Here is a 129,572-nt window from a genome sequence, read left to right on the forward strand (position 1 = left end):
TCCACGCCCATGGGACTCCAGGTTACGTCCCACTGCCATTCCTCCACCTACCCAGTCTCTCACCCACCCTCAGCAGCCACTGCCCTTCTGCAGCCCCATCAGTCATGGCCTGTGGAGGACAAGAGATGGGCAGGGAGGTGTCTGCAGGTGTCCCCAGGGGCAGTTGGCTCCCCTGAGATTGCACAGCCCTCTTGCAGGGCGGACAGGTCGTGTAGGGAGACAAAATCTCCGCTTACGATGTCTGTTGCAAGACAGAAACTGCAAGGCATAGTTGCTAGCTAGGAAAAGTTATCTGGGGAGAAGGTTTCTCTCTTATGAAACACACCTCCTGATCATCCTGCAGAAACCATCCCCACCCTCTCTCGTGCTGCCACCCTTCAGCTTTCCAGTCCTACCTTGGACTTTCTTACCAGCTTTTAGGAATGTCTTCAAGCCAGGCTGCCAAGCAGTGTTAGCCTCACTGCCTTCCCTGCAATGTGCAGTTTCAATAGGAGGGAAAGAAACCCCCAAACCCTCCTTTAGCTGCTTCATGGGATTGATGCGAATGGTTTAGGTTTTACTGGGGCTTATCAGATATGATTTTGGCTAACCTAGAGTCAGTTTTTATAGCCACACTGTATTCTTTAATGCACTGTTTGGAGGTGTTACTGACATGTAAAATAGTGAAAGGTACCAGATCTTACCTTTACATATTTCATCCCTGTGTGTGCAAAAGCAGAGCAGTTCTTCCCTGGCCATTCCATTTCTCTGTTATTTCTGACATCGTTCTCCAAGGCTTGCAGTATTATTACAGGTAAGAAAGAATCATTCCATAGCTAAAGTACATGCAATTTTTGTAGGGAAGGAGGGAAAAACAGGTATTTTCATACTGCCTTTAAGAACTTTGCCAGTGCAAGAATGGGCTACATTTGGACCAGTGAGGCAGAGCTGAAAAACACAGATTGCCAAGCCCATTCCCTTCTTCTAGACCCTGGTTTGGATCGAGTTGAAAGTAAAAGCAATTTCTTAATGTTAACTCCTCACACACATTTGGCAGAACTGCAGTTTGAAAGGTGTAAATTGCTAAATGAGTTTTTGGGGAGGCACTTATTTAGATACTAGTTTAGGTGAGCATAGAGTCTCAGTGAAACTGTGAAACAAATGCACCAATGGTAAAGAGAACTGGAGAAATGGTTTTCTTTCAAAATTTTGGGCTTGATTTATCCAAGCCACTGTGTCTGGCACAGGAGCATCCACATCTGCTCGTGGTGAATATAGTTCTTCCTAGGGCAAAGGAACAAACCCCTCTAGCCAGCCAACTTACTAGGATTTGTTTTCAAGGAGTGATTTAACCATGGCTGGGGAGCAGGCTCTTCAGGACCCACTCACGTCATGGATTGCACAATGCACACAAAGGGCGATAGTGTCATTGCCACACCTCTATTTTTTTAAATATACTTCCTTCTGCTGTTAGCTTGGGTCCAGCTATTCATGGGGAGCACCCAGCTCTGTACAAGGAAGCACCGAATCCTTCTCCAACGCACGCAGCCTGCAAAGAAGGCCAAATTTTACTCAGGGATGTCCCACCAGACCTTCAGATCAGATGTCTTATTTCCTCAGTAGAATTAGATGGATCTTTTTTGCATCTTCAGCTGTGGAGGAAAGGCCTTGATTAAGCTGGTGAGGCTAAACCACCTCCCCAAACGCTGCTGAGACACAGCGGCATAAAAATCGAAATCTAAATGTACCATGGAGCAAGGTAATCCCAGTTAATCCCAGCAGAACCTGGCAGTGCCTTATGGCACAGGGTGGGAAGTGAACAGCTGTTTCCTGTGGTCACAGATCATTCCCACAGCCCCGTGGCCAGGTACGGTGCCTTCTCATCGAGGGGGACACAGCAGACAGGGTGCAGGGTCTGTGGTCCCACAGCGTGCCAGGAGGCCTCACCACTGGCTGGTCCAGTCAGGGGAGAAGTCAGCTCTTTGCACCATGCTTGTTTGCTCTAGTTTTCCTCAGAGACCTTGAGCTGCCCACCCCTCACGCACAAGGGAGCAAGAGACTAATTTAGCACGGTTTGGAAGAACCCTCTCTAGTTCAGCTCACAGGTGAGGGGCAGCTCAAAAACAGCGATGGTGGCAAGGAGAGACCCCTGGCAGGTTTCTGTCCCAGCCTGTGCCCTGGGCAGGGCAGACAGATAGGATCTGCAGCACCGTAAATCAACTCGCAGCACAGGGAGAAGAGAAACGGATTGTGAAATGAACTGTAAAATAAACATCTAATGTAAACAGCAAACACACAGTGGTTTGTTTTCTCTGTCTGGGAGCCCAAGTCCAGCACAAGTTACTGGCTAACTATGCCAGGACCCTGGTGGGGGAGGGAGGGGACTGCTGGCCTCACAGCAGGGTGAGGAGAGAAAGGAGGCTGATCCCGCCATGAGCATCATCACTGTCCTCTGGCAAAGCCCATCACATACTGATTTGGGTGCCTGAGCTTCGCCCACGGTGCCAGGACAGGCTGTCTGAGTCCTCCCGACCCAGAGGGATGCCTTCCCAGCCACCAGCCTTGGTGGCCAGGCAATGGGGACACCCCAAGCAGCTTTGGGCCGCATCTTTCTTCAGGGCCTGAGTTTTCTAAGAAGCAAGAGCTGGCTCAAAGCTGCGATTCCCTGACATCCCTCCCATGTCCTTGTCCAAGCAAACTCTGCTGCTTGTGGTTGGTGAGGCTTTGCCGTTTGCATCTATTCCTGGGCCAGTCCATCCTCCCTTCTAGGAGGGCAAACACATGTCCTCAAGGGGGGAAGCTGGTCACCTCTGAAACAAACCTGACCTGCTGCAGGAATATTTGCCCTTTCACCTCTGCTTATACCTTTGATCCTTCAGGTTTCCAGGCATCCAGACATGAGAAGGGGTCAGCAGATGCTGGAGCACGTGGTACCTGAAGAGGAGCACTTTCTGAGCTGGCTTTCACCAGGAAAAGGAAACCTATGGGGCAAGGTGCCTTTTCAAAGCTTCAAGTCTCACCAGGAACAGGAGAGGGCAACTTTGTTTTGCAGCTAGATGTGCCTGGAGAACAAATCCTAACAACATGCAGCTTGTCTGGGGTCAAAGGGAGATAATAGAGAGCAGAAGGAAACCAAACACCAGACTTTTAGCAGGCAGTTGCACTACATCAATACCTCTTGGGGCCCAGGGCACACCCTGACTCCTGCGTCAGCACACTGGGACATTACTCAATACCTGCTACACTCGGGCTTAAGGGGGCGGGTAAGGTAACGATTCGCTACTGTACAGAGAGACTCATGGCTGAGGCAGGAAAGGGCAGAAGGATTTGTGCATTTTGGGTTTTGTTTTGTTGTTTTGAAAGCTCTTTTCTCTCTTCAAGGCAAGTCCTAGGGGCATGAGGTTAGAAGGGACATCAGGAGGTTGGCCTCCTGCCCTGTGGCGGGGTCAAGGAAAATCCAGGCAAACATTTTGCTCTCAAAAACACCCTTAATGAGGAAAAATCCACACCTCTAGGAAACATATCAATTACCCTCGTAGCAGAGAGAACATTCATCTGCATTTGCTGCAGATGAAACACAGCTCTGCCCTCTCCTTAGTGGGCAGGAAGGGGTTTTTCAGTAGTCTTCTATGTTAATGTCAATTTGTGTCCCCTCTCAACCTGTATTCACAAAATCAGCCTTTTCCCACAGGTCCCCATTCCTGCTGACTCTGCTCATTTTTCTTGCTCCTTTTCGGGCTGGCTCCAGCAGCCAGGCCTACCCCAGTGACACAACAGTCCAGCAGGAGCTCAGGTGTTTTCTAGCTCATTTCTGCCAGCAGCACCCTCTTTCTTGTGCTGCCGCTTGCACCCCACTTGGTGTGCATGCAGCTGATCTCTCCTTCCTTGGCACAGTGATTCTCTACCTGAATTTCTTCTGGTTGATTGTCCCTCACATTGCCTCACGGTGGCACCTCCTTCTGCATGGGGGACTTGTTGAGAGGGTGAGGCACGTGTCCTCCAGCTGCTAGGCTGGCTGACACGCCAGCAGTCAGAGGCTGCTGCCAACTTTTGGATTTCCAGGGCCCCATGGCCATGGGCATCCAGCCAAGGCTCGAGGGGAGGATCAGGGGGCAGGTGGTGTGGGGACTGGGGGAACAAATGTGGCACAAGATTAGGCTCACAGAAGGATGGGACAGGTGGAAGGGGAGACAACATCCATGTCCTGCTTTTAGAATTGCACATGCAAGAGCTGATTGTCATTAAAATGTCTGGTTCAGAACCAGTTTCTACCCCAAAATTCATCTTCTATGGCCACCTGGTTCTGCCCGGACAAGCGGGGAGAGGTTGAAAACAATCACTTAGCCAAAAAGACCATGGGATACAGCAGAGACATCCCCAAGGAAAAGAGACATTTAGCTGGTCTCCATTTCCCAACAGAGGAGTCTGCATCCTGTGTTGCCCTACCAGATTGTGCAGAGGGCACGCTGCTGAACATACTGATTTTAACTGGGGAAAGCTCTCCACCTCCCCGGCTCAGTTCACACTTTCAGCCATGACTACATCTTTATCACATTACAAGTTTCATACAATACTTATGTGTGATGAAACTAAGTGTGTGTGGTACTTGCACGGGGAGCTGTGCTCCCAGCAAGGCTTAGCATGTGCCCAAGGTCTGGGGGGTTACAGGCCATTGCTTGCCCATGACTACCCCACGTGCAGGGTACAAGGGTCCCCAGTGTTTGTTTTGGGTACTGTTACCGGTTGTTGCAGTGCCTGTGCTGAACACAGGATGTGTGCAGGGAGAGGTAGAGCTCCCTACACTTGGTCTGGTAGCGCCACAGCCCCAATCTTGGATGCACTAAATTTGGGAGTCAACTGCTTAAACGCAAACAAGGTGCTTCAGCAGCTTGGTGTAACTAAGATTTCAGGTAAGAGGGGTCAGAAGAATGAAATTCTGTTCTATCCATCTCTGAATATGTCTCCTTTGTTCAGATCCTTATTGTATCTTACGTTCCAGGTGCTAAATTCAACCCACCTGTAATATTTCTAGTACAGCTTCGTTCAGGGGCTCCTGTCACAGGGGTGATGTCTGCAACAAGGCTTAGACCAAGCAGAAGTGTGTGTGGGCTGTCTGTGTAAAGGTATGTTAGACAAGTCACCTTTAGATGGTCTTTCCTCAACCATGAGCTCATCCAATCTGCCCGTACGATACATCTGACCTTTAAGTTAATCTTGAAGTGCTGAACATGCGTCTACAGAGGACTGTCAATTACAGTGCAAGAGACACAGATAAGCCTTTTGTTAGCTTACGGATGAGGCGATCAGCATACAACGTTCAAATTCTGTTAACCTTCAAGAGGAGAAGTTAGCGGGGCTCTTGTCTCACCAAAACAGAGAGAATCAGAGTCTGTCAATTTTATTTTGCAGATTATGGCCCAGGGAAGTGTTAGAGGTCACAAGCTGTGGCACTCCGGAGGGCAGGCACCACCACTGGCTCTGCAGAAGTTCATTCTCACAGAAAGACTCAGCAGAGCAGGAACAGAGACACCTTTAACAAGAGCAAGGCATTCCTCCTGTCCCCATTCCTTCACCTGTAGCAGCTTGTCCTGAAGCCGTGTGCTCGTGTCCCCTTGGCGCAGCCATACCTGGGAAGAAGTCTGCAAACCCTTTGTATCTCCTGAGCTTCACAAACCTTTTCGTGCAGCCAGCAGCTCACACTGGCTTGGGCAAGGGCAGCTGACACGGGCAAACCAGTGACTCTGTCTTCAGACTCAGATGTAGCTTGAAGCAGGAAAAAAACCCCCAAAGAACACTTCTTGCCAGTGTAGCTGGAACAGAGGATGGAGTTGTTTGCACTGGTGATGAGTTCTTGCCAGGTAACTCTGTTATGCAGGCTTTTTGCTTGCATAAAAACATCATGACCCCACAAACAGTTTAATACCCGGCCTTAGAAAAACAAAGAATGTAAAAAAAGAGAATTGAAAAAGAAAGAAAAGACTTATTTTCAAAGAAAGGCTCATGGTAACTTCAGATGTGGATGGAAGAATGATTGAAGGGCACAAAGGAGTGGTTTAAGTGCTGCCCACCCCCCCACATTTGTGAGGGAAAGCCAAACCAAGAGAGGCTCCTGCTAACAGCAATATCATGTCATCATCCCTAAGGCCCTTTCTCAGGAAGGGAACAAAGCTTTGGTGAGGTAGGGTTGAAGAGATTGTGGGAAAGTGAAAGATACTCAGGCAGGAGCTTTAAGAAGCTGGAAATGAAGTAACAGAGTCTCAGCCAAGTCCCCCAGGACCCAGCAATTCAGGACACTTTCTAAAGATGTCTAAAGATGTCTAAAGACTTGTCACCTTGATGTCCTTTAGTGAAAAACAGAGTGAAATGGGGTCCCCCCAAGTGCTAGTTAGATGAGATGGAGAAAGGGAAGCAAGGCTTTGTATTTATCCGTATCAGCTACTCCAGGGTAACTTCCCACATACCTGCTCTTACCCAGTGGCAAGCTGGTTTGCACTGGCCATTTGGTGACAGCACAGTAGCCAAACTTATCCGGATGGCAGAGCTAACACAACATGAAGGCACCCTGTACATCCACACCTGACCTTCCCCTGTGCTACCTTCTTCTTCCAGCTGCAGTCCTAGAGCCAGAAACTTCAGAGCAGACACCCGAAGGTAGCTGCTTTCCCCAGGAAGAGACTTTGATATCTCCTGGCTCTGGAAGCCACTGTAATTTTACAACTGCTCGGGCACAGGGGAGTTTTTGACTTAAATTATGGCTTTTCCATAGGAGCCTGCTAGGCTGAGTGACAGCACATAGCAAAAACTTAGGTAAAAGGAGAGACCCTCACCATAAATTCTGCTTCGCAGATGCCCACCAAGGTTGCTGACGCAGTTTGGGATTGAAGTTTGGCTCTCAAGAGAAGTGTGAATGACAATGGGTCTCCTTTAATGAGTAAAAGGTTAATGTTGTGGCTTTTCTTAAGATTAGATATTAGGGGGAAGTCCTTTACAGAGAGAGTGGTGAGGTGCTGGAACAGGCTGCCCAGAGAGGTGGTGGATGCCCTGGGCCTGGAGGTGTTCAAGGCCAGGTTGGATGGGGCCCTGGGCAGCCTTGTGTAGATCCAGGCCTGGAGGTTGGTGGCCCTGTATGTGGCAGGGGGGTTGGAGCTCTATGATCCTTGGGGTCCCTTCCAACCCAGACCATTCTATGATTCTATGATTTTATTAATTGCTTCCTGAGGGCTGACTTTTCTCCAGGACATTCACCCAGGAGCTGCCCAGAGTGGCCTTAAGTAAGAAGGGCCTACAGAGATTTAAAATAAAGTGCCGGTGAAGTATGAATTTTCTACTGTGTCCAGATCTGGGGCCCCCAATACAAGAAGGATGTGGAACTGTTGGAGAGGGTTCAGAGGAGCCACAGGGATGATTAGAGGGCTGGAGCACCTGCCCTACAAAGAGAGGCTGAGGGAGCTGGGCTTGTTCAGCCTGGAGAAGAGAAGGCTGCGGGGGGACCTCATTGCAGCCTCCCAGTACCTGAAGGGAGCTTATAGGCAGGAGGGGATTCAACTTTTTAAAAGAGCAGATAATGGCAGGACAAGGGGGAATGGACTAAAGGTAAAAGAGGGAAGGTTTAGATTAGATATTAGGGGGAAGTTTTTTACAGAGAGAGTGGTGAGGGGCTGGAACAGGCTGCCCAGAGAGGTGGTGGATGCCCCGTCCCTGGAGGTGTTCAAGGCCAGGTTGGATGGGGCCCTGGGCAGCCTTGTGTAGCTTCAGGCCTGGAGGTTGGTGACCCTGCCTGTGGCAGGGGGGTTGGAGCTCTGTGATCCTTGGGGGTCCCTTCCAACCCAGACCATTCTATGATTCTATGATTCTACTGAAGTAACAAACGAGACACAAGAGGCTGCTCAGACACTGGGCCCGTGGTTCACAGAACCAGAAGCAGGGTGCTGGCATCTGCCGTGCTTCGTTCCCACTGACATCCTCCCCATCCTCCTGCCTTGGCACCTCACTGCACCAGCCGCGGGGTCTCACAGGGCTTTACATCCACACCATGACATGTGTTGGTGGGTGCTGGCAGCACCCTCAGTGCCCGTAAGGGCACGCAAAACCCGGCTGCATGCACAGCCAGTTGGCACCGCCATGACAGGAGTCCCTGGGGAAAGGCAGCAGCACGTGGAATTGCCTCATGCTTTGAATTTCAGCAAAACCCAAAGTTTTAAGGTATCACCTAAAGAAGAGTGAAGCCTGGGGCGGGGGGGGCAGGGGGTTAGCAGGGAGGTAGTAGTACATCCTGATAAGGATCAGATTTGTCTTGGAAGTTGGAAATATTTTTATGAAATGTCATATATTTTTACTACACCCCCCCCCCCCCCCCCCAATTTCGCCACGTCACCCATAAGATATAGGTATCTTTAAAACCTCATGGCATAATGTAACATGAAAGCAATGCTGCAACAGTTACTCTCATTTAGACCAATTGTTCCTGCTGAATTGAGACGTTTTAATCTCGTTTTCTAGATTAAGCCTATATTAAATATGTCATCAAAGCATCACCAATTAAAGCAGGAGACACTTTGTTCTAGGAAGTTAATGTTGTGGCACTTGCAAAACTACTGGTGTCATTACTATGGAAAGTTAATCCAAGTGAAAAATGAAAAAAAAATTCCAAACTGGACTTTGACAGAAAAAGACCAAGTTTTCTAAAGATTGAAGCAGCAGTAGGAAAAAAGTGGTGGGTTGTTTTTTGTTTTGTTCTAATGGAATTTTCTATGTTTTGTGTTTACATTATAAAAGTATTTTCATTTAAAAACATTCCACGGGCAGAGCCAGTGGGGAAAAAAAAGCTCTGTGGGCTGGGTCGGGCAAACAGAGAAGTGATGAGACACTGCAGAAGTCGCTGGCAGCAGGAGAAATCTGTGTGCCAGTGAAAGCAGTATCTACTCCATCTGGCTTGGGCTCCACTTCATCCAAGAAGTTCTCCTTTTGAACAGGGAGACACCAGTCACGATGACTCCATCAGAAAAAGAGGTAGCCTCCCAGATTTGCTTATCTCAATCTTCTTGAAAGCACCCCTAACTTCCTTGGCAGCAGTAGCTAAACAAGAGCTGTGAAACACTGTTTTCCCCTGGTCTGGTTGAACTTGCAACTCAGCGTATGTGGTGGGGAGCTCCCAAAATAGCTCTTGGTTGCCTCACCAGTCTCGGCAGCAGCTCGAAAAGCTTTCTGTCTTCTGGGACAACTTGGAAAAGTTTAAAATGTTTGGACTTATTTTGAAAGTGCTCTGAAAGATAAGAATGATCGGTTCCAAGGCTGGGTGAACTGAAGGTCACGGCTATGGCGTTGCGCAACACAACCACGTACGTTCAGCACAAAGCTCGCACAGGATTTGATCGGTTCGTTGCTGTTGCTGCTGTCCCTACCTCAGTTCAGGTCAAACCCTTCCACCTGGCACCTCACCGGTCCACAAGCTCTTGTTTTGTCCTAAACACTGGTGGGGTGATGTCCACGAGTCAGAGAAGGTGGGTCGTTCCCTGCCAGAGCACTCTTGGAGGAGCCTCTGGAAAAAAATCAAGTGGAACAGCTCAATTTGTGAGAAGCTGCAGGACGAGAGCGCTCTCACCCCGGGAAGGTTAAATGCACACTACCCCCTGCCCACGGCCTGACACTGGAGCGTCACACATCAGGCTATCTCTGGTCAGGATGAAGCCTGAGTAGCACTCACTGTGTACAACCAGGGACATCTCCACGCCGCTCTCCAGACTGCAGTACTTCACTGCAGCACTCCCGCGGGCTCTGCACGGGCGACGTGGCGGCTGCCTCCCCAGAGCCCTGGGAAACCCCTCGCTGCTGCGCACAGAGGCTCCTTTTTTTGGTGAAAATACTGTTTGCCCTTGGAAAACAACTCCAAGTAACCCCATGTGCATCTGTGGCTTCCCGTCAGGGTGGGAGAGGGAGTTTTTTTGTGGACGTGTCTCATGTTTCTCGGCTCGTTCTCCTATGCCTGGGCCAGAGCCATGCTTGGTGTGACTTTCTGCTGAGTCAAGGTGCTGGTTTTCTTATCCCAAATCCCAAAATGGGCTGTTTCAAGTACTCCAGGCGTTTTTCAAAGGCAGTTTGAAACCCAGCCAACCTCATGGTGGGGAGGGGGGGTGCAACTCTTCTCCTGACCCAGCTGCAGTTGGGCTGATTGTCTCCCAGGATGGGGAAGCTGGGCTGCAGCTGGAGAGTGCAGCTTCCATTCCAGGGGGCAACCACCTCCCCCAAATCAAGTCAATCTTTGTGATTTTTAGTGGTAGTAAGTGATCCTATTGCGGGTAGTATTTGACCAGCAAAACTACTTTGACTTGGCTGGAGGGCTGAAGGGCAGAGGCACACATAAATGTGTGTTTACAGACTCCAACAGAGAGAGTATCAGACCCTCCTCCCCAGCCCCAAACCCCCACCAGCTGGTTTCACCCACTGCTTGGAAAGTCCCTCCTTATCCACCTCCTGCATTTAGATGTCTGTCCACGATACAATGAAACAGAGCGAAGGCCAATATGCAATGTAGAGATCCATTATGCTTTATTTACATGCGTCACCATCTCTTTTACAAACTAGATTACAATTTAAAATGGAATACACAAGGCAATATCTACTAACACCAAGTGGAGTAAGCACTGCGTCTCTACTTCGTTTGGAAAGGGGCAGGTTTTGCTCCAAAACAAACTTCCTTCCAACCTCTGTGTAGTAAGGTAGTATATTCCTCCAGGGCAGCATCTTTTTTCTTTTTCTTATTTTTTTCTTTTTTTTTTGTTTTAAATATAAAATCCTCAGTAAGACTGCAACATGAGAGTGTCTGCTTTCAAATGAAAGTACAAGATAGCCCAAATGAAAAGTATAAACTGTTCAGCTCTTCAGTATGTAAAGACGGCCATGCGCGATAAGGCTGTGGATTTAATATTCTTCCAATTTACATGGCTTGAAACGAAAACAGATAAAACAGTTTTACAGATACTGTATACATATTTTTTCCAATCATGCAACTTTTTTAAAAAAAAAAGTTAAACATGTGAAGCCAAATGTACAATCCATTTTTTCCAACCCATAGTAACGAAATGTATCTGGTCCCCCTTCGCATCTGTTGGCAATTCCTAATGTATATCGTGTACTAGGAACAATTACAGGACATTGATTGCCAAGCAATGACATAATTTTAGAGAAATACATGACCTAAAAGGTAACTTTTTGAAGCGGTGGCACAGCAGTGATCAACTATCCAATGATTCTCAAGAGGAATTTTTTTTAAACAAAATTATTAAATCAAGCCCCAAACCTGTGACTAGGAACTGCATGAATGTCACTCTTCTAGACCAAGTGTTTAAACAACACCTAGGTAATTGTTCTGGACCTTTATTACCTCTTTTGCACAGTTTCAGAAGGAAAACTTCCAGGCATAGAAGACTCAAAGGCTGAAGTTTTCAGAAGGTAGGTTCCCAAAATTAGCCATTCAAGTCCATGTTTTGACACCTAAATAAGCGACCCTTTGAATTCAGCAAGACTTATTCAGCACCTCTGGAGAGGAGGGCGTTTGCTGGGCACCTCAGCAGGTGTAGAGGGTGGTGACCTTCCCCTGGGCCTGGGAGGGCCTGGGACCCCTCCTTCCTTCAAGAAGTGACGAGAGCAGAGCAGCTCGTCCCCCGTGACCACGCTGCTGCCCCCCACATTCGGTGCCTGACACCAGGCACTTCTGTTTGAAAATTTTGGCTGCAAAAAAAAAGAGCAACAGAAACCAAACTGAACCAAACCTGAAGAGTTTGGCCAGGTCCACCCCTCTTTGGTGAGTGCTGGGATGTTCTCCAAAGCAGGGGCCTCGTGTGTCCCAGACATGCCAACGGAAACACTTTCCTTGGCATTGCTGGGAGGAAGGCTGAGCCTGTCGGATGCTAAAACCTTCATTTTAAATAAAAAACAGAAAGCACAGAAACTTCTCTGCCACTGGCGGGGCTGCCTCTGAACCTGTTGGGTCTCCTCCACTTCCTGAACAGAGCAGACCACAGTGCTCTCCTCACTTCTGCCCACGGTAGCTAGCCCTGTCACTCTCCACAGGGCAGGCTGTTGAGGAAGAGCAGAAGCTCTCTTGCTTGGTTTAAGCTAATGGGGCTTCCCTTGCCTTTGACAAGAACTGCATCCAGGTCAAGAAAGAAATTAAACAAACAAATGAACAAAAGATGGATTTTGGTCAGTTCCACCATAGCATCAGGTCAGGTCTTACTGGTGCTGGCAGTGACCTGGTCGGTGGTCTTGCAGCCCAGCACAGGGAGCCACCAAGTGAGCTCTGCAGGTGGCCAAAACTGTGGGGCGGGGGGACAAACCCAGCCACAGGGCAGCAGCCGTGGTGAAGCCTCAGGCAAAGGAGGGTCGGAGGGAAGTCCTTCAGCGTACGCTTGTGTTTTGGGGTGCACCAGGAAGCAGAGAGCTAATGCTGCACTCTCAGAGCAGGCTGATGATGAAGCTGTCGGTCAGTTGTGCTAAAAGGTGCCTGCAACTGGATTTGGTAGGCAAAGAGACCCCTAGCCCAGGTGACCACTGTGCCACACCAGCATTCTGGGTAGCTGGCTGCTGACAGAGATGGGCAGTGAGCATCAGCTAACAACTCCAACAAAGTCAATAAAACAGTCCCCACGCTGACAAATTGACCACCTCCGTGTAAAATGAAAAGAGAAGTGTGTTCTTTAAAGGCAAATGATAAACCCTTGGCTGCTTGGAAAAGTCAATACGCTACAGGGCTACGATAATCCACAACTGCACAGAGTCTACAGTCATAACTGCGGGGAGAAACCAAGAGGTGCATCTGTACGAGAGAACAGCCTGGGGGGCTACGAGACAAAAACAAAACTTCCATCACACTAGGAGCTGTGGTTTCACCAATATCACCTCAGGGGCCTGGAAAACAAGGGGCGAGGAAGGGCCCATGAACGTGTGTGTGTGTGTGTGTGTGTGTGTGTGTGTGTGTGTGTGTGTGTGTGTGTGTGTGTGTGTGTGTGTGTTCATGACTGCACATGTGTGGTGGCAGTGGCGAGAGGGAGTCACTCCACATTGCATGGGACACGGGTCGGTGGGAACTCATGCACTGAGACCTTGGGTTAAAATGCTAGTTTGTTTTTTCCTAACATCCATGCATAATGATCCATTTCTGTACATAATAAAATATATTTATATATTTATATGCATAATGCTTTTTATGCAAAGAAAAAAAAAACCCAAACAACTTCATATATCGCTTTGGAGAAGTATGTATACACTGTCCTATTCAGAACCTCCTCATACCAAGTTCCTACGTACCACTGGTGTTTTCCCCTCTTCCTTTTTGCATCCCTCCCTCCCCCCCCAAGATATTAATAAAAAGTAATCAAACTTTCCAGATTATAGAGAGGATCTATACAGCACCATACCTTTTATTATTATTAATAATAATTATTATTCATTTTACAAAAGAAAATCTTAGAAGCAAAATATATAAAACTGCCTTGTCGTTCAGTGTCATTTATCCCATTACAATCTATGCTCAGGTGAAAAGCCGTCTGTGTGATGCTGTCACCTTGCCGTTCCCTCTCCTGCTTCTTCTGCCACAACGGGTTATACATAATGAGGGGGGAAATAAATCATCATGGGTATGTCCAAAACAACAGGGAAAGAAAAGGATTGCTGATGCAGTAACACACTCTGCAACGACCTGTGCCTCAACTCCCGGCGCTGCCACCGCAAGTCACCTGCTGGTGCCCAACCTCTACACTCAGCTCTTCTGCAAAGCAGAGTGTTCCCCTTCATTTCTTGCTTTTTAAAAACTCATCTTCACAGGTGGTTGTGTTCGACTTGTCTGGCAGCTCAGCTTGTAACTCCTCAGCAGTTCGCTGCAGCAGGAGGGGCTGGAGGGGAGCCTGCTCCGTCGCTGGGCAGCGCAGAGGCTCCCCGCCTCGGTGCTCAACAGTACCCGCTGTCAGTCCGTCCGTCCTCACGAGCCAAGAGGCAAACTCACCGGCTTCTTTCGTTCTGCCATCAACCCTGGTTTGACGCTTACGGAGAACAAGGGTGTACCACTAAATTTAAGGAAAGAACTAAGAAAGGAAGAAAGAAACAACCCAACCCAACAAACAAACGAGACCACACACATCACCTCTCTCTGGAATTCAGCTGGTTGACCGGTACAACGAACGCCGTGTATTCAGACAACCCTGACGCCTGAGCAGCGTGGGGTTACCATCGTTTCCTTGCACATGCGCCGTATTTTGGATTCCCCAGGGAGAGAAAGTAAAAAATGGTCAAAAAAAAGAAATAATTCTAAGGAAATCAAACTGGAGGCTGTGGGGGAGGAAGGTGGGCAGAAGGGGAAAAACCTCCAAAAAGAAAAGCCAACTTAAAACATCCCATAAACCATTAATATATTGAAACACCACATACTCATCGACAAGTAACTACTGTAAAGGCTACACAGTGTGTTCTCAACAGGATGGTGCTTAACATTGTCTCCACAGCAGGTGCTTGGCCATCCCAGAAAAGGAAGATTTTGCATACTTTAGAATTCAGTTCCCCTCCCCCCAAAAAAAGAAAATTGAAAAAAAAAAAAAAGAAAAAATTGAAAAAAAGAAAAGGATCTTCACTCAGGTAAGGGGCCTATTAACAGTCTGCTTCGTTAGGAAAATAATGCAGGGTTCACAAAGGTCGTAAGCTGTAAACAGTATCACTGTCCACTTGCTGACAGCATATTTGGCAAAGGGTTCTCTCTCTACATCTCGTGTCAGTTTGAGGGCCTGGAGAGGAAGAAGAAAAAAAAGACAAGACAGTGAGACTGCTGCATATAGGGAAAAAAACCCCAAGACAACAACAAAAAAGATAATCAAGCAAACCTCAGAACCCAACAACAGCTTACACTGAGAAGTCATTTTAACTTGTTTGCACCCAGAAGCTTCAAACTTACAGCAAGGAGTAAGTTGCACCACGACCCTGCCTGAAAACACTTCTCCCTTGCCAAGGTTTGAGTGTGCTTCTTTGCTGGCTTGCGTGCTCCCAAGCAGGAACCAAAAAACCCCTCTCTCCAGAGAAGAACAATGGCCAGGTTAGATTTACAGTGCATCGACTATTTGTTAAGCGCATTTCTAGGTGAAGCACAGAAGGATCCTCCAGCTTCTCTCCATCTTCCACAATCACCCTTTCTCATCATCACCAAAAGGCTGGACCAATCTTCCATCAGCATTTGAAACAGACCCCCACCCTTGAAGGAGAGCTGACAGAGCTGCTCAAGAGCAGCAGCGAGGAGCCACACGCTTCAGTTGTCCATTTTCCTGTTCGTGTGACACCCCATCGACAGACAGGATCCACCCGGCTTTACAAACCGGGTTAGGGTCCAGCCTACTCCGTAGCTATGAAACTTCTCTGCAGAGGGAGACTGGAAAGACACCTTGGGTGCACCGTGGACATGACTACTGGGGGACACAGTAAATAGGTAAAACATGGAGAACAGATGAACATTTGAACCCGGGGCGGGGGGGGAGCGAGCAAGGGCCCAGTTTTTTTCAAGTGGTTCAGTAGCTTAAAGATATAGGCAGGTATCAACCAGGGTTTTGCAAGTATGAACATTTAAACATTCCTATTAAATCCTTTCACAGCATCAGAAAGCCCACCTGGTAGCCATCCATCTGCATTGCTGGGCATGCAACTTCTGGCTCTGAAATGGCTTCCAAAACCCAGGCTTAGCCCCCCCACCTGCTGAGGATTTTCTCTGAGATGAATGACTGGTTGTGGTTTTTTATATATACAGTACAAGAACAAGGCAACACTTGAAGAAACCAAAAAGCCATTTGAGTTGGTTACAGGAATGTCTTTAGTCTCAAAAAGAGCTGGTATTGGGTACCCTCAAGAAAAACAGCAGCCTGAGGGGGACTGCTGGATTAGTCTGGATCAGCTTCTCCTGGGATCACCCAAAGGCTGTCACAAGATGACTCTCCATTACTGCCCCTCTCTCTCTTCTAAGGTGCCAGGCACTGATCCTATGATAGCATTTTATTAAAATGACCTCTTCTGATAATGCTGAATGATTGATGGAAATTTAATCATTTTGTCTCATGGTTATTAGAGCAACAGCACGACAGCTGCTCCCTGCGCCATTAGGGAAGAACTTCATTCAGCACAGCTTAGGGAGTGGACAGATTGTGTGGTTCACCCAAACAAAATTTGGCTTTAGCCTTAATTATGTGGAGGGGTTTGGGGTAGCCACTTCGGTGAATAAAGGGATTTCCTACAGGATCAACATATTGATTTCTTCGGTTTCAAAGAGCAAATTAACACTGGCCATTCATTAATGTGACTGCCTGGCAACGATTCCGTTTGGTAAGTGTGTCCTGATGGCCATAACAAGGTCAGCAGAAGATACCCAGACAGCCCTGGTAACCCCCAGTAAAACCTGGCTAGTGGCTTGCATGCTGCTGGAACGAGCACTTGTTCTTTTCTCAACCTCTCTCTAAAGCCTCAGCACCGGGGGGCTGGAGAACGGTGACTTCCCACAGCACAAACTGATCTGAAGGCAAGGCTCAGGTCCTGCAGCCGCAGCCTGGCACGCTGGCTCGCTGTCAGGCAGCAGCCAGTTACACCAAGCAACTTCGGTACATGTGAGAAGTCTTGCTGAATTCAAATGGAACTATTAATTAAAAGCAAACGAGTCCAGAAACTCCTGATGAAGGACTGGAGTAGTGTTTAACATTTAGATTAAAAACGTATGTACAATCCTGTACTATGAAACAAAGTGAAAAGAGGAAAGAACTGGAGGACAGATGACGGTGAGCACCATTTGTGGAAGCAGCACTGCCTGGTACTTTTTCCTGAGGACAGCCATCCTTCAGCCAGTGCCAGTGGTTAGGAGACAGACACGCAGCTGAAGGTGAAATCTGCTCAAAGCAGAACCAGAGCACACTCTGGTTTCACAGCTCTGCTTACACTGACTTTGAAAAGAAGCAGATCAAAGCTTTAACCCACATGCCTTTGAGTTACTCCATTGAAGTCCATAACAGAGCCCCACGCTCTCACCTGTCTGGCCACAAAAAGTCCTCCATTAACCCTGAGTTAGCAGCCTGCTGCTCCCTAACAGTGAAAACCCTATCAGGCAGGTAGGCCCGAGCACCCCAGTCGCATCTCCATTTATCAGTGGTCCCCAGCCACAATCCCACAGTGGTCCCTTCCTTCTCTGTTCCCAAATACCTCCAGCTCCATCACAGCCCACCACAAGGTTTTCTCCCACTCCTGGCAGCTGTGGGAAAAGCTCATCTTCTGGCATGTCACCCTGAACTTGCAGAGGCAGCCAGGGGTTCTCCTCTGGTAAGCTCTCCGGGTAAAGTACTCCTATCCTTAGTCTATCCTTTTTCCTGGACTGTATTACTGGGTCCTGTTTTAGGGGATAAGAGCAGCAGAAGTATGAGCACAGGGAGTGATGAAAACAATATGTGGAACAGAGGTCAAGTAGGGATACCAGAAAAGTGAAGCCCTGCAGAGCTGGTGGGTTACAGCAGCCTTTGCTAACTTGCTGGATTGAAGCTGTAGAGCCCTCTCTTAGGTGTGACACGGCTTCTTGCTTCTAAGGCTGGGGGGAACTTCCAAACAAGGCACTGGTGAAAAGCGTCCTCTGCCTGTAATTCTTAAGCTGCTCCCTGGAAAATTCAGTTCTCCCTTGAAAAGCTCCTCTGCCAAACCTGAAGCCCATTTTCAATCATCAGGAAGTGTAAAGGAAAGAAGAATCTTAAGATTTCTCCCAAAGTTTTAGTGAAGAAACTGCCATTCAGTGAAGAAATTTCCCCTAATATCCAATCTAAACCGCCCCTGGCACAACCTGAGGCTGTTTCCTCTTGTCCTACTGCTTGTTATCTGGAGAGGAGACCAACCCCCACCTGGGTACAGCCACCTGTCAGGTAGCTGTAGAGAGCTATGTGGTCTCCCCTCAGCCTTCTTTTCTCCAGGATAAACAACCCCAGTTCCCTCAGCTGCTCCTCACAGGACTTGTTCTTGAGACACTTTACTGGCTTTGTTGCCCTTCTCTGAGGTTGTCCTCCAGCACCTCAGTGTCTTTCTCATAGCAAGGGGCCCAAAACTGAACACAGTATTTATTGGAGGTGCGGCCTCATCAATGCTGAGTACAGGGGCATAATTGCTTCCCTGGACCTGCTGACCACGCTGTTTCTGATACATGCCAAGATGCCATTGGCCTTCCTGGCCACCTGGGCACACTGCTGGCTCATATTCAGCCAGTTCTTGACCAACATCCCCAGGTGATTTACTGCTGGGGAGCTTTTCAGCCACTCTTCCCCAAGCCTGTAGCGCTGCATCTATCAACACACAGTTCCTCTGTATAGCAACTTCCTGAGGACCTCCTGATTTGCCTGGAAGGCTTGTTGAGCGGATTGCATCTTGAAAAATATCACCCAAAGATCTGCAGAACAAGTGTTTTCCCTGGGTACCACTCTGTATGACTCCCCAGGGACAGGAAATCCCAGTAACTACTTTCATTGTCCAGACCCTTGGGGATGCAAACACATTGAAGGAAACTTGCACCCTTTAGTGAAAGATGCACATTCCGTCTAGTGCCCCTGCCCATCGATTTGTCATCGCTGCCAGCAGTACAGCTTCTACTCTGAAGTATGGGTAGGCTCAGAAAGCAAGACTTGGTTAGGTGTGGGGACAAGTTAATACTCTGCCTGAGGTTTTCACAGCTCAAGGCTGAAGAATACACAGTATTTGCTTAGAAACAAACATAGAAGATAATGGCTGTGGCCAGTCCCTCTGTGATAAAATTCCAACATGGTATTTTTTTGTTAGAGCAGGATAAAAATTAGGAACCCCGATGCCATGGCAGGTATGTCACAGTGACACCCTACAGACTTAGCGTACACTGCACTAGGATGCTCTGTGCTGAGACAACACCGAGGTCAGGGTGTGAAGACACAGGGGGAAAAAAGAGCCAGCAATAACCTATTTTGTCTCGAGGCCTGAACTTTCAGGCATGTTGCAACTTCACTTTTTCTTAAACTCATAAAAATAGATCTTTTCCAGCTCAAAACTGGGGGCAGAGAGTGAGGGAGAAGGATGGAAAGAGGAAGAATGCTGGCACAGAGCTAAGACTTCTGGGAGCTAAAAAGTTGCTGTGCTGGGACGTGCGCAGGCACGTAAAGCACGAACGTGTCTCTTCCTTCTGTTCCTGCTCTTCCATTCCAAGAAACGCTGCAAACTGTAGCAGACAACGAAGTATTTTGGAAGCAAATGTAACTGAAGCTAGCAGATCATTCTCTGACTCTGTATCAGCTCCCTAGGATGCAAGACTTGCCCAGAAATGAAGTGCCACAACTACTGATCTGTATGCTATTCTGACAGCCGACTTGTCACAGAAATGTCCAGGCTGGAAGGGACTCAGCCATCACCTGGTCCAACCTTCTGCTGAAAGCAGAGCCTTAGGTTAGGTTATTTAGGGCTTTGCCAAGTCCAGAGTATGTCTGGTAAGGGAGAGTCCACCACTCCTTTGAGCAGTTCATTCAGTGGGTAAGATCCCTTCTACCCATTTTACAGATAAAAAGGAGACACACAGAGAGAAACCCATGATCACACACTGAGAAGGAAAAGCAGAACAGGCTTTTGCTAACATATCAAGACCTGCTATTGAACAACCAAACTCGCAGGAAATTCTCCACTTGTCTCCCAGAGGAGCAGACACACGCAGACTCTACTACAGATGTCACTGTGTTGTTGCCCATACAAGATGACCATATGCTGACACACTTGTTTTTACACCTACAGACATGTCAGTGTGCAGTTATGCCGGCTTTCCAGTGCAAGCACTGCTGATACCCCACTGCTGTTGAGAACCATCACATCTGGCTGGGTTCAATCCTCTCCCATGCCCAACAGAGAAGGGTTTAGATACAGGACATCACCTCTCTATAAGGTATCCAGGCTTCTTACTTAAAAACCTTATGGACAACCTTATAGAAAAGGATGAGTAACTACCACACCTGTGCGAGATCAGAGAAGGATTTTGCTTGCACTTTTGAATCTGAAGACTAAGAGCTGCTTTTTAGTGTAAAAGATACCTGCATGGCTGGAAAAATCCTGAATTATGGGTTTATAGTGCTATGGAAATGCACTATGCACTCTTCATCCTGAACGTCCTCACAGAGAGCTTCTTTTTCTCTACTGGGTACCAAGCCTATTTTGGAAACGTTCTCTGTGCTATGGAGTCTTCTCCTTTTCCTCTGTGGTTAGCTGAAAATGACAGGCCAATAATGCTTACACAAGTCACTCAAAGGGATTTCCACCATGGTGATTAAAGGCAGGACACCCTCTGTCCTGACTTCCAAGTGGTAGAAAAGGCAAGAGAGGGAAGGTCCTTCTTCAAAACTAGGTCTTCTCTACATTTGTATGAAATAAATCACTCATGAAGGCCAGGAGAAGCAGGCAGTGCAAGAGGAAAACAACAGGCAAGGCTTAGCTGAAAAAGTGCAAAAACACAAACCATTCTCCATGGCATCATCCAGGGAAAGTGTTTTTTTTTCCTGGAGTAACGGCAGACACCCACAGCTACACAGTGGGCTCTGTTAGCTGAGCTGTGCCCCCGTCCGATTACTGCTCAGCAGATGTCCACTCTGCCAGACTCCAGCAACTGCCACCCTGCATGGTAATCTGAGTGGAAAAGCTGATTAAATAGCTCCCACAGACTGAAGGGGAGCAGGGCATTCCCACCACCGAGCCACAGGTACCCGATGTAACAGCACCAGCGGCCCCACACACTGCTTGGGACTCAATCAGGGGCAGCACTGAGGGAAGCATCCTGCTGGAGAGCCTCCAGCAGTGGCACTGGGAGTGCAGGGAGACACTATTTGAGCATCTGTCCTTCATCCTCCCTCCCCAAGCCAGGAGAGAAAGGCCGTCTCTATTTACGTACGGTGCTACTCAAATACGTGCAGCCCTGCTGGCCTACACTATACCTATACCCTGGCTGTCATCAACAGCAGAGTTAAACGTCTCCAGCTGTCAGTTCACCACCTTGACTGAGTGCTGAATCGCTCTGAAAAACAGATCTCAACCTTTCCCCAGCTGCATGACGCTGTGCTTCTAAAAAGGATCCCTTATTACGCACTTTCTTCAAGAAAATGTGTTTTCAGGGGTGCTATTTAAAAGTCTGGCTCAAAAGAAGGAAAGAAAAAAAGAACAAGCACCTGTAACCATCCCAGCTATCAGGCAACAGCGTGTCTGGGGCCCCACACCGATCTGCAGCTCTAAACAAGCATTATGGCTCATTCACAGGAAAAGGACGATCTGTGAAGGCTCGTTCTGTACCAAAACCTGCGTGTTGCTGATCCAGAGGGGAAAGCACCACTGGAGAGACAAAAATGCCAGTCTGTGCTGTCATCTGGCAAGAGTATGTCATCCCGTAATCTTGGCATCTGCAGGGACAGCAAGTTTCTGCCTAATTATTGCTGCTGAATCACATGACAAAGCATGAGGTACTAAAAAATGTATCTATATAAAACACCCAACAGAAGAACACCCAAACCACAGCATCAGACCACTGTCCTGGCTTCAGCTGCTGTACACTCATAACACAAGCCTGTGGAGGCAATCCTGTTTTTTAAAGATCTTCTTCCTTGGTTTCCTTGGTTAATAAAACACCAACACATAAACCCAGATTAAAAAAACCCACCAAAACCAAAAAAGCCCTACTCCAGAACGAGCGAGTGATTCATCTGTGTGTCAGCTCCTGCTGCCTTCACACAACACACAACAAAGGCCACAGCATCCCTGTGAGCCTAAGACTTCCAGGGGCACTGCAGCCAGTGGGACTGCATGGGGGGAAGCCCCAGCAGGGTTTGCCCAGCTACCCCCTCCTCCCTGGTGGCTGTGAGCACCGAGTTTGCCCTCATGCCACTGGTGTGTGCCTGGAGAGCACGGAGCCTGCACAGGGCAGGCCCTCCTTGATGTTAATGGGGTCCCTGTTCCCAGCAAAATACATTTTCTACATGGGTATTTTTGTTCAAAGAATAAACTTGGCTCATGCAGTGTTCAGCTAGTCACAAAACCACCTTTCAAAACTTGGGCTGACTGAAACAACACTGACATGTCAGAAGCACGCCGCCGCCTTAACCACTAACCTGTTAGAAACGGAGCAGAAGAATTTGCTGCTCCTGAATTTCCTTCAGATTTTTTTTAAAGGCAGCCACCCCCATCCTGGCTCCATCCAAGAAACTTGCCAGCCCTACTCCTAAAAACTCATTTTTGGGAAAAAAAAAGGGGGAGAGGGAAGCACAGCTATGGTTCTGAGGATGCCAGCATCCTCCGGCAAGGGGTCTGCTGGTTCTGGTTTACACACAACTTTAGCAAGCAGAAAACAAGTTTCCTGATAAATAATTAAAGTCATCTTCCTTGTGGCGTGTTGTCCAGAAGCCTCTAATTCAAAACTGCATCCAAATGGAGATCTTTTCCTAATCTACTTCAAGATGGTGGTACAGTGACTGGTAAATCATCCTCAGGCATACACATTTGTCTCTGGTATGACCCTCACACAGGAACAGGTTGAATGCCAATTACTAAACTGGCAAGTAGTCCAAACTGGCACAGACTAAAGCAATACCAATGGCCATGCTTTGTTGTGTTACCTAGGATGTTGCTTTCTCAGAGATGTTAATAATCTAAGTGTGTAAAATTTACATGGCGTTGTTATTAGTAGCTTGTGCACTCTACTGCTACTGTAAGATGATTTGGGACCTAGATGATGCTGGGGTAGAATGGGTGATTTTAACTGATCTGTGTAGTATTTTACTTGTAATTTTTCAACAAGTCAATGTGGCTCTGGCACGGCTCTGTTACAGAGCCCAGAGGCACCCCGCTACACGGTACAGTGAAATCTCTCTCAGGAGATGCTGACAGATGAGCTTTTTGTGTGGAGAACCAGCTCAAGAAGTTCCTGTTCTGCTTGTACTGAGCCATCCTTCATCCCCTGCCAAGCCCTGCCAGCACCACTGCCTGTGCGACGCCACTGTACACTGGATCACCGAAACAATCGAGATAAAAATGGCTTGTTTTGGGACTACTCTTTGGTAAATGCCAAGACCCTTGGGATTGGCTGGCCGAGAAGGACAACGGAGCAAAGTGCAGAGCTCTGGGAACCCAAGGCTGAGAGACAACTCTTTAATTTAAAAATAAAAAGTATTCTAGAGACAGGCAAAGGAATAGTGACATCTTTATTTATTGATAAACAAGCTGAAAAACCAAGGCGATGGTTATCTGAGTGGGTGGAGGGCATATCCAGTGCTTTTGGGAAGCAGGCAGATAGAGGACAGAGGCCCCAGCCAGCTTAAGACGGGAAAATTACGGCTGAGTGAATAAAGCAAGAGAAAAAGCATATTGATTTTCTCCTTTCTTCTAAGAGAAAAAAGCCAAAACAAGCCCAAATTTGTGTATATGCCTTAATTACAGCCCTCTGAAAGGCTGGGCAGGGCCAGTGTGGTGGGACCGGGCAAGGCTCTCTCCAGGGACTGTGTACAGGTTTACGTGCAGCCAACGTGCACAGTCGCTGAACCCGCAGTGGTTGCGTCTCCCACGAGGGCTCTTTCACTTCCCCTATGAAGAAACTGTAGTTGATCTTTTTCCAAAGTAAACCCTCCTTTACTCCTAGAGCGTCTATAAACTAAATACCTACGGCTTTGGCTTCTTTTCTTCCCGAAAACTGACTCCAATGCTTCTCTTATTTTTCAGGGAAAACACAGCACTGAGTATTTCCAGGTATGCCAACAGCCCATTGTAACGGCTTCTGCCTGCCTGCAAAGTGCACCTGGCCACCCTTGCGGAACGGACTCAGCATGAGCAAGCGCCAGGCTGCTCTGCTGGAAGTGCTCCCCAGCCTCCAAGCCCGTAAAGATCCGTTCTTGGGATCATGAACACCGCAGAGAGGTTTTAATTCAAGGGTCCCTACTGTTCAGAATGACTGTGCCCGACGTCACATGAGGCGCCCCTACTCAAAATACGAGGCACGGTCACAGGGAGGCAAACTCTCAAGCAGGGCTGCTTAACAGATGAGGAAGGCTGCATGATGAACCAGCTCAGCAGAAATCATCTGTGCTTGCACCTGATACCGGAGGCACACCGCAACAGCCGGTCCACTTGTCAGAGAGGGAGAGAGGCTTCCACAGATGACTGGACAGTAATCCGCCGAGGAGAGCTGTCTCGTTAATAAACCTGTCCTCTGCAATGAGACTCTGCTCACACAGATGTGTCAGTTCCTTTATTCAGGGGGAGCAGCCTGAAAAAAGATCACGGTGGCTATGCTTCCCTGTGAATGGCACAGGCCGTGATGAAGAGGCAGCAGTGAGCATCAGCGAGGAGGTGGCACGGTCTGCCTCCTCCTCGCTGCGCAGGCAGGTCTCCCCGCAGACATCTCCTACCTGCACACAGCAAACAAAGATACACAAGCAGGAGGCTGCCCTATTTGCCTGTGTCAAGCAAAGCTGTCACTAACACCTATTTCTTAGGCCCCATTTGGCAGGTTGGATGTTTCACAGTGATAAAGTTCCTATAGCTTTTTTTTTTTTCCACCTCATGCCAAAACAGTGTGGGGTGTTTTTGAATCCAAACAGCTCATGCACCTGGAGGAAGAAAAACCCAGTCACCAAGTACGACATTCTGCAAGTTTTTCCTTCCTGGTTCATGAGTAAATTCTTTCTTTCTTTTTTTCTTTTTACCCCCCCTTTTCTTTTCTTCAATTCTCCATCACTGTAACTAAAGGAAAACCAGAATTCAGCTGTGGCCTTGGCCTTGCCAAGCTGCAGGCCCATGCAGGGTCAGCAGGATGTGGCATCCTCTACAGCCCGCCCTGCAGCCCGTATCCTGGCTGTGCACTGCAGTGCTCTTGCTTTTGGTGAGAAGATGTGAAAGAACCAGAGGAAATCCTCCCACCAAAAGAGAAAGGGCCGTGCAAACCAACCGCTCCACTGGAGCGAGGCAGCTTTGCAGGACTGAGAGGAGGACTCCTGAGCAGCCTTGTTCCTCCTCACAGCCAGCGGATCACAGCACGCATCTCCTGTGGCACTCCACGCACACAGGAAGACATTCGGGAGGTTCACCGCTGCTGTTCACCTACCTTGAACAGCTAACTGTGGATCAGAGAATGAAAACTCAATTAAAGATGAAAGGGGGAAATTATAAACTATAAAGTCAGATGACACTGACTCCTCCTTTCCATACCTCATCCAGAAAATAAAATAGGTGGAAGTAAGCTGCAAACTGAACGAATGCCTCCTCTAACCTCACCACTGGGATACTCTACGTACTATTATGAAGTTAACAGAACACTTTCAATAATTTATAGCTAACCTCTTATCCTACTATATTGTGAAATCTACTCCCTTATACTAATAAATAAACAAAGGAGAAAGGGCACTTTGTCTGGCACCTACCCGGTAAGTCAGTGAGATTGTACACATGAGCAGGCAGAGGTATGGGCAGGAGCCTGCAGAATCACAAAAGGATGACAGGAACATTGTTTACAAGTTCAAATGCCCCCAGTTGTGGAAAAGAAGCAATGTTAAAAAAACCACATCAACCTGGAAAAACTAATCTGAAGAGGCTAGTATTTGAAAAGCACCTATGTCAGAACCCAAGCCTCCAGAGACTCTCCTGGAGGAGTCCAAAAGAAAACAGTACCCACCCCAGTCCTGGGGTAGACCAACAACTTCTGCATATTTAAATCATTAAACCCAGCACAGTCCTGGGCCCAGGATCCCACCTTTGCTATTTCAATACATAATTCCTTGATTTGCTACTTCTTTTCTTCCCCCTCCCTCCTCCTCCCCCAAGAAACACAATTCAAACAAATCCAAAATAATTTAGTGGCACTGCTGAACCACAGCAGCAGCAGCAGAGCTCTAACTCAGTCCAGGTCTGTCCCACACGCCCAATCCTCAGTGCGTGCACTGATTTTGTAAAGATGCTCTTCCTCCTTCCCTGCAGCTCTACTGCTGTACTGACTGCGAAGCCCCTCGCCCCATCCCCACGTAACACAGCTTGGCTACGTGCGGCACCAGCTGCAGAGAAGAATCCATCTGTTGCGACTTCAAAGAAGACAACTTGGAGCTCTGTGATTCCTAAAACCCACAAATATTCCACCTTGGTTTGCCTGATTTGTCATTAACATTTCTCATGCCTAAATTAAGAAGGACGCATAGCATCAGATGCGTGCTGACAGTGTTGCAGCCGAGCGGCTTTTATAGCCCAGCCTCGCTTCCCTCCGCAGCTCCAAGGGTTTCTTGGTTGTGCCTGTTGCATACCAACACACAGCAAGCCATCACAACCCAAATGAATGTTATTTATATGCCTTAACTATTCAGGGTTTGGTGCAAACTCCAATAAAACTAAGGAATCAAGTAATTTACCACATCTACGGGGCACTGACCTGTTTGCCCATTTTCCCTGTTCTCAAAGATCCTTCAGCCTGGTACCCAACTCTGTGATGAAGCCTGTTTAGCACCAGTGAAGTTCCCCACATTCAGACTGACAACGTTCTGAGCTGAGATGAGGGAATCAAAGTTAAAATCCAGCCCATCAGCATCCATGAGTTCACTGCGGATAATGGACTCCATGTCACACTCCAAGCTCCCATTGAAAATATCCAAGTCCAAATCACTTGGGAATTTCTCGTGTCCCATGACCGGGAGGTTCACACTAGAGGAGTACAAAGAGGAGCCTGAGAGCGGGTCAGAAAGTGTTTGCATAGACTGATTGACAGGTGACTGCTGATGTTTGCTGGATCCCAAGCTGTTTGAGTCACTCAAGCCTATGTTACTGATGGAATTGGACAAGGCACGGCTGCCACTAAGAGAGGAGTTGTGGGACTGGTGCTGGTGATGAGGCAGGCTCTGATTGACCAGACCGCCCTGGCTGGACTGTGCAGCAAACGACATCATGGGATCGTTGCGGAGCATTATATTCCGGCGGGAATTCTGGGCAGACACAGCTGTGCTGGCTTGTGACATGAGTGGGTCAGACTGTGTCATCATGACATCACTGTGACTAAGTGCATCAGAGGCGAGGAGATCCTGCAGCGTCTGGTTGTTGTAATGAGAAATGGAAGAGAAGGTGGCCTGCTTGTTCTCCTGAATGGTCTGCATGGGCGACTGGCGGAGGGAATTCAGGGACGACGGCCCGAACACGGCATTGTTGAAACTACTTGATGGGGAACCCAGCCCTGAACCTTTGGAACCATACGGAAAACTGGAGCTTCTCTGCATCATCCCTCCTGTGGGCGACTGCTGGGATGGAGGGAGTGTTATATTGTCCAAGAGATCATCCATAAGGTTATCTGTCAGTCCATCGTTCAAATTCATTGTCCCAGCCATATCAGTCAACCTAGGCAACTCCACAGTACACGGTTTGTTTACCGATGGGGACAAGCTCGATGGACTACTGTACAGCATGGGAGAAAGTGGAGCATCGTCATCTTGAACATCATCTAGCTCAGTGCTTGCCAAAATGGGTGACAAGCGGCCGCTGATCGTACTGGCGTTTGAATTTGTACGGGAGCGAAAATCTGTCCAGGCATCCAGCTCATCACTGCTGCGGGAGGTGGGACTCCCTGGCCACTTGGAGAGCTGAGAAGGGCTGTCCTCGCTCGTCTCCTGGGCGGTCTGTAGGGCTGCCTTTTTCTTAGCCGCCCGCCCTCTGCTCTTGGTGTACTTGTTGCTGTTGTCCATCGACACTGCGCGTCTCCGGGGTGCCTTGCCACCTTTTCCGCCATCTGGGTTGATCATCCACCAAGAGCTTTTGCCTGTGCCTTCATTCTGCACCCTGACGAATCGGCTGTGGAGTGACAAGTTGTGCCGGATTGAATTCTGCAGGAAAGGACCAAAATGAAACGTTAAAAACCAGCACCCCTCTTCTTTTGCTACCCAAATCCCAATCACAAAACCAACACCACGTGAAAGCAGCAACATGAATAAAAGCACTGGGCCCTCTGAGACATCAACATCTTGGGTTGTGCATACGTGAGGAGCTGGAGCGGTACTGCAGCGCGGCTGCATGCCCTGTGCTGGCAGTAGCTGTGCATTCCTGGTACCCATCTTCACACCCCAAAAGCTGCATCCTAAGAAAAGGAGAGTGACACAGCTCCAATCCTGCCAGGAAGGAGGTAGACACTTCTCCCTTAACCTTGGACTCAGGACAAACCTCTGTACTATCAGCAATCTTGCCATCAGCTCCTTGAAATAAAAAAAACTGCAAAGACACTGCAAAAATCTGACTGGTGGGATAGTCATGCTCATTGCAGCCTCTGCAAGTGTCTGAGACTGTTCATGGGCATGTGTGTTATGTATTTGTTATAATAACTCTTGAGAAAACTGCAAGTGCTGTTGCTCCTTTCCCACAGACGCTCTGTGCATGACTAAGCTGTACTTTCTCTCTCGATTAGAGGCACCAGAATTACGCTGGTACCGCAGTAGCTGGCCAGCTGTCCCCTTGCTATAAGAATCCTCATGGTCTTCTAAACATCCTGTGACACAGTACTCGATGATACCCCTGTCCCTGTAAGCCGCTAGACACAGAGCTGTGCAAAGCAGCCATACACAGTTGGATACCCCGCGCTGTACAGGATGCTACGGAATACAGCACTTCCAGGGGAGCCCTTGTCCACCCTTGCGTGTTACCCGCTCGCACTAGTCAGCAACATCTACTGCCCAAACAATCATGCTGGCTCAAACCGATGATAATCACCTCGGAACGAGAGAGAGGCCCAAGAAAACCAGCCCACACACGGTACCCCTAGTGAAATGACCCTATGTGAAAATCTCACTCTGCTCATCCTGCTGATCTTGGTTCACATGACAAGCAGGTAGTATTCATGGAGTGAGAGCACATCCATGTTTGGTTTAGGTTTTTTTTTTCCATGTGCAAATCTAAAGAGTTTGGGAGTTCCCTTTGACAGAGCAGTTGTGCTATTCCTCCAGCTGCAAAGTTGTATGAGTTGGGGTTTTTTTCTTAAATTTTGGCAATTACCACCTATCCCTATAAAGAGGGTAAACCCACAGTTGTTCTACTTGCACACTTCAAAGTCAACAGGACCACAACGGCATAATCAAACCATGCAGGGTAAGTGTCCTTCATTTACAAAGCACTGAAGAAATTCCATATATTGAAATGGGCAAAGAATGAATAAATCACCAACCATTCACCAGCAACTCTTGACATTCGCATCCTTACGATAAATGGATGTTTGACATGAGTGAACTGGAGACACATTTGACTTATAAAGAAATACAGCCCAGCTTTTTTTAAACACTTTTTCAGAATAAAATGCCTTCCCCTCCTCCCCTTAAGTGTTGTGGGTTTTGTCAAGACTGTGAAATGGAAAACACGCCTGAAGTTCCTCTCGCACGCAGACAGCAGACGCGGTTGCGATTATCACTTAATGAAAGGCGAAATCACATGGACCACAGTTCAAACCAGCAACTGTTAAGTTTTAAACAACTCACACAAAACAGCAGAGCTGACTTTGCAGACATACTCGAGAGGAGTTTGGGTCAGTGCCCCAGCTATAAACTAGTCCATTTCTAAGTGACTATCATGCCATCAGAATGTGGTGGATTGAGCTGCAGAATAATAGTTCCACAGTCTACAGAAGGAAAGGGCTTTTTATTATTTAACTGATGACATCTTAACTGCATTTCCAGTCTGGCGACAGCCCGTTTCTAACTTACAGCTAGGCGCCACTGCTTACTTCACAGGTTTCTTCCAGCTGGTTGGAGAACTGCTGCTTTTTTAAAAAAATACCTTTGTTCCTATTCCAGCTTGTACAGCATCAATGCAGGTAGCACCCATGTTCACCCCCTATTGCTTTCATGGACAGCCACATCTGCATGGGGATCTCTCCTCGCAAAGAGCCAGTGGCAGGATGAGGACAACCAGAGGTAGACCACTAGCCCAAGCCAAGCTACAGGAGCTGTACAAACCACACTGTTACCCCGTTAAAATACTGGGTGCAAGAATACACTGCACTGTCAACTCTTGACTAATGGAGAAAGCCTTAAACACCAAAAAAAACCCCACACAAGGTGGGATATGCAGCTTGCCACACAGCTTCAGATACACAAACAACCAGAGTGCCAGTATCTAACAGTTTTCAACCTACAAAATTCTCCCAAAATGGTTAATTTCTGTTGGTGGTGGTAGCTGTAGCATGAAACTGTTTGGCCTGTGAAAAACCCTAAATGGTAAACCTGTGAGACTGAGGGACCTTTCAGGAGAGGGTTCCTGCCTGTGTGGATATGTGTGCACACATGTGTAATTTTCTCTTACATCTTTTTGCTCAGTGTTGGTATTACACAAATAATAAAAGAATATAATAATACTTTTGCATGGAAAATTGGTGGTTCTAAAAATCCAAGCAGTTTGTTTTCCTTTACATCAAGCAATACACCACTTATACTCCGGCTTCTGTTTTTCTTTACTTTTCTTCTGTAGGAAGATTGTTTTCTTAAGCATAATTATGGGCCAATTTATTTTTGTGTACCCCATCTCCACCCTCTGTTCAAACACTGCCTTAAAACCCACTTCTTTCACGTAACCTCCCCCACTAACCTCTTCAGCAACAGTATCCGAGTTTCTTGGTTTCTCCTTGCGTTGGATGCTCTGCCAAATCAAATTAGGACTGGATCCTATTATCCTTCCACATGCAAGTTTTGCTACAGAGGGCACTGGGATTGACAACTCACATCCTGTAAAGGCTGTTGCGCTGCGCTACCAGGCTGCAATCTGGGTGGAAATAACTGTATTTTCTACCTGGTCTCTGAGCTGTCAAAGGATGTCCACATCTGCTTGAAATAAAGTAAAACATCGTGGGACCATCTTTGCTCACAACCGTGTGCATCAGTAACGTGTGACCATGCAAGAAACTGCAAAGGGGGTGGGGAAGCAAGAAAAATACCATCAAATATCATTTGAACCCACTGCTGATCGAATTAGTGGGAGTTTGTCTTTGACTCATGTGGGAGATGGGTTAGACCATGATGATGGAAACACAGCACAGTTTTCCATTCCGAAATACACTGAGAAACTTTAAAAGACCTATACAGGAACTTCCATCAATCTGTCCTGGTGACCATATGTAGATGGGACAGATGCTAGCCAGGCTGCAGACACCTTGGAAAGGGCTCAGATACCACCGGTGTGTACAACATATGGACAGTGTAAGAGCAGAGTAGAAAAGAAATACGATGAGCTCCTCCCTTTATTAGTGTTAACTATTTATACCAGACTCAAAGAACGCCGTGTGTTCTGCAAAGAGCCAGAAGATTGAGGTTTCTGCACACAAGATTAAGAGCATCCTGTACACCACTGAGTCCAGCCCAGATGGGTCCCAGTCCCCTGGGGAAGTGATTCTACAGGGAAGAATGACGGGCCCTGCAGAAAAGGAAGACTCAGGGCAAAAGAAGACATGGGGCAGGTCAGATGTGGTGTGAGCAGAGGTGGGTACAGTGCCCCAGGCAAGCAGCACTGCTACCCTGCCTTGGCTTAGGCTGACAATATCAGGAGAAAGGGTGCAGCCAGATGCCTGGAGCAGCAAGCCAAGGGGTGACAGCACTTTGCCCAAACTCGGGGCCGTGCTCTCAGCTTTTCTGATCCACTCCACCACATTTAATAGTCCTCGAGCAAACCAGCCCCATTTTGCTCGAGGAGAGGAGAGGAGAGGAGAGGAGAGGAGAGGAGAGGAGAGGAGAGGAGAGGAGAGGAGAGGGAGAGAAAAGAGAAGAGAGAAAAGGTTGGCTACAATGTCCTAATTACACGTCTCTCTTGGTATTCTGAGAAGACTGCAAACAGCTCCCAGAGAGGACAGTCACACCTTTCCAAAGTGCCGTACACCTGATTTGGTATGAACAACTGAACGAGTCTCCCAGGGAGGCTGGAACTACATGTTATTTCAACGCTCAGCCCCAGTCAGGCAACAGCAGCAAATGCCTGAGCCTTTAAAACAGAGAAAATTCCCCCTCCCTGTGCCTGTTTTGGCCTCTTCCAAGCCGTGTTTACCTTGTGGAGCCCGTCCATTAACTCAGACACCAGCTGCAAATGCTTCCAGTGCAGCACAGAGTCTTTTTTGTCTGGAAGCAACATGTGGTATCAATTTATCATCCTCAACAACGCAACAAGGAATCCACTCACTTTAAAAATAAAAAGAGAGTTGTGTAACTTAACTCTTAAAAGCACACCCCACCCCACCCCCCCTTCTGCTTTAGAGAGAAAAAAAAGCCCAAAGATTAGCAGGATGAGGTGCAGCTGGTGGCTGCCGAGTCCAAGTTACACACTGGTCTGTTTTTACTTCAGTGTTTTGTAGTGAGTAGCTAATTCGTTATTTCAAATGCAGGCTCCTAAGCTGTAAAGTTAGGGCTACAACTCAAAGGCAGGGCTTTTTTTATTTTAACAAGTGGGATACTAGGACGGGATGGGAGAAAAACAAACACTATCTGCAGACCCATAAACGCTGCTAATGCTCACTTGGGAGAATTACACTTTCTCTTATACTGTATTAACATATTTAATGCTCTGGCTTCACCATATGAAGCTGTCTGGTGGACACATCGTTGAGAGAGGCACGAGATCTAATACCACCGAAAAGAAGCCATGAAAACAACTTTGGCTTATCAGCCTCCAGCTGACCGGAGGCAGCCCCGCTGCTCCACGGCTCTCCTTGCCCTCTTGAATTGTGGTTTCCAGCCTACACCACCTTGCTCAAAAGCTCCTAGCACAAATCTCCTTTGGGATGAACACCCCTAAAGAGAGACTCTGCCAAAAGTTGTTCCTTGAGGAAAAGCGAAACATCCCACCCATCCAGACCAGTGTCTGCGCCTCCTCATGAAGTGACTCCAAATTTGCTTCAACCATGTGGGTTTACATTTTGTTTGCTTTAAGGTCCCCAGTGAGATTCAACTACAAGTCAACAAGGAAACAGGTACAGTGACTCCCAAATTACCGATAACTGAAGTTGCCAATTGTGTGCGTGTATGTCGGAATTTCTGGTGGAAGGGATTCGTGAGTCTAGGCAGGGAGATCTTGAAGAAGCACCAACCTGCTGGGTCCATACAGTCAGTTCCTGCCTAGCCCTGCAAGGCTGGAGTGCTGCTCTTCTCAAGGAACATAAAGATGTCCCAAGAATTTCCTCCTTTTTCCCCAGAGTTTTTGCAAACCAGAACAATACACATTATTTAATAAAGTAGTGAGGGTGCTCTGGAGATGCAAAAAGAGCTAAAACATAAGTATCTATTCAGACCTGATGTATCAGTATACATCTTCTTGCATTTAAACTCGAATATTATGTATTCCAGATTGTTATATTCTCCCTAAATTATGGAAGTTGCAGGGTGGGAAAAGACATTAAGCAAATTACACACAGAAAAACAAATCCTCCTGACACCCAAATGTTTTCAATGCTCGATGTTTGCCACTATCTGCAAGTTCCTAAGGCAGCTCCCTCCAAATCCCACCAGATGTTCACCTGAAGCAGGCAGCAAGAGTGCACCATGGTACATCCCTTCACACCCCACTGGCAAAGGCCACTGTCCTCACAGGGTAAGTGAGATGGCAGAGACTCAGTCCTGCCCAAACATACCCTCCTGCAGGAATGGGAAAGGGGGGGGGGGAGGTGGGGGAAACCAAACCACTGCAGGTTTAGGGGAAAAATTGAGCCTGGCATCTGAAGGATAGCTCTGTGGATTCCCCTCCTCATCTTCTCTTCAAAGGAGTATTTCTGACCTTGGTGGTAGAGGAATGGCTACAAGAGGTCCCTGTTGTAATTAGCTCTCTGCCTGCATCTCTGCCCATCTTCCCCCACTCCTTGGAAAAGCAGAAAGCCTTGAGGGATATTAAAGCTCTTTGGGAGAACATTAAGTCCAGCAAAGATTTATCCTCCAAAATGTGCTGGCTCAGATAGAAGAGCAGTACACGGATCTGCCTCCATCCCACACGCAGGGCGCCATGCTGTGCCAAATTACGACAGGAGAAGGTGATTAGCACAGGGAAAACAAACCCTCCCTAACGACGCACGCCTCGCTCCTGACTGCCCCAGATGCTCCTTGCCAGAAGGGCAGGCAGCGAGCAGCATGCCCGCCAAGGAGGTTTATGCCCTCCCTTTTGATAAGAAAAGCATCTCCATGCAGGGAGCTATGGGAATTGAGTCAGAACTTCAAAAAGGTTTTCCTAAAAAGAAAAAAAAAAAGAAAGAATTAAAGATTTAATTCTAGCTAAAACAACTGCTGCCTCACTCCTTGCAAACAGTGATACTGCAAATTGCTACACTGACGTAAATAAAACTTAGCTGAAAATACACACTGCCTGGAAATTGTCTCAGAGTATCACGCTTCCAGTTAGCAGAAAAATCTCCAGTTATTTTACAGTCAGACATCCTCTGACCACAGAAGGACTCTAATAAATAACATTTGTTTTGCTGGGAGTAGAGCATGATGGTTGTAGTTTATTTTTTTCCACTGGGTGTTGGGAGATGGGTAGCAGAGAGTGAGGAAAATGCTGATACTTTAACTAATGCAGCCACGGAGCAAGAACAAAGTCAGGCTCTCCAGCAACTCCTCCTGGTGACACGAGCCATGTACCCCGGCACCCTTTGATATATGAAGCCCTCTAGAAAAGAAAGCGTTACTCTCTGCATGCTATGCTGATGCTTTTCCATGTTAAAATGGGATTTGGGAAGCAGGAGGCAGGCACTGTCATTGGGAGTCACGAAAGGCACCTTGTTCAAGAGCGCTTCTTCCACACGCTTCATACCACGGCTGCCCAAAATTCAAGAACACAATTAATTTAAAGGATTTAACTTAACAGTAGGAATTTACTTTAAGGTGTTGCTCATGCAAGGTGCAGGAGAATCCCAAGGCACCTCACAGCAGGCTTGACTGGGACATGAACATAAGTCAACGAGAGAATGGAAGACGTTGCCCTGTACAGAAGTGAAACTCAAGGAGTTGCATACAGGAAAGCTGCAATGGATGCACATGGCTGGGTCGTTGCAGAGCCAGATCAAACCAGCTCTCATTTCTGTTAAAGGGTGGTGTCACCAGCAGACATCACCTTTGGTTTGTTTTTATTTTTTCTTAGTAGCAAACCCCAGCACTTAAAGCGTTTCCACTGCTGGGACCCTGGGAATGAGATCACGCTGTACTCGCAGAGCCCCTTCAGCAGGACATCACTGCTTTTCTCCTCCTCTGTGCCACAGAGCCCCAAGAGAAGTGCAGGCACACACAACTAATCAACCCAAATATTATATGTACAGCGACTCTCATAAAAATAGCTACCACTGTCAGCACAGCCCCAACCCACCAGCCGCTGAAGCTGCTAGAAGAGTCCTCACAAACCTCAGTGGTCACCCAGTTAGACCTCAATGGAAACAATGCAGTTGTACTGCAAGGCGGACTTTCACCCCGAAGGCTTTGGGTTTGTTTTGCTAGAAAGAAGAACTAAGGAGGAAAAATTTTAGGGGGGAAATTAAAAAAAAAAAATCAAATCCCTGTTTTTCATTTCTTAGATGCAAAGATCCCAGCACAACCCTCACGCAGCGTTGTGGAAACCAGAGTGCTCAAGTCTATTTTCGCTCATTCTCAGCATATGGCCGTTACTATACATCGACTATTTAGAAACACGTATGGGCGTTCTCTCATGCCTGTATAAATAAATGCGAGTGATGCTACTGCTTATAATAATTCACTAAAAATAGCACCTTCCCATGGAATATCACAAAAGCTTCTCATTGCTGAATCACCTATTATAAATCTTTATTTTCTTGAAATTTTTTTGCAGTCATGTAGCGGTTTCTTTTTTTAATGCTTCCTAAGCCTGTGAAATGCAACTAAAGCAGCAAAAAAACTTCCACTGCACAGTGGCAGGGAAAGAGTAAAACCTACATGGATGCAGAAAGGCTTCCAGGGTTCCTCCTGCCTTGGCGAAGTGCAAGGCTGCCTTGCACACTGCTCCATAAAGTCCTAGCTCTCAAATGAGAGATTGTTAAATACCTGGGTTGGATTAATTGGAAGTGTTGAGCTGCACACATTAAACTGCAAATCTGGTGACAGTTACGGCTGACATGTGACTGATGAGAGGAACAGATCTGATACACTGTCGCCTGACTGAGTTTGATCGGGCCTGAGCAAGCCCTTCAAAAGCCGCCACAGGCACCCGAGACCTTCTCGCGAGAAAGCCTTCAAGCAGCCTCCAAAACAGCCCCTGGCATTTCTGCTACGTAGCCTAATCCAAAACAGGACCCCTCTCCTCTACTATTTTAAGCACATAATTAGTTTATTATTGAACCAGAAAATATTATCTGAATTTAAAAAATAATAATTAAAAAAAAAGTGTATTTTAAAATACGATGCGCTGGAATGGTCCTGGTTCCACGGACCCAAGCACCGGGGGGGGAAGTGTGACTTTCTGTGAGTCTGGCCCCACTGGCTCTTAGGGGCAAAAAATCCCCTAGGGAGCCTCAAGGGAAGGGCAGCCAGGGTGGGAACACGCAACCACAACTCCAGGTATTCACCGAGTTACCGCAGTGCCGGTGGGTACAGGGTGTGAATTAGGAGACTGAGGGATGAGCGAACAGAACAACTTGAAAAACAGGTATCTCTTCCCTCACCTTGGCGACTCAGGCCTGGGTAGCTATGGCACCACCAATAAATACCTGCACGCTCTTCAAAACTTAATGGCGGCTGTAAAATATTAACATCTTCTGAAAGCAGAAAGTGATCGGTTTTCCTTTTGATGTATTCTGATGTGTGTTCTTCTCTCAGCCTCAGACTAACGCCCAGGGCCTCCCTACCTAGCCTTTCCCCCTCTTGCTTTCTTACGGCTTCCTAAGTTTTCCTTCTGTGTTGGGGAAACATTTTAAACACTGTATTTGGGAACGTATTTGAAAAATCATACAGACTTGCTTTCCATATACGCGAACCAAGCTCACACTGTGCCAGAGGACACATGTGGGCAAAAACATCCATCTCCTCAGTGGTTTCACAGGAGCAGTACTAAGGTGGGTTTACTTCAGGAGTCTTTCCCAGCCCACTCTTTAATCTCGCTTCCATGGACGCGCTGCACCCGGACACTAAGCCCCAAAACCAGCCCTGCCCACAAACTCACCGCCAAGGCATGAGGCTTCAGTTTCCACACTGTGGTGCCCTATCTGCAATCTCTAAGTTTACAGCATTTTATTTTTTTTTTTTTTTCCCATGGAGAAAAGCTTTTTACAGCCTTAAAGTGTAATTCCCTCACCCCACCTGGGCACCTCGAAGTCAGACCCTGATGTCTAAGCCAGCGGTGGTAGCCCCACCTTGGCAGTCAGTGGGAAGAAACGGGTGCTTCCAGCAAACACTCCCACCAGCCCATCTTCTGTTTTCCCCTCCAAGTCCCGACCCTTTCAGCTGGTGGAGGTGGATTTCACCGTTCACACAGGGAGGCTTTGGGACCACAGCTGTTCCAAACACATCCTGGGACATGACATCTTCAGAGAGCTTGCCCCCACTGGGGCTCACCAAACTTTCCTTCTACTACCCCTCATGATCAATCCATCTCACCTAACTCCATTGACAAACTGTTTTCATCTTCATCGAATGCTGCCTCACATGGATGACTTACTGGTTTTACTGGATTTTTTTGAATTTATTTTTCTGTTCACTGTAGGGGTACAGTATACCTGAGGAGCTGACAAAAGGGAAGATGACACCTATTACGCTGCCAGTGAATCAGCCCTTTGCTACAGCAAGCAGGACATTCCTGTTTCACATGCAACTGGCAGCAGCACCATCCCAGAAACCTCACGACCCAGGTAAATGCACAGGTATGAAAGTCATCTCTGTTTTTTTTTTCTTTTCCCAGCCATTTACCTAATCTGAGAAACTAAAATCAGTGTCACTTATACAATCCCAAGCACTAAATGTTGGGCCTAAAGCTAGGCTCTGTCAAAAGCTTCACAACTTCCTGGTGCTTTGTTAGCACCCCACCCCAACACCAGAGCCTGAATAGCAGAAGGATGAGTGGAGGAGCCTTTTCATCTTCCCGATTTGAAGCTGTGTAACAATGAGTAATCCCTCCTGAAGCCAACACTGAGGACACCATGGGGCCTTTGTATTGCTCAGTACACAGACTGGGACATCTTTCAGAGGCAGCTGGGGAGCCACAAGGGCAATGGGTTTCAGGACCATGTCTGTTCCAATAGTCAAGGGCGTCACTATGTACTAGGAGAAGAATTACCTACCCTGTAGGCTGCAGTCTGGTGGAGCTCCCACTGTGGCAAGGACTGCATGAGTGGAAGACTCTTTCTGTAATCTGAAAGGTTACAGCCTCAACAAGCAAACAAAAGAACTCTAAATTCAATAAAGATGCTACAGAACATAAAATTAAGAAGTTTGCTATGGTTTAATTTGCTAGGACAAACAGTCTTGCTCACCCTTCAGGATAAGCATCAAGGCAACTTCAAGGTGCCCTGAGATGGTGACACTTCACAGACACGATCCTCTGCTCTGGAAAGTTACAAGTATTGACTTGCTGAATCAAAATCTAAGCATCTTGGGGTTGCAATGGCTGTACATACTCTGAGAGGGACACGCAATTCCTGCAGATAGGTGCCTTCTAACAGCGCTAGACAGGCAGATGAATTTCTGTCTCTCAGAGAAACTGGTCCCAGACCCCACGTGGGTCAGGTGGACACATATCACATCCTGCTCACGTTGAGTTATATTAATGGGACTACACTGTTTGAAGTAAGTCCTTCTTCAACACCTACATGTTCAAGACACAGGATAAATTTTAAAGGACAATGTCAAGAATGATGGCACCTTTGTACATCATTATTTCTTTTATGACACTGTTCACAGTATTCATAGCTAAAGAATGTCAGGCCTCCCAAGCATGCCAAGTATCATTTTCATAGCAAAGGTACACAAGAAACAAGCACCCTTAAGTTGCAGCAGAACAGGAGGACACAAAGAGAGGGGTGTTGGCTCATGGGGATATTTCCACTCCTTCTGGGAAAGGGAAGGGACCCACTACCAAGCACTCTGATCAACGTGTGAGTATACATTATGACAGGTCTGCTAACTATTTTATAGTATGAGCTGATATGCAAAACATAAATTGGGTCTACACAAACTAGCTTTATGCTGTTTTTTCTTCTTATTTTTCAATAAAGTTATTAAAGTTTAGAGGAGATGGGATATCTAGAAAAACCAGAAATGATCCAGGCTACTTTCTGAGCCGGGTTAAGATTAGCAAAGTGGGGAGTGAAGTAATTAAGAGAGATGTAAGAGTTTGCACTTGTCTATAGCCAGACTTCTTTCCATGCCAGTGAAAACTCATTCTCTTTGTAGGATCTGACCACATGCCCTGCTGCAAAGTGAGACTCTCACCTGCAAAGGCTTTTTGCATGTATCTAAGTAAGCTGCTTTGTGGACTTGAACAGGAATACCCTCAATGCACAGGCTTAGACACACATCAGTCCTTGCCTTGCTGACAAGGATGAACAAGAGGAGACACTCAGAAATTTCCAATTCTGATCACTGGCAAGTTCCAAAGCTTGCAGAAGTTAATGAAAACCTTCCAGGAGTTTTGTATGAGGGTTGTGGTTTTTTTGAGGTGAAAATGTACCATATTAATTATTTTCACCAGAAATGGGTTCTTGGTGCCATCCAATCACAGCTATAACCCCAGCGGCCCCTCCAAAGCAGAATGACAGCTGAGTCACTCATGTTAAAACAGGGATGAGAAAAGGAAAATGAAAAAGAAACTAGGCTACTTCCCCTGAGGAGCTAAATACAGTATTTAATGGCATCTTTTTATAAGGTTAACAAATCAAATGCTTCAGCTATGAATTGTTGCAATCATCATGACTACAACAGGATGACCCTGGACAACCTATCTCCATCTAGGTTTTTTCCTCCTGTGACACATAAATAAGGAGGAAGAGGCTGGGAGGCAGCCCACCCTTTCACCATATCCTGAGTGTTTGGGGAGATGGGGACCGACAGCCACATAAGATTTTGGCAGGACAAACAGCAATGCCACCAACAGAGGGAGGATGCCAGTGGGAAGGAGCAGATGGGGTACCTGTCTTTCCCTGTCATTTTTGTCAGCTGTTACCCCTGTGCCACTCTGCCTGCACAGGCAGGAGCAGGCAGCACTTGGGTTCCTCCTCTTTAACTCAGACTGAAGAGTTGTCCCCCTCTGCCCCACTGACTTTAAATGAGAGAGTCAAAAGCAATTAAAGCCAGGACAGTGAGAAACCTTAAAGCTACGTGCATAGAGCGGCATCTTCTTTCCAGTGCTGCAGAAGTGTTGGGCACTTTGGACTCTGTGTCATGCAGAAAGTGTGTATGCCAGAAAGTACCTGTCCAGCAGAACAGTAAGGATTGATTTTCCAGGAAACTAACTGCAGCTACTGACAGGCTTTCTGTATGAAGGGAACCCTAAACATACTCATAAGGCACTAGGGCACACCAGGGAGAAATGTCTGTTCCTCTTCACTTCCCTCCTCCTGCTCCTTGTGAGCGACAGCCCTGGCTCGGAGCTGCACTGGGCGAGCTGCTCTGCAGCTCTAGGCCCCAAAAACGGTTCCTGCTGCAAAAGCCAACAACATAATCACAAATGCAATGGGAGTATGGGGCGGTTTGAAACCCTGCCTCCTTGTTTGATAGCAGTGCCATACATGGCAGTGCACAAGATACCGGCGCACAGGGAACTGGGCCACCTGGGCAGATAATTCCTGGAAAGATCATGTGTGCTTGGACTAACCTTCCTCCTTGGGACCAATGCCAGGGAGCACACATTTGACATTGCATTTATATGTTCTTTTTAGGGAGCCACTTTCTCTGAGTTCCAGAGTTTGGCCTAACTCAGCCCTGCCTGTCAAACAAGTAAAGTTTCTATTTAATTAATCCCACGCATGCCTTCAGCAGCCTCTTCATTCAGCTGGCTTAAAGCACCCCAGCCATGCCTTGTCATAAACTCTGGCCATGCCACTGCGATAACTTTTAAGCATAACCAAAAGCTGACATTCAATAGCAAGCAATCACCATTCATGCAAGAAGTCTGTCTGACCTCTGCAGGACTCACTGTGGGAGAAAAACTTTGCAGGATTAGGACCAAAACCTAAAGACAGGGTCATCTCTTCCTTCTGCCCACCCCCTCTCCCCTTGGCTCCAGCATCCAGTACATGGTGTCCTCTTCACTACTTCAACACAGTCCTTAAGGCTTTAGACCTGAATGAAGAAAGGCAGAACGGGCAAGCTCTGTTTCAGGGGTATTTGAAAGAGGAGGGGAAAAAGAGCAACTGTTAGGCAGAATCTGCCAGGAAGAAGAGAAGGAATCAGTCTGTGTGCCAAGCGGCAAGAGGCCATAGTCTTTGTATTTCAAAGGCTTTCAGGAAAGTCGACTTCAAGATACTTTCACAAGCTACTTTGAACAAGTCACACTTTGGTTCTCTGTTTTTCTCCTCCCCTCCTTTCTTCCACCTAAACAATTCTGGTTTTTTCACTTAGTGAAAGGCAAAAATAATAACTATAAATAACTTTCCTCCCCCATTTAGGGGCATTCAGAGTCAATGAGCACCACACTGCTGCTATATATTGGAACGGTGTACATGCTTGGAAAGGAGTCTCTGGGAATTACAAATGCCTTGGTGCTTCAGCCCCATCCCACCGGCCAGCGAACACAAGAGAGCTTTCTTCTGCGGTGCCCTGTCTCCCTCCCTCGCTCCCTCCCCAGAGTTAGGGCATTGCTGGAAATGGGTATGATGCTGTCTGCAACTGTACATGTTTTAAAAAAAATTTTATAAAATGAAGTCCTGTATGAAATCAGGATTGTGTGCTGCAATCCAGCACCCTTCTGCTGCCCAAAACCGCGGAGTCGGAGCTGGCACACATAGATAACCGTAGCAAAGAGAAGACAAAACCTGCAAGCAGCCCCTTTTAAATGCAGACAGGGCAGGCAGCAGCTGCCAAGCTCGGCTGGTGCTAACCACGGATCTGTGGACGTTTGACTTGCTTTGCTCCCAGGTTTCCACTCTGAGTGCCGGGTGGGTTGAAGTCATTTGGGGACACAGGCGGGCACGGGAGAGCCCCGCACCTGCAGCTCCCCCTCCCGCTGGGGAAGGGGCCAGCTGGCAGAGCCAGAGGAGGGCATGACATTTGGGGAATCCAGGCAAACCACCCAGCCAAGGCAGGGGGAATAATGCTAGGCCTGTCTGCTCGGTCCCAGGCATGGACTGAGAGAGGTCAGCCTGGTGCTGGGCATGTTGAAGAGGTCTCTGTAACCTGGGGGGCTCTGCCTTGCACAGGCGCAGCGCTGTAAGAAGAGTCCTAATGGCACCAGAGACAAACTCTTGTTGAGTATTAATAGTCATCACATGCTCGTCGGGAGGGGTATCTACCCTTTCACAAGCATGTCAATAAAGGCTCTTATATCAACAGTGGATCTGGGACACCCCAACAGCATGTTTTGCTGGGAGAACATGGGAAAAAACCCAATCCACAAGTCTAGTCTTGTTGATGACCGGTCGCTGCGATGTGCTGAACGCCATCTGCCAGGTACTGAATCCTCCTGTTCATGATGACTCTTCCTGGAGAGAAAAGCAACCTGCTACGTCACCTACCTACTGCTGAGAGCAGGACCTGGTTCAATAGCAAAGAACTTTGGGTCTTCAAATGTGTCAAATGATACATGTCAAATGACAAAGAACCCTGCTGTTTTAGAGTGGGTTTTTTTTATTTTTTGGAAGTACCCAGAAAAAGGGTGGGAGGAGAGTCCCACCATCAGCCAAGTTTGCAGGAGTGCTACTGGGAAAAGGAAATAAACTGGCTGGGAAATGTCAAGGTGTCGTGCTGTTGTCCTGGCTTTCAGACCTCACTGCACACACCAGAGTGAGCTTTCCATCCCAGCGCCCAGCACTCTCTCCCAGGCACAGCGATAGTCACATCACAAGTTAGATCACATCAATCCTCCAGATTGGCAGCTGTTTTGGGAAATGGTCTTTAGGAAGACAAAAAAATGAAAAGACATCCAACAGGACACGACCCATGTTCCTCCACAGCTACCCCAACAAGCAGGGCTAGAATGAAAAGCCTGGGACAGACGTCAGCAGCTCTCCAGGGCCTGACAAGCACTGGAAAGGAGTGCTTTTCAGCACCAAGAAAAGGCTGGGAGTATCACCTTCCCCATGGTACATAGCAACAGTTGCTAGTATTGGCAGGCGGCGAGATGCAGCGCAAGACGTGAGGGTGACATCATTTGATTATCACCTCGCTTCCCTTGGATTCAATTGGGTTCCAATAAGAAATTATTTTTAGAATCGCTACAGACAAAAGCCTCAAAAACTAATTTATTACGGATTTGGGTAGAGGAGGCTGGGGACTGTATTTCTAGCATGCAAAGCCTTACAAAAAAGGCCCAAGTATTTGGAAACTGAAACTACTGCAGAAGTAACGGACACATATTAGTAGTGAATGCAATTAACCTTCTGAAAAACATGCTTAAAGGCAGGGTGAATTCTCCATCGCCTGAAGTTTCTGCATTTAAGGTTAGATATTCTTCTGCAAGGTGGGATGCAGCTGAAACTGGATTTGGAATTTGCTGTTGAAAGAAATGATGGGTGCTCTGAAGCTTTCATTCAGAAGGCTTGTCCTTAAAACCTTAAAGTTTGCCTGCTGCCTGCAGTTAAGAAGTCCAATTGCACCTCACTAACACAGGCATTTGCAAGTATGAAGAAAGTCAGGAATTACTAGAGGATATCATGACATACGATGAAATTATTCCAAGGAAAGCAATATGGAGCAGAGGAGTGGGGGAGTGGGAGCCTTCCAAAATGTTAAGCAAGAGGTCCACTGCTTTTGTCCCAGCCACCAGAAATAAGTAACACCATGTCTCGCTACCTCATACCACCAGGAGCTTGAAAGTAACTGATCTTGCTTCTGATTTCAAGTTATAGCCATGTTGTTGTTCAGTAGGAGAGGTTCACATGACAGGCTGGAGGTTCTGAGGACCTTTTGCTGAAGTAGTAGCAGCTCTCTGGAGATAAATAACTGCAGGGATTCCCAGGCAGCCACGGGTCTGTCAGCAACAGTCCGCTGCTTGACAGTGCACGGCACTTCTTCATTATGTTTATACAACTACAGGTATTAGTATTTACAGCAAATGGGTTCTTTTACATCCCTTACTTTGAATATTTGATATCCTTCATGAATTTTAATGGACCGTTGTGCTGTCTTGTGTTTTTTAACTTATCATTTAATATGCTTGTACAGGGACAGACTAATGAACTACTGAGTGATGTGAGGAACCCCGTGATATGTCACAACAACTTGTTTTCTAAGGTAACAGGGCAAAGCTTTCTCTACTTTCACAGCAAGGACAGATTCTCTGCTCTGCCTGCCCCAAATGACAGCGAGGAAAATGTTTCAAACAAGAGAAAAGGGGGGAAACAAAGCAAGACAGAAACCAAACTGCACTGTCAGGTTTTCATTTTGCTACGGCCCCTGTAAGCAAACCCAGGGACGCTGCCCAGCGCGGGGCCCTGGACTATCACATCATCCCCAGTGCAAAACTTCTGCCTGACGTAAGCAATTGACTTGTCTGCTAATTTGATTTCCACAACTCAGTGCGTCGGGACGTGACTGATAAGAGCTGACTAGCAATTCCCACAGATAGGGACTGTGCAGAGCCTCGCACGCCGCACAGCGCGGCCAGCTCCACCCGTGTCTTTCTGCACATGACACCCTCGCCCGCAAATCTGAGGCAGACACACAGGACTCTCTATCAGCAGGACCAGATGCGTCTGCAGAGATAGCAAAAGCCACGGCTGCCAGCATCCAGCCAAATAAACAACTTCACGTACAAGAAATGACAAGTGGCAGGCGAGATCCAGGAAAGGACGTGGTCTGAGCCTCCTGAATTCAGAGGCTGTTGCTTCAAGTAACGCCTCTAGGAGATGCAAGAGGCAACTCAATAGCCAGAGACTCCTCTGCAACACAGTTTTCTACCACAGAGAAGTTAAAGCCATGAGAAGCCAAAGCAGAGGAGATGGACTACTTGGAAACTGATGCATTTAAACTGAAGATGTTTACGTGTGTGAAAGGCCTCGGATATATCCTTTGCTAGAAGGGCAAGAAAGAGAAAATGGACAGTAAAAGACAAGCCAGCAAGTAACATGAGTAACTTGAAAATACTTGGTGGGGTAGGTGGGCAATAAATTACAAACCATCTGGCCCACAGAGATTTACGAGAGGCTCTCTGCCAGCAAGGCCAAGCAATTCCTTTTTCTGGAGTGAGGAAGAGCGGGGGGGAAAGACTGAGACTCTTGTTTACAGGAAAAGTAGATTTTTAAAACCCTCAGAGTAGGCAGGACAGACTGAAAAGGAGGCTGTGCAAAAAGCTCAGGCTTCCTGGAGCTCTGTGCCTTGAGCTGAAGGCTGTGCCGGTACCCGTGTTTGTGTCTTCCACAAAGGATGCGGCACTGCTACTGGAGGACTGGGAGGAGCCTGACCTTACCTGCCTGAATCCCATCACACCCTCTTCCTTGAGGGCCAACAAGGATTTACTGCTTCTCCTGGGGTGTGCAGGGGCCAGTGTACAACAAAGGAGCCAGCAGAAACAGACATACTCCCTGGCACAGCAGCATCCCTTCCCCTCTCCAAAAGTGCCCACTGGGGCTTGAAGCCCACAGCTCTGCAGACAGCACCAGGGGACACCCAGGACTCATCGGCCACTGGTGCCAGCAGCTCCACAAAATGGCTCTCAAATCAGAGTATGGTTTACTACTCACAGTGTTTTCTCAAACACATACTAAAGAGGGCATATGCCTCTCCTAGCTTGGTCCCATGCTACCATGTTACAGGAGACACTGAGAAGCAGAGACTGCTGCAAACTCATAGGCAGGTGTCTGCTCCTGGTCAGCAGATCCCAAACAACTGGCCTCCTTTATGTCTGGAGAGGTTTTTTTAACTGTTTACAGTTCCTTTGATCTGTTCTTTCTTGACACTGGCAAAACAAACTGGAGCTGAGGAGGTAGGACCTTCCCAGTTAATAGGTGTTGTATCTTAATCCCCCCTGAGGCATCTTCCCAGAGTCATTTTACCAGCAGCCACTGTCTTGCCTGCATGGTTGTTTTTAAAACTACTTTGATATTAAACCAACCCCACACAGCCCTACATTAAATATCCCAATACTGGGGCGTACACCCTCTCCATCTCTGGCAGGAGATGTGCACCACGCTGGGGACAGAGGGTGAGGAAGAGTGGGACAAGCCACGCTCCCCACCTTTAGGCATCCTGGATGTCCAAGGTGGGAGTTAAGGCTCCTGAAGCATCCTGAGATGCTTGTTTCCGAGCACCCGAGATCAAAACTGCTGCTCATGTGTGTCACAGAGGCACCTGAAGTTAGACCATGATGATTTTCCCCTCTTCTCCCTCCCTGAAGTTATTTTTCCCTTTAGCTTCTCCCTTTTCATCTCTAAGATTGCAAGCTTTGTGCAAGCTGTTCTCATCTTTGAGAAATATACCAAATGATAATAATAGCATGTAGAAAAGGGGAAATTTGTCTCAAGACCATGGTGTTTCTATTAAAGCGACCAGAGGCAGGCAGGGATGCACGGGAAGAGGAATTAGTACTAGTTACACACATGACACTTCATTTGAACCAACAGAAATGGGCTACAGACTTTCCTCTTGCCCTTCTCAAGTAAACTACTTTTAAAAAATAATAAAGGTTTATCTGGGAATAAAACAGACCAAGTGCTTAATACCTGTAATTTCAGCCTCAGAAAGGAAACTATTTAATTCTCTTTTTTTAATTTCTTTTACTTCTGAGAAGATCACTAGCTCCTCACTCTGGTGCTTCCACAGCAATTTAGCAGGCATCAAACAACAAGGGAACAAACTGATAAACCTCAACCTAAAGGAGAAATCTCGCTATGCTCATTCAGAGCAGAAACTTTCCTATTCAGTTCCTTCCAAGAAAATCCAGCGTAAATAAATACACAGCTTTTCCTACCCTCTTCCCTTAGAAAAAAACACCACCACCACCACCACGTGATGCAGCCACAGCTTTCTAGAAGGAAAGGCCACGTGAAACAGTTGTTCCTGAAGAGTTTGCCCGACTGCAGAAACAGGGTCACACCAAGCAATGAGCAGCCAGAGGGGTGCCTTAAATCACACATCTCAGATGCTTCGTGGTCCTCCATGAGGCCAACACAAGGAAATGCAAACCTTTGTAGCTGGCGAAGGAGAGCGGGGAGGTGGTGAGGAGGCACAGGGATGCTGTCACAGTTGAAACGCTGACCGTCCCTCCTGTCTCGTAGCTCCCTGAAAAGGCAAGACTTCCTGGCCACCACCAATGGCCAGGCAACGGGTCAGGCAAACAAACCCCCTGTTTCTCCATTCTGTGGCGGTGGAGGCATGACCAGGGGGCAGAGCGGGTGGGAAGCAAGCTATCAACTGGAAAACTACCATGAAGGAAAACTCCAGCGTTGCCACACAAACATGAAAATGGGGGGGGAAGTTTCTGTGAAAATACTGTAATAGGTTACCTTCATGTGGATGACTCCTCACGCTTGCCTACACTGAGTCACTCTGTGAATTGCCTTGCGGTCCATCTGTCTGCCAACTCCTGGCTAAACTTGAACATCCTGTGACTGAAATGAATGCATCAAAGGCTAAAGCCCCGCAAGGCAACAAGGTTTTCTTTGTCCAGCACTTCCAGATGCACTAGCATTCCCCTTACACTAGCTATTACGTATCCTCTGGGTCTATATTTGGTACCTTTCTGACTTTCAGAGCCTGTAAAATACTGGTAGGCTCCATCTTTGCCTCTCACCATGCTTCTATGGACCTCATCAATCCATCCCTCCCCACGTACCAGCGACCTTCCCCCACAGGCCGCTCAGACCCAGCGTTGCACTGCTGCTGTTCACAGAACACAAAGGGCCAAAGCAGCACCTTGCTGACAAAACCCGCTCTCTTCACTTGCAAAGCATCACTACAGTGGCATCATGTCAGCTGCTCCCTTGGTGACCTTTACACCCCTTGGTACCACCCTCAGGCCAGAGATGCTGCAGAATGGCCTGCATCCTGCACTCCAGCAAGGACCCCTCCATGCACTGGTTAGCAGTTGCCTTCAGATGCAATTTAGCCAGGGCCAAGTGTCCGTGGAAAGAGGCCTACAGTATTTCATACAAGAAATATTACAGGGGGAAAAAGAAGTACAGTTTCAGATGTGGATCTGTTTTCAATTTTTCATTGCTTTGGATAGAAAATTTTGCTGCCATCCATATAAACAATTTTCAAACACTGGAGGACACAATTGCTGCAAACAAATGTGGGGACAGAAAGCACTCCGACACCGTCTCTTCCAGAAAGCAATCCTGCATTGCTGGATTCTCCACTTCCTCCGTCTGCCTTTCAATCTGCTTGCAGTTGTAGAAAGAGAGAAAAAAAAAAAAAACAACCAAAACCCTATAACAAACTTTCCCATCTTTCCTCCCCAAATCAGGAACACTCTCCTATCTCTTAGGGGACAATAGAAACTTAAGTAATTTTTCTTGCCCCTCAGTAAAACCATTTTAAAACCAGTAGTCAGGAACAAAACAAACGTCCCAGCTAATGTAATGTGTATTACTCAGTGATGATAAACACTATACACCCACCTAGACGTCTCACTTGATGTGGTTGGAAACTGCTATGTAAGGTGGAAAAAGTAAGGTAGGCTGCTTTTATTTTTGGCATTTGTTGAAGAGTTTAGGCTTACTGCAGCGGTATATTTACCCTGGCTCCTCGGGCTGCTTGCAGCCAACTGTGTAAAAGCGTTTTGTGGTGATTTTTTGGGGGAAGAAAGGTATCACTCCCCTCAGTGTCTCCTATTCCACCACGCTGCCAGGCTATAAGAAAGGAGCTAGTAATGCAGGGAGGGGACCTCCTCTTCCTCTCCTGCTAGAGCAGAGCTCAGCAAGGTAAAGCTCTGTCTAGCCAACAAAGCTCTTTACAACGAATATCCTTATTAAACACAGCCTTATCAGAGACCAGTTTCTGCAGGCTGAAGCAGTCAGGAATTAACTCTGTCAATATTTAAAATTTCAAGCCAGGATTAGTGCCCAGATCCAAGGGGATGCAAGCAGGCATGAGAGCCACAACACACAGACCTGACCATGTGCTCAAGCTATGCCGGATGCCAGGAAGCTGCCCGAGCAGCCAGGGCTCGGGCTCTGTGCCTGCAGCCCTGGTGGTACCCCTGTCCCACAACGGGCTTGCTTTCCTGGGATGCTCTGGCAGGAGGAGGGGGAGGTTCTGAGTATCGCCTCTTTCATAGGATGCAAGGAAAAAGCCACACTGATGTTTGCATAAAGGACTGGGATGGCAAAAGACCCCAAGTCTTCTTTTTCACAGCATCATCTGCATGCAGGGGGCAGGGAAAGCTTGCCTGGAGCAGGGGCAGACAGCACTCCACAAGCACAGCCCGGGACTGCTGGGATAGGAAGGTCACCAGCACTTCCCAAAGTGGTGTCACTGGCCAGCAAGGTGCACAGCCAGGATATGAAGTCACTCAGTATTTTCCTTCGGCAGCCTCTGGCTGTAATCCCCACCCAGGGGATCAGGCTATGTCTCCTGCCTTATCCACAAGATGAAGCCGTCTAACCCCGACACAGCCCTCAAGGCAGGGCTGGCAGGACGGATGCCACCTGCCTTCCCTCCAGGGTGAGCCTCCACTGGCACAGCACAGCTGCCCAGCATGGAGAAGGTGTGAGCTTCACCCCACCACCCCATGACTCAAGGTCTTAATGGAGGCCTTGCTCCTCCTGCAAGATATTAAAAGCTGGCGATGCTACTGGTGGAGCCTCCATGAAGCACGCTCTTAATGCTGCACTAATGAGGCAGCACCGAGGCGATTTCACCCTGTCATTAAGGATCCTGGTGAAGAGCCTTCACACTGCCCTTTCCTATAGAAAGAAATCTCTGTGGAAAAAAATAACCCATGTTGCTGTACTGCTTCTGTCAAACCTACGCTTGGCATAGAGTCCTCAGGTGTAGGTGCCATCAGGAAAAGTCACCCTGGGTAAGCGGTGAAAATACACATTAAGTTATGGGAAACACCACAGTTTGCATTTTCCCCCCCTCAGATGATCTATTGTCCCAATGCAATGTGTTGGTCCACATATTTAGTGCAACAGAGGATGCTTGCAGTCACTGTCACCACAAAATAATAATTCACATAGAATCATCGAACAGTCTGGGTCGGAAGAGACCTCAAGTATCACAGAGTTCCAACCCCCCTGCCACAGGCAGGGCCACCAACCTCCAGGCCTGGATCTACACAAGGCTGCCCAGGGCCCCATCCAACCTGGCCTTCAATACCTCCAGGGATGGGGCATCCACCACCTCTCTGGGCAGCCTGTTCCAGCACCTCACCACTCTCTCTGTAAAGAACTTCCCCCTAATACCTAATCTAAACCTTCCCTCCTTTAGCTTTAATCCATTCCCCCTTGTCCTGCCACTGTCTACCCTTTTAAAAAGTTGATTCCCCTCATGTCATGACATTAATCTTAATACTCAGGATTATAATAAAGGATATTCCAACCTCACAATACACTCTGTAGTACTGCATTGTGCTCTCAACTGAAAAATGGGAACACCTTTCCTGGGACTCACAGTATTGTTGCCAGCTCCTTTCTGTCAAAGACATATAGATTGGTAGAAAAAAAAATTATAAATAGGTTGAACGACGAGAAAATCAGAGCTTATGCCCACTAGCCTTTTATAAGTTTTTTTTTCAGACATTATTAGAGGCCAGAAAAGAACTGGAAGAAAGGTTAGAAAAGTTGTAGGAATAAAAGAGAAGAGAAACCATTTTGATCCTACCTACATTTGTACTATATCAGGCCCCTTAGCTGAATTACAGCTTTGGCTCGAAAACCAGAACATGTATTATTTGTTGTGTATTAATCTACATATCAAAATCATCCACACTAATGATGGCCCAAGATTTCACTGCAAGTTCCCTTGTATTCCTTACAGCCCATAATATCTGTGCACCTTCTAGTAAAGCTGAAGTAAATATATTTCAGCACATGCCTGTACTGTAACAATTTTTAAACCCTTCCCCTGAGCTTACAACAGGTACCAAATGGTTCATTAAGCTCATTGCTAAGTCCAGTTATGAACATGGAAGAAAACACTTCCATCACCTTTGGCATAAAGTAAGTGCAAAAAGTTGCCTTTCTGCCTGACTAAAAGCCCAGAAAGGAAGCAATGCACACCACATACAGTCTTTAAGAAGTGAGTGTGAACAGGCTTACAAGTAGATGAACTTTGTGCGCGAGTGAAGCGGGCAGAACCAAGTGTTCCCAGCTCCCCACCCCGAGCAGCGGGTGCAGAAATGGCCACGCAGCACTGACTGGGTTTCTGACCATTAACCTCCGTGTCAGCACTGGGAAATCCTAGTCTGCACCTCAAAACATATCCAGCTATTAATTAAAATAAAGAAGGTGCAATCCTAGTCTCTCCTGCGAACAGGATGTCTGCTGAATGTCAGTAGGAGCTCAGCAAGTGGAACCAGAGCAGAACATGCCACACGATGCAAAGGCCTCTTGTAAATGCCTGGGTGTTAAACCCAGCCACAGACAGCGAAACAGAAATGCAATTATACTGTATGTGCAGTTTTAAATTATTAAATGTTTTAACTTGCTCTGATTTAAACATAACAGCACTCAGTTTTTATGGTGCTTATGGTATATCAAGGACTGGCTACTATAACAAGACTGGAAAAGATGTGAGATAGGAAGTGCAGACTGTGCTATGCGAGATGTTTTCAGTTTCCTTCAAAGTGGCTCCTTGTTTAAAAACAGGCTTTGGTGTGAGCTTTTGAAACCTACTAACTATGCAAAACCTGCTATTACCTGTGTGATGGTATTTCTGCAGCACTTACAAACTCCTTGTGCACCTAACAGTCCATGCTCCCCCAATAAATGTAATCACCAGGGTTAACTCTGTTAATCAAAACAAAAAGTAACTGAGGAATTGCACATTGGTGTTGCAGGAGACCACCTGGGAAAAGGCATGAGACCTACGAAGAGATCCAAAGGAATAGCCACCACACACAGAGGACAGGTATGACCCAGATTTAAAAGTCCTCATATGCAAACTCCCGCCTGCCCGCCTCTCTCCCCAGACTCTGGGTGAACACTGCCTGCACTAGAAACCAGGCTGGTAAAGGCTGCCCTGTGCAGACCATTTGGTCCACTGTCACCAAATTTAACCAAAGAAGGAACAAGGCAAGGCAGCAGAAAGTCCTGGCTGTCTGCCTCACTCCCTGCAGTAGAAATAGGAGACTGAAAAAAAATAAATCATGTAATGAAGCTACTACAAGCCCTAGCATTTAAGGCTTCATTTTATACAGCTTTAACAAGACAAGGCCTTCACCCCCAAAGAGCATGCACTCTGTATTTAAAGACTCATTCATCCTTTTCCAAATAAAATGAAGAAGCTTTCAGTGAGCCAAAACCTACAGGAAGATTTTTAGTCACAAGAGGCAGTAGGTGCCTTGATTCCTACTCAAGATATCAGAAACCAGGCACCTAACCCACCCGTGCCTCCAAAATCCCCTCAGTAATAGCTTAATGCAACAAAAGGGAGAAGCAAATGGGTTTTGTCTATAGGCTGCTTCTCAAAGAAAGAATACAAATTGCCTGTGACAGGCTGCTGTGCAAGTTTGACTGTACATGTCTACATGTAAGTGGAAGAGCAAATGGAGAAGTGTGCCAACTTTAGGAGTGTGTATTGCTGCTAGTCATTTTTAATTTAAAAAAAAACCCAAACAACCAACAGCCTAGAGCTCCTGTAGCCCTGTTACATGAGACCCTACAATTTGACCAACCCACAGTTTGCAAGTGCCACTGCCTGCCCATTGACACTGCTCCAACACCAGGTTTGGCCTTGCCAGGTGCAAGGCACTAACCACACTCCTGTCGCACTGTCCTCAGAGCTAACACCAGTCACCCCAAAACCTTCCCCCCTTCTCTTTATCATCTTTGTGACCCAATGCATCTGTTCACAGTGGCATCACATCCCTTCTGCTATGGCTGTGAAACATGTACCTGCCAAGCAGGGAGAGAGCTGTGCTCTGAGGAGCACGTCCTTCAGAGGCAACTCTGCTTCAAGCGGATCTCTTCTCCCACTGCCCAGGCCTGGCCCTGCATGGGTTTGGCAGGGACAGAGTCAATATTCTGCATAACAGCTGGTGTGGGGCTGTGTTGGGATAGTGCTGGAAACAGCACTGCTCACACAGGGGTGTTTTAGTCACTGCTGAGCGGTGCTCACACAGAGCCAAGGCCTTTGCTGCTCCTCACCCCACCCCACCAGCCAGGAGGTTGGGGGTGCACAGGGAGTTGGGAGGGGACACAGCCAGCACAGCCCACCCCAGCTGACCACAGGGGTACTCCACACCATATCACATCATGCTCAGAATATAAAGCTGGGGGAGGAAGGAGGAACAGGGGACATTTGGAGTGATGCCATTTGTTTTCCCAAGTCACTGTTAAGTGTGATGGAGCCCTACTGTCCTGGGGATAGCCAAACACCTGCCTGCCCATGGGAAGCAGGGAATTAATTCCTTGTCTTGCTTTGCTTTGTTTTACCTGTTAAACTGTCTGCATCTCCACCCATGGGTTTTCTCACTTTCACCCTTCTGATTCGATCTCCAATCCCACTGGGAGGGAGGGAGGGAGGGAGGGAGGGAGGGAGGGAGGGAGGGAGGGAGGGAGGGAGGGAGGGAGGGAGGGAGGGAGGGAGGGAGGGAGGGAGGGAGGGAGGGAGGGAGGGAGGGAGGGAGGGAGCGAGCGAGCAGCAGTGGTGGGCTTAGCTGCTGGCTGGGGCAAAACGACAGGCCCCCAGGATTATTTGTAGCTACTTAGGTGGTTGCATGAGTGGGTAACCAGTCCAATGTAAAAATACCTTTGCTTTTCTCCTGGCATATCATTTTCCCCCCTTAGTAGTTACCCAGACTAGAGAGCTGCCTGCCTACCACAGTCCCACCAGCACAATGTGAATACAGGCTCACGTTGGGTGGTACTGGTCCTAACAGGGCTTCCACAGTGTGCTTGTTTGGGTTTTTTCTTTCTTCCTGACAGATCTGGGGCAGATCAGCTCTCTGACCTGGCCTGCTAACCAGGAGACTTGACATTGGTGGAGAAAGTGAGGAAACAGGAAACCACGGGGGATGTGGGGAGAAGAGGGAGGACACACAATAACCAAAACCCTTCTTAGGGTCATTGTCATAGAAGATGCGACTATCAGAGGCAAGTGCTCCTCTCTGTGCCCTGAGATGAAGTTAGTGTCAGTAAGCATGGGAACATTGACTGGGAAGCTGCAGCCATTGCTTCAGATGATATTTTAAAAGTTTAGGTTCAGATGATATTTTAAAAGTTTAGGTTCATCTTTCCAAGGTGGAGAAAGAGCAAACCACAAAGTTTAGATCCAAATCTTCCCGTGTAAGGTGTCTGGACTACGGGAGGGGAACAGTCAGGTACATATTTAGAAAAATCTCACCCAGACCTTGCTAGCTTCCAAAAGACTCTTCTGTTCACTTCATACCAGTGCAATGGAATCAGCATATCCTACCCCCACCCTTTATCTTCTGCAATTCTCCCTGGGTGATAAATACTAAAGTCTGTAAACACCATGGGCTTTTGATGTGGTTTTAAAGATCACAAAAATACTCAAAGCGGTACCACTCTTTGGCAATACTGAAGAAACCATGGGCAGAGAGTTACATTCTCTCACTGACATCTGGGGAGAAACATCCAGCAAGGTGTCTGTGTGCTAACACGAAATCAGTTCGTAAGCCAGCACCTCACTCAGTTGTTAGCATTTAAGAGGTCGAGTCTCTCAGAGGGACCCGAGACAATTAGATGCTCTAGACTCATTGAATTTCAATTAGGTTTGTGCACTTAGTTCCATCAGGTTCTTCTAAAATCAAACCCGTGACTTACACCTATAAACCTACCTCAGTTTTGAAGGCCTTGCTCCCTTTCTACATATACAAGTATTTACTGGGGAAAATCTTTTGTGTGGATAATTAAACTTTCAACATGCTTAAGTATTTATTTAAGTAAAAAAAAACCTTAAATACAGTTAGATTTAAGCAAGTGCTTGCCTCCTTTTCTGAAGAAAGATGAACTTAACTACATGTCTACCTACCTTTCTAAACGGGGGCCCTTCACACATCTAGCAGTACATTTTGCACGCTGATTCTTTTTTTTAAAGAGAAAAAGAGACGTTGACACTACACTACAGAGTTTTTAAAGTCAGCTATTTTCAGATCCCTGTAATACTCTCAGGCTGGGATATGGAAGTACAGAATACACTTACTTATTTTGAATACATTAATTTTCATCTGAAGAAAACCATTTACACATATCCAGTTTCACCACGAACGTAAGCGGTATGCGATTAGCACTAATTGTTGGATATGCCATATTACCGTGTAATATGCTGATCTTCTAAAACCTTGAGTTGTAATCTTTAATAATCTGTCCCTAAACAGCAGTTCTAAACTCAGCTTCTCCACATAGTTTGCCTTCCCATATTTGACTTGTTAATAATCCTCCCAGAAGCTGCACTCAGAGGGCAGTAAAATGTAAAGATCTACATTAAGATAGACATATTTGGATTCATCTTGTTAGAAATCAGTAATGCCAGCTTTCATATTCTAAGTAACGCTCAGATGAAAGACAGGCACTAAGGTACTTCCAGTACTGAGAAGTGGGTAAATCCTTGACAGCGCCTTATGCAAGATTTTAAAGAAAAGCATAAGCACAGCAGAGGTTGAGTAACCACCCTCATATACATCTATACACACACACACATATATATAAGCGCATCTAACTTGTAGTCTGAGAAACTTGTCCCTTGACTCCCCAAACACGGAGCACTGTTGGGAGAACCCTGCTAAGGCAGAGACACGGGTTGAGGTCAGCTCTCCCGCTAACACGCTCCATGAAAACTTCAGCTGCACCAGAGTGGAGGTTTTATGCAGGAAGTGGAGCGACCCTGTCCTCCTGCGCATCTGCGACGCAATGCACTATTAAGCAAAATTAACTGATTATGTAGAAAACACGGCAAAATGAAGCACTGACTCCTCTGACAGTGCTATCTCCTTTTTAATGAGGCACAGAACAATCTGTTACCGGGGCTAGCGCTGCAGATGAGTGTTTATGGTAATGGGTCCCAGCTCATCTATTTTTTTTATAGCTGAGTCCATACCTCAGATGCCAGAGGTATCATACACTAACTGCGAGCCTACAGGGGCACAGTATCTGCCCATGTCACTACAGGGTTAACCAACTTGTACAAAGGACCTCCAACAGCTTGATACGTTTCATGACATCTATTCTAGCCCTTCCAATCTGCTTCAGAGGCCTCCACCCTGCCTTACAAACACTCAACCCAACCTGTTCACACCTGCATGGCTCATTCTCCTCCGTTACCTTGAACTTTTCTTGCCTCCAGTATGTTGTGCTGGCCACACTTAACTTATCTGGCATTTGTAAACCAAGGGCCAGCCGAAGAGCACTGCTAGGAACACCCACAGGCAACTGCAGAATCAGCTAAACTGTGCGCAAAATAGGTCACTTCTGCGTTATCAAATATACTTAGCACAATTACAATCACAGAGAACCATCCTGAACTGAAAAAAAAACCCCAAATATGGTAAGGAACAGAGAAGAAAGGAAAACGAGTAACAGCAAATGTCAAGTAATATTTCTTCGCAGAATAATGCTTTCCATGGGTCACCCTGTCTTGAAAAGGAAAGGCTTTAAAATGGACATGGCTTTGATCACATCATGAAAGGCTACAAGGACACATTTAGGTATTCTGGTACTGTGATGAACATCGGAAGCGAGAGCATGGAATAAAGCATTAAAAATCTATAACAGCAGCCTCTAGAAAGGAACCAGATGGGAGCTGCTACCCATGCAAGAACATGGGTGGGAAGCCCATCTTTCCCAAGAATCCCACTGTCGTTCCACACAGCCTCCTCATCACTTGAAACTTCTCAGAAGAGCATGCTGGGAAGGGGAAGAACGTGCTTTGCAGGGTTTTTAGTCTGTAAGATAAGAGTAAGAAACGTTTCTCAATTCCCAGTTCTTAATGGGAAGCGAAGGTCTCCGGAACCTGCTCCCCAGCGACCACTGACACCGAATCTTCTGCCTGGATATTCTGCATAGAATTCACACCCAACTAACTCTAGTGAACAACCCTTGCTAAGGCAAGGTTCTTCCCCCAAGGAGCTGGGAAGTCTTGTATTAAACATATCCTGACGTGCCAACGTCTTGCATTAATGAAGCCGTTTGGCACAGAACGCGGAGATGACAAGTGCACTAGTGAGCACCCCTTCTTGCACGAGGCAGTCCGCAGGCTGCACTCCTTCCCCTTACAGACAGACCCCCTTGCAGCCCATTACAGGCTTGAGTGTTTCCTTATGTGAAAACACAAACTGCAACTTAATGCCTTGAGAAGTAGTAAGGGCTCACCTTGGAAGCCAGGATTCAAACTGGTTTGAACAAGACAACCAAGCCAAGGTGCACCATAAGCACAACTCTCACTGTGTAGTACGCGGTCTGACATCATAAGGTGTGGGGTATTTCATGTCTATCAATTTTTTTCATGTCAATTATCAAATCATTTCATGCCAATCAAAATCACTCTCCGCTCTGTACTGCAGACACTCTTCAAAGAAGCCTTAAGCACCAATGAAAACAGCAAGACTTCATTTTCTCTGGTTTCTTGTGCAAGGTGAATGCTTTCATCATCTAAATAAACGGGGTCTGCATATGAAAAAATGTGAAAACTATTCTGATTTCTTCCTTGTTTTTAGTACTTCACTTGAGAAATAGAGGTCTCAAGATTACATACAGGACAGCACTGATGAAGAAAAGGGACTCTGACACCACACAACACCGTAACAAGACTAATTCTTCAATCTCCTCCTAATCCCTCTGAGAATGCAGGATATTTACTTTTATCATCACCACTGTTTGACTTCCCAGCCCTGATTGCTGGTTACAGTAGTACAGTATGTACTGTTCAGAGTTGCTGAGTCAAAGAAAAAATAGCTCAAGTGATTAGAAAACAAACAAAAATAGACTTTTCTTTCTCTCCATCCCCTCCTCCTCAAATAAAGCAACATCACAGACTGTGAATCACACTGTGGCCATCATGTGTCCGTATCAAAAGCCTCGTACTTGTTATTTCTTCTGCTGTGCGTGTAGACAAGAGAAAATGTTTCACGGAGAGCTAGTCATCATAAAATACCTGCTGAGTCAATCATTTATCCTTGCAATGCAGAGGATCTCAAGATGTAGATTGCTGTTTATGGACTACAGATTATTGGAGGAGGGAGTATTAACTAGGGAGAGGTCACATCATATGTTTGATCCTAATATTTGCTGGCATAGTAGCAGTACGGTTCTGTGTGACCTGTTCAGGTTTAAAAGGTACCTGCCAAGACTGAAAGCAGTTCTATTTTTACAAGAAAATCAAGAAATGTAATATACTGTGTTATAGTCGTGCTATGTTACACACACATACAGTCTTTCTCTCTTTGTGCCTCAGACTGGACCACATACATTGTTAACACATAAACTGGACCCTTAAAAGCCTCTCTTAGACCAAACTGAAAACATGCATGCACCCCAAGCAGCAGGTGAACAGCCATTTAAATAATGCCAGAAAAACTGGAATCATTTTACAGTAAGTAAGTCACCATCAAGCCTTTAAGGCCACACGTGGATGCCTGCTTCCAGGTAGAGATATGCTATGGCTGTCTTGAAAGGCAGGGGCGGAATGGAAAACATACTCGCCTCAGCCAACTTCTGCTGGTGTATTTCTCTCTAAAGAAAGCAAACGGTTGGATAATCAACTGCAAATGACTTCTGGGTCACAGAAGGAGGTGGAGAGGTTGAAACCTTGAACTACTGCTGCTGATGTATATAGTATCTTTATCTCCCTGCTCCCTATGGCGTGTAGTTGCTGGTTATCTCAAAGGATGAATGACCTGCCTGCAATGAATTACGCCTGCTTATCTTCCAGACGGGGTATACTCTAAGTCATTAAGTCATCTAAGAGCATAACCCCAAGGGAATTACTAAATGGATGCAAAATCCTGTCCTGCTCAGACTACTGCGTGCTGCTGGTGCAAGCACCGGGGGGAGCAAGGAGGCGGCATGAACGTCTCCCACCTGCTGACTACCTGTTTCCTGCTACTGACTTTTTCTGGTTCCAACACTGCAAAGTCAGAGGACGACAGAGCAGTAACAATATCCATTTCCTTCAGAGGAAGGGAAAATGCAGCGCACTGAGCACCAAGATTTCCAAGCCCCAAACATACCAGCTGACACGCACAGCCAACGTGAGACTAGCAGGGAGCTCGTGGTTATCGTGTCTGGGTTGGGATGTAATGGGTTTTGTCCAGATGAAAGGCTGCACTTCTTTTGAAGAGCAGCATATATTTTTTTTAATTAAAAGAAATTGATTTAGTGACAGGATTTACAATAGAGTATCTGACAAGTCCACTGACCTTCACACATACATAAATGACTGAGGCTTGACGCGTTCAGAGAAGCGGATCCTCGTTTGAAACAATAACACTGTTCAACACTGCGATCACCAGCAACTGAGGAACCCCCTCCCTAAGCAAAGTGTATCAAAGGAGGCTTAGGGTAAAGGCTCATCTGCACAGCAAGCCTTTCCAGATAACACCTCATGAAGTCTGCAGAATAAGTAACATCTTTAAATAGAGAGGAAAAAGCATGCCTGGCAAAGGGTCACCCAATGCTTTCTTACAGCCTGGCAAAGCTCTAGCTCACCATTTGCATGGGATGTTCTATTTACCGTCTCTACACTCATCACACCTAGTACCAAGTAACTTACACAGAAGCTATTATCTCCTTTCAAGTATTCTCAGTACCCACAAAGAAAGCAGCTCAGCAGCATCCTTAATGAGAAGGGATCACACCAGCACCTCTGGACAGCGTTAAACTGTTTGGCACCCAGCCTCTAAAGCTGTTTTCAAGGGGCTGTTCCTCAGGTTTGGTTTCAGCTTCCCATTATCTGCAACCAGGGTGATGAGCACCCTCCAAGGCGTTTCTTTGGAAGCTGTGGTAGGGCAGCCTCCGTGCTCTAGACTGGCTGAGCAGCAAGAGAACCTGAGCTTTACCGGGAAGTCTCCTCAGGGAAAGCAAGCAAACCTGTCCAAATGGAAATCTGTGCCTTTACAACAACTCTCGCCTTCTGCCCGGCAATACCAACACTATACATGAAATAATGATCCTCAGCACCCCCTTCTAAAATTTAAAAGGAAAGCATAAAAAAAAATAGCCATTTTAAAAATAAAAAGCTTGCTTTTCTTCTTGACTTAGAGGCTTTACTAAACGAACACCCCTCCCAGCCTGGTTACCCTGATAGGTTTCCCCGAATGTTAGCAGATAAAAAATAAAACCTAATCCTTGCTAGAACGTTCCTGGGACGGGGCCAGGATATTTATATCTTTCCAGGGCAAAACTCAAACTAGGCCTTGCGCTGTCACTTGTGCCAAGAAAAGTCTTGCTAGGACGTGGAAAGAGGAAATTGCTCCCGTTTCCATGTGGACATCAGAAAACTTTGGCTGGAAACAGAAGATGCCACACAGACGGTCAGAGAGCAACCAGATTTCCTTCAGACAGCTCCACACACAGCACTCCTCAAAATTCCTTAGAGGACAGTTCAGGCTTGTTGTTCATCTGTGTTTTGTTCTGGTTTGTTGGTTTTGGTTTTTTTTAATCGGAACATTCTACATTAATAAAAGCCCTTAAGTAATCCACGTTTCTTTTTCAAACAGCACTTCACACCCAGAGATGTACCGGGCACCTCCGGAAACGTGATTTTAATCTAATCTTCCTATGCATAGTGGTTTATATAAGGTCTTAATTTTTGTTCTCTTATATAACACCTATTTTTTTTTTTCACGCTGTGCCCCCAGCCACTGCCAGAAATGAGGAGTTAAACTGTGTGATGGTGAAAAGATTTCATTAATAGACCAGTTTCTAAGTCAGCGAGGAGTCTGCTATAGGAAAAATAAAAGCAACAGATTTTCAGTTTCAGTAGACAAGGACAGCAAGGGCTCCCTTGTTAGCTTCTATTTATGGTCCCACAGCAGATGACCTGAATCTCCTCCATACTCATCCCCCTCTACAGAGCCTATAGCTTAGATTATTCACTTCTTAATGAAAACACCACCTGCCAGATGGACAAGAGAATAATTACATTACACTTACATTAATAAAATACATACAAGTCCCGTTTGCTGTGCACAGAGTGGTGCTTTACATCTGGATCTTGTACAGTGGAAAGACACTCAGAAATGGGATTTTCCTTGCTGTATTTTATGGTAACGAAGATCAAGATCTGATTCGTGCAATTGCCTAATGCAAATCTACTTGATGTGGGAAAGGCAGCTCTCAGAGTAATAAACTGCCTTTCCTTATCACCTGGGCTCGCTGGGTTTTGTAGGCCAGGGTTCAACTCTTGCATCTGCAACGCGCTGCCATTCCCACCTGAAGCCCAGAGCAGATGGAAAGGGACACCACCAGGAGCTACACAGAAGGACGGAGCTCTAATGGGAGTCAAACAGAGGCAGGGACCTTATCTGAACTTGACAAAAAAGCTTTGGATTTAATTTTAGGTGTGAGCAAAAGTTCAAGCCAATTATGCCCCCATATCCCTAATATTATCCACAGCATCAACCAACAGCACATCCTACCTTGGCTGTGTGTCTCAGGGAGCATTTCCACCTCTTTGCTAAAAGCCTCATTATTCATGTTTCTGGGAACCAGGGGTAGAGAATTAGAAAACAAAATGCCTGAATGGGCGATGCAGCACATAATAGTTTCATCATTAAAAAGATGGCCCCAGAATGAGTCACTTACTGTACGGCCACGGCTGCATCTGCGTTCAACTGAAGAGTGCAGAAAATTGATTTCCCTCCCCAGGAACGTCCTGAACCTTTACGGATTTTATCCAGGAGGGCTTGTTGAATCCATTTTTCCCTTCCCCCAAGAAAGGCTACATTTTTCACCAAAAAGGCTATGCTTCAAAGGTTTAAGCTCCAGAAATTCTGCTAAGGTAGAAATTTCGGTGATACCATTTTTTTTCTGTCTGTGCCTCTACTCCAAATAGCAGCAATTCTCTGGGGCTACTGAGACCCATTCCTGCTTTCCTGGCTCTTGTTCCCTAGTTGAAGCAGAACTGTAAAAGAGTTTTTGGGGACTTATCGATCCATGTTTGCAGACACTCAAGGAAACTGTTGGTTGCTTTGACTGAAAACCTAAATCCTGCAATTAGGTTCCACAGTACCAGAAATGCATGACATCTGCATCTCCAGCATGGCAGTTCTCCTCACAGAACAGGAGCACAACCTTCAGTTTACATCCAGTTCACTCCCTCTGATACTGGGGAAAAACAGTAACTTTTCTCCTTAAAAGGACCATCACGATTTGGGGAAGCAAAGAAGATGGAAGAAGCCCAGAGGTAACACTAAGCAATGCTGCAAAAGCCTTGCACACAAGCCATCCTGTCTTTCTGGCTGACAACTAAACACATATTTGCTTGAGGGAAGAAAACATCTCCATCAGTTTGCCTGAGACCCGAACGTCAGTCCGAGCCAGACAGCAGTCCTAGTTTCACCAGGAGCCAGACTCCAGCCCTGGATGGTTTCCATCAGGATCCCATTAAGCCTGTGCATGTGCAGCTCTCTCAGAATTTGCAAGAGCCACGTGTGCATTCAAGAGCAGATTTGGATGTTGTGTTTCTTTCTGGCTCCGTAATGGTTCTCACGTCCCTTAAATAACAGCTTGTTTTCTAGAAATTCAATAATTTCTTAAACATGTTCACAAGTTTACCCCTCTTATCTGGCAAACAATATTGAAGCTATCAAATATCTGTAGCTTTTCGGTTTACTTTTGAAGACAAAAGATTGTTTGTCTGAAGGAGGATGCTGGTTAGACCGAGTACTTTGGCGCTCAGGAATCCTCTGCCTTTACCACACCAGTGCCTGCAGAGGCCCTGCTACGCATGGCTCCTGCTCCATCTCCTGTGTTCCCCTGAGTTAGTCTAAGCAGATGTGAGGTGTCACAGAACTGGATTAACGCCCGTGTCACAAAAGCAAATTAATTACCTCAGAGTATGATATACACAAAGAAGAAAAAACTTCACACAGGGTACGGTTCAGGTAGCTCTGCTGCAGATCGTCGGCGATCCCAAGCAATCCCCAGTGTTCTTGGCAAAAGCAGGGTATAGATCTAAATTCCCAAACACTGCAATGTTTATTGCACTAGCTCAGTGATTCACTAAGTACAGGATGTGCCCAATTATTCTGTGTATTTTTCCAATCCTATTTCATAAACTTCAGTTGCACAAGTACAGCGATACATTCTTTCTTCCTTGTCCATTAAAATTCATTTTAAGAAAGGCCATCCGACTCAAACAATAAAATCACCAACTGGCTATATGCGTGGTTTTTTTGTTTTGTTGTTGTAACCATGGAATCAAAAACCTCAGCTGTTAAGTGCATATATTCTGTGATACAATCGCTTTCTTTTTTGTCTCAACCTGCTGAGAAAAGTTTTGCTTTTAACTCAGGATGCTGGGTTTGTTCCAAATCCAAAAATTAAAAACAGCAGTTCTGAGGGACACAGATATCTATGCCAACAACATTTGGCTGCCTAACATAAAAATTAGCAGAATTGTTATTACTAAAAACAAACCATTAGATCTTTCCAAGATAAATAAAAACTTAAAATCCTGACTATCAGTTCACAAACAAATCTTCTAACTCAGTTTGTTTGAACACCACACCATGGGTAAAATAGATACAACTCCAATTTCTGTGTGTCTAAAGTTAATTTCACTACTTGAAGCAAGCTGGTTGGAAACTGAAACTTCACCTCTTTTTATTTCCTTCTGAGCTACCAGGAGTGACTGAAATCTTTCTATTGCCATTGCGGTATCGACAAGGCAGCATGGCGGATGGCAAGCGACACCCTGATGACAATGCCCCATACTCAGGACCACACATTTGAGATTATTTTATTAATTAAGCATGGGGTTTGTTGCAAAAGTAGCAAAGACAGCAGCAACATGGAGGATGAACACGGTGGAAGGTCCCCATCTCCCACCGCAACACGCGTGCAGCATTTACGAGAAGCCCAGCAGCTAGGGAAGTATTGGGCTGTGGTGTTTTTCCCAGACAGATGTGTACTGTGCTAACAGATCATTTTATGCACTAAATTTGATGAAGAAGCCACAACTGACCTTCTTCAAATTCCAGATGATAAATTCACAAGACAGACCGGGCTTCTGGTTTAACGGTGTTGACAATGCAGGGAGGATTTTATCCAGCTCACGTCTGCTCCTCTTTGACAGCGCTTGCACATCTGTTGAACCCCGTCATAGGAAGTATGGTGGGAGCAGTTCCCTCCTACAAAACCCACGGCATCTATATACCGCTCCACAGGGCTGAGCGACACCTGAAAGGGAACCGCCGCTATTTGATGCGACCCATTAATTAGACCACCCACTCTTCCACTGCAGCTCAGAAGGCAGAGACCGAGCTGCTTTGAGACACAAGGATCTAACAAATTAATGGCATCTGAAAGAGGCTGGCCAGTTGGAGGCAAGCTCCCCTTCTTCCTCTCAGCAGAGGTTTACCTCTGGCAGCTGCCCAGCACTTCAAGGAAATTTGTGTCACCTCACAGCTCGGTGTGCGCACCCAGCAGTGACTGGTCAGGCTTTGCAACCTCGCCAGAGAGAGACACGACAGTAAGACAGGACAAATTAAAACCCTAAGCCCATTAATCACACCCTCATGACTTCAGATAATGCAACGTGCAACGTGCACCATATGCTTATGTAGGTCTTGCCTTCAGCCATAATCTAGATTATGGAATAAACTAGGAGCAGGGCTGTGGTGGGGGGGGGGGGGAAAAACCCCACAAAATGATAGAAGTGAGGAGGGACTGGCAAGGGTCACGTGAATTCCCTCCCTGGATGAAAGGCAGTTATGCAAAGAGTTCATACCTGGACTCAAATGGCTCGATTAACATTCCTGAAATGAAACTCATCAATTCTCCACGGTAAATGAGGCCAAAACGCATGGCACGTACCCACTCTTTGACACCTCAACACTTGAAGTGGAGTTCAAATGGATCATTGCAGCTTCGCAAAGCCTTCTGTGAAGAACTGGCAAAGGAGCAAAATTATGTGAAATACCACTTCATCATTCCTATGGCGGGAGCAATGCGCAATCACAGAAACGGCAGCAGAAGAATGCAGCTGAAGTAGTTCCTCTGACCTGCTGCAAGGCACTGAGAAAGCTCTTCAGCCTCGCTGGTGAATTGCAGGGAGCTGAGCAGCACACTCATTTCATGCCTCTATTTGCAGACAATGTTGCATGGTATTTTAAGAGCTGCATTAAGGGAAATCCTTTAAATAAAATTTTAAAATAAAATAAAATAAAAAAAAATCAGACGTACTCAAATTAGGTTCTTTCCACACTATGTTAAGTATGAATTCTGTCTGTAAGGACAGAATATTTCATGTGGAAAAAGAAAATAATTTTGAGGGGGAAATGAGCCATGTGGAGATTTACAAAGATTTAAAATCAAACGCATCCGAAAATGAGTAATCCTATTAGACCAATTGTTTAAAGTCAATGTCTTTCTAAAAAACGTGCTACATTTCCAGCAGATTCTATCCTGATACAGGAAGTTTGGGATGAATTGTATGATAAGTAGCTACACAGTTGTTTCTGGCTGTACTAACAGTTAAACTAGAAAGCACCTAGCCTGTTTCCATCTCCCTTGCATCAAGAGATCTTTCATAGGGACCTTCATGAATGTGACCTGCTGCAGGAGCTCATGACCTCCTGCAACAGTGGCCATGGAAGACACAGTCTGCAAAAAAACCAACGGTGGGCCCTCTTAGTATCAGCTCAATGCTGCAGGCTGCCCGTTGTGCCAGGGACTGGGACAGAGAGGTGGCAGAAAAGGTATCCATTTCTACCCTGGATTCAATCCCTGCTGTGACTTTCAATCCTGTTTACTCAGTGGGAGAAACATCAAAAGACAAATATGCACTTGAAATGGCAATATTTCTTCCACTTGTATGTGGAAACAGACCTGCCACAGATGCAGATCACTCTGGAGTCCCTGGCAGTGGACATGAATGGTGCATGTGGCAGAACAGAGCAAGAGTCAACCCTGAATATGCACGTTTTCCATAGGCACAATTCTCCCCAGCTCTCCCAGCCAACTCAGACACCTATGCCCAAGTCTTTGCAGAAGTGGGGAGAGCACAGGTCCCAGAGGGAAGTTGTCCCTGTGGTCCTCTAACTTTTAACATGTTCTTTCAACAGCCTTAGCCTTCACATACAAAGTGCCAGAGTTGTTATTTTATCTCCCAGAATCTACTTTTGCCTGCAGATAGAGAAAGATTGCTTCCAGGTGATAATTCCTGCAGCTCCACCTGGCAGAAACAGCAGGACACACTAAACTATGTGGTTTGCATGGAAGTCATTTGCCTTACATGGGGCTTTAATGAACACAGTAACAAATGTCTTCCTATCTTCATTAGAGACCTGCTATCAGCTCAAAATCCCATTAGTTTAATAAAATAGAAAAAGAAAAAAAAATAAAGACAGAGGGTGGGACAGGAACTACCCAGAACCTTTCATGTATTTACAGTCCTATTCAACCCACTTGAAAGGGCTTGCTGATACCCACGTGGAAAGCTGAGACTGATGCTAGGAGTGGGAAAGAGTCTTTTTCTGACCTAGAGAGATCAGATTCAGATACCTGCAGTGCCTAAGTGCCAGAATGGGAAAGGTGGGGAGCAGAGAGAGTTTCCTCAAGAGCACAATTCAACCCATGGGAGATGTGAGTTGTGATGTCAAGGACCCTCTCCTCCCTTGCCCAGAGAGAGCACCTTGGAGACACACAGTCCTCGTTGGGGTGTCCATGTGTCAGGGGATGCAGGAGCACCCAGAGGAGCCAATGATGAGGAGACAGCTCCAGATGACACCCCTTCCCTTCAGCGAGGCCAGGAGTGCAGAAGACATGACAGGGAAATCTGCAGAGGAGACTGTTTTGCCTGAGCTCTTTCAGTTAATCTTAGATAACATGAGTGACAATAGTAGGCAATAAACAAATGCATAAATATCCAATCCTAAGCCTCCTGAGCTGCTTTGATCATGGTGAGCCACACTGTCAGACACCTGCAATGCTGCAGAACCCTTGCCAGGAGGGTGGGAGAAAGACACCAAAAACGTGCCATCAAGCACACCATGGTGAAAACTGATCTGTGCTAGCTGCTCTGCTGAAAAGCAACCCACAGAGCCAGGGAAAGGAGATCTCGCTGTCCAGAGCTGGTGCTCTGCCTGGGGACAAACACTGGCTGGCTGGCATCCCTGTCCCATGCGTGGCCTGGCTGCCACCACACAGCAGGGATGGGTGTCCTGCCTTCCCAGCCGGCATGGGTGAGCCACGTTCCCGTGTGTTTAGGGCAGAGATGACTCAAAGGCTAAATATCCTCCCTGGACAGGGGTAAAGGGACAAGGCATGGCTTTTATTAGGAATTCCTGTGCTGCAGACTGATGCTTTCTCTAAACATCCCAACTCTAAACATCTCAACATGCGCCATTAGAAGCACATGATGGTTCTCCCCAAGCAGCCTTGCTAATAAAACACAAAGGCATCCTTTTGTGCGACCTTCCTCACGCAACTCCCCCTCAAGCCAACAGAAGCCAACCACTCAAAATAGTTAAAAGGTAAAAGCTGCTCCATGAAGGTCCTAAAGACAACAGCAGTGCCTCATGCCTCAAAGGAATCATTTGTTCCAAACATCTCAAGCAGAGATATGGACAGAAAGACTCTTGGCCTAATGCTCCTTCCCCTCTCCCCCTTCTCCTCCTTCAAAAGGGTATTATGGTTGAACACTTTGCTCCCGTAACCATCCCTGGCTTTAAATGCCTCTTTCCTCCAGGAATCATTTCAATGTAGGCCACTCTATTTATGCTGCTCTTCCGTAATCGGGGGATGAAAGAATATCGCTTGCAAGACATGACTGCTTGGTTCACAACCCATCTCCAGGCAGTGCCAACAATAGGACTGCTTACGGCTAATCCATTTACTCGGCTTACCTGTTATACTCCCATCCCCTTAATAAGCACTACACGGCAGCTTCACCCAACTGGGAAACTGCAAAGTGACCTGTAGTAACCTCCCCTGTGCCACATACTTTGAAGGCTGTGGATTTGGATTAAGACAGAAGTAACCCAAAATTGTCGTGGAGCTTCCAGTGGCCCACCAATGAGGGAAGATGCCTTTCCCTGCATGGAGACAGCGCTGCAGCCATCAGTGGATGCAAGCGCCTCCCTCTCCATGGCTAACCTTCAAGGAACAGAAGCCAGACATGACACAAACAGCAGCTCCCTCTTCAACATCACAAAAACAATCACATTATATGACACACACTGTCTCCTCATGCACAGCAGTATAGAGAAATGGACCAACACTACAGAAAAAAGAATGGAAGACCCACAGGATATTTGCACCTAAAACAAACCCCTTACCATATCTGGGTAGGTAAGGAAATCTGTCTTTCCCTACAGAGAGCTACAGAGAGGGAAGCAGAGGCCTTGGAGCTCTGACATAAGCAATGCACGATTACAACGCCAAGCAAACAAAAATCCACAGAGTGACTTCAGCCAAGTCCTTCCTGGGGATTATTAATGCACTTAATTTATTCACATAAATTACCATAATACCAGGCAAAGAGGTGACCAATAGTACTGCATCTTGCAGTCCACAGTGAACAGGCCGGTTTACCCAACAATAAACACAAACCTTCTGCTTGTGATACAGAACTGTCACGGCAAGTTCCACCAGCCCAGGTGGGTCCAGCGTTCCCCTCACTCTAGAAACCACAAGTGGTCCACCAGAGAAGTGGCTAAGCACAAGGCCAGCACAGGGTGAACCCTCCTGCTGCCAGCAACTCAGGGACTCTGGGGAGCAGAGGTGAGATTTCTGTGTCACAAAAAGCCCATCCACCAAACCCACCCCATTAATCTCCATCTACTGAACTGCACTAACTGTATAAAATAATATTTGTCCCTCGTAAGCAAAAATCTTTGAAGAAAAAGAGTCACCATTAGGAAAGATAAATCATTTGTAGGTCAGAGCCATTTTTCCTGCCAAGACTGCAGAAACGCTCTGGAGCAGACACCTGAGGAGTAGCAGCACCGCAGGCTACTGAGCAAAAGGAAAACATTTGTGCCTTCAGCTTCACAATCAAATCAAACCCAGAGATCCTGAATCTCTAGTTGTGAGATGCAATTTATTCATCGCCTGGCGTACACAACACTTGACACTACACAGGGCAGCTTGACTGGACTTCGCTATACCTAATTATTATTTGTTAGACCTACAATTCATGTTGAACTATTAATCTCCAGATAACTATTTTCACCCAGGGAGAGGATGGGGGAGAGAAGAGAGAATCTTCTGAAACAAGGCATAGTTGTCTCTCATCACATCACTTGGCACACCTATCTAACCCTCCCAACTCATGGAGCAGCTAAAAATAGAGTTCCTCAGTCACTCAATGCACAAATCGTCGCCAACACATAACCTCCACACCTACCACACAGAAATTGCACATTGTAGTGCCTACAGATGGATGTGGAACTAGTTCTTGATGGAACAATAAATAAGGTTTTAGAGAATTCCATTATTTCAAAAAGCTTAAGGTGCCTGTAATCAAAAAGCAAAACAAAAATAATGAGTAATACTTACTTGAAATATATTAAGAAGAGTAAAGGGCTACCAGAGTAAAGCCCTAGAAGACACATCTTTCAGGGAGAGCAGGAGGATCCAACTGATTCAGAGTGTCTAAGAGAAGACCAAGAGGTGACCTGGTCTGATAGCAGACATCAGCTGAAGTTACCACACGAAAACATAGTAAATAATTTTTAAAAAAAAACAAACCCAGTGGCTTGAAAAATTCAGAATGGAAAAGCAGAACCAAACTTCTTATTAAAAAAAAAAAATTAAAAAAAAAAGGTAATTAACTGCTGGAAAAACTTCCAAGAGCTTTATCACCTCAAGTTTTTTAAATCAGCACTGGATGCCTTTAAAGTACCCTCAAGCTCAGACAGAATTTATGTGCTTGATGCAGGAATTATTAGATGAAATTCTATGTCCTGTATGTCACACAGACGTCAGACAATGAGCATAATGGGACCCTCCAGCTTCAAAATCTATTAATTCTACTCTATATGTGCTAGGAACTCAATTAGATTTTGTAGCTAACAAAACCTATACAAATATTATCAGATTGCTGCAAAAGACAAGTGAAAGAAGAAACAGTTCGCAAGTCACAAAGCACCACAAAATGAGGCTTCTGAGAGGACCTTAAGACGAAAGCATACTAATAAATGTAAAGAAAAGATGCTTTATAAGACTCATCTGGACCTAAGGCAATTTCTTCTCCCACTACCCCAGTGTTAACACACAATTTTTTTTAATAACTATCTCAGTTTACAATTCGTATCAATAATCACCTAATTTCTGCAGATGACTAGAAAAGAAAAAAGAATAAAGGGAGAAGAATTCTCTTTTCAAACCCAAAACCTGGACTAAAGGATAAGAAACGTTCTCTTTATAGAGGCTTTATTCCAAGATGGGGGGAAAAAAATTCTTAGAGAATAAACCACTTTGAGTTGAAGCAGCAATTTCTATTATTAGGACTAGAGCACATTAGCAGTTAATGACTTTCTCACAAGGATGCATCCTACCTCATCCCTGGGCTGGATGAGAGGGACTCAAAGAGCTAGGTGCTATATGAACAGAGAATATCAAGAGATGCTCGCGCTCTCAAACAGCTCGTTGAAAGCAAGCTGAGTCTTCTCCACGTCTTGAGGAAGTGCAGGCAGGTGAGAGAAACATACTTTTCAGAAACCACAGTGGCACTCTGCACCACTCCTACATCCCTCCCTTCCCCTTTGTGCCACCACCTCCCATCCCTTCTTGCTGATGTTGAATGGTACGTGCCTCCTTGCAAGTTGTGAGCTGATTAATCAAGGATGCTGCTACATAAAGTGAGGAAGATAGGGCTCCATCGCGTTTCTACATTAGTGTCACTTCACTTACTCCCATCTCTTTATTATACTCAGTCATCAGACATAGTTTTCATATTTGCAGCTAATTATTAATAGAAAGAATTTTTTTGGGTGGGTTCTTTTTCCCCCTGACAAAACAGGGAAAAAAAGGACTAGTCTGACATTTTTTTTTTTGAGAAGGGGCTTTTACTTAGTAATAAAAAGTATCATATGACAACAGTTTTGCAGTGGATCGTGCAAGCTCTGTTGGAATCAATCCAATTCCTATACAAGTGCTGCCATTTGGACAACAAAGATGCCTTATTGAAACGGGCAGGCTTCATCTTAATTCTGGCACTACTGAATGGAGAGTACACACTAGCTGGGGAACAATGAACCAAGAAAAGAGTTACAAATCTCTCGTGACAACTGCACGCCAAGGAAGAGAACATGCATTATGATAGTGGTGTTTGCTCTGCTCCTTCCCAAGACCACTTCCAAACAAAGAAGGCTTTTTGCGCCCCAAACTGAAAGCTCTCTCCAGATTTTGCATGTGTATCTCACCCATCCAGTGAGACCTCCGTTACAGCTCCACTCCTTGGACAAAGGTAAGAGAAAAGAGGCTGCCACCTTCCCACTCCCTTCCCTCTCCTTCTGTCCTCACCCGTCAGCCCTGTTTATTTAGATACCCTCCCCCCCCCCATGCTATTTTCATGGTCAAGGCACATACAGCTAGACTACTGCATTGTTCTGAGGAAAAAAATAACACTTTCCTTTTGATTTACGTTGCTTAGTTCTCAGTGAAATAGTAACTTCTCAGTAACTTCTCAACTCCAGAGATTTCCCAAGGTTTAGCTTACTGCCTAAATGCCGGCCTTGACCTCGTTTCCTGCAAGGAATGGGGATAACTTGGCTCGCTTTGGTCCCCAGCTCATGTGGGGACACAATCTGAAACTCCTTACGTGAGGGGTTTTCATGCACCATTACATACAGCTATAGAAAGGCGTGCTAAATGTATGCTACAGTGTACAGGTGGTGAGATACATTGTTCAATAACGTGCATTAAATCCCTTAAAGAGCAGTGGGGGAGGAAAAGAAAAGGAAAGCTATCTCCTGCTTAGTGTTTCTTTCCAACATGTATTTTTAAGTGGGAGCAGAAGCAACCAACAAACTCCACAAAGGGGGAAAAAAATGATATTTCAAGGTAGCAGAAGATCACCTGGGCACCCTTTACTCGTGGCAGCGATTCTCACGTGGCTGTGTGAGATGTTACGGAGGGGAATACACGCTCCTAGGCAGAAAGGGTTGGAGACTCCACTTGCACTGAAGCTTTTCCATGTTGCTTTCATCCTCATGGGAGAAAGACAAAGCCTGCCTACACTGGAGCAAACCAAACCTTTCCTTCCAGTTCAAGGTACTTTTACCAGTGTTTGCAGTAGTTTTAGAAAACATGGCAATGTGTATTTATCCCAACCAGAGATGATTACAGCTCTTCAGGCTGCTTGCATGTTGGTAGGGTAAATGCAAGGACACACAGACACCCATACAAACATCCACACACATAGGGAGATAGGACAAAACCTTGTGAAACCTGAGAAACAGGACAGCTCGGTCCACGAGCTTCAACATAATGAGTTTCTTAAAACCTTTCAGGTATTTACTCTGGCAAATACAACCTGATAATACAGGTATTTGTAATATAAATCAAACACAGGTGCGTGCATGTTTTTTTTAATTAAAGCAATTACAATATTTAAAATATTTTAATATAAAGCTTTGCTTGGTAATTCTGGTAAGAAGTTCAGAAAAATACCAGCTTCAAAGACACAGAAAGAAATACCAACTCATCACAAAATGTTAGGCATTTCAAGGACAGCAGCGACAGCTTTTCCTTCACATCCCAGTAAAAGCCCAACAGGAGTTGAGAGTCCAAGTCTTGTAATACACCTGGAAGTCTCCTCCTCAGTGTTCAAATGGAAATAGGGGAAAGCATGAAGATGCAAAGGGAGCTCATCTCTCTGTGAACAATTGCATGGGAGGGAGATAAAGCAAGTCACAGACCTAACAAGCAGATTTGCTCAGCTCAGCCCAGCCATTCACTGTCCAGTGAGGGAAGACCAGTTTTTGTTTTCTTTGAAGAAATGGGATTACTGATGAAGTTTCTTCTGAGACTAGGAACCTGGATCCACAGCCTACAACAACCAATGCTCACCTGCCTCTAATCTGAATTACTGAAAGATGAGGAAAGTTAAAAGCCCTGGAAGCCAGGGAATTTTTAAAACATCAGATAGAGATAAAAAAGTAAAATGTCACTCAAAGTGGAGCTAGAAGGGATGTGTAGGAAGACATGGTCCAGGCCAGGGGATGTCCTCCAGTGTTGACAGAGCAATGGGCACAGCAAGACACCACCAGACTTGGGCTGTGCCTAACAGGTTCTCCCACCAAAAATAAATTACAAAACACCTGAAGGCAATAATCACCAATCTGCTACTAAAGGCAAAGGTGGTTAAAAAAGCTGCTAGACCAGCTACATGAAGATCACAACTCTCCACTGGGTATAAAGAATGGGTATAAATACGAGTGCAACACAGTGCACAAGGGGCACAGACATCAAAAAGACAGCTGAAGTCTCTAGCAGTTCTTAGGGATCCTGAAAGCCCTGCAAGACCCCACCTTTGACTCCCAGAAAGTAGAGCAGTACCGAGATGATTTGGGTCCAGAGGCTCTGACTGCTCTGGGAAAAATCTCCGAGCAGCTCTCATCTCAACTGTGTCAACCTCATTAGAGAAAAAAAATGCAATTATCCAAAGAGTCCACCACGAATTCTAATTGAGGAAAGTTGCTGATGGGAGAAGACAGCAGGACCTTCAATTCTAGAAACAAAAAATGTGCTTTTGGTTAAAAAAAAACCCCATCTACTAACTTGCTCTCAAAAAACTTCTGATGAAAGCTCTGAGAGAAGCGAGTGGTGAACTCAAGCACCTCCCTCACTGCTGTTCCACACTTTTAATTCCTTAAGTAGTCACTCCGATAAAATATACCAGATCTTGGACTCAGTTCTACTCCACTGCTTGTAATTTCTAAACCAACCCCCCCCCCAAAATAAAGAACACCTTGGAAGTTTAACAAGTGCCTACCTAGAGAAGAGGGTTCGGGGTATGAAGTTATGACTACCACCCATTCTTCAAGCAAAGGCAGAGTGAAGGTGACTGCTGTGGGGTCACAGCCCTGTTGTCCTTCATTCAGGTGCCAACGACTGAGAAATGCAATGTAATTCCAAAATCCAAAAAAAGTCTCTACACTCTAGCAAGTGTTTTAAGATTACACTTAAGTAATTGTATTAACAATGCAAAAGGAAAGAAATCCAGCTTTGGCATAGCTTGGGGTTTTTTGGTGATCTTTTGTTTTTTAATAAAGTATCATGGAAAGCACAGATAAATTTCCAGTACAGTAATACTGGAAATGTCCTTCATCTGATTCAGGAATTCCAGAAAGGAAAAGAAAAGGGGTATGGGGGGGAAGGAAAGGAAGCAAAAAAGCTGTAAATAAGGAGATATTTGGAAGTACATAGTCTATTCAAGGGAAATCTAAAGTTCAAGAACAATGTCTTTTAAATCTTCTGCATTTGACTTTGTTTCCAGCAGTATAAATTCAGCCCAACCACGGGAAAATGAGCACAGATTTAGAAAGAAGTGCTGGGGAAATCAGATGAGCTCCTTCATGTTTCCCAAGTGAGGAAGGTCACTCTTTAAAACAATGTAAAATATGGTATTCATTTCAGTCGGCTTGTCATAACACACTGAAGGTCTGAGCTACTTTCCAGCAACGCGCCGAGCCAGACCGAAAACAATAATAATAATAATAAAAGTCCAACTCCCAAATGAGGTTGTTCTTGAGCACTGAGGCTCCCGACACAGAGGCAGGCGGCAGAGCCTTTCGACACCAAGTCAGCCAGCTTTTGTGCTGCCTTAACCCGGCCGTCGTCCACGCACAGATGTGTCCTTGACTGCAGAACTGCCCTAAGTCACAGGGATGTCCTGTCACCTTGTCCCTTCCCATCTCGAGAAGAGGACGCTTCTGGGAAAGCGCCCAACTTCTCAGACAGAAGGTGTTTAAGCACAGCCTAAGAGCTCTCCCCACACCCAGCCGTACTGACGCTGGTGGAGCCCACTGTCACGCTAAAGCCAGAGTTTGCAAAATGCCGCTTGAAAGTGGTAAGTGGAAAAACCGTGTTTCTGGGTATGTCCTTTCATTGTTTGGGAAAGTTGTTCACACTGTTCCTCAAGAGTCTGTGGAAAAACAGACTTTTAGTCCAAAATTAATGTCATATTATGACATTAACTCAATTTTCATTCCCTCCTTTCTGAGTCAGAAGGCACAGAACAACATCCTCCATTAAAACAAAAAGATATGGAATATTAGGTACGTATTAGAGTTCTCTGGCGTTATCCTGCATCTGTTGGGGTAAAATCAAAATGACAAGTATGCAATTACAAATTAATTTTCCCTTTTTCCTGCTTAGAATCCAAGTAACTCCTGTCAGGCAGCAAACGATGGCCACCACATGCACAAGGCTAATGAAACAATCCCCCACAAAAATAATCAATGGTGACAAAGAAAAGGGAGAGGATACTGCAGGGCAAATAAACCTAACCGCTGTGCAGTACCCAAAATAAGCAAGGGATTTACAAAGCTGTTCTCAAATCTGTTCCATTAAATGTAAATCCTGACATTATTTCTGCTGAGGAGGACCCACTGCACCTAGCAAATGACACACCGACAAAGTCTTCATTCTGGTACGCAGAAGCAGCTCCTCACCACACAAGGTGATCCAATGATAATGCCAACCTACTGATACTTGCTATAGGGAAACGATGCACAAAATACACAGCCCACTGTATGTTTGTTCAGAGTACAACCAATTGCTTACAAGAGAGTGAAATCTTTAAGATATTGCAAAGGAAACATTTGGGGGGGGTTGAGTTACCTGCCTGACCGCCGCAATGATGACCGGAGCCTTTTGGTCACTCAGCTCAGGCTGACCTCGGCACCTCCCGCCTGAGGGAGGACGGCTGCAAATCACACCCTGCGAGGCCGTGTCAACTTCCTCCATCTTCAAATGGCCTGGTAGGATCACCCCATACCTGGCAACGCTTGCAAGATCACGTAGGCAGTTGCCTCTCAGCCTCTGGGATTTAAACGTTGCTGGCCCAATATGCAAGGGAGCTGGAAAACCTCCGAAACACGCGGCCTCCGAGCGAAACCGCTTGCACAACGTGGAAGAGGCTGGGAGGAGAGGGGAACGTTCTTGGTTTTGCTCATCTTGCAGAATACTGAAAGATCTTAATTGCTTCACATGCTAGAGATAATAACGACGGATCTGAGTTGACTCTATGTGGAAGCACAGCACTAATCGGAAATGAATTCCTGGGCTGAAAAGAATAAGCACAACTGAATAAAATATTAACTGGAGGTGGCAAAGGCAGGCAAAGGTGGGAAGACCAACTGTGTCCCAGCACTATAAAGAAATATTTCTTTCTAAAGGAAGGGATTTGCTTTTCCCAGGTGGCTGGGGGGAAAGAGAGGCAGAAAGTTCCTAAAAGACAGGTTGCCTTTGATCCTCTTAATACACTAGATTAAAAACAATTTAATTTATTTTTTGCCAGAGGTCTTGGGAGCATCTGTTATCTTGGCTAGCTTTAAAATACTTAAAAAACAATTCAGTCCCATCTCTTGCTATTTACTCCTTTAAATGACAGCATTAGGAATAAGAGACTAATTCCTGCAGCCAAAAAGGTATTTAAACGCAGACATGCTATCCAATTGAAGTATGACATACAATATTCTCTTTACAGCTCTCCAGTCCCTGACTTGGCTGTCTACTCATGGGAAGAGGGGAATGATGAGGAAGACGGGAAGCCCCCACCATCAGGTCTCTCAAAAGCCTGAAAAGTCCTGGTGGACACAGCACTGGCGTCCTCAGCATCCACCCTGATTCCAGCGATTCAGCACCAACGCATTTTGAACATTGGGCCAGATTGTCCTAACAGCTCAGGGTGTGGAGCCTTCGCCCACGACAAAGAGATAGCAGCCACTAATTATCATTTTACCATCATAAACCTTCTGGAGTTGATTTGGACGATTTTCACATCAATTCATGCTGTTTTAAACTGAGAAGAACTCAAGTTCACCGAGGGGAGCAGTAAGGGCAAGGTTAAATGCTTCCTTGGCTTTGGCTGATAACATGTAGAGCAAACATCTTCAGAAGAATCCTGGCCTTGCAAGAAACTCTGTCAGAGGCATGCCAGCACAAGATACCTCTTCTCCTCCTAGCCCAAAGGCTGGTCATCGTTCTCCCCTTTACAATTCACCACACCCTACAGCGACAGCCAGACCTTGAGCTCCAGCGAGCGCTCCCCTAACCCTGCAGAATATACATCTGCTAAAATACTCAGCTGACAGGGCTAGCCAGGAGACAGCAAGCAAGGAAAGTGAGCATCTATGAAACAGGTAATGGGGGGTTTATTATGTGTTTTATTTTACACTCCACCACGACGGAGAAGTACCTACAGAAGTGAACATACACTGACCCTTTGCGTGCCCTTGTGTTCCCAACAGCGTGCTGGGGAGTACAGACCTTTTTCCTTTGGTTGTCACTAACAGAAGTGGGGAGACCCAAGCAGAAGGGATGGAAAACTGCAAGAACCCCCGCTAAAGCTGCTCTGCCGGGCCTGCTAGCATCCTTCCCCTACAGCCCCCCATCAGAAGAAACACCCTCGAGGTACAACAGCTGCTCCAAAACAGGAGAAAAGTCTCTTATCTGGCACGGCATCGCCTCGGCAGAGGAGCCTGCGAGAGGCATGCAATAAAAACAGGGTGGTAACTATAAATCGCCAGGATCTTTTTGGCTGTGCGGAGGCCTTTCGGAGCCATAAGGCAAGGCGAGGCTGCTGCCCCAAGGGACCTGGAACTGCATTTGGGCTGATAACCACACACACACAAATGGGCACAGAGCTAGAAAAGCCAGGGGCGTAGGGGAATCACATTTAAGAACTGAAAACAACTACGACGAGAAAACTTACTTTCCTCCTCACAAAATCAGGGTTTTGATTCTGTTCAGTGATGGCATTTTCACACAGGGTTTGTTTAGGTAAACAAATTGATTTTAATGAACTTTGTTAGCCCTCCCGAGCCATCTATTAAACACAGGGTAACTGCAAAACGTGGAGGTGACATTTTTACTGAGACTCTTTTTCCTCTAGAAAGCTCCTTCACTTGCTGCTAAAAACCAACCTGCACTTCGTACCAAGCCCACCCTTAAAAAAACCCACGGTCCAAACTGTGCCTCTTTCAGAACCAATTTCAACAATACTAAGCAATAAAACTTGCTAGCTAACACCCAGAAGAGCTTATATTCATAGCAAGGTATGAGAGGTGGCCTTTTATAACCAAACTGAGCCAAATTAATTCATCTTGTGCAGCACTGGCCCAGCTTCTCGGCCTCCTGACAGATGAAGAAACCGCGCCCTTGAATGCAGCATCAATCCTACCTGAAACCCAATGGACAGCACTGGGGCTCACCCCCCCTCTCAAAAATATTCTGAACAGTCATTTTAATTACACTTACTGAAAAGAAAGGGTGGGGAAATAAACCACCATGCCCCTCTGCCTTGCCACACTGCACCAACTCCAGGCAATATCTAAGACAGGTTGGGAACCGTCCAGATTAAACAAAGCCGGGCACGGGACAGCATGGTGGCGCAGCCCAGGTTGCTGTACTGACCTATATTCACGCCCCAGCAGCTAAGTGGGGCTCAAATCATCTGGCCAGCGTGGGGTGGGGGAAGCAGCCAGGGAAAACATGAAGGCGAGCAGCCCAACCCCAAATTCCTTCAGAGACACAAATAAAAATCACGTTCACCGAACTACTAAATGTGACACCTGCAGCACAGCTCGGCTTCATGTGGCAGGCCATAGGTCTTCTTTCAGAAGCCCTCAGACACGGTGGGAAATGCTTGGGTTGGGTTTCATTTTCTCAGAAACCACAGAGAGAGCGCGGCAGTGGGGAAGCGCCTTTCCCCAGCATCAGATCAAGATCCCACCCAGGCCAGCTTCTGCTAGAAGTTGTTAAAAAGCTTCCGTAAAACAGAGTTGGCTGATTTAATCCAGTTTCAAGTGGATTGTGCTTAGATCCCAAGGTGGTAAAAGCTTTCGCAATCAAGTGGACAGGCGCATACCCTTCACATAAAGCTCAGTACAACCAGTACTAATCAGCAGCAACCATGCAGGAGAGAAGCCAAGGATGGAGAGAGGAGGCTGGAAATCCAGTTACCCACTCCATTCCTAGAAATGATTCAACTCGATTGGACTTACAGCAAATGGGCAGAAGCACAACAAGTAGCCTGTCTTTGCTCCCTACGTTTTATGAATAAGTATTTCAGCTCCTGAACCCTTGATCTTTCTTCCCATAAAATGCTATTGCAAAAGCCAACTCATATTTTCCACACACACATGGAAAAGTAGTTGCTACCCATTCAATTCCTTAGACATGCACAGTCCTTTGACTCACCAGCTTTCTACCACCACCACCACTCCCCCCTTGCATTTTTTTCTTTGAAAAAATGCTGAAGTTTCTTCTTTTCAGGTCTGCTTCAGTATTATTCTTTTTAGCTGTGCCATCACTAACTTTTGGAGGGCAGCAGATGACTTCAGGACGATGTAGTAAACTGTTAAAACTAATAGTAGGATTTCTGCTTTCTGTGTACAACCTTATCAGAGGATGTTTTCCTGTGAGATTTTCACTCTGGCAGAGCCGTTGACAAGTGAATGAGAAATTAGTAAATGCCTTGTCTGCATGGTAATAAAGATTTTAAAAAAAACAACTCAGACCCTTTAAAGCACAGCAAATAGGAGGGCCGAAGGGGGTGTTTTGGAAATTGGACATGTGCAGTAACTATGTGTTACTTCCAAAAACATGCTTCCAGCTGTTACATACAAACATTGGCTCGAAAATGAAGCCCTAGACAAAGTGCCGGCGCTAGTCAAAGCTGTTGGCTGGCAGGGCGCTGCTCCGCTGACACCGTGTACATGCCGTGCTGTCACAGAACATGCCGGTCCCTCCCGTCCTGGTGTGTCACTGGCATTGCATCACTGCCAGTGAAATAACGCAGCTGCCTCAACGCTTTTTTTTTTTTTCCAAGTGACAGCGAATTTCAGCGCAATAAATCTCTGAGCCTGTGCCCAGCTCTATCGCTCAGGCAGGCCAGCTTCACCGCAGTACCCTGCTTTTTAGGGCCTTTCCTTTTTCACCCGCCATGGCCTAATTTGGGTAAAATAACCCTCCTGCCACCCAAAAGATGTCATGATTAGGCTTAAAGATTGGCAGCCATGTTATTGCCTGTCGTTATCCCCTTAGGCCTCTGGAATTACTGCTTTCACTGACCATTATCGGTGTGCTCCCAGGAGCTGAACCACGTTAAATGGCCTCTCTCATGGCCCCTGCAATCCACGGCAAACACCAAAGGCTGCTAAAAGGCCCCAGCAGCTGCGGAGAAATCCCAGCAGCAAAACACATGAAACTTTTTGGGTGCTAAGACAGAAGAAGCAATAGCTGTGATAAGCACCGTCTTGCCAGGCTGCTGCCCCCCGTTTCTGCTCAGCAGGCAGACAGCCACGGCCTGGTTGCCCACACGGCTTTCAAAAAGCATCTTGGTGCTGCAATTGCAATGAAGAAAAATTACTTTTACCAGCTTTACCCACTGTGGCAAACCTGCTGAGTGCCAATCTTCGTAATGGCAGAGCTATCTATCTGTGGCCACTGCTTGTCTTTTTACTAAGTTACCAAAGGACACTGGAGACCATGAAAACATCTTATCTTGCTGCATGGTTCAACCACCATTTTAGAAAAAGCACTGCTATTTCCTCCCCAAAATTTCCTAAGAATAATTCCTTTCTTTTGTATTTTGACAGCAGAGGAAAAACCCACTCTGAGCTTTCGAGAGGTTTTCCTGAATGATGGACACAGAGAAACCATTGCTGATGTCTCCTGAGCACCTTCTTTTAATTTTGACAATTAAATGCATTAGCTTAAGGTTCAGCATCGGTTGCAGCTGCAAACACTCTAGCTGAAACCTGCAAGCTACATACTTGTTCAACCAGATTCATGTTATTATCTTTTCCCTTTCCCTTCATTGTGGCAAGAGTAACAATTTAATTAGATGGGGGAAGGAGGAAAAAAAAAAAAAAGCCCGTATTATTTATAACTATAGCGCAAGACATTATTTTTAGCCAAAGAACTTAAGAAAGAAACAGTGCCCAGACCGATTTTCATGTACAACTTCCTGAATTTGTGATTCAGAGCCAAATTTCAGGGGCAAGTTTAATTTAGGTTTTGATCCTTTTGACCTCAGCATGTTAGCAGGAGCTGTGTTTTTTAGTGCTTGCAGCTCCGCTGCTTCTGAACCCTATACATCTAAAATTCAACAGGTTCACTGGCTGCAAAGCCAGCAACACTGCAGGAAAGGCAGCCTTCAGAGAAATAAAGCTGTCAGCCTCCTGCAGTTCTCAGGGAAATTTGGGAGGCGAGGGAGCGTCTACCTGGGCACAATACCACACTGATAGGAGCGGGACATATCCCATTACGGGAACTGTACGTTCACAAACAAGCGCCAGAGTCACAGGCTGTTCTGTGCCGTACAGTGGAGATAACACCAACAGGCTTCACACTGAAAATCCACCCTCCCCAGCACTTTTTTTTTTTTTTTACCCTAAACTATATTTGACTTTGCTGTCAAGTATTTCAGCCCAGCTGCTATTCTCAGGTTCTCCTAAAATACACACAGTAGGCACTGTACTATTGCACATATAAACATCTACCTTCCTACCGCAGCTATTTATGATTAAAATAACTTTTCTCCATTTCTGATTTCATTTCCTCTCTCTGGGCCCTGTTCTACGTTGCACAGGAGGTGCTTTCAAGACTGCATCCAGGACCAACCTCTAGCATGAAATAAAATGTTAGTTTTAATTAGAAGTTTAGAATTCAATGTTCAGTCTCCCTTTGGGTGACCTACAAGCAGGAGTTATCTCTGATGCTTCATGGTTTAGAGGAAAAGAAAGGATTGGAAGTCAGCGATGGGCTGATGGGGGGTGGTGAAGGGAAGCTGCCAGTCATCTGCTGTTCCTCAGGCACCACCAGCATTGGCACCAGTCTCCACTGGGCTTAATTCACATCTTACTGGCACTTGCACAGGACAAGTCCTCTCTACAGATCCATCCACCTCAACTGCAGCTATCATGGCCAAAATTTGGACAGTTGCATAATAGCTACACTTAGCACTGGTGGATCTTACTCCACCTGAAATCAAACTTCTCGGGTAAGAAGAGGGCACGTGCTTTTTTTGCTGCACTGGAAAAGGATAAAAAGGTACTGTGCAATTTAACAGGTTCCTTCACTCTTCTGGGACACTGTCAAGGGTTCTCTGCTGATGTGACGCATCACAAGCAGCCAGCGACTCCTCTGCATCTAGAAAATGGCTCCTCTGCACTGAAACCCACAGTACTCACCAATCCAGCTTACAAAGGTCTTCCTCACACAAAGATATCTTGTTTCCATCCACCCTTGAACTAGGCAAGCATGCCGAGGTAAAAGCATCAACACGGTAGTTACAGAGCTGAGGGGGCCAAACACAGGAACAGACACCTCCACATCCACAGCTACAAAGTTTTCAGATGAACTCCAAGCAGCAGCTCTCTCATGCACTCAGCACTCACTGTCTGGGATGGTCAGACTGATGTTCCCAGCACAGAGTCCTTATCCAAAGCCTCCCTTGACAGTTAGTACCTGTTCCACTCAACGAGGTCTCGCTGTCAGTGCACGTATCTTTCTATAATCAAACACATTCTTGCCCAAAGTTTCTTTTTCCACTTCAGCATGACATTAGCTGTGACACTTCTGGAGGGCTAAGGATGACCCCTCCTAACTCTCAGAAATGTTACTCTGGACATAGTTGAGCAGCCTCATGCCTTGTCTATGACCATCCTGCCTACTCAGTCAGCTAGTAACAAATAATTAACCCACACTGAGGTAAAGGCTCATTTCTGCCTGACAGGATGGGGCCTCAAGCTTTCAGCATGAAATTCCTTTGTACTGAACCCACTACGTCCTAGAAATCCTTCTGTGGGCAGCAGTTCTCAGTGATATAAACAGTAAAGATTAATGGGGTTCATCCCTTGCTGTTAAAGGAAAACAAGTACAACTTGTACAAACCATCTTGAGGCGATAAGGAATTTGGGGTGAGCAGAACTGGACCCGGACTCCATGACCCCATGGCACGTGTCCAAACACAGCAAGAGGAAGCTCCCACCACAGGGAACTGGATGTGAATTATTCAGCTTCTGAAGCTGGGCCACAACCCACTCCAGCAGGCCACAGCCAGGGTCCCAGGCACGAGCGCTGCAAGGCTGTGTTTTGGCAGCACCATATGCCATTCTGCCTCCTGTATGGCTGCTGCCACTCATTTACCAGTGCTTAGAACCATGGGCATCATCCCACTGGCATGGAGACCACACAAAGTCACAACCCAAGGAGCACACAACCACAGAACAGCTACCTTAACCCTAGGGTTGAGCCCAACCAAGCAGCTGAATGCCTGTATATGTAGGCCCACTCTGAACCTGCTGCTTCCTTCAGCAATTTAGTGGTTTTCCTAAACAGCTGATTCACAAGAGCCTTAGCTTTCCTTCTTGCTTTTAAGTTCCCTTCTATTTATAACTAAGGACTTCACGTGAGGACTTCACAGAAATTTGCTCTTCTAGGATGGAGAAGTGAAATTTGTGGTCAGATGCTGTACATACCCCTATATATCAATTAAAAAAACAGTAATACTTGTCTTTGCTGCCTGTTCTTCCTGCCCCAAAGCTCACTGCTGGAGATGTGAGGCTCATACTCTTCTGACATCTGCCCATTTAAAATGACTGCTGGCTTTGTAGCCAGAGGAAACCCCCCTCTCTTTTGTCCTGCCCTGCCCTCAAGATCAGACTGACAGGAAAGGCTGTTGGAAGATTTTTTTGTCCTGACTCCTGGCACAGGATCCTCTGGACATCTCATTTAACAGACACCCTGAACCTGCAATGCCCTCAGTTTCCCCTTGTCTTTGCACCCAGTATGTCAGTCTTGTGGCTTCTGTATTTTAACTACAGGGGTTTGGTTTGTGACAGAAAAGCTTTGCCCAATACAGTGCATGGGATTCTCCAGCCAGATCTCCGTGCACCCTTTGGAACGCTGCTTGTCTATCCTTCCTGTGCTGCAGGGACAGGGACTGGGCTTGGCAATGCAGGTGACTGGTTCAGACCCACCAACTCAAGGTCCGTTAAAATCCTTTTCTTTGTAGGAAAGGTGTGCATATACTGCAAAAATAAACTTACTTCCACATCAGAACCTTAAATCAAATGGTTTTGATTTTTTCCTCTACCCACTTTTCACACCTTTTAACTGAAAAAAGTGGTTTAACAGCTTGGACATTTGCAGCAAAACAAAACTCTGCTTGATAGCCTAATCTCAACCTACAGCATGTTAACTCAAAGTTGTTACCTCTCCTACCCCCTTCCCTCACACACTGGAAAAAGTGGAAAGCAAACCAACACCACAAAGGGCACATGGAAAAGCCTTGATGCAGTACAGGCAGGTCAGATTTCTGATTCACCTTCAATCTCTTCACTTTTCCATTTCCCTCAGACACACGGTATGTACAGGTTCTAACATAGGTTGCCATTTTCTAACTGGTGTGCACAGAAAACAAAAGTGAATTAAAACTCTTCCACCCTCCACAAACCCATAGGAAAACCCTAGCTGGCAGCCAGCACGCTGCAGTACCGACAACCCTTTCTAAAACTTACAAACCAGCCCCCAGCACACACTGCTGAGCAGACACTTACCTGCACTTTAAATAGGTACATTTGCAATTTTTTTTAATGCTCAGAAAGCATGCAAGGTAAAAGGAAACAATTCTAACAAGACACAGAACTTAACTGTAACTCTCTCCTCGCCTTACACAGCTAAAGTTTCGGCCAAGAGCGGCAGCTACGACAGAAATACTCCATCGAGCCAGTGCTACGGTTCTGCAAAACTGTAAATGATTACAGAATAATGCCCTGCAATCAAAGAACAAAATGTGTGCTGTAGATTAATCACTTTCCAAGACGGGAAAGGAAAGATAGGCTTGAGAGATAAATCTGGCTGGAGTGTTTATGCAAGCGTATCATGCTCCTTAGTACTGAATGTCCCAGAACTTACAGAGGAAGTAAACAATGTGCTGGGGGGGTGTGCGGGGGGTGTGCGAGGGGGTGTGCGTGTGCCCGCAGCTCACAACCTGAAATAGGACAGCTGGTGAAAAATGCCTTCCAGTTATGAGACCTGAGGTGTCAGAGGTTCCCCCGATTGCTAGCGATATTGCTGCTGCCTGAGAAAATCTAAAACAAAAGGCCCGTTCAGATACAGCTGACGCTTTGCTCCGGCATTTCAAACTTCCCTATAAAACTCCGCAAGGATGCCCACAGGCGCCTGAGCCTTCGCCCCTGCATCGCCTCAGCAGCCGAGGCAGGCAGGGAGCACAGCAGAAGGCCGGGACTGCAAGCCATTCTGGTTGGGATTTACTTCTGGAGGCAACCTACATTTTCAGTGCCCCTCCAGCATATCATCACGCTGCTTTTGGCTGCTTCAGCAATGCCCATTTTTTCATGCATTCCTCGTTTTTATGTAAACATATTTACATTTGCAACTCCTACCGGGCTTAACGTTACACAGGCATTTTGAGGAAAACCCCACCAGTGCTTGAATTAAACCCAACTCTTTGACAGTCAATTATGGACACAGCAAACAACCAAACGGCTGAAGTGGGAGTGTGGGGAGGTGGGGGGGAGGAGGGGGAGGGGGCAGCAGCCTGCATTTCCACAGTGGACTCCCAGCAACTTCAGCGACCATGCGAGCAAGGGGTTTGGCCTGCGCAGGCCTGTGTAAACACCCTGCTGCACTGGAACCAAACTGAAAAGCAGAGGGAAGTATAGGCCTAAGTCTGGCCCCGATCTCCTGCAGAGAAACTCTGTGGCTCAAAACTCGAGCTGGTGAAGCAGGGTCACCCACATGCTCCTTTGTCACCTGCCAAGAGGCACATCCACAATCTGTTAGGTCATAAATTAAAAGCACCTGAGCATGATGTGTCATGACTGCTCTGACAGGCTCAGGAGATTCAGACCGGGGGCTGCAGGCAAAAACTGAGGGGTTTTCTGGGCATTCCCTCCTGCACAAGCTCACCGGGGTGCCTACGCCACTGCAGCCCCAGTTAGTAAAGTGCTGCATCCCCTTATCATGATTCAACACACTGCAAAAAAAAAAGTTACAAAATCTCCACACAGAGTTTCAGTTGTCACTGATGGCTTTGGAGGAGGCTGGGGGAACCACGCAGCGATTCCTCACCCAAGGACGACAATTACACACCAAACGTGCATTTCCACACATTTCCCCAAAACTAAAGTGAGATACAGTACCAGGGTATGTGCTGCAACAGAGTTGTGTATAGGGAAAATACTCCACAGAAACCAACTATTTAAGGTCCTTCCTCCCTGCAAATATCTGGCCTGTATTAAAACCAATTAACAATACTCTACTAATAACAAGACTGTGATGTAGCTGCGAGATTCCCCTAAAGCAAAATCCTGCCAATGCTAGTAATTGATGCAGCAACATGCACCAGCTCAATGGCACAGGCGTCTCCAATTCTTGGAAACATTACATCCAGTCTAATTCCCCCCCAAGGTCACCACAACCATCAGAAAATCCCTGTACATTGTGACCCAGAGAGCTGTGACTAAACAGCTGTTATCAATAGCCTGGGAAACTGAAGCTCGGGTACTTGAAAGGCATTAGCTACTACCGGTGAACCCCTCAGCCGACCAACCTGCTGAAACGGCCTGGGGAGCAGCAACAGAGAATAAACCACAGCTCTCTTGTGGGAGAGGAAGCAGGGCATGCCAGATTTGCCTCTGCACTATTTGTTGAGCTGCCTGTTAGCACGCACCTTATTGTGATGGAAAGAGGTCGGGCCACCCTGTTACCTGATTAAAGTTCCTTCCTGATAAAGCTCAAAACAAGGGACTCATAAACTGCGTACTCTATGCATAAGCTCTTTAAAAGCTCGATATAAGGTTATTCACACCATTAAATGACTTGATGGAGCACCAAAGTCCATTGGAAGCTGCCTACTGACTGCAAGCAAAGCCAAGTCATGCCCAGCCACAGCAGCTAAAATGTCCACCCTCCCATGCTCCAAGGCATCGGCCTGCAGTTTTAAGCAACAACTCAGTTTGAGTTTCTCAGTCAAATTTTGCTCTCAAGAAAACCATGACAGTCTTTCCACCTAGAGGTGGAAGCATTTACCAGAATCATTGAAGACCAAGCATGAAGCCAGAAGCAGAGGCAAAACAAACAATAAAACCAGAGAGCTATGGAAGGAAAAGGCTCTATTTCTTACTCTGAATATACCAAGTCAGAGGGCACCTACTAGAAGACACAGATTATGGCATGACTACAGATTGCATATTTTCATGTCATACATTATCAGTAAGGAACTTGTCTGTCTCCTCACTGATAGGGAAGGAAAAAGGAACAGCCCCTCACCACAGAAATAAGATCAATTACTATGCGTAACATTCAGTACCTCTGTGAACTGTATAATCTCAAGCACCATTGGCTGTCTAGTTTAGGCCACAGAAAAATAGAAATCAGAATCTCTCTGAGGCTGGATCCTCCATCTCTTACACAAGTGAGCCAACCCCTGTGTACTCCATATCAGCAGAAGTAATCAGACCATCCAAATAAGTAAGGATCTGCATGCACCCTGACAGCATCAGGACTGCTTACCTAAGGGTGGATTAGTTAAAAAAAATAAACAATGTTTTAAATTATAGGTGGTGCTGTGAGCCCCACCTACACCTCATATTGTCTAACACTTCCTACTATAAAACCCTGCTCCCCATTGCTAAGGGCTTTGCAAACCTGAACTGAAACTGGAATAGAAACAGGACAAGTGGCTGGGATATGCAAGACAGAGGAAACAGGGAATCCGGGGGCAGGGGAGAAATGTGGAACAGGAAGCTTGACAAAAAAAAAAACCCAAGCAAGATGGACAAGCAGAGCAGAGAGAAAAAACAGGATAGGTGGGCTGAAGGCTGGGAGATCACAGGAAGAGGAAGGAGGGATGCACAGAGCAGGACTGGGAATTGCAGGGAAGGAGGCTGGAATATGAGACCAGGAAGGGGGGTGAGAAGAGGATGTAGGGCTGGGACAGTGCTCATCGGGGAATCCCGCAGATACTGGGGAGGTGAATGACACACACAAGCACACGTGGATGGGTGTATTTCTTTACTCAGAGCTGAGTGCAACGAATATGGCACAGGGCCCACACCCAGATCACGGCAGATGAGCTGAAACCCTGAACACCCCTCAAAGCCTCCAGCCCAACAAGGAGACCAGGGCTAGATAGAGTGTACAAGCTCGTTACTAACAACAGTGTCATAGCAAGCACGAGAAGTAATTTCAACTGTTAGAGGCACCTTTATTTCTGACATTTTGTACTTCTCAAGCTCTTGGCTTTTATATTGAAACATTTTTTTCGGTGTAGATTTTCGTGTAAATGAAGTACGCTCTTACTTAGTGCTTCTCCTCAGCACTTCACTGAACAGCAAGAACTACCCACAGAGACACTCCAGCAATCTGCAGTTAATGGTCAAGCCATGTGAAATCCAACTTTCCTAGTCCCTGTCTGCTCCTGGAACACAGGAAAGGCTCATCACTGGCATTGCTTGAAACCAACTGCTGTATCATGGTGCTTCTAGAGAGAAAGCTGCTGCCTTACCCACCCAGCAAAATAGGTGTTTTGATATCAGATATAGTTTCCTGCTGAAAATAAGGACACTATCATCTCAGCCCATAGAGAGGTTTGGGGTTTTGTTGTGGGCTTTACTCAGGTGGGGAGATATTTGGGGTTTTTTGTTGGGTAGGGGTTTTAGGGTTTTGTTTGGTTTTGCTTTTAAAAAACCCACAACCAACAGCCATCCAATGAAAATGTCAGACCAGAAACCAGGCACTCAAGACTGGATAAATTTAGTAAGATGTCATGATTCAACTACAATTGAAGGAAATCCATACTTAATTTCTGAACCAACTGCTATCATACTGTACAAGCAAACTGGTTTTCCTTCAGGCTGATGGGATGCCAAATCTACACTATTTCTCAATTTACTACTTTTTTCTTTTACTTCTCTCCTTCTTCCCCCCACCTCCCCATTAGAGAACACTGTCATTCCATTTGCTTAGCATGAGCCTGAATAAAAAATGACACATGAGAAGCCTGGGTTAAGTCCTGACACAGCTGTTGGAAAAACCCAAAATGAACATTTTATCCTGGCCAAATCAGTGTTCTTTTCACTATTTATACTCTTGGATCCAGCAGCTGCAAGTGACGCTACAGGTCATCTTGTCCTAAATGGACAAAGAATCTAAGGGTCCTCTCAAGTTTTGGAGGGTTGTTTGTACTTCTGTTCTCCTTCTCAACACTTTGCACCGCTGTTGCACCAATGCCAAGTTACTCTGAGTTGAAGTAGGGAAACAAACTCTGGTTAGAACAGATTTTTCAGCTAAGATTTTCCACCTTTAAAAAAAAAAGGGGGGGGGGGAAGAATATTTTTCCTTCTCCCATTTTTCAGCACCACAGGATCAACACTGGCTGCTCAGTTGATAATACCCCTCTTTATTTGAAGTTATTTTTCTCCTTTCACCACCCACATTCATCTGGGACTTATTCAGTATTATTCTGCCTGACACCAGTCCAAAACAGCTAACAATTTCTGTCATGGCACAATAAGCAGAGCAGACCCTAATAGCGGCGCTTCGCCGTCTAAGAATCCCCCTATGCAACATCCAGATATGAACCAAAAATAACGTCAAAAAAACTTGTAAAGAGGTTAGATACAGCTGTGCCTTTAACAGAACAACTTCTCCAGTATCAGGACCAAATTTTACAGCAGGGAAATGCTTCTTGCTGTACTCTGGCCTCCCATCATCAGAGAGAGGTGGAGATTTATGCCCTTTCTCCTTCTAAATTAGACTCTTTCAGTGCCTTATTTTATATTCTTCCTGACAGGTCCTTATTTTGTATTAAAAAAAAAATCTGCTGTCGCTGTGTTGAATAGCAAAAGAACATTTCCAGCCAAAAGAGAAAACTCCTGCCATCAAGTCAAGCTGCAAGAGGTAACTCTGCAGTTAAAACTGTGAGGATAAAATACTTTGCCCAGCAACACAGTCATTTCCATCAGGATTTGATAAAATTATAATTCACTGTCCAGAAAAAGACTAAAACATTAAACACATTATACTGAGAAAGTCAAAATAGGTCATTCAATCAGTGTTATTCCCCCTTCATTTCAAACATAATATAAAGCAGTTAAGTAGTTTCTCTTGCAATTAGCATCATCTTTGTCTCCTCAGTGTGTAAAATACACTGGAGATACAGAACTGCTCTGACTGTACAGCAGGCCAGGCCCCGATGCCCACCATCACTGACTCCTCAGTAAACAAACCCAAGGTGAAACCTTCAATGATTTCAACTATGACAATTTTATTTGGGATTCCCACCCCCCCTCCCCCCCCAATTCCCTGGTTATGACCTCAAATGACAGACCTTCTCCCAGAGATAAAAGATGAGTATGGATACGCTGAGGAAGAACCCCAACATCTCCAGCTGCTAACGTCCCACTCCATCCTCCAACCAGGAAGACCTGGTACCTGGCAGACTGCTAAAGGGTGTGGGCTACAAACAGCCTCCCCAAGGAACGGTAGGGTTTCAGAGATCTTTCCTGGATGTAAGAAGTCTGACATATGCTTCAAATGCATTTTAATTTAGAAAAAAAAAAAAAAAACCCTTGGAAAGATTTTATTTATGTTTCTAATTAGGTAAACAGTATGCTGCTTCCACCTGCTCCAAGCTACCCCACTAGGCCCACCAGACGTCAGATGTCTATGAACATACCTCAGGTTGATTTACTCCCTACTGCTGGTTCACAGTATCCTTCCTCCTCCCAGCCCTGTATGTCACTACATCATGGCCTACACACCATCTCTCTTTTTCAGTACATAAACTGGCCTCACTGTCAATTTTCAAATACCTTCTGAAGCACGCAGCTCCCTTCCCCAGAGCTTTCTAAAACACAGCTCCTCATAAAAGATTTCTCTACTACCCCAAGTGTGCAAAACTTCTAGTACATTTTATTCAGAAGTATTTTTACTGTGCATGAACCAGGCCGGAGAGCAATGGCACAAGGAATAAACCTCAACGTGCTACAGGAAGCAAGAATCACACCATCGAGTAACAATATTAGGTTCAGAGCTTTTGGTTGCTACACAAGCTAGGTTGGAAAGTCCAATCCATTCAGAGCTCCAGTAAGATTTCCATCCGAAACAAAGATGTTAGATGTGCCCTGTTTATCTGGGCCACATACATGGCTCAAGCTACACAAACGCAGAGAGTCCTTGTGCAAGATTCCCAAAACGCTTGGGAGTCTTGACAGCTCCTCAGCGGCAGCATCATTCTTGGTGCCAACACTGGTTCTCCTACAAAGGCATTGTAGGACCAGCAGCCTCTCATTGTAGGCCTTGATGAATACTTAAAGAAGTGCCATTCACTCTGAAACCTGACATCTCAGACAAATGGTTTTGAGTTCCCCCATACAGTGAAACTTTTAAACACAACAGATCGTGTTGCACAAAAACAGGGACAGCAGCTCTGTGTGTCTCAGCTTACAAGCATCTCAGGACACGGCTTGAACTGGCATCACCTTCTCCTACGAATTCCTGGAAAAATACATTCTCTGAAAATTAGTTAAAGTCCAGAGCAGTTTTGCAGAACAAACAGTAGGTTATAGGCTTTCAGGAAACCACATCGCTGCTCTCAGCACAAAACCAATCAGCAAAAGGTGATAACGTGGGAGCCTGTGAGAGTCTCACACAAAGACATTCTTTGTTGAGCACTGTTGTCACTTATCAGACGCCAAATTTATGTACTAAGCATATCTAGAACTTTATATATGAAACTGATAAATCCCCCATGAAGTACTAGCAAATATATTTACACAAGATAGGGGTTCACAGCCTAACTTCATAAATACCTGCGAAATCAGAAACTGTTGATCTGAATTAAGTCTTGCATTTTAAGGTATGTTTACACTGTAGATTTCATGTGGGAAAGTAGGGCTAACGTTGGTCATAACGTGTCTTTGGAGAGCTGAAATATCTGTTTGAAGAGCTAGCATGGTGAGAGAAAAAAACCCTAAATGCAGCAGGTTTTAAGAGTGCTGACACTCATAACTGGAGTATCTATCAAGATAATTCAGTCCACATTCTAGATAAAAGAAATATGGCCATGTCAGTCATGTCCTAAAATGACTTCTTTAGGATAACATATTTATTCTTCTTCATCCTATTTCGGAAAAAAAATACAGAAACCAACACGGTACAGTGTAAGGAAACACTAAGTAACATGGGCAAATCATCTCCAGTATCAGAGGTACTAGATGTCTAGACTAGGAGAGCAGCTTGTATGAGAATATTATTAGGTAATTAATATGTTTTTAAACAAAGCTTTGTTTACCTAAGCACAACACTGTTGCAAACAGTCCCTGGTCGTGCTCAGTCCTCACAGGGAGTCCAGGCTCAGCTGCAAGCTGGATTTTAAGCACTGCTTGGTTCTGTCTTACATTAGTGCAAGAGCACGCTGCCACAGCACAACAGGAGAGCCCCCCTCTGCTGCTCCAACGTGGCCTTTAGCATGGACAAGAGTCAGACCCTGCTCTCTGTACTTCATCTACCCATGGAAGCCACGCTGTCATTCACTGGGCTGCATCCATGCAAACCAGATTTCATTCCCACTACGAACTGAGCAGTCACAGCAGCCAGGAGGCAAAGGGGATCCCAAAGGGACGCACGCCCACGTGTTTGGGTGCTCCTCTATCTGTCCTCCCCCAGCAGACCACTCTTGGTCCGCATCAGCCTTCCAGCTTATCTGCTGCCTCCCACTCTGCTGGGGTTGGGATAAGCAGATGTTACCTCCCTGTCAGTGCTGGCATCCAGCCCAAACCTGCTCACATGACTCTGGATCCAGCAAAGTTACCAAAAACTTTTTCTTAAAAACTTTTTCTGGTCACAATCCCCATGGTGCCTGCCGCTCCCCAGGACGAGCCAAATATCTAGGAAAGCCACCGATGGGGAAGTAGGCTGGCCTGAAGGCACTGCAAGGCTGAGGACTGGGTTGTGAGCAGCCTCCAGGCTGACCCCATAGCACAACACAAGAGCGAGAAGGCAGCCTCAGAGGTGTCAAAGGAGAAAAGCTGCACCTTCGGCAGCACTCCTGCCTCCTGCCCTCATTCCAAAGCTCTCAGCATGGTTTTGGCATGGAGACGTCAGCATGGACCCACCCTGCATCTCAACACGGGCAATGGGTGAAGGGACGCAGAAGTGGCATGATCCAGTGACTCAGCCCACAGAAACTCACCTGACCGCCGGCAGCACCCAGGTGTACAGCAGCTGGAGACTGCACAGGCAGAGAGCCCCACACCCACTGCGAGCAGCCTCCTGGCCCCCCAAAACTGGCAGGCAGCACTCTCCAGGAAACCTGGAGGCAACAAACTGCCCTGACAATAAGGTGTCGGTACCGCACACCATTCTCCTCCCTTCAGGTGGCTCTTCCTCCAGCAACAATCTGCAGGTTGCCTCTGCCCTGCGTCCCTGTACAGGCAGCGAGCAGTAACTCCACCAGCGGGGGAAAAATAATGAAGACAAGCGAAAGGAGCAGAAGAATGCCTTGCCAAATAAACACGTTTAAGTGGGAACCCAGCATTTCATAACTCAGCTCTGAAGTGCATCGCATGTTGCGACCGAGCACGCAATCCATTCAATTCGTTAGCACACGTCTGCTGTAAGAGCTAATGTTCACAAGGCATTTCTTTACCAGTTCAAATCCCCAGAAAGGCATTTCTCTGTCAGCAAATACTTACAAAGGTGCTTTATATCAGAAGTATTTAAATAACCTTTATTTTTAATAGGTACCAGTGTACAGATAAAGAAAATTGCCCCAATAAGCAAAGTCCAGGTAGGACACACACAGAATTATTAACAAGATACCAATGCTGTTAACTCCCGACCTGCCCTCAAATTCCCCACAAAGCAGCATCACGAGCATGTCTGTCCTTGAGCAAATGTGCAAAGGAGGTGGCTCAGAGAAAGGACTCTGGCATTGTAGGGCAAGAATGACTCCTCCTGGACCTGCCAGCCAAGCACAGCATCAGCAGGAACCATTCTGGCCAAAAGCAATAGCGACACAGCAGTGCACTTCTCCTCCAGCCCCACTGAAAGGCAGCTCCCTTGCTATTACACCACAGGGATGGAACAGCACCGCTGCAATTGCTTGCTTGCTCCCAACACCTTACACTGCCCTGAAATGGCACTTCATCAGTCCTGCAGACTCCAGTCATACCCCCAACCGAAACACAACTGTGATCTGCAACACGCCCCACAAAGTTATGAGCCAGCCCTCTATTTCCCAGAGAGGCACCCCATGCACTATGCAGCTCCTCTGGCTGGTGCTACAAAGGGCAGGATGGAGAAGGTGAAGTAGGACATAACATCCCTGGAGTCTCCCAAGACACGAATGAAGAACTGGAGGATGGGAAACTGAGGAACAGATTAACGGATTTATTTTTTCTTTTTTTTTTTTTTAATACTGGTATTTGAAAATTGAATGAGTGTTCTCTACTTGTTACTCCCCTCACCTCACAGATTTTAGGCCAATGACCTGTGACAACCCTTGCCCAATGCATCGTCCAGGAGATACTGTAAATAACACAGCTGATAAATACAGCAAGACAACCTGCTGTTGAGGGAGACCATGCTCCACTCCAGCAGTGGCCTGCTCTCAGTGGCTGTGGGAGCCTGAAGGTCCATCATCCTGGGCCATGCAGAGCTGAAGATGTGCCCACAGTACACCCCAGCAACTCCTATGCATCCCATTCAGCCTTCCACACCTGTGTTTTTTCTACCCCTTCACCCCAAAGACGGGCTGTGGCCACATCACCACAGGCCTCCACATCTCCTTGTGGTTCTTGGCAAGCTGAGAAGCACAGCTTTCTCTGCCTACCTCAACCAGAGAAGCAAGAGCTATACCCACGGCCAGCAAAACACACTTGAAAACAGGCTTGTTTCCTTGGGAAAGCTAAGTCAATGTCAAATAAATGTCAAATCCACATGGGAGAGGAGTTGGTGCCTGTCATTGGTGCAGTGGTCTCCCACCATGCACAACTGGAACATCAAGAAACTGGTACTGCCACACAGAGGCACGGGATACCCCCTCCTGACTTTGTCTTAAGCAAGTTAGAACAAAACATCTCACTCTAAAGGAAAATCCCCTTCTGTAGACAAGCCACTTTTTAATAATAAGTGCTAAATGGACTATTCAAGCAGGTAATTAATGTTAATTAACATATGTCAGGCCATAAATTGGCTAAATGCACCTCATTTTCCAAGCTTAGTGTGTGGCAATGCTCAGGAAATTGTAACAGAACAGCCTAAGTTTGTCGAAGCACAAAAAACAGAGCAAATAAAAGGTTAAGCCTAATCTTCACCTAACTCATGGTGTGATGAGCCAGCACTACCAAAAACTGAATGACTGTGCACATTACTTGAACACTTCATTTTGATCCTGAAGCACCACACTAGGCACGTACTGTCAGCCCTAAGAAAAGCCACATCAAAAAAACCCTCCCAAAAACCCCACAGCTCCCCGAGCATTGTGCTATCAGGCAGACCCTTATCGGGATGCTCCCTACATGCTGCTGGACCTGACTGCACCTCCTGCCCTAGGACCTGGCAAGGCTGTGGCCCCTTTCCTGTGCAGACTTGTAAACCACAGTTTTTCATGGCAAGGGGAGCAAAACAGCGGCAGGAGGATGCTCAGAGCTCATCCTCCTCCACAGACAGTCTACCTCAGAACACAGAGAGCCTCGTACCTTTAAAAGAAACTAATGCTGCCATTTTATAGCCCTGCCCTTGGGCACGTTGTCTGTGACAGAGATATAGGAGTCAGGCTTTTAAAAAAGTGGGAGAGAAACAACAGGGAAAGATTTTTGTCTAAGTAACAACTTGCATTAGGAAACACTTTCAGTTTCTCCCTTGGCAAGCCGCCCCTACGCTAAGACCTACTGTAATTGCATTGCAAATAAGAAACAATCCTCACAAAAGGTTTTCCATACTTCCACGCAACATAGTTGGCTGCCAAAACCTTGCAGGGCACTTTCCGGAGGCTGCCACCTACAGAAACGCTTTGGCTATTTATCCTCAGTTTTCCCTTATCTCCAAGGCAATCCCTTCGGCCTCCCTTTGAACCTAGCACAGCCATTGTAATTTTCTGGGGTGATTTCACGCTCGCTCTCCCCATCCACCCCACACCAGGCGGCTGAAAACAGCCCAGCCACCACGGGCTGGGGGGCTGCGCTCGCCCCAGCACTGCCTGCCTCCCGCAAAGGCCACCACCGACTCCGGGTCTCTACTCTGTCCACATCAGCACAAAGAGCTTTCACAAAACCACCGGGCTAACCCTAATCACTCGCCTTTCTAAATGCACCAGCACGTGCCCAGCCTCCCCTAATCTCCCAGGATTACAGCAGAGCGGTGCGGCACCACCAAAATGACCCGAATACAAAATGGCCTCACGGGTAAGGCACCGCCTGTTTCACCAGGACAAAACCAGGCAGAGCAGGAGATCCCAGGGCAGGAACGCCAGGACCCCTCTCTTCCCCAGCCTGAAAGCCTCGGGAGGTGTTTGTTCAAGCCAATCGAACACAGTGGACAGGAAAGTCGCTAAGGTGTTTAGTGTACTTCTGAACACACAGGTAGGTGTAGGAGCCAACCTCTGACTCTCAAGTTTCCCATTTTAAATATGCTCCAATACTGACAATAACAACTTGTTACAAACAACACTGATGTCCTGTGACTGTTTTTGGTAACCTTCTGTCTCTAAAGCATTGAGGAACACTGCTTCCAGTATGTACCACGCAGCTCTACCTAATGGCGACCCTGTCGGCATCATTCACTGGAGGCTTCCTGTTCACATCCCAAGTTAAGTTTGCCTGTGACTCTCTGCAGCTGATGATATTCATGTGTTTATATCTGCATTTAACAAGTCCTTCAGTGCTCCTCACTGTCACACTGTGGATCAAACAATGTCAGTGATTCTGGGAGAGCTACTCGGTCTCTCTCTACTCTAATAGCTGTCGCCTGCCTGCATGAGCTGGGGAGAAAGTAAGATCTTTGATGTACGTTACAGATATAAAATAATAATGTGCACTAATATCTACATATGGTTTCTACTGGAAAGTTTAAAAAGTCATTTGTTACTTTGATACTGAAGTGTACTCCTCTTTGATGCGAGAAGCTTGTTATCTAGCGGTTTCAACTTTGGGGCTGGAACCGCTCATCTCTCCACACTGCTCAGCAGAACATTCACTTACAAGTGTTACTGAGTATTTTGTTACAGTACAACACAGAAAGGCTTTGATCAGGTAAGATGCTTAAGCAGTAAGTTTAAGCACACAAGTAATCCCAGTGAAGTCCCAAGGATCCATTCACGTGCTTAAACCCGTGCTTGCTTTGGTAGATCAAAACTTAAAATTAATCAGACTGCAGTTTGTAACCCAAACCTTTCTGTAAGGACAAACAAGGCAGCACAAAAATGGGGGGGGGGGGGGGGGAGGGGGGGGAAGGAAGAAAAAGGTAAGAATCTAACAGAAGGCATGCTACAATTCACTAGGGAACACAGTCTAAAGAAAAGAAAAAAGAAAAGGGGGGGAAAGAACCTTATACAAACTCCATTTTTATGCTCCCTCTCCTGATAAAGACACTGTGTACCACTCTAAGAAAGGAGAAATAAGAACGGAGAATGGTGTTGCTTCCTTCCCACATCCTTTGCAAAAAGATAATAAAAGCCTGACACATCTTGCTTATCAGCATCTGGCTAACAGATTTAGACATCTGTCTACATCATTGGCAAATTTCTCAGGTCTTTTCAAGTCTCAGTAATTAGAGAGGAGACTCATGTACACACTACAGTGAAGGGACCACAGTCCTTCAGTACGCACTGGTCAATAAAACATGGTACATGTACAAAGTTTACAAAAATCTCCCCTCCAAAGTAAATATCCCAGCCCGTAGTGTTTATCTTTCATGAGGAAGATGAATGCAACAGGCAGAAAACAAATAGGCTGCGGATATAAAAAACAAATCAAAGCAAATCAGCTGCATTTAAATTTGGGAATTGCTGGTTTCTGTGTATAAAGAACCAGATTCACAGCCTTGCGATACCGCTCAACGAAGAGGAAAATAGTCCCCCTAGTGTACTCTTCATGTAGAAAAGACTATTTCACAAGATACTGCTGCAAGAAATTACAAAATAACATTATAGGAAGAGATATGGAAGTACTTAAGCTATAGTGAAACTGCGCACCCCTACTGCACACGCTGACCCAAAGGTGTTTCGCTTTTGTATCTCAGGGTTACTGAGTGAATGAAGTGAGTTACTGCAGCCTAAATACCTGGTGGAGAAAAAAAGCGTAGCACCACGGTTTTGTGACTGTGTGACGCTGATAGGGCAATGGATACTTGAATTTGGAAAGACAAGTAGATCTGCTCATCGAGGAGCTCTGTGGAAGTACCCGCAGCAGCTACCCGGCACCAGTGCGTTTTGCAAGGGTGAAACCAGCTCACCCTCAGACCCCAGCGATGATAAATATCAATACCGACCCTCCATAAGTAATTCAGGACAGTAAGAAAGTATCAAAGCACGCACCTAAACCCTTCTCAGTGATGTGGAAGCGTATGGGATTGTATCAAACCAGGCTGCCCGTGGCACACCACAGTGTCCGCAGTGTGCCAGCTCTACAGCGATGCACCGTAGTTAGCTGTCAGGCAGTATTAGGTTAGCTAATGTCCCGTCAGGGCTAAGGGGAAGGGGAAGCAAAGAGGATTGTTGGGGGGATGAGGGGAATTGAGGGGGGGGGGGGGGGGAAGCAGGGGGAGAAGCAGAGCATTGGGTAAACTTTATCTGAATTAGCGGAAATGTAATATATGCCTTCCTACCCACATCTGAAATATTCACTTCTGCTTTAACGCCCAAGGAAAAAAAAAGGGGGGGGGGGAGAATATAAAAAAGAAAATAAAAGTGGTAGTTGTAACCTTAATTTATAACTCTTAAAATAATTGTTTTGAGGAGTATAATCCCAGCTATGTTTACGGATTATGGCATTCAGCACATCTCACTGTAAACAGTATTAATACTTCATATATAATACCTAAGATAATAAACCCAAGTTCTCTTCTTCCTTGTGTTTAAAATGACAATTTTCCCACTCAGAGCCAGAGCAGAACATTGTTAAATAGGCTTGCTGCCTTCAAAGATGAACTTAGCTCTGTAAAAACATTCTAAATTAAGATAAAAAGCCTTCCAATACAGAAGTATCTTCTGTTCATTTAAAATCTCAGTGCAACCAGCAATCTGAAAGAGGCTGATGTGAAAAGCTGACATTAGTTCCTGAAGAGTTGTATTCATTACCTGCGAGGGAAACAAAGATGATAATAACATATAATGTGTTTTAGCATCGGGAGATTAAGATGGAGTCTCCATTTAAGAGTGTTGCCTCTGCACAAACTAATTTACGTACCAGCCAAGAAGCCGAAATAGTCCTCTTCTGAATGTATACACACATACATTAAAAGAAACTCTAGCCCTGCTAAGGAATTAAATTTTGTGGGTTTGGATGCCTGGCAAATTATTAGCTCCTGACCTCCCCTTTGCCCCTTCCAGTATGCCCCTATCACCCACGCACAACTGCACCCGCCGTTAACACGATCCACTGCCTTGCCCTAACTTCCAGAGACAGCTCACAGTCATTAAAGAAGCAGAATTTTCTGCTACCAGCGCGCTTGCATCTCCGGAGAAAGGTCATCTTAAAGGCTTGTGAGAAACTTCTGAACTAAATTATATCAGGGGAATCTCAAGGGATCCAAGTTTTTAACATTTTAATTAGCTCCAAGTACCCGTTAATGCCGCTCAGCAAAGGAATCAATATCAAATTAACAGTATAAATTGTCAGAAAAATTGTGACTGTATTAAGCATACTAATCAATGTAAGCACTTTGTATTATGGCCCAGATCCTGTTATTGCTAAGAAGAACAGGAGTTTTGCCACCAAATTCAACCCGAAACACTATCAGCCCCATTGTTCACTAAATCTTCCTTTGAATCAAGTACAGAGAATTTACTGAAAATTCAAAGCATCAGATAAAAAGGCTGGATTTGTCACAGTGGCTGACATCTAAAGCCACTGCTTCTGTGTGAAACCAAACAACTTAGGAAGGCACGGGCTGTCATCAGAAGATGTAACCCTTTATCACATACCCATGTCGTACTTGTAAAGTCAGATCAAAATTCAACACCTAATACAGAGGCAAAAAGCTGTAAAAAGGAGCTGTGTTTTTAAAAAGCCTTGTCTTGAATTAGCTATGCCACTGATAAACTTTGTGTTTGTCTGTTCCCCAGCCAGAGACAAGCCTGCCAGTGAAATGCTTCCTCCACAGTGCTCCATTCGGAAGGTAAAAATCATACAGCCGCGCTTCAATTCCGAGCAGCGAGTCCTGCTCAGGCACCAAAATACCAGACAGGGCTGCTAACACAGTAACTGCCAGAAACGTCTCATCCACGCAGTATCTCTGACCAATTCGTAAACTGTAAGTTATCCCCTCATCCAGAGCTAGGGAGATTCAAAGAGGAAATTTAATTTCTCTCTAACACGATGAAACTTCACAGCAAATTCACCTTCAAGCCATGATCCATTCAAAAAACTCGGTCTCGGGCGCTGCCAGTACCAGCTCTCAGCAGCAACTGAACCGTACCAGGATTTACCTCTACCACCAGTACTGACAGCAAGCAGCACCTGCATTTCTCTATAGCTGCGAGTACGTGACGTTTCGGCGTCCGACAGACGCTAATAGATGGACATGGGAAACGAGGAGGAGAGAAAGAAAAAAAGAGAAAAAAGCAGTTCTGGAAATCACTCCAAATGTGCTTTACGTGCAGCACCAGCTCCTGGTAGGCCTTACTAGGCTCAGCCTTTTGAGAGAGTAAAGCCCTGCCTGCAACGTGCCTTTTGCACATGCTGAGTAAACAAGCCACAGAACCAGATTTTGTTTTTTCCTCGCTTACTAAAACAGTAGTAATCTTCGCTGCTGTCGCAACGCTGGACAGAAAACGCTCAGCTGTAAGGGATTTATCAGTAGGCAGTGCCCTCGCACACTGGCACCGCAGGAATCACAATCCAAGCGTTCCCGCGGCTCAGCAGCCGAAAACTCCACGTCGCTTTGATTAACTTTATGAAGAAATGTCAAAAACCGAATTTCCCCCTATTGCCTTTGAGGAAGGTGTGGGAAACCACTGGGGTTTTTCTTGCCAAAAAGAATAGAGTTGCTCGGTATTTGAGCTTTGAGACTCAGATAACCCTGTGTACGAGCCACCCTGTTTCTTTCCAGCACGAGTTACAGCAAATGTACGTATAACTTACAACAAAACAAACCCCACACACCCTTTAAAATATTTTTTCTCTTCTTTTTTTTTTTTCCTTTTCCCTCTTTTTCTTTCCCTCCTTATGCACTTGTACATCAAAGAAGCCAGCTCCGCTCCAGCGTCCCTCGCTCCCAGTGTCAGGAGCCCTCACCGCTTGCACACAGCAACAGGAAAGAGCCAAAACTTTTCTTACCCTCCTCCGTTAAAAAACAAAATAGAAGAATAAAATGAACAAGCAAAGGCGACAGCGCGATCATCAGCACAGCCAGCAGCAGCGCCCGGACGACTGCCGTCGGGGAAAGCCGCCGGCACCCCCCTCTCTCTCCGCGGTCGCGTCCCCCGCGGGCAGCCCGCCCGTCCGGGCGGCACGGTGGGTCCGCCGCGTCCCCGAGACCCCACCTCACCTTCCATCCGGCCGAGCTGTTGCTGTCGCCCTTGTCCTTGAAGTAGGGCACGCAGCGGACCATCCAGTCGTAGATCTGGGAGAGGGTGAGGCGCTTCTCCGGGGAGCTCTCGATGGCGCGGGTGATGAGGTCGGCGTAGGAGAGGTTGCCCCACGCGTTGCGCCGCGACGAGCACTTCCTCGGCGCCGCCGCCGCCGGGCCCCCGCTCAGCCCCCCGCCGCCCGCCGCCGCCGCTCCCCCAGGCGAGAGGCTCGGTCCCTCCGGGCCGCCGCCGGGCAGCGGGGCCAGCAGCCGCGCCGCCTCCTCCGGGACGGCGGTGGCCGCTGCCGCTTCCCCGCCCGCGGGGGCTGCGCTGCCGACGGCCATAGCCGAGCCGCCCCCCTCCTCCTCGTCGTCCTCCTCCTCGGGGATCATGGAGGCGGCGTCGGCGGGCGGCTCGCCGGCGGGCTTGGCTGGGCTGGCCTGCAGCTCGGGCCTCTGCAGGGGCCAGGTGCAAGAGCGGGGGCGGCTCTGCGGCTCGAACTCGGGGTCCAGCTCCACGTCCAGGGGCGAGAGCGGGGCGGGGGGCGACGCCTCTGTCATCTTGGCCTCCCCCGCGGGCGGCTGCGGGGCGCTGCGACGGGGCGGGTGGCCGCCGACCCCGCTCCTCCTCCGCCGCCTCCTCGGTGCCGACGGGAGCCTAGCAGACGGGGGGCCGCCGGGCGGGCATGCCGCCGCTCTCCGCTAAGGTCTGGCAGGCTCTCCGCTGTACCCTGAGCCCTACTCCCCGCGGGCGGCGCGCACGCCGGAGCGGCGGGGGGGGGGGGGGGGGGGGGGAGGGGAGGGGGGAAAGGAGGGAGGGAAAGGGGGAAAAAAAAAATCAGATTAGGAGCCGGTGCGGCAGCGCAGGGCGAGCAGCGCTTGGCCGGGCGGGGCCGGAGGTGCCCGCGGCGCAGCCCTCCGCGCCGGCGGAGCGGCGGTCGGTCCCGCGGTGCGTGTGTGCGTTTGTTTATGTTTCACTCCATGCGGATGCAGAAGTAGCTCCAGCGGGAACAGCGCTGTATCCAGCCGGGAGAGGACCCCCCTGCTCCTGGCGCCTCCGATATCGCTCGTCGCCGCTTCCGCGGTTATCTTCCTTTTTGGGGGTGACGGTCCTTTGCCCCCTCCCTCGGCAGGTGGGCAGGGGAGAGGAGTCCTTCAGATTACGCCGAAGACTTTTCTTTCCTTCTTCAAAACGCCCTAAAGGGAGACGAAGTCTTAGCATACATCCAACTGCATACTAGCGTAAGCCTGTCACTTTGCGGTGCCCCCCAAACCACACACAAGCAGCCCCCCCCCCCCCCAAATCTCACAGCCGACGGAGCAGGGGACGGGAGAAAGCCACCCCGGGGGCTGGCCAATTTTTTAAAAAAATTAAAAATAAATCCTTCTTCTCGCAGGGAAAAAGCAAGCACAACGGGAACAAATCAAATCGCCAGTCTTCCAACAGGTCCAGAAGCTTTAAGCCCTCCCTAGGGCTGCCAAAGAGAATAGGTTTTGTTCCAGCATCAACACCACATTCATAACCTCCTTGCTCCTGCTGCTGCCATCTTGACAGTTTCCCCCCCCCCCCCTCACTCAAGTCATTTAAAAAAGCGCAGGCAGAAGAGGCAGGGAGAGCCACGCCGGGAGGGGAGGGAGGCAGAGGGGAGGGAGGGGGAATAAGGATCAACAGCCACCTCCACACCGGCAGAAATCAAGATCCGAATTCACGGGAGGAAGAAGCAGCGCTGCTGCATGGTTCCTGCTGCTCCTGCGCCTTCAGCTCCGAGGAGCCTTCCCTTTAAAGGCGAAGGAGGGGAAAGCGGCAAACCGCCCGCCGCCTCTGCGAGCAGCCGGCGAGAAGCAAGCGATCCGCCCGCGCCGAGCCAGCCTGCCGCCGCAGCCCGCCCGAGCAGCCTGTCACCCTGCTCGGCACCGACTTCCACATCCCTCCTCCTAACAACCACCGGCAGCAACACAAAGTTATAGACACACGCAGGGAGCCTCAACCTAACCGCACGGCACGGCACGGCCCGCCCACGGGCGGCGGGCGGGCGGTGCCGCGCAGGGGCCGCCCCGACGGGGCGGGAGCGTCGCGCCGGGCCGGGCCAGGGGAGTCGCCGGGGCTGGGCGGGCTGGAGAGGCCGTCGGAACGCGGTGAGGAAAGCGCTGGCCAGCAGGCCCTCCCTTAGCTCCGGACCGGCACCCCCTCCCCACTGGTGCCGCTGCGACTACGTGTCCCCCGCCGGCCCGGGGCCTGACCGTGCCGCCCGGGCCGCGGGAAGCGCTCAGGTTTCTCAGAACAGAGGGCAACTCTTTCCAGGGGTTACATTAGCGCTGGCTGTCTGCGTCGACTAGAATTTAAATGGGAAAAGCAGACGCAACCGCCTCAGTTTTCCATACCCCTTATCTCGGTCAGGCCCACCTGCCCGGGCAGGAGCACAGCTTCAGCTCTCGCTGCCTCCCCTTCCCCATCACACCGGCTCTGTCTGCCTGTCACAGCCAAGAAATAGTGCGCCGAGTCTTTTCCCACGCCTTTCCACTGGTTCTAAAATACTGGTACGCAAGTTATTCTGGTGAACTTTGAATTTGGAGTCCAATTTAGCCTTTTTTTTTTTTTTTTTCAAGCTTGTGTTCTGCCTGAGGGTGCTGTGGGAACATGTCCGGGCACGTCCGCACGTGAATGTAATCCCGCTGTCCTTCCTCCCCTTCCGAGGCTGTGCCCTGGCAGAAAGCCCTTCGAAGCAGCTCACTTTAACACGCAGTTAATTATGGGTTGGATAAAGGAGTGACCCACAAAGCCAAGGAATATAGAGCTATTAATGTAGCTGTAGTTATAAATACATTACATAGCAATGTATATGTATCAGTTCTCACCTAGCTTTGTAGCGACCTAAACTATGGGCTAGATTCAGCATGGAAACAGTGTTGTCTTCGGTACCAGAAACAGCAACTCTGTGTGCGTGTTGACAAGCAGGTGTGCTCTAAAGCATTGCTAGGTAGGATTAGCAGACAAATTAAATTATTCCTGTTTAATTGAATGTCGTGGGCAAGAGATTTGAAAACCATTCGGTTTGATTAGAAAGCGGCAAGGCCCTGATTCTGCACGCCTTACCCGTCCTGCTAAGTAAGGTCTGAGGCCCTCGGGGTCTAGTCAGGTTTCAAATTCAAATGGCACTCAAGTTAGGAATAGTTCGGCATGATTTTATTACAAGGGACAGCATTTCAGCATGCATACAATTAATCCTCAGTTATCTAAATATAGTAGGAGACACTGAATTAATGAGAATGAATGCAGGTTGGAGTAATGGAAATAATTTTCACTGCGGCTCCATTTTGGGTCACGACGTTGCACACTTTACCGTGGCTTTTGTTGTAACACAGCCCCTTACGGGAATGCAAGGCAGCTCAGAAAGACACCAGGTACTCCACAGCTGTGATGCTGGCATTCATGTGTATGATTTAGCAGTTGGTAAGGGAGGGGAACCACAGTAGCACTGAAGAGCCAGGAACCAAGATTGGACAAAGCTGTGTACAACAAGAAGATGCGTAGTCCAGCACCCATGTCTCCGAGGAGCCTCCACTTGCGTCGTTCAGCAGGTAGCCAGAGAAAGCCAACTGCAAAGCTGTGACTGACACTCAGCTCCTTCCCAGAAAGTGCCGCTGCTGGGAACTGATTTTGGCCAGTGCAGAAACCTCTTCATGGAGCGCTCCTTTGGTCCTGAGGTTCCAGGGAAGTGTAGCACTTTGACCTTGGGCTGGATTACAAACTGCAAATCTGGTCCTAAATGATATTATCATTGTAACTTATTTATTTAATTGGCATTGCATTGCTGCACAGGCATTGCCATTAGGTCTCGCTGTACTGGGTGAAGGCCTTGCACGTGGTAAGAAATGCTCCACTCCCTGGCAGAATTGCAGTCTAAGTAAGGCAGGCCAGGGCGGGAGAAAGGAAATAAGTAAGTAGTAACCCTATTAAAGAGATGATGGACTGAGGCACCAAGCAATTACATGACTGTGCTGAGGTCATACAGGAAGCCCATGTCAGAACTGAGAAATAAAAGGAGATCTCCTGAATGCCAGCCCCGGGCCTTTACTGCGGGATTATCTGCCCTCTTAGAATTCGCTGGTGTATGAGCCATACAACCTTTATCACATAAGCCATGGTACCCGTTCTTCACAGCTCCACACGGCACATGTGTGCCCATGATACTGCAGTTTAGAGGTGGAATTAAAACCACAGTAGAATCGTTCCTTCGCGTTTTACTTAGCAAAAGTGCATGAGCAAAACAGAGAGAGGAGCTCTTCTTATCACCGTTCCGTGGCTGCACCCACTGGAATACATATAAAAACTGATCAGAATTGAATCTAAAGCCGGCATGATTTCCAGTCTCTTCCTTTAAGTACTTTAATGCCTCAAGGGTGGGATTTTCCAAAAGGCTTCATTTATGGGAGTTTTATCACTGCCTTCGACAGGAATAAAGTTAGGCCAGCCCCGAGGCCATGTGAAAGCCTCACTCACTTACTGTGCCTACTTAGACTGCGAGTGTTTCGGGGCAGTGCTGCGCCTCCTCTGCATCTCCTTTTACCTGCCGTCCCTGCTCAAGTTTGTATCGAGAACATGCGTACCTGTTGCAGCACCTGATTATATGGTTCTGGCAGCGACACGGTTACTTTGCAGCTCTGAGTCACCTCTGTGGGTGATCTCAGCCATATGCAGACCACGCAAGAGCCGTGAGACGTGAAGCTCGCAGCATCCTGCTTTTGGGAAAGTAACGTTCGTACAACAACGCCATGGGTGGGAATCCTCATAGGTGATTTTTGCCTTGAGATTAACTCTTTCCACCTGCTACATTCAACCACTGCAGGCTATCATCAGCTCAGTTTTCACTCTTGTTCTGTTTTGTTGATTCAGAGAGTCGGCTTCCCATAAGATAAGAGCGTACCAGTTCACGGTGGTAACCCAGATACGATCACTCCTTCACTCTGCCATAACCTACATTCTCCCAGGCTGGTAGCTAGAGAAGCGCAGGTCACATTTCTGACGTTGCCTCTCTTACACAAGTATCTTACTGCAGAAGCCTGGTTGGAGCTAAAGGTGCTAAAGGTGGGGGACTTGGAACTCCTCATCATTACATCATCATAGAAATCTAGTGCAAAGTGTACTGTGGTTCAATAAAACAGTGTTATATTGCCGTTATATTAAACAACGGCCTCATTGTGTTTGTGGACTTCACACAAACAAGTATATGATGGGTTGTTTTCTAAGCCACCTGCAGCCCGGTCTCCAAGAGGTTTTATGTCCACTCCAATAACGCCATCTACTCCTCCCATCTCCACCCTGTGAGAGAGTGGCTCCTTCAGTGTATTTTTTTTCGTTCCCACAGTTCCCTACCATGTCCTTTAAACACAGGCTGGTCAAAGGGCAGTAGGCTTTGCAGCTGATTCAGAGCACCCTGTGTGCTGATGAGAAAGAAATGTTGCTTGAAGCCAGCTAACTTCATACCTTGAGACTTTTCTGCCCAGCTTGGCTAAACATGGCTAACAGGCTCCAGAGTTATTGGGGGGAGATTGGTTGACTGGCAGGTAGACACAGAGCAAGGGTCCGAATTGTGCCATGGAGACATGAAGGGTTTGCCAAAGATGGCTACAGCATTCTGACTATAAAATTTTCCTTAAAGGAATGAATAGTGATTACAAGATCAATTGAAGTTGGACTTGGGCTGCCTGTGAACTGGCTGACTGACCACTGTTAACAGAGGAGAGGGGAAGGAAAAGAAGTGCAGTTGCAGAAGGAAAACAGTGACATTACTACTGCGGAGAGAAGAACTCTTTCCTCAAGTGATCTTGACAATTTGGGCACCAAACCCTAAGTCTAGAAGCATTCAGCTCTGCATAAACCTAAATTCGAGCACCAACTGCTGAGGAATTCTTAAGCCATTTCTGCAGTGTGTGGAGGACATGACTACCCTCATCCACCTTAAAGATCACCTTTCTGGAAGAAACAATGTTTACAATGAAATGTCAAAAAAATCCTGGGCAAGTAAGGAGCTGTGAAGCTGGGGAAGTGAGAACATTCAACCCTGTAGTTTCAAATTGTCATTATAATGGCCTCATGTGGGCTGAAGATGCATTGCCAAGGCCCACCAAAAAGCTGCACCTTGTAGGCTGAGAAAGGCTCTCAGCTTCTCAGGGATAGGAGATGGTTTCTAGCAGTGTTTCATACACTTAATGACAACCAGAAATAGCGCATAGCAGTGTTGCCAGCCTTCTCAGCTTTATTTATGAGTCCTGCACTACTGGTGTTTTCCTGAAATCCTTGTTCTTAAAGTCCCATTAAGGGAGCATCTCAGCTTCCACTTTAAACCAGTAGCCAAGTTCCTGATGTTTGATGGATGCGACCCAAGTATTCTTGCGGGGCCAGGAAGAAAATACGAAAAAAATCCAAAACAAACCCATTATTTGCATTATTTTACAACCTTTTAAAACCTGATTTTTAAGCTGGCATTACACTACTCTTAATTTTGGTTACTTTGGGGTGCAGGCAGTTACTGAGTTGGTATCATTAGGGTGAAATGAGTCAAATTGCTTCATATCTAGCAACAAACTCACTGTTTGTTTGGTTTTTTACATTCAGCTTAGATGAAAGGATTTCATCCTCAGAGCAGCAGTTTCTGTTAACGATTCAAGGAGAGGTTTAATCATCTCCCCTCACTCCCCGCCCCATCAGGACACGTCCAGGAGCAGACTGACAGCTCTCCCGCACGGCTCGGGCTAGTCCCAGCGGCTAAATGCCGTTCTGCCCCGCCACCGACTCGTTGTGTAACCCGGGCATGTCACTTAACCCGTCTCAGTTACCCCACATGGGCTTAATTATACCTACTTATCTCTTAATTATTCCATTACTATAATTTAAAGCCTCCCTCTGCCCACACACACCGGGGGGCAGGGACCCTGCCCGAGGGGCTGCGGCGGGGTTACCTCAGCGGGGCATTTAACCGGCGGTCGGGCGCCTGCCGGGGGGAGAGCCGCCCCTGAGGCGCTGCGCGCCGCCAGCCTAACGGCCGCCAGCTGCTCCCCACCGAGCGGGACGCGGCACCTGCCGCTCAGAGGGCCAACCGGACTCACCGACACCCCGCGCCGCGGCAGCACCAGAGGAACCGAAGCCCAGGCCGCGACCGCCGAGCCGCACCACGAGCGGCCCCCGGCCGGCCCCCGGCCCGCCCCCGGCCCGCCCCTGCACCTCCACCCCGCCCCCTGGCCGGGGCCCCGCCTCTTACCACCGCCCCGCCCGCACCAAGCTAGGCTGCGCCGTGCAAACAGATGATGTCATGCTCTAGAGCCGCGCGTGACCGCCGGGCCCCGCCCTCGGCACCTATTGGCCGGTGCCCGTCGCCCGTCAGGGCAGCGGCGCTTTCCATTGGTCGGTGCCTCCGCCCCGCCACCGCCCCTTGGAAAATAATAAACAATCGAGTAAAATGCGGCGCGGGGAGGGGGTGCGAGGAGTGGGGGGGAGGGGTGGTTTGGTGGGCGCGGGGGTCCCGGCTGCGGTTTCGGTGCGGAGGATGTGGGCGCTGTCACACCTCATACCCCCCTTCCCCCTCGGTGGTGGGTTTGGCCGGGGCCGCTGCCGGGAGGCGGTGGCGGCGGGTCGGGAGCGTCTGCTGGGCGCCGTGCCGTGCCTGCTGCGCGACTGGCTGCCGGCCTGCCCCGGGGTGAGCGCCGGTCGCTGGGCCCCGGCTGGCGGGGAGGCTGCCGCTGGTACGCGGTGAAGGGGGGGAGGGGAGAGGAATCCGTAAGGAACCCTGCAAGCCCCGCCGGGGTCCCTGCAAACTCCGCCCGGGTCCCATCGCATGGAGCCCCCCTTTGGTTTAGCGTTGCGGGGCAGCGTGGGGAGGCTGCGGGCAGGCTGCCCGCAGGGGCGCGGGGAGGAAAGCCTTTCCTGAAAGTAGCATGACACACTAAAAATTACCTCCGGCCAGGAATCACGGCTGCACCCGAGGGTCGGGCAAAGCTGCCCCTCGGTTTTCCCGTTCCCCTCCTCTCAACGCCAAGTCGAAGCCCACCGACCTCCAGGAGAGGGCTCGCAGCCCCTGAGACGCGGGGGAAGGGGGCTGGCTACGCGTCTGGCAGCGGGATGCAGCCTGCTGAGTGCCCAGAGGTGGGGTGCTGGGGGGGAGACCCACCGGACCTGCAACCACCTCTGAAATCCTGGCGTTGCTGGTTGTCGTCATGGGGCAAATAACATCGCCGATGCGGCTGTCCTGTCGGCGTGGTGCTGTGCAGAGGCGTGCAGCCTGGATCCTTGCTCTGAGGTGCTGGTGCTGACACACTGCAGCCATAAAATAACCACCCTTCCTAGTCCTGCTTCCCTCTACCCACGAACATAAGGCATGCTTGGATAGCAGAGGCTGTAATTGGGGATCAGGGGAAGAGAATGAGGGTCAGAAAGGATGTCCCTTTGCTGAGACTCGCTAGCCTGGCCTCTCCCTTTCAGAGGCGGCACCTACATACAACCTATTTCGGTTCCTTCAAAGAATTAGTTATTTTGTCCTGTATATGGCCCCTGAAGGAAGAAGTCCAAGCACCTCCCTCCCTCTCTCATTCTGTATCTCGGTGATCAGAGCGCTTGCTTAGGAGCTGGAGACGTGGCTTATGATCCTTTTCCCAGAACTTTGTGTTTTGTCCTCTTGACAAACGTTCGATGTAGAGTACATAGAGCAGACTTGGAAACGGGGACTGAAATCCAAGACTGTTCCACTCCCTTCCCTATGGCAATGTTATTACTGCTAGGTCATGGCCTCTCCTTGATCGCTCCCATGAATCCTGAATCCCCACCCTCTCTCCTAGGCAGCAGTACGGGTTCAACAGGCTGGTTGAAAATGGAGTGTGTGTTAGGTTAGCCTGCCGCCTGGTAGGTACTCTTGAGGACAGCCTATGTCCTGGGTAAGATACTCTTCAGGAAGATCAGGGGGAGGCAGCTGAACCCCAGTGGGCAGGAGTGGGGTGTTGACCTTGGGTCTTCTGGCACCAGGAACCCCACAAGGCACTCAGGGAAGGAAGTGTCATGTCTGTCTCCCCCAGGCAGTTGAGAAAGGGCTCAAAGGGGCTCATGAAGTGTTAAACAAAAGCAGTCAGTGGCTCAGCACATGGTGGGGAAGTTGATGATAAGCATTTGCAGCTGGTTTTCTCCCCCACCCTGGAGGAACTGGGTGGCTGCTGACTCAGGAGCTGCATCAAGTTGGAGGAATGGGGTCACATTTCTTGAGTGCCTGAGATGTGCTGCAGTGAGGGATGGGATAGTGACCGGGCACCTCCTACCTGCTGGCCTGTCTTGGAAGAGCGATCACAGTCCTGTGCTGTAAGGAGCTGGAGCCTGCTGGTATGTGTTGGATGTGCTCTGAGCAGGCTGCGCAGCCCGGGCTGTGGGTCTCGTCTTGCATGGAGACGTGTCTGAGCTCTGAATTCCAGCGCTGGGCTCAGGGGGAAGAGAGGCGCAGAGCTGCCCAATGTGGGGTAGTTCTGGGTATGCCAAAAGCAGAATGTCCTGTGTCTTGGGATGCTGACAGCCTAAAAATAGGATTCCAGAGACTCCAAGATTAGGCATTGAGTTGAGCAGGAGCTTTTGGGAGAGCAGTTCTGAAGTTTAATGCCACAGTTCTGCCCTGGTCCTGCTTCTGGTGATAAAGGCCTTACGTTCCTTGCAGCTCATGTGAATGTCACTTAAGTGTGCTGGGGGCATGCAGCTTTAGGTAGCTGCCCTGCAAACGCCTCCCGGAATCTGAAAGGTTGAGTTTTTCCATTCGTGCACACCCTCTCCTGCCTGGCAAAAAGCATTTCCTTCAGTCTAGCAAACCACTGCATTAAAGGCTCACATCTGAAGCTGCTCGCTGCTGTTTTACCTGCGCAGAACTGATGACAGTGACAGCGAGACCCAGCTTTATTTTTTAAATTATTTTGGGGGGGTACCATTTAGGTGAGCACGTGTAATTGAGCACATGCTGAGAACTGACCCACCAAAGACCCTGCTGTTTCTAAATACAGTAGCTACTCTTCATGTTAGGTGTGGTAAGCTTAAAATTTATCTAGGTTAGAGGTATTTGTAAGCCTTGTTTTACCAAAATGGATTCTTAATTTTTTTTCTTTCCTTGAAAGTAAATGGGGAAAACTGGGGAGGAACTGTAGCTGAGGCCTGACAGATGTTGAAGTACGTGAAGCTGAAAGAGGAACGTACGCTATTCAGTTTGCTCACAGGGGCTTTGTGACCTGTGTCTTCACAGTAATGATGACACAAGCTTTTTTTTTTTTTTTTTTTTAAATAAAAGGGAGAAATTAACTGCCTTGGCTAATTGTACCCTTGCCAGCTAGCTAACCAAGGACACCATTTGACTGTGGAAAATTATCGGGGCACCCAAATCTCTCAGCTGGGGAGAATATCTCAAGTGGGAGTGTTTCCATATCTGTGGGTTAGAAGGGCTATTTAAAATTCTTCCTAATTGGAAAATTAAACACTACTGCTTTAAAACAGCGGTGCACTGCTTTGAGAAAAATTAAGACCATATGGAATCATTTATTACTTTTCAATATGTATTCAATCTCTGGTGCAATTTTATGTACCTGCTAATGCATAACGTCTTTGGAAGGAGGAATAAAGCACCACAAAGCATGATTTAATGCTATAGGGTCACCAAATCTGTTTCAGATTACTGGATGTTTCAATCCGCTGAGAAGGGGATGTGCCTGAACCAATGAAACAATGGGGGGGGGGGGGAAGCCCATAAATCTGAAATGCTTTGGAAATACAGTGTACATGTCAACAAGAACTTTTAAAGGATTCAGTAGGGGGTTGGTCACGTAAGAGATAGAGTTATGAAACAAACTATACTAAGTAACAGGAAAGTTAAAACAAAGTCAGCCTTAATAATACAATACTTGGTTGCAATTTAAAGGCGTCTTAATGAATCATGTTTTCAAACAGTACAGGCCCGTGTAAGCATGTGACTGTAAGAGAAAATAAGAGCAAGTAATCCGGGAGTGCACAAAAGTGCTTTTGTTTATAGTTCTGCAGTCACTGGAAGTGCCTATTCTTGTGCTTATTCGCAAACACCTCTGGCTCTTTCTTCCAGGAATCCTATCCAAACGGGGTTTTTTTTGTTGTTCTGAATTTGTTAGAAGAGGACTTTGTGCTTTGGTTCTTTTCGTATGACTTCTATGAGGTTCAGTCTTACAGAGCCTTTCCTCTGACAAGGGACTGAGACAGGTCTGATACCCTATCTGCCTTCCCTTCAACCCTCCCCTGCCCCGAGTGACAAGCCGTGGGGCAACCTTTGCTCTCAGGGCTTGGGCATTCTCCTTTCACTGGTTCAGTAGGAACCAAGAAACAGCTAAGGCTGACAAGTTAACCGTGCATGGTCCGTGTCACCTGGCCGTGAGCTCTGCAGGCATGGGAGGCAGTCTTTATGCCTTTATCATGAACCTGAGAGCACTATAACCATCTGGCTAGTTATAATTTAACAGAAAACCCATTTTTCATCTTGCTGTGGTGGTGTGCTTTCTTTTAAATGCCATCTATAGAATCTCCCAGTGAGGGCCACTTTCGGCTTTGCTTTGCATTTCTAACAGATACTGACAAGAACTTTTTCATATGAACCTGAATGACTGAGTTGCTGAAAATGAGCCAGATTCTTTCCTAGAGGCATAAGCAAGCTAAACAGAGTTTGAAACAACTTCTGTACTTCAATCAAGCTGTTTTGTCAGTATAAATTCATCATTTATGACCAGCAGAGTAACGGACTGGTTCTTCTATTAAGGTTGAAATCTTCTATTTTTTATAGGAGTTATTAAGGAAGTAAATGAATCCTTAGCTTGCCTGCAGCACCAAAGCTTGTTCCTCACTGTTGTGCCTTCCATCATTCTTCAAACATTTAATAATCAATAGTAGTCATTTTGAATAAGTTAATAACTTTTGTTGAAAATACATAGAGTACACATACTTCTTCTGAATTGAGACCTTAAGGTGACCTCTCCTGCCCGCTCAAATTACAGCATCAACATAATATTCTTCAGGCCCAATGAAGCCAGTTGACCGGATGCATAACAAGGATTAAAACAAATACCATGAGAAGTGATTGCTGCCTTTGATTAACTTTTATCCGGATCCTGTATCTTAGCCATTGGAAAATCTTAAATAAGATAGTCTTTAAAGTCCTTTTGAACTTTCCTGAGAGTAGCTGTCAGTTTGGGTATGTATTCTGCCTGTAACTTGTAAGTATGAGTGGCAAGACTTTCACTTGCCCATAGATGGCAATAGCATTACGCTGCTGAAGTAGCCCCCGGCCTAGGAACGGAGGCTGTGATGGCAGTGAATATTAGCTTGGGGAATGGAAAGAAAAAAATTATCTTGCTTTTTATAAGGTTGTGGGGTGGTTTTTTTTTCCTCCTTTGGCTGCAGCAGCGGTGGTGGGGACTGTTCTACTTGCAGCAATGTTGGGACTAATCATGTGAGAAAAGATCCTGGAGTGATGAGGCAGCATATTTCCCATGTCTGAGGTCAGGATTTGTTCTGTGAAGCTGACCTTTAAAACAGGCTGAAAATGAGGAACGTGGCACCAGAGAGCAGAGCAGGAAGCATGAAATGATGCAAGATATGTTTCTTCTGCATATGAAATACCTTTTTTTTTTTTTTAAAGCTCCAGGTTTGTGATTCAGCATTTTCTGCCACTGACAGAATTAAAAGGAGGAAAATTCTGTGCAAAAAGAGATACTCCTAATGTTCTCTAATAAAATATTAGCCCTCAAGTATTTTTGTTCCCTTGTGTTGAGATGGGGGTGGGGTGTTATCTTTTCCATGGATTACTTTTCACTCAAACTACTACTCTGAGAACCCTGGGATGGTAGAAAAAGTGGTATTTATGCTCAGCCTGGATGCCTTGCCTACCCATAATGGGTGTGAAGTGCCACAAGCTTTCTAGGTGTCAGATACCCAGGTGACTGCTGTTTCGACTCTGGCAAGTGACAACAGGACAGTCCTGCAGTGAGAAAGCTTTGGGGTGCCAGTCCTGGGCAGATGTTTGATGCAGGATGGCAGCTCAGTGTTCCCCAGGGCTAAAGCATCAGCCCACCTGACAGCCTGGGTTTGGTGCCAGCTGTACAGTGACGTAAGACCTCAGACACAAGCCCTCCTCTCTGAGCTTATGCCAAAGTGCCTTTACTGCCTTTTCTTCCTGTGTCCCCTCTCTCGCTGAGATGCACAAGGCTGCAGTAAGAGGCCTGATGCACCTGCCAGAGACTCTGCTCTTGTGGAAAACTTGTCTCTCCAGTGTCACTGTGAGTCGTTAGATAGCCACCGGGTAGCAAAAGGATGTCCCAACCTGTTGCCACCTCTCTGGTTTGAAGTCCTGCTGACCTGTCAGGAAAGAGAGTTTGGAAGAAGAAAGCAAGGGAGTGGCTTCATCGGTCTCCCTCCTTGGGGCATTTATGTTTCTTGCGAAATGGGGGGCGGCGGTGGGGAGGCCTCCCTGGTACCAGAGCTCAGCTGGGTCTGTGGCTGGGCTGCAAGGTGATCTCTAGCACACTGCTAGCATGGAAGTAAAAAGCCTGGCTGCACCCACTCCACTTTGATAGGTAAGAGGGTTTAACTGCCTGGAAATGGCTGCCCTGTGCCCACGGGCTAGTTCATCCCTAGGGATGTGGTCTGGGTGTGCCTGGGGCAATCTGCGCACAGAGGGGTACCCTGCGCAGGGGCAGCCTTGCTCTCCAGTGTTGAATCACCTCACAGTGAACAAGCAGGGAGACAGCTTTGCCGTGCCTTCTCTTTACCTGCTGAGATGGCAGCACGGGTGAAGGTGACTGATGGCTGTTTTTTCGGTTGCTCGAAATGCCAGCCAGAAGGAAGCCGCCTTGCATCTGCCTGAGACATCAAATAGATTACTATTTTTTTTTTAAGTACTAAGGGACAAGCAACTGGATGTAAACTGGTACTGTGTTCATGAGACTGGCACTGGGATGGCACGCGTGCTTTAAATTGATGTTGAAAAATAGGTGGTGGAACATTAGAGCCACACAAAATGACTCAGAGCCTGAAGAAAATGCTTTGCGATGGGAGACGTGCCGCACTCGCTCTCTCTAGCTTATCAAAAAAGACTGAACAGGGAATTGATTATGATGGTAAAGGAACTTCCTTGGGAGAAAAATATCAGGTACCGAAAGGCTCTTTAATCTAGTAAATTATGGGAATGTGTAGCAGCAAGCTGAAACCAGATAAATTCATATGAAAAACTGGGCACAGATTTATTGGCGTGAAGGTGATTAATCACAGTAACAAGCCATCAGGGCGGCTGGCGTGTTTTCCAGATGTGTCCGAGCCAAGACAGGCGTGTTTCTGATGGATGTGCTCTAACCGCAGCTAAAAGCCTGAGTGACACTATAGTCAAGTCTCGGGCAAGGCAAGCAGGTGAGGTTTGAAGGGCTGTGATATACAAGAGGTCTGACTAACAGTTCCCAAAGGAGCCGCAAAGATCTAATGGCTCCCATCTGTCCTTAACCTCCCAGAGACTGAGAAAAACAGCTCTGAGCAGAAAGCGGAAGGGAAGAATCACAATGACAGCCCCACCGCTGGCACACCGACGTGCCCTCTGTTTCTGCAAGGACGGTATCTTTTACCTGCTCGGGGCTTTACTAGTGTATTCTCAACACCTGTCGCAAGACTGATCTTTCTCCAGTCCACCAGTGCTCTCTGTAGGGATTGCAGTCGGCCTCTTTCATCTGAGGAGAGCTGGAGTAAAAATCCATGATGCGCAGCAGCTCACGTGGTAGCTGAGATAAGTATTTTCCTTTTTTGCCCGTTGTTGTTTGATCCTGAGCTTTGGACTTGCCTGTTTTCTGTGCCTCCAAATTTCCCTAATACCCATTTTCTTGCATTTCCTTTGCCACCAGGCTCAGTGCGTAGTGCTGCAGTGACAATCTCTGGCACGGTAGATCTTGGAGGCTGCTTCTTACTCATTCCAAGACTGTTTATTCCTCATAATTGGACAAAACAAAGCCTCTCTTACTTGCACAGATTTCACATGGAATGGGTATGTCAGTGATGAGGTGTGTAGATGAGAGCTTTTTGGGGACTTTTTGATAAAGTGCTTTTGATCCAGAAGTATACATTTGTAGATGCTGTAGCTATCAACAGGATCACACTACGGTATCTTTGCAAAATACTTGCCGTCCCTGTCCAGAAAAGTGTTCTAATCTTATTTTAAAAACAAGACTTCTCTCCTGGAAAACCAGTTGGTGATGGAAATAAAGAATTTCTCATTCTCTGTTGCCTTTTCTGGGGTCCCAGTGCTTTCCCGTTTCCTCCCTGTCTGCTTGGGATGATGCAAGAATTTTATTCTCTCAATTCCTAAACCAAGTCTGTTGGCTTCTCCTTGCTCCAGAAGGTAATTTTATACAAAGTCAGAGCTGAAACAAGAGAAATGAAAGGGTGGAGTTGTCCACCAGTTGTCATCCAGTTGCCATTGATACCCACAAGCCAATAACCTGGTACATGGACTCTCTGGAACATGGGATGTTAGAGGTAGAGCAGGGGTTAACTGTAAATAGTAAGCAAGCTTCTTGTTTTCTGAGCTTATTTTTATGTGTGTGTGTGTATGGGAAGCCCAAATCTTTTTAAGAATAAGAAATGTTCTTTAATCCTTTTTTTTTCCCTTTTTGAGGAAATGCAAGCAGTCTTCCATGCAGTTTTCCAGAGGCCCACATAGCTCAGGAAAGCAACAGAAGTGTCTGCATGAGCAAAAAGCTCCAGCCCAGGAATGTATGGAGGATATAAGAATAAGACTGGCTGGAGAAATTGAAACAGCTTAACTGGAGCATCAGGTGAAGTCTTAGCAATGGGTGGTCTCATTTGCAAAGACTGCAACTTAAAACAGACCTAGGCAAGAGCTGATCCAGACTATTCCCAGCCTTTGGGAAACATTTGCTTTTGGATCTGAAGGACCAGTGTTTTAAGCTGAACTGAACCCAGGAGGACAAAACTTCTTCAAACTCTGAGGACATGTTGCTTTTGACCTCACTCATAGGTTGGATCCAATTGCTTACCCCCTAGCTGGATGAAGGTTATTTTGTGTCATGAAAAGATCTACCTTTGCTCTCTGGCTGAGATTAGCTTACTGTCACCTCCCAGTTTATCTGCTTTTATATAAAAACTGTCTGGACAGCTGGGCCCAGAGAGCTGTTGTGAACAGAGTTAAATCCAGCTGGTGGCAGGTCACAAGTGGTGTTCCCCAGGGCTCAGTGCTGGGGCCAGTCCTCTTTAACATCTTCATTAATGATCTGGACGAGGGGATCAAATGCGCCCTCAGTAAGTTTACAGACAACACCAAATTCTGTGGCATGTTGAAAGCTTTGCCCAGCTGGCTTAGATCTCACCTCTGAGCCCATACTCTAAAAGACCTACCACTTCAGAGCAGCATGGGAAGCTCTCCAGGGTGCAGAATGTGAGAAGTAATCAATTGCTGTAGAAATGTTTCTGCGATGTTGTGGAATCCAGCCAAGAGACATGAGGAAAGTGAAAACTGTTTTCTAGGACATCTAGTTTCATTTGATTTAGTCATGCCCACAGAGCTTCACAGCAAATGGGTGTATTCTTCTGTGTGTTGATTGTGTCCTGTGTCTTTTCGTGATTCGGTTACCCTGGAAATCCAACTAATATTCCAGAAAAGTCAGCTCCATTAAAGTTCATTAACTTGTTATGTTAATGACCTGCCTTCTCCTTCAGTAGACTTCAACATCTGTCGATTGCAGGTTCTTCCATGGGCTTGGACATTTATGAGAAGAGATCTGCAGAAAGGGTTATGCCCTGGCATGCTCGATTGGAGCTGCTGCTTTTTTCCTTGTTTCTTCTTCACTCTAGCCATACTGATCATCTTGAAACACTTGTTTCTTAAAACACTGGGGCAGCTTTTCTACGTATTACCTGGCTTCTGTTCCAGCAGGTTCTCTACAGGAGTGAAGCTCCAGTAAAAGCCTTTTCTTGCATGACTCTCTTCCACATGTTTGAGTCTTGAAAAAGTCTCAGCATCATTTCTGTATCTAGGCAAGACACACAGGGACCAATGCATAGGAAGTTCATCTATGTTTTCCACTTGAATTTAGTGGGGTTTAGAGCTTAAGGATTAAGAGATACAGCATAAACTATACTTCAATATGCCATGACACAGAGCATTCAAATGCCTGGCTCCCTGAATGCCACGTAAGGGGCTTGCCCTCTATATGGGGAGAGTGGGATGCCTCAGAAGAACAGAACCTGACTGCGCAAGGAGCTGAGGATACAAGCCTGGAAATGGAAGCCCATGCAGTCAAGAGTTGCTCATATATATATATATATATATATATGTATAAAAAAATCATTAAAACCCTAAACATGAAAAGGTAACCAGAGGTTGACCCATCTCCTTTGGTATCTTCCTTGCTTCTTTGCCCATGTTTTGGAGAGAACACAGCCTGCACATTCTCCTCGGGATACTGGCATGGAGAGGATTGCTGCAAGCTGAACCACAAGGGAGGAGGGGGAGTGGAGAGACTGTGGAGATGAAGGGGTGGCAGAACAGGACCGGGAAGCTTCCTGAAGCTCTTACAGCAGCAAGCCCAAGCAAGGGCCATCTCTTTTTATAGACACATAGTCATGGGGTTTTCTTTGAGGAGTCCACGGTAAGCCAAATCCTGGATCTCAGAGCATGGGATTTCAGGCTTGTTCAAAATCCAGGCCACTCCCAGCTGGAAGGCTGGTGCTATGGGGGAATAGTTCAATATAAGGTAGCCCCACTTCCAAGGAAGCCCTTGTTTCACAACATTGAGTAATAAATGACTGGTGGTGTATTCAAATCAAGTCTTCCATGTCCTATTGAGGGTCAAGTCATCCCATGGCATCCCTGTCGCCAGCCATCCTGTGTGCCCCAGAGCCGGGGCCAAAGGACCCTTTGAAGTTTGGGGTTTTCCCTCCCCTGCCTCCCCCCGCACTTTCTGAAAGGAATCTCTACCCAAGCTAGTACGTTGTATTTATTTTACTTTGTCCTCAGACCGAAGGCGAGGTGAAAGCGAGTATTTTATCCATTTATTTTTAGAATTAGCTCTGTGGAAGAAGGGAACATCTTGTGCAGTGCCGGGGGGGTCGCCTGGCCCATGGCAGAGCGCAGGGCCTGGCCCCCGTGTGTCGTGGTGCGGGCCTGCCATCTTGTGGGCTTCGCCTTCCTTGCAGGCCGCCTCGGTTTGCTCTTCCATGCTCATGCCTTTTCATTTATTTTTTTATACGTATTTATTTATTTATCCCCCCCGTCCCCATTTTTTCCCAAAGGATTTTAAAAACACCTTTCAAATTAAAAAGCTAAGAGCGGGAGAAAGCCCGAGGCAGCGGCCTGGGGCAAACAATCCATTTTCTCATTGAGGAAATGTCAGACTACTGAGCAGGTGAACAGGTTTTCAGGGCCGCAGTAGTTGCAGGCTTTGTCCGTGTCACAGACTGTCCAGATGTCTCCTTCTACTATCTTAAGCCCAGATACCCGAATACATCTTTACCAATCTAGAATTTTGTAGTCCCAGCTCACTAAATCTTCTACCATCAGAGAGACCAGCGTATGCACTCTCTGGAGATGAGGGAAGGGGAACAGGGAAAGCATTTAGGTTGAAAGTACTACTGAACCGCACCAATAGTGAGCAGGATTTATGTGAAATTGCTTGGTTGGTGCTATTGAAACACCCTGCTGCTGAGAGAGCATTGCTAGTGCTTGCATGTTGGTGTGTGAAGTGTGTGTATGGGGGTGAAATTCTTTCCCTTGTGGCAAGGGAAGAGATCCCAACGCACGGTGGAGCTAGATGATGGTGGATGATGCGCCCAAGTACAAAGGTATTCCTAGAAAACAGGGTTAGGGACTAGCTTGCTTGCTTTTTTTCCCCTCCTCCGAGTCAGCCTTTCATGCTAATTTACTGCTTATCCTGCCTTAGCCGGGGTTCCCCTTTTTGTCTAGATTGTGGAACAGCAGTGCCTCAGGTCACTTCAAATACAACACTGAAGTTGCCTGTTGCTACTGATATAAGTGCAGCAAAGTTTGGGGAGAGGGAGCTACAAATCCTGACTGTGCATCTAGGCTCGCTCTCTCTTCATCTGAAGCATCTCAGCCCAAGTGAAAGAGTGAATTTTTTTCCAAGAGCTATAGCATAACAGGGCTTTGTGCATCCCCCTTGCACAACTGTCAGAGTGCTGTGAAGGCGATGAGAAGAGGGGAGCTTGTGTCTGGTTTTAAGCCAAGAGATGGGAAGCTCCCCTGAAACCCACTTCTCTCCGTTTTTAGCCTCTGCTTACCCTGTTACACACAAGACATGAGAATTCAATCATCTTCCTGTTGAAAAGACAGGAGGTGCTAAAGCCCAGCTCCTCCCTGGCAGGGACCTACCTTTCATTCCAAGCAGGTACCCCAGTACATTGGAGGATTTTGACCCAAGGGCTTTTTGCAGCTCTTTTCAACTTGGAACATAGTCAGGACTGTGTGGCACCAACAGTTCCAGTGGCTTCAGCTCCAAACAAGCTGGAAAAGGCATTCTCAGCCCAGAAAGCTTTTCCAATTTCTTTCCAGTTGTAGCAGTCGATCAGAGAACCAGGTGTTGTACCAGGTGGTCATGACTCTCCTTGCAAACCTTGTTCCTCTTCCACACCAAGTCACTTATGACACCCAGCCTTTAATTAATCATTGCTTTTCATTTTGGTTAAATGACCCCTGGACCAAAGAGAGGAAAACTGCAGGGCTGCCTGGATGCTAAGCTATGGTGATGGGCGGTTAAACAGGAGGCGGCTGGCTATTGAGCCTTTGTGTTTCACAGAAGGAAGAGCGGAGGTGGAAGCATAGGGCTGGGGGAAGCACCTATGGGGTGCCCAAGCAGCACCAAGGGCAAGCAAAGGGATGGCTGGTGTGTCCCTGTTTGGCGAGGGGACACTAGTTCTCAGGCTGAACAGGAAAAGACAATCTGGCAAGGACAAGGGCACAGCTTTGCAATGGTGCAGGGGACCCCTGGAAAGACCGTAAAATGAGAACAATCCATTAACAAGCTGCTGTGGTTTCAGGAAAGCCATTATAGACATACTGGTGTAATGAGCACATCTGATGCACAGAAGGTATTTAACCTTCAGCCTTGTGCCTTATAAAGCACCTCTGGGGCACTGGGTAGGGTTGTTAATTATTAGGGTCAACCTTAGCAGACAGAGGTGCCCTAAAGTATGGGTTGCTGTGATACGGTCAGATAATTTCTCCATTTTGTCAATAACTAATTTCCTAAGTTGTTCAAGAATTGACAGATTGGCATCCATCAACCAAGCATTAATTTGTGGCTATGGGAGCAGTTACAAGCCACAAGGACTGCAGACCCCATTCACAGGTCCTTGAGTACATATAGATATATACACACCTATACATGCACACTACTGGAACAGCGTGGTGTTAGCCATTAGTAAAACAAATAACCAGTGCATAGAAAAAGACTTAAGTAGACAATGCCAGATGCTGGCTTGAGCAGATGTCTTGATGCTCGAGCACGGTCTTAAGGTGCTCTGAGAGCAGAGAATGAAGTTAGCCTGACTTCTAAGAACTGTTTATTGAGAGATTGTAAGAGAACAGAATCACAATCAGACCAAAATACCCGTTATATTTACTATCATACTTTTTTTTAAAAAAAAACAACCCATATAGCAAGCATTTATTGGATTTGTAAGCTGTCACTTGTTACATCATTCACCCTTATGCTTCAAGACAAATCTCACAGCTGATTCAATGATATGTAATAATGCTGAGTAGATCGATATAGATGTAGCTAAATAGATGATTAATTAATACAGCTTCAATATAAGAAGAATTTGCATGTTTTGAGAATAGATTTGGTTTAGATTTTAGTAGAGCATGGCTGCACCTATGTGAGCTGCTTCATGAGAGCAGCTACAAAATTTAACCCTAACAGCAGAACAGCCTTGAAGATAAAGAAAGTGAAGATAGAAAGTGCAGGCAGTGCTGCAATGAAGAATACCTGCTTAACAGTCACCAGGCTATTGAGTTTTGATTCCAGCTTTTCAAGGCATCACAGCTCTCATTAAGAAGGTACATATAATTTTTTGTACTTAAATAGAAACTATTTTATTTTTCCAAGTGCAGCCTATGAAGAGGTATTTGGAATGTTTGGAAACCACAACATAGGTAGGTAGGAAATCAATCCCATGGCTCCAGGAAGAGGTTTTGTTGTTTTTCTCAAAGCCCAGTGGCCTGAGCGGGGCTGTTGTAGAGGGGCACAGCCCTAGGGGCTTTACTGCCCCAGCAGGCACACCGACTGCATGCAACTCGTGGAGGAAAAGGCTGTATTAACCATGTCACAGCATTACATGTGTCTGCACTTACCTACCCGAACACAGAAAGGTATTAAACCCTTCCTCAGCATAGATGAAAAGGAAGTCAGGGTATGGACAGGAGGTAAGAGCAGGCTCTTAAGGAGACGTATAACTGGAGTTGCAGATGCACCTGGGTGTGCAAACAAAGTTAAGGATCGATGGGCTGCAGGTGGGATTTCAGGGGCTTTTCTAAGCTGCTGGAGAGGTGATGAGGGGGAAGCATGGAGACCTCTTGCAGCCTTAGTTTGCACTGGCTCCTGGTTTGCAGCAGGCTTTTGGCTGTACCCCCCCGCAGCCATTCCTTCCCCAAGGGATGGTTTCAGCTGGCCATCACAGGCTGTTTGGAGGGGAAGGGGCTGGCAGGCAATGCCTTCAAAGAGATATATCAGCACCAGGAGTGGGGAGAACAACATGGGAGAGCCCAGTCAGAGGGAGGTGAACATGGCAGCAGCTCTCATCTTCCAAGCATATGCCCTGGGAGAGATGGCAAAGACAGAGTGGGGAGAGCCACTGCTCCACCACCTGGAATGACACCTGGCGCTTCTGTTTCCCTGCAGATGTCCCTTGTAAGAGCAGTCACTGCCACCTTTCCCCACAAACCTCATCTCACCTGTGTCTTCAGACCGCCAAGGCTGCAGCAGCACTGCTGTACCTGTGAGGCGGGGGCAAGTGCCCGCGGGAGCGGCTGTGGGGGGAGAGGAGCGCAGCTGCGCCGCGCGCTGGAGCCATCTTCCCACCGAAACTGGCCAGACGGCTGTGACTGAAATTTAATTTGCCGGGTGCGTTCAGTGGACATTTTAATCAGCATTTCCTACAATCTACTTGGCAGAGAGGCTCAACTGGCAGCTGCCTGACTGAATGGGCTTTGCACCCAGTCTAACCTTCTCCATTCGCAATTTCCAGTGCTGGAAAACCTCTCTGTCTCACTCTCAGAAGTTTCTATAGCAATCATGGCCATCCTAGCGAAGCACTGAAAATGGCAGCCCATTCAGATTGTAATTTTGCTGGACCATAATTGCTCCTCTCTCTCCATTGGCCTCCAAAATGTTACTTTTGGGGAGGTATCAACCACAACTGGAGGAGACTGGTGTCCTCTGCCTGTGCTTTCAACAAACATCACCCCCCCACACACCCCCTACCCCAACTAAATTTGTTGGCTGTTTGCAGTGTGTTTGAACCTTGACCAAGAGGGAAGCGTTGCTGGGCACACTGTACCTCAGCTCCAGGGAGGACCTGATGCGGGCGATGCTCTTAACAAGCCCATGGGGAAAAAAACCTGGCCGCCAAACACGTCACATTGTGACCTGAACATTATCCATCGCTGGAGGTAGAAAAAGTTAGACGAGCGTGTTTGGCTTTGCTAATTGTACAAGTCCAGAGGATACAAAGAAAGCTTTTTCTTCATGTCATTGAGCTTACTTTTCCTGGTTCAGTTAACTTCAGCTTAAACAATCACTTGATCTTTTGTTCTGTTTCATCTTTCAGCGGCTGTGATCGCTCTTAATTACTGTGACACTGAGGGACCGCGTGCTAAAAATACATTGAGTAACAGAACGAAAGGGTTTTGCTTCTTGCAAGAAGAGGATGTGGTATCACGATACCCCCAGCTCGTGAAGGAATTGATCAACCATTTCTCAAGCTCTTCTGATAATCTTTCCCTACACTTTTACGGCTATTGTTGCCTGCTGGAAAAATTAGCTTAAAGCTGAGTAAGGGGAATTGTGGATAAGTGTTTGCAATTTGGCTTTGGACCGACACAGCGTGATTGCACTCAAAGAATTTGAAGTCTTTGCACTGGCAGCAGCACTTGATCTGGGAATATAGGATTCGCATTGGAAAAGAGTGGATTTTTGTAACGATTTAAATGAACAATTTCAGCTAGAGAGTGGATTAACAGAGCCAACTAAACCCTTCACCCTGACAAAGAACTGGCGGGAGGACTATAGAAACTCATCCAAAATTTTACCGACATGAATGCAGAGTAATAGGTCAGCGAGAAGCATTTCTGTATTTTAATGGCGCTCTTAGAATTCAATTCAATTTAAAACAAAAGTTGTTTTACAAATATGTGGAGAATGCAGAAGGCTGGAGAGGGAGCAAGTGGCCTGCATCTGCTCCATCCTCCCTCCACTCTCGTGTGAGGGACTACCACTGTTAAGTCCTCCTCCGCCGTAGACAGGAAGGCAAAGGCAGGCACTGCCCCAGCCCAAGGGTCAGAACCGTCTCCCGTTCTGCAGGGGCACGGATGCACCCCCACATCCCACACTTCCTATGTGCCAGAGCTCTCCAGGCCCAAAGCCAAGCGGCAAGAAACTCCCAAGCCCAGGGGTCTAATTGCCTGACAAGATCTGGAAGCACATCTTGAACAATAAGGATCCCAAATTAGCAGGGGAAAGAAAGAGCCCTTTAATTGTGGTTTGCACCCAGCTGGAGTGCCTCACCCTCCCGTTGCTGGAGGAAGAGAGTCAGAGAGGTGGAAAAAAGGCTCCAAAACAAAAAATGAGGGCTGCTGGCAGCAGTAACGGAGGAGGACAAGTCTACACCGCCTCTGGAGGAGGACCCTTCTCATCAGGCCTGGATACACCTACCGAAAGCTGAGCCACGTGTAGGGCATCGGCCCGTGGTGCTACAGCAACTGCAGGCAGCCAGGCGCCCAGAAACTGGCAGTGCTGCCACCCCGGGGCTGCCCCTTGCAGACAGAGGTGAACAACCCTGTCTCACAGAGGAGTTAACACCCTCCCATCTACCCAGAACAACACACCTACAACCAGCGTCAATGGTCAGTGAAACCTTTTTAAAATCCAGATTTATTAATTTTTTCTTTATACAACATAAATTCTTCTCCAATAACAGAATGGTTTAACTGTTCAGTTTGTCATATATTAGACTCAAAATTACATATTTATTTAAAAAGAACGTTCTCATTCTATATAAGACAAGAAAAATCCCACCAGGATTTACAAAGCTGCTGTATGTAGTTCACAAGTAGAATTTGTAATGAATCATACAGGAAATCTGTCATTACAGGAAGAAGAAAAACTACATTAATTGGTTAGGGTTTTAATCCCAAACCTTAGATCATTTCTTCTTTAAATATAGATACAAAATGCATCTATAGATGCATTATACAAATAGATGCATTATACAAAAAGAATAAATAATCACTACAAAGAGGCACGTGGTGTTTAGTTGACATCATTAGTTCTGTAACCCAAACAAGGAAACTAATCCACTTTGAGTAGCTAAATTATTTTTTGCACTATTTACATACTTTACTGAAGTATTTTCATCCCAGAGCCTCGGCAGCATCTTAGAATATTAATGAGTGAAGCCTGGCAGCACTCCAGTGTCAGCAAGTAAGAAAGTAACTTCGTTTCCCACATTAGCAACAGGGAAACTGAGGTACCGGCATTACTCAGATCCAGGTAACCTCAGGAAGGAAACTCCTGGATCCCGATCTTCTTCTGTCTTGATGGACAGACCAGCTAGTCTTCCTCCTTAGATGGCTGCTGATGAAGCTGAGCACCATTTGAAACCCGGCAATTTATATTTTTTCATGTTTAAATTGCTGCAAAATAGGTGACACCTATCCAGCTGTAGTGTCAGGACGATCACCTTTACTCAAAAAAAAGCCATTAAATGGTTTTCCTTTTTCCATCAGAAAGCAATGACAGCAAAAAATGCCCCTTCAAGCCCCCCAAAGGCCTCTGAAGGCTGTCTTGTTATACCCAAAATACTGCGATTGTTCCCCCCGATTTGTGCAAGGGTACATACAGCAAACCAGCACCTCTGAGAGGCAGAACTGCATTATTTATTTAAAAAATAATAAAAGAAAAGAGCTTCTGCACAAGCCTGTGAAATGAACATAGAGCTTTAAAGATCCAATGCCTGGAATTTAAATTTTGGGGCACTGGGAACACTCCTTTGTCAAGTACTTGAACCAAGTTAGCAGCGAGAATGACATGGCCTTTATAAACCAATAGGAAACGTTTCACATGCTCCATAATGACAAGGATTTTGCTTCCTGGGACAGTGAAACATCAGGCCACATCAGTAAGGTTACTCAAAACTCAGTAAGATCTTTAAAAATAACTCAGCAGGGTTTGCTGAATGACTAAAAGGGAAACAAAACCACATTGCAGATCTGAGCTGATGTGAACTTGCAAGTTAAGAAAAGCCTAAAGCACCGATACCTGGGTTTAGGATCCAGCATAAATCCAGCAATTTTAAGGCTATTAGGGAGCACCAACACTTATTACCAGGCATCTCACGATTTACATGTTGGCAACTAAACATCTTTATGTGGGAATAAAAGGTCACGGAGCGCTGCTGTCCGACAGCAGAGAGGAGCAGGCCAGGAGCAGGGGACAGGGTGCTGGGAGTGCAGGTGACCCAGTGCCAGCACACACCCAGTTTCATCCATCCTGCCCCAGCAAGATTCTGGCCAGCACTCGGTTGTTGGCCTCAGAAGCAGTAACACCCCACACCCCCAGATTCCCCATTGGAATGAGACTGGATGCAAGCTACAGCATTATTGGCAGGATATATAGGGCCCTATATGGCAAATAAACATATAGAACCCCACTGTGTTTAGGGAAGTGGATGGACATAAATACACTGTTTCCATGGTTACCGCAGGCATCTCTGCCCCAGCACCGGGGCTGGCTGACAAACTGGTCCCATCAGTCTCTCCTTGTGCTCCTTCCTGACCTAAAAGCAGCAATCCAAATTCTGCAGTGCAACCGCAAATACTGCATAGTGATTTAGGCAGCTTTTCTTGTTTACAGGTTCTTTCAGCCCCAAAACCCTTCTGGAATATTCCCCACTTCTTGTCTTTGATTACAGCTGGGACAAGAAGTGACTGCCACCACGCTGTTCCCTGCTAAGCAAAGACTGCACCACTTTTATTTAGTAGTAAGCATGGAAGCAGGTCTGGAAGCTTTTGGGAACCTCCCTCCTACACTTCAACAGAGCTCACTTACATCCCCGGACGCTTACGATGATTCCTTAGTCCCACTGCATTTCAGAGCTCCAAAAACCTGGAGTATCTGAGTTTGGGATGGCTGCTCAGATTGCAGAGGAGCCTCAAATACCAATGGGAAAAGCTGCACCAGTTTGAACACAGACAGATCTGTCCGGGGCTTCAAGTATCACGTGGTTACATGAGGTCAGACATCACCCACGCAGAACATGGAGAAAGATTTCACTTCCCTGAGCCAAGAGAGTCTCCACAGGGATGCAGAACCTGCCAGAACCTCCCCTCTCACACGTCCCATGCGTCTCACCTGTCTTCTGCAAGATGAGGCATTTCCCTTGTGCCACATATGCTGGAGGAGGATGTACAGGCAAAGTATCTAAGCAGTTTTTAAAACAATGCAAATATCTATCCAGAAGCAAATTGCTTTAGGGTTATCTGCCACCACCCCCCGCGTTCCCACAGTACGTTCTGGTTCGGACAGGGCAGGAGGCATTTGAACGCTACCAGAGAAACAGTCAAAGCTGAAGCTTTGGGGGAGCTGTCAGCACAGGCCCAGGCTGATGAGTAGAGACTGCCATGTAAAAATATACAAACACACACACTTAAATGATATATATATATATATTAGTTTTATCTGTATTTATACAGCTATAAATTAAGCATACATATGTGTGTGCAGACACACACGCAGGAATCCCAATAGTCCCTCTGCTGAGAAACCCAATAAAAACCTCTGAAAATACCAATTTTTCAGATATTTGTAAGCATAAGCAAGGTGTTCTGATGGGGTTTTCATAAATATGCATTCAAATTCTCTATGGCGGTCACCCTTGTGGGTATAACATAGTTGCATAATTTAA

General features: G+C 46.8%; 1 protein-coding gene across 1 annotated transcript; it reads right to left on the reverse strand.

Annotated features, from left to right (window-relative positions):
* Positions 1 to 13,365: 13,365 nt before the first annotated feature.
* FOXO3 (forkhead box O3) lies at positions 13,366 to 103,078 on the reverse strand. The gene is made up of 3 exons (XM_084262477.1): positions 102,326 to 103,078; positions 26,417 to 27,851; positions 13,366 to 14,750 (listed from the first exon to the last, which is right to left on the reverse strand). Exons 1-2 carry the CDS (start codon positions 102,905 to 102,907, stop codon positions 26,451 to 26,453), a joined length of 1,983 nt encoding a protein of 660 aa, XP_084118603.1. The 5' UTR covers positions 102,908 to 103,078; the 3' UTR covers positions 13,366 to 14,750; positions 26,417 to 26,450.
* Positions 103,079 to 129,572: the final 26,494 nt, after the last annotated feature.

Source organism: Gallinula chloropus (genome assembly GCF_964237585.1).
Source record: "Gallinula chloropus genome assembly, chromosome: 3".
Taxonomy (NCBI): domain Eukaryota; kingdom Metazoa; phylum Chordata; class Aves; order Gruiformes; family Rallidae; genus Gallinula; species Gallinula chloropus.

Bases quoted from the DNA above. Each gene is read 5' to 3' on its own strand.
- FOXO3 (XM_084262477.1), bottom strand. From the start codon at position 102,907: ATGACAGAGGCGTCGCCCCCCGCCCCGCTCTCGCCCCTGGACGTGGAG. The intron at 27,852-102,325 runs GTGAGGTGGGGT...CCTTTCCTGCAG, and splicing joins ACAGCTCGGCCGGATGGAAG to AATTCAATCCGGCACAACTT.